This window comes from Sturnira hondurensis, unplaced genomic scaffold, assembly GCF_014824575.4.
Source record: "Sturnira hondurensis isolate 20B ecotype Veracruz unplaced genomic scaffold, ASM1482457v3 Scaffold0022707, whole genome shotgun sequence".
NCBI classification, from domain to species: Eukaryota; Metazoa; Chordata; class Mammalia; order Chiroptera; family Phyllostomidae; genus Sturnira; species Sturnira hondurensis.
This window is the reverse complement of record NW_028095338.1, coordinates 468,196-612,374: the sequence shown is the minus strand read 5'-3', so window position 1 is coordinate 612,374 and position 144,179 is coordinate 468,196. Positions and strand designations below refer to the sequence as shown.

Sequence of the window (144,179 nt, the reverse complement as noted above, 5' to 3'; positions counted from 1 at the left end):
GCAGCCTCTGGGACAACTTCAAGAGGTCCGAAACCCACATCAGAAGGGTGGCAGAAGATGAAGAGAAAGAGAAAGATATTAGACATCTACTTGAAAAAATAATGAATGACAACTTGCCAAATTTGGTGAAGGAAATAGACATGCAAGTCCAGGAAGCACAGAGAGTTTCTAACAAGATGGATGCAAAGAGGCCCACTCCAGGACACATAATAAAAATGCCCAAGGTTAAAGTGAACGAGAAAATTAAGGGTGGGGTGGGGAGGGTGGTAGAAGGAAAGTCGAGACAACTATGCTTGAACAACAACAAAAATATATAAATAAAAAAGTAAAAGAGAGAATCTTAAAAGCAGAAAGAGAAAAGCAGTTATTTACCTACAGGGAATTTCCCAGAAGACTGTCATCTGGTTTCTGAAAATAAACTTTGCAGGCCAGAACAGATTGGCACAATATATCAAGTCATGAAAAGCAGGGACCTATAGCCCAGACTGCACTACCCAGCAAATATATCATTTAGAATCAAAGGGCAGGTAAAGAGCTTCCCAGACAAGAAAAAACTAAAGGAGTTCATCACTACCAGACCATTATATGAAATGCTAAAGGGACTTATTTAAAAAAAAGAATATCAAAACTATCAACAATAAAATGGCAATAAATACATATCTATCAACAATTGAATCTAAAAAACAAACTAAGCAAACAAGAAGAAAAGAGACAGAATCACAGACAGGGAGAGTATTTTGATGGTTGCCAAATAGGAAGGGAGTATGGAGCAGTGGGTAGGGAGGTAGGGGATTAAGTACAAATAGGTAGTTACAGAATAGCCACAAGTACAGTACACAAAACAGAGGAGCCAAAGAACTTATATGCATGACCCATGGACATGAACAATGGTGGGGAGATTGCTTGAGGGAGTGAGGGGTGCTTGGTAGAGGGAGAAGGGGGGGAATCAGGAAAACATAGCATAATAGCATAAATAATTATAAACAATAGCATAAATAATTTTAAAAAACAAAGTAGTGCTTAGACTTTGTCTCTTCAGTTTCATGTTACAAATAAGTAGATGAGCTTCAAATTTTGTGTGAGCAAAGTGAATAATTCTCTTATAAAATTTAACCAAATATTTTTTAATTTATTTTTAGAGAGAGGGGAAAGGTAGGAGAAAGAAAGGGTGAGAAACATCAATGTGTGGTTGCCTCTCATGCAGTGCCCTGCTGGGGACCTGGCCTACAACCCAGGCATGTACCCTGACTGGGAATGGAACCGTGACACTTTGGTTTGCAGACCCATGCTCACCCCACTGAGCTACACCAGCCAGGGTGAGCCAATGACCGCTATGGTTTGAATGACCACTATGGCTTATTATTCCTTTCTGACTGAAATAGATATTATATCATTGCTTAATTAAATATACATCAATTTTATTCTCAACCCTTAGCTTCAAAATAGATTACAGACTTTAATATACACAGTTTAATGTATTTCTGATTAAGTCTTAAGCCCTTTTAACTATCAATCATATAATCCCTACTTAAGTGTATCAGGACTCAAGAGTGTCCAGTAAACATTTTAAGCAGGTATTTCCTAATATGATTACATTAGCAACAGGCTTATCCATAGTCACTTCTCTTAACCTCAATGCCTTGCCTAAAAGATCCTATTCCCATTCCTATAAGGCTCACTCTCTAAACCAGGGGTCCCAAACCTCCTGGCCACAGACTGGTACCAGTCCAGGCCTGTTAGGAATTGGCCACACAGCAAGAGTTGAGCTGAATGTAATGCACTTGAATCATCCCAAAACCATCCCTCCTACAGTCCATGGGAAAATTGTCTTCTGTGAAGCTGGTCCCTGGTGCCAAAAAGGTTGGGGACTGCTGCTCTAAACTAACCCATATTGTCACCTAAGAGTCTAGGCCAAATGAAAGAGAGCAATGGATGAGAAGGGAGAGAAAAGAGAAAACTGGCAGGAAGAAAACAGGAAGAAAGGAGAAAAGGAAACAGTTTGGAGCTAAACACATTTGAATGAGAACACCAAAACTGCTGCTTTTTAATAAATACAAGCTATGTAATCTCTGAGAGTCAGTCTCTGCTCTGTGAAATGGGTATAATAGTATTTTCCCATTCAGGCTGTTTAGGTTAGTAGCTCACATGTAGTAAGCCCTTCATAATAGCTATTACTTACTGTGACCTTCATTTTTCTACAGTCCTGAAGTATTAGCAAGTAAAGCACAGTTAGTGAGGAAAGCCTTCCAGATGACAGAAATGCATATGTAGGAATGGAATTGTCACCACATGTTGACAGACCTGTCGACACACGTTGACAGACATGTTAACAGACAGACCTGGATTCTTGTTCTGTTTCTGCCACTTGCTAGTTGTGTGACTTTTGCATGAGTTACATAACCTCTCTGAGCTTAATTTATTTACCCCCTTTGTTAAATGAAGGGGATAACGTGAACCACTTTAGAGGATTTTAAAGTTAAAGGAGATAACACTCAACACCCTCACCAGAGCACCTGACTTGTATTGAGTGCTCAGTAATTCCCTAATCCTGGGCCCTCCACTCTTCAATTCACCTCATAAACTCTAACTATGTGTGTTCGATACCAGAGTGTGCCTTTAACAACTTTTGTAATCTTGAACAGATCAGTTTATTTCTGGGACTGAGTTTCCTCATTTAAAAATTTTTACAAAAAGTGGAAAAATAAGATATAGTACATGACCCATTAGGCCACTGGAGGGGGCAAATGAGAAGAAAACGTGTGTCGTAAAGCTCTGCACAAATGTTAGACGGAATTCCACAATGCTGAAAGGGAAAAGGAAGTTTTCTTTTACCCTCTTAGTTTCCCTGACTTGATCAGAAACTTAAACTGCAAAGATATTAATAGGAAAAGAGCATATACATTTATTTAATATGAGTTTATTGGCTTTCATAAGGAAATAAAGACCCAAAGAAAGGGTTTAACCTGAGTGTTCAGTGTGAAGACTGGACAGTCATGGAGAGCTATAATAGGACAAAGGGTAGTGCACTGGAGGAATCTTAGCAAGGCCTGTTTATTCAGATTCTTTGCATTGTCCTTGCAGTCTTGAAGATGAGGATGCGCCTTTCCTGCAGGAATAGAAAGGGTACCTCTCACATGGGGGTCTTATGATAGACTTCAGGGGAGCAGGGTGGCAGGAGGTCAGAGACACTTTTCTGCTTCTGACATTTTCTCAAACTCTTTCAGCTTAAACTTTTCAATATGCCAAGGCACCATATTTTGGGATAGCCTATCCCGAACCTTGCCAAGGCTAACTGCTCATTTCTTGAACCCTCCCTTCTCTTTGTATGTGTGAGATAGTCTCCTCTTGCTACTCCATAAACGTCCATGCTCCCTCAGATTCCATCCCCAAACCTCCTTTAAGCCACTTCACTTGGACCCTTTCCTGCCATGACCTTAATTCACATGGTTTCAAATATCACCGATGTGTGAGTGATACCCAAATATCTATTTCCAGAACAAATACCCCCTTGTGCTCTTGATTCAAATCTCCATTTAAATATCCCACAAGGCAAATAAAATTCAACCCGTCCAAAATTAAATTCCCTATCTTCTCCCTCACAACTCACCCCTCCTCACTCCCCGTACATTCAGTCAGACTCCTCATGTATCTCAAATGCTCACTTTTCTCCTTCCCCACTCTCACAGGCTTCATTCAGCCACCACCGTATCACCTGAATTATTCAGCAGTCCTGAGCTTCCCCCAGACCGAGCCTTGAGCCTTTCTGTTCGTCCCGGGGACTGAAGCCAAGGCTGACGTGCCCCTCCTTCCTTGCACAGCGGCACGTATCCCCCCGCTGCACTATTAACGGGGCTCACCTNGTCCCCCCCCCCCCCCCCCCGCCCCGCTGCACTATTAACGGGGCTCACCTTCCCTCACACACACTTACACCACACTTTATAAGTTTCACAATGGAAAAGATACTTTATTGCTATATTTTCTCTTTGTATCCCTACTGCCCAGCTAACTGCCTTATACACAATAGCTCTTTTAATATGAATGGAGAATTAGAGTGAAACAGAACTTGAACTTAACTTCTGCAACTTATCTCTACTTTGTCCTTAGCTTCAATTCTTAAAAAAAAAAACATTAACTTAGGACATTTAGGTATTTCTTGAGAAATATTTTTAAAAGCATATAATACACTGGGAATTTATAAAACCAAACTAGCTTAAACTTACTAAAACAAAAAAAAAACTAAATACAAGCGGAGATAATAGTTTTGAACTTGCCTTTGAAGTTCCACAGTGGCTGTTATTAGTCCAAGCTAACAATGGACTCACGGGTCACAAATATGCTTTAATCTAACACTATCTTTGGTCAGCTTTCTGGAGGGAAACAGGAAGAAGATACAGTAGGTATAATCTCCACATCTCATCAAATAGCTCAAAAGCCCATCTCACCCACAGCTTGCAGGGCTGCTGCCCCCGAGCAGATAGTGTGTGCTTACAGACCACAGAGAAGCCACCCTTGATTTCCCAGCTGTCTTTTAAACTGCTCCAGTCAGGTCAGCCTAAAGCGTGCCTACCAGCCCAGACCCCCAGCCCAGGTGAGGATGTACAGACCTGGGGTAAAGAAAGCAAAATAGACACAACATTCAACATATTATCTTAACCCTGTAATGGCCAAGGGAAAGACTTTGTAATAACTATGTATGGTGCCAGGTGGGTACTAACTAGACTTATTGGGGGGATCACTACTCTGTATACCTGAAACTGACAGGAAATATTGAATGTCAATTGTAATTGAAAAATAAATAAGACATTCCTAGGCAGGCTTTGGTCAGCCCAACCCTGGTGTTAACCCTTTACTTACAAGCTACTGTCCTGTCATGTCCTCAGATCTGACGACACACTTGGTCTTCATGTTGGAAGAGAAAGCTGCTCTCAGTGCCTGTAATCCATGTGTAAAAAGCAAGTTCTAGTAACTGTACCATTTTTCAAATCATGTCTGTACTAAAAAAAAAAAAGTTCATATTTTGTTTGTTGGGCTTTTTATGGCCAAGAGAGCACTACTGTTATTTAAAACCATTTTAATGTTAGGGACAAAACAGAAGTTTTTACACAAGGGATTTATTTTGTTTATCTCTCTCCCTCTCAGGAATTAAATTTATTTCCCTATGCTAAACTTGGTGGATGCATTTTTTGACTATTCAATAGGTATTTAGTCCAGCCACCTCACAGAAATTTTCATGAAAGGTAATTTCATATCTGAAAAATAAAAAGAATAATCTCATATCAATGGATTATGTAACACCAGCCCTTTATAATCTGGTTAGTCACTAGTTCTCAGAGAGCAGTTAGTTTCTGAGGCTCCCCAGGTTCTTCAGAATTGTTGAAGTCACGGTTAAAATAGTGCAATAAACATATGTTTATGTATGTTCTTTTCTGAAACCTCCCTAAATTGGCAGGAAACCAATGAGAAAGAGAAAGAAAACAGGAGAACAAAAATATAAAAATGTAAATATAAAAAAATTAGAACATCTTTCCAGGAAATATGACTTTTGAATAATAGGAGTTTCATAAAGAAATCAGAGAAAATGAGGGGAAGAAAATTATCAAATAATTCAAGAAAATTTTTGAGAACTGATGGATATAGTGTCCAGACTGGAAGGTCACACCATAATGAAAGAAGATGTCCAGCACATGTAAAGAAGAAATTCCAATAAATGCATTGGAGGGGAGGGGAGGGGAGGGGAGAGAAGGGGAGGGGAGGGGAGGGGAGGGGAGAGAAGTATGAATGGGAAAATGGTAATCAAATGTCTCTGCATCAAAGCTGGTACCCAGAAAACATAATAGAACAACCCTTTGCATTTTAAGAATATAGTATTTCAAATATAGCATTCTATAGTCAATCTAACTATAAAATAAGTGTCTTGGTAAAATTAGGACAATTTCACTTGCAGATATGCAAATGTCTCAGAGTTAACCTCTTATGTAATCTTATAGGAGCCAATCAGAGGGCATGCTCCACCAGAAGGAGAGAGTAAATCAAGAAAGAGGACATCTAGGGATCCAAGAATGAAGGAAGAGGGTGAAGGAAATTTTCAGGATGATAAGATGGGAAATCCCAGAAAGGCAGCTCAGGAGAAGTGAAGAGGACAAATATTTAAGATTGGAGCAACAAGATGGAAGGTGTGTCTCCAAGAATGTGGGAAAGCTGCCCTGGCTGAATTGCTCAGTTGGTTGGAGCGTCATCCCATGCACCAAAGGTTGCAGATTTGATCCTCAGTCAGGGCATATACCCAGGTTGCAGGTTTGATCCCCAGTTGGTGCGCAAACAGGAGGCAATCAATCAATGTTTCTCTCTCACATTGATGTTTCTCTCTCTCTCCCTCCCTCCCTCAGACATATCCTTGTGTAAAGATTAAAAAAAAAAAGAATATGGGGAAACTGAGAGATTATGTAAAGTGTTAGAATACATTACAAGAAAGTCAATACTTTATGAAAAAACAAAGGGTGAATTAGGCATGGCACATGGAAGAGGAAGCAAATAAAAAAAAATAAAACTATACACTGGTGGGGGCACATGCAAGAGGCAACTGATCAATGTTTCTCTCTCTCACATCAACGTTTCTCTCCTTCCCTCTCTACCTTCCCCTCTCTCTAAAAATGAATACCTAAAAGCTTTTAAAAATTAAAGTATAACTATCTAGAAAACAAAGTTGCAAAAAAGTAATTAAAATCATATTAGTGGGGTTCAGGAAAAGATACTCCAAGATGTGGCAGCTTGGAATATTGAATACTTTAAGCTGAAAGAATTTAACAGTAAAAGCAGGAAGGTCTTGCTGACCTTTCCCCGTCTCTATCCCTCGAAACAGATCATGAAAAAGAGTGCCATATAGAGGGACCCTTCCTATAACAGCAAGGAAGGAGCATCCTTACCTTGGAGACCCAGAATCCAAATGAATTGCTTCATGCCCTTTGTCCTCACGTTTTCAACTGTCCACTCTTCAGCAAACCCAGCACAAAAACAGCCAGGTTGGACCACTTCCTCAGGTCATTTCCTTGGGAAGGCTTTTGCGTCACTAAAATTTGTATTAAATAATTTGTACGCTTTTCTCTTGTTACTCAGTTGTTCTCAATTTAGTTATCAGTCCCAACCAAGAACCCTGAGAGGATCCTGAAGAATTTTTTCCTCCCGTACAATATACGGCATGGGTGAACCAGGGATGATAATTAAATAGTCATAATAAGGAAAATTGAATATCAATTTATCCAAAAATGAAGCTGTAGCCATAGTAGCACTGGAGAGGTTAACTTCACATTTGAGGGGCCTATGGGCAGAGTTTGGAAATAGGGACTGATCACTAGCATATGAATTGAACAAAATCACATTAAATGAATGTTATTTACAACTATGGTAGGAAACAGCTACAAAAAGAGAAGTAATGTTACTCTAAAGAGCAGTAATTAGGGGAAAGAAGCAGAGAAGATTACTGTTTCTAAAGTAGAAGCCTTGTGAAATACATAGCTTTTCAAACCATATATCTGTCTAGTTTAAAAAATAAAAACATACTTTAAAAAGTAGGAGATATATGACTGCTTTATCTTCAGAAATTCAAATTTTATTTATGGATAATAACAAATTAACATCTTTTGGATGTTTAACCTAGGAAAATAAGTATCGAACAGGTTTAGATGTCCTGCTGGCACATATAGGGTGGGGCAGAAGTAGGTTTACAGTTGTATGTATGGGAAATAATTCAACAATTAATAAATAGTGCAAGACTAAAGTCTGTGTTTCATATACTCACCACTGTAAACCTACTTTTTCCCCACCCTGTTCTAAGGGCACAATATTCCAGAGCGAGCAATACTATCAGAACACATTGTTAGGATGTGACAGTCCCACCCTGAATACCATCACTGTGGAGCCACGCCCCCCAAACTGAACGGTGCAGCTACCTGCAGAGTCCCATGTGCCCCTGGCGGTCCGTCTTCTGATCTGCTACATGGGCCAATTCAAGGGAGAGAGAAAATGAAAATGGTGTTATCATCACTCACATCATCATGTCCTCTTTGTTACAATTGTTGCAATTTTATCACAGGTGTCTAGCACCAAGAACTAACATAGTTTGGGCATGGCATCTAGTTAACTCTGCTATAAATGCCAAAACAAATCTTTGGCATTGTAAAAACCGTAGATATTTTGATGAGGATTTTTGGCTATACCCCTGGTAAGTTTAAAATGGTTGCAAACTACAGATGTCTTGGAGACATTATTGATTTTAAAGTGCTTAGAACTCGAAGCTCTATTGCTAGATCATTAATGACTGGTATTTTACACAGACAAGATAGTCGTACAAATGTATCAGCACTCTGCGTGGGGGTGGGGGAGTGTGCAGCTCCTGCCTGTCCCTTTTTATCAATGTATTTTCATGTGGCCAGTGACAATTCAGCCCAAACAAATAGGAAACCTCAGATAAAACAACAAAAAACACAGAGTAATCTGTTTCCTTTCACAAGCCAGGGCCACCCATATCATACGGCCTATAAAAGGGAGTCACATTGATTTTACATTTTCATTTGGATGCGGCTATACTTTCTAGGCAATGAACTTATGAAGGGAAGACAGCTTCCCAGGAGTGGGTTATTTATCTTGTTGCTAGAGGAAAGAACTCTCTCCCAGGGGAGGGAATTAGGACCATTGTGGGTATACCCAACAAGTTCACGGTTACCTGGACTTGTAAATGGAAGTCTTTTCCGGATCAGAATCAAAGACTGCAGTTCCATTTTGTTGTTTTAAGGCATAAAAAAATGAATCCCTTAAGTTTCAACGCAGGGTCACAGAGAGAGAGAATTTAAAATCTTCCTCATAGTATCTTGGGAAAACACAAAATACTAATAATAATGGTTGCCTCTGAAAGTGATAGAGGTAGTGACTAGTGATAGAAAGTGAGAATGATTTCTGCTTACTACTTAACTCTTGAATTTTGCATCATATGTGTATATTACCATTTTTTAAGGTTTTACTTATTTTTAGAGAGCGGGAAGGGAAGAAGAAAGAGAGGAATAGAAGCGTCAATATGTGGTTGCCTCTCACAGGCCCCCCCAGTAGGGACCTGGCCTGCAACCCAGGCATGTGCCCTGACGGGGAATAGAACCAGCAACCATCTGAGTTGCAGGCCCACCCTCAATCCACTGATGTTACCATTTTTTAAAACTAACTTTTAAAAACACTATACATGAGGGTATATCTATAGTCTGATAATCTTAATTTCTCACTGAGACATCTTTGTTGCCTGTTAGCCCAGCAATTATAATACATCCTGTTCAAAAATATCCCATAAAACTGAGATTCTACATTAATATATTCCATGGCTTTTCTTTTGAGTATGTCACAACTTCCTTTTGTTTCTGGGGTGTGCATGTCGGGGGTGGTGTTCACATCTGGGAGTTGAATTTTATGCCCCCCAAAAGTCCATCTAGTTTGATTTCTTTGGGGGAAAGCAGGTGTGCCATGTCCATAGCCATCAAGAGAAAAGAAATGTGGAGAGATAGATGGTGTATTTAAACGGAGCTGTAGGGAGTGTCGACTTAAGACATGTTCAAACCTGTAGAGGACTTTTATGAGTTTATTTGAGCCAGACTGATGACAATTTCTGGGAAGCCAAATCTCAATGGAGAAAATGTCCAGGAAAATGGCAGTTTTACCACTTATGTTATATATCAGAATCAAAGGGAAATACATTAGGAGGTGACATGAAATTCTTTGGTGATAGATGAGGAAGGTTGGAGAAAGGAAAGGGAGCGGAGTCTTTGGAATTGGATAAAAAGTAAAAGGAATAGACACTTCTTTTACATTTGTGGGTATAGGATAGTTAAATCAACAATTAACACAATAACAATAACAATGAAGAGATCTGTGCTCTCTGTTCTGGTGTATGGTTTTGCCCTGAGGGGTAAAGGTGTAGAAAATTACCTTGATATTCCAAAGGTATGTTCTTCTAGGTGCAAAAAGACAATACACAGGCTTAGTTAAGGTCAAGATTAAACTTTGTCTAGGAAGATACTGCCTAGGACATGCCTATCTGCCATTACTTGCTTTGGGTTAGGAGTTTATGTTCACATGGTCAACACTGTGTGGTTACTCCAGGTCTCTGAGCTTGCACGGCCACCGTGCAGGCTTCCCCTGAGCCCGTCAGGTTTAGGCAGTGGCCTCTTTTTCATCTACAGGAGCCATATAGGTTGAGGCCAGCATCCTTAAAGTTGTATTTCTAGCTACAGAAAGTCTAAAATCACCGTTAATTTATACTTTTTCATCTATTAATAAACACATTTTCTCTACTTAGTTATCACAAGACTGCTCACAGCCCCTTCTACCACCTCTGCAGCCTCATCACCTTTATTTACCTGCATTTAAATTATCCACTCCCTAAGGCCCTAAGATCCAAGTATGTTAAAACGTGAGTGAGCCAAGAACACTACTAAGCAAATCTAACAGTAGATTTTTATTCTTCTCATATAAATTTTAATTTTTAAAGTTCTAAGTTTTCAATACCAAGCTTACACTAATGTTCAAATATAGAAACAATTGAAATTGATATTTGTTCTCTATTTTTTGTAAGCGAAGTTTGTATAAGTTTATGTGATTCCTAACAACTGGCTACAAATTTTTAAAAATAATATTATTTATCGTTTTTAAAGATGTTATTTATTTATTTTTAGAGGGGGTGAGAGGGAGAAAGAGAGGGAGAGAACATCCATGTGTGGTTGCCTCTCTCAGGTCCCCTACTGGGGACCTGGCCCAAAACTCAGGCATGTGCCCTGACTGGGAATCAAACCAGCAACCTTTCAGTTTGCAGACTGGCAGTCAATCCACTGACCCACACCAGCCAGGGCTAAAAACAATGTTTTTAAATGTAGAGCTAGCTATCCAGTGTCAAAATTATTTTGAATGAATTTTAATGTGGTTTTTATTTTGCAAGCTGTTTGTAAATAAATTAACAGGTTAATTCAGAAAGTAGAAACTTATGTGTACATATAAATTATGATAATTTTTTGATATGTATAATCTTGAGTAACTTTATCTTCAATGTAGTTTCCAAGAAAACTGAAATATTTCACACATAAACCTTAAATACGGAGCATTGTGGAAAAACAGTGTAGTCCCTATTTTAAGTAGTTATGATTTACAATTAATAGTGTTTTTCCTCACTCTCAGTTCTGGCTATTGCCCTGGACTGAGCACTTACCTCTCATGTAGGCCTTGAACCTGGAGTGTGTGCCTTGTACTTCCGGAAGGGATTTATTCCCACAGCAGTTTCATCACTGGCCCAGGATTTTCTTTTCTGCTCTTGAGCCATGATGCGTTTCTTCTTTCTCTTCTCTAGTTGGCTTCTCTGTTCTGTCAGTGTTTCCCCAGAATAGTTCGTTGTGTTTGGCCCAGCAGGGATTCCCCAGGGGTCTTTCATTCTCCCTTTCTCCTGTTCATTTCTATGCCCTTTTATCCCCCGTTGAGACCCAGGCTTCACTGGGTAGCTGGTTTTCCTCTCCTGATTTGTGCCTGAGGCAAAGCAGCTGTCTTTTAAAGATAAGAACCAGAGAACAGAGATATCAAACAGACACAAGAATGAAATAGGAAAGACGAAAAGCCCCTTTCCTTAAAAATAGCTTTGTTATTGGCTCTTTTTATGTTGAACACCCAGATTTATTTCCCCTTGTCCCTCTGTTCGAACAAACTAAGTCAGTTCAACTACCTGACCTGAAGGAAAATACACCAATGAAAAATAAATCGTCTACTCGAGGCTGCCTTTACCAAAGTAATATGATATCAAAGATGGCTAACTTGACTCTTCTTCCTTTCTAGGAACTCAAAATTATAGTACTAAAATGAAAAGGAAATGCTTTTGGACAGAAAATAAGGATTAAGAGGATAAAAAGATGAAACAGAAAAAAATGAACTATGAATATCAAAGAAAATTAGAAGCAAAGTAAAGTAAGCTAAAAATCATAGAGCAAATGTAACATAGATTATATTGATAAGTTAATTCATATTTTGGGACCCACACAAAGGAAGCTGTCACAGTCCTGCCACTCAGCTTCAGCTAGCTGACCTTACCCGGGGAAAATAGGACCTGCTAGCCTTCCAAGGCAGCGCCTGGTCTCCTAGCCAATCATGCCATTCCCTGGTGCCTCTTCAATATTCTATAAAACTCTCTCCTGCTCCAAATCCCCCAGAAACAGCACTCCAACGACTGTGAAGCACTGTACTCCCCCAGTCCATGGATGGTTTTCCATTGAATAGAGGCCAGGAAACCTGTGACTAAATTGTTTTAGTTTTGTCATTTGATAGCATATATATGTTTATATATGGGTATGTGATATATACATATTTGAGCAGAGAGGAATAAGACAGAGATGAATGATCCCATTCCCTGCAAAAGAAAGCCCGTGACTCAAAAGGTTAAGCAAAGTGGCAGCTGCCCTTGTCACGTTTTTTTTTTTCCTCTGGGAACAGTGGCTCCAGAAAAGGCAGATACAGAAGAGATGGTCTTTGGATTGAGGATGCCCCAGTTGTGTTTCTTTTCTCTGGATATTCCTCAAGGGTAAAGTTACATCACAAGTGTACATGCAGCTAGAACTGGCCTCACTCCTCTATCTGCAGGATGTAAATCATAATGCGATAGAGGTCCACACATACTCTGTGTAAGGGTTGAGTGCATGGGCTTTGGTGTCTGAGAGCCAGGGTTAAGACAGTCTGCCGTGTACTGTTTGGTGATCCAAGACCTTGCTACTCAGTGTGTGTGATCAGTCAGCCAATAGTGCTGGCCTATACCTGAGAGCTGATTAAAAAAGGCAAAATCTGAGAATGGTAATAGATTTATGGTGGGCCCTTCCCTGTGGGCCTCTCATAGGGTACCCATGCCAGAGTAAACTGCAGCCTCGAACCATTGCCCAGCCTCCTTCTCTGTGGGCTGTGAGCACTGAAGGGGGTTGTACAGTGTGAAAAAAAAAAGATCAAAATCTGAGGTCCCATCCCAGACCTACAGAATCAGAACTTACTTATTGACAAAACTCTTGGGTGGTTTTTTTGCACATAAAAGTTTGAGAAACATGGTCTAGCGTGAGTTACCAAATCTGTGCCTGCCCCAGCTTCCTCATTTATAGAACACACAAACTAGTACTTACAGCGTCATGGGGTTACATAAGGAATACATGTAGAGGCTTAGCAAATGTCCAGTAACTACTAATAAAAACAAGCCATAAACTATGGGTCAGGATTCTGAAATTGAATTCTATGCTCCAGTGCCAGCACGGTTAAATGTAGCTAAAGCTAGGTTTTAATTTTAAATGCTAACTGACTTTTATGACCACTTCCCTAAATGAAGCCATCATTTAAAAAAGAGTAGTTTCAAAATGGTTATCCATAGTAGTTGCCTAGCTGAGCAAGTCATTTTACTTTTTCAGAAATTTTTAAAAATAAGACCAGTTCAGCAAAGTTCCTTTCTAATTCTAAATTTTCATTTTAAAATTAAAAATGAAAATATTCATTAATTTGGAATGTCACAAATTAGGTATAATGATGGTATAATTCTTAGCATTTCTGATTTATGAGTATTTTAACTTACAGGGAAAGGAAAAGAACAAAAAATTAGAAGGATGACCAGAGTTAAGAGGCAAATCTTGAGTGAGGGGCTGAGAGAAATCTTGTAGATTTCTGATTTCTTTTCTATAAATCTATGCTCTCTAAGGCTGCATGAAGTTCAACATGTTAAGCCAGAGGGTTTTTTAAGCATCATAATGCATAAAAATCATGTGAGCGTCTTGTTTAAAAATAATTCCAAGGACCTATCTCTTGAGATTCTGATTCAAGAAGTTTAGAGAATGAAGCCCTGGAATTTGTATTTGCAACAAATGACCCAAGAGTCTATGGAAGAGACAGACCACAATTGGAGAAACATTGTATCAAATGTTTTTTCTTATATCACACACAGCTTGATTCTTGCTTATTAGGTAGTATAATATAAACTTTTTTACTCAATCACAAATAAATAGTTATAGGCCCTCCACACTGTTGTATATAGGTAGCTGTCATTTGGGAAATAAAATATATATTTCAACTTTGATGTAAGCTCTATGTTGAGCATGATAAGCAGCAGTTAAGAAAATTATTTAATGTCTAAGTTTCTCTTTGTCCTTAACTACAACATAGGACCAACCTAAACTGTTCTTATAAGGATCACATGAAAGAAGTATTTCAAAAACTCTAAAGTCACTTTAAATGTACCAATGATGATACTATTTCTTCAGTTCATGATTCTTTTCAAGTTTATAAAGTTCTTGAGGGCAGGAACTGCATCTTTTACATTTCTGTCAGTGGACAGCTGTTGTTTCTGCCTACCTAGCATTCCTCCCCCATTATTTTGGCAACAGAATCCTGGTTTTCCTTTGGGAAACTTCAGTTCTTGCATTCTCAGTCCATGTAGTTAGGGGTGAAGAAAGTGGCTCAAGTTCAGGTCCAGCCACCTGCCTGTGACTGACCCACCAAATCTGAGTGCTTCATTCCTCCTGGCCACTGTGATTGGCTCAGGAATTGGTAAGTCATCCAAGCCTGGCCAACAGGAGCAGCCCCAGTTTTGCTGAAACCACTGGGAAAGAGGAAGCTTTTCCAACCAGCTAAACCTTCAGCTAAATTTACCCTGCAGTCATGTTCACCATCACAAAAGAAAGCCTCACTGAAAAGGAAGAACGCAAAAGAAAACAGCCAAGAGTGTGGAAGAGAAAGACATGTCTAATGACACTGTTCTGGGCCCCGAATTAATCACACCTAGATTTTTCCAACAGAAGAAACTCTCTCTCTCTCCTACCTCAGCAATTATGCAGTTGGGAGTTTTCAACAAATGCTGATTACTTAGTTTGCTAATAACATAAAAATCCTTAGTCACAGATGGCAAGACAGTGATGAGGTTGTTCAAATTCATCATTGCAATGTTTTGGTGATTTGTTAAAAAAAATACATAACACATACATGCATATAACTGACAGGTTTTTCAAAAAATTAATCAGCAGAACAACCGAAAACATCTTACATAACTACTAGATATTGAAATTAGTCACATGCATAAATTATCATTCTTCTTTGTACAATTCATCAAGTAATTGTCATACTTGTTAACAAAAAACATTTGGCTTGAAGGATGATGGATGAGTCACACCTGATTGTCTGGTCTAGCTTAAAAGTCAGAATTGGGCGTTTTCTGTTCTCTTGCTCCTTAGTGTTTTTGAGATCTGGAAATCATCACCCTTTGCTCCTACACCCGAAATAATCAAGAGAAAAAGGGCTTTCATAAGTAGGTTTTGAAGTTTTCCTCTTTGCTCATATAGATTTTTAAAAATTAAAAGAATGGCTCTAAGTGAACAATCCTTCATTCTTTTAACATGCTGCCATCATGTGGTTGCTTTGCTCATTCACATTCAAGTGTTCAAAGAACAAGGTTACTCAGCAAGTCCCAAAGAAGGAGGGTCCCACAGAAAATGCAAGTGAATAAAGTACACTCTTCCCTTAAGCTTAGTGCAGAGTATGGTAGCAAATACACACACGTGCCAAGGTTGTGAAGTATGTCTGTTATTTGGCAAAACGCAAGATGGAATGCGGTAGGAACCTAAAAAGACTGAGGCCAAGCGCAAAGGAGGTGCAGAGGAAAACGCCGACTGTCTCAGGCTGCTATTTAAAAATTATTGGGACTGAAATTTTAATGAAGCTCTTCAATAAAATCTGACAGTATTTCTTGTGCTATAATCCCTTCCAACATAGCTATCATCAACATTTTAGTTCTGAGGTGCTTGAAACCAATAGAAAATTTGCCACATGTCTCAATAACATAAAAGCAAAAGTAACACTCTGCTCACAGCTTGTTATAGAAATACCTTGAAGCTCCATGTATAGTGGTTTACACTGCTTTTGAGTCCCATGAGGTAGATTAGGCAGATACATTATAAGAGATTCCATCAAAATTTTCTGGCTCCAGAACATTTCTTTATTGCATTTTGATTTACATATAGGTTCTCAGAAATATTTCATTTGATTGTATGAAACCATGTGAAAATACTCATGAGTTTTGAGGTTTTGTGTATGATTTTTCTATTATCAAAGAAAAATTTAGAAAAATCAGTAGGATTAAGTTTTATTGCAATATTGTCAAATTGTTTTCAGAATAGGTTTTAGCACCTAGGGAGAAATAGAGAAGTTGGGTTTATTTAAATTACACACAAAAAAGTTTTTTGGTGCTTCATACAGGACATACACCTAGCAAATCTACTTGGATTTAATTACCTAGATTATGGCTGCAAATTTTTCTTTAAAAATATTACAACCATAGATTGTATACCAAGAGTTCTTCTTGATCCTGCCCAGATTTGAAAACGCCATTATCTCAGACACTTGACCTCAGCACTTTTCCCCCCCAAATCAGAAGCCAAAGAAGCCCATAAAGTCTTGTATAGTCTCCTCTCCTCCTCTCCTAAACAAAAATTTTATTAAGATTAGCAACCAGATTAGCATCGTGTCCCTTTTAGAATTCATGTGTTGAAGTCCTTACCCATAGTATCTCAGAAGTGGCCTTATTTGGAGATAGGGTCTTTACAACGATAAGCAAGTTAAAATTAGATCATTTGGATGGGCCCTAATCCAATATGAGTGTGGTGTCCTTATTAAAATGATAAATTCAGACACAGAGACACATGCAAAGGGAAGACAATATGTAAACACAGAGAGAAGACAGACCTCTACAAGCCCAGGAGAGAAGCCTGGAATAGGTCCTTCCCTCACAGACTTCGGAAAGAACTGACCTGGCTCATGCCTTGATCTTGGACTTCTAGTCTCCTGAACTCCAAGATATTCAATTTCTGTATTGTTTAAGCCACCCTGTCTGTGGTGCTTTGTTACAGCAGCTGTGTAAAAAACAAATACAATTGGCCTGAGGGAAAGGGGTTATGTTAACTTTTTTTAAAGCTGTGTGTGTTTATCTGTGGCTAGCCCTGACTTAACTATTGTAATTCTAGAAAAAACAAAGAAACTTATTTCATCCAATAAATGTTAGTGTGTTAAATTATTTTTTATTAAAAGTAAACAGGTGGAAAGAGATTGTATAGTTTAAAAATTAGATTAAGGCACTTACAAGCATAAATTTTAGCATTGGTGGCTCTTTCTCCAATTACCCCCTTTTATATCCTGTCCCAGACAAACTGATTGGGTGATGAGAGAACCATATCTTTTCCTCCTTGTCCCTTAATATTTCAGGCCAAGAGACCAGAGTATTTATTAGGCTTGATTCTCAAGTATCAGCCTTCCAAAGACCTCTGCCAGGAGAAGAAAATCAGTTGAGAACTGCTAATGACAGTTGTCAATATTCTTGAACATCCAGAATCAAAACACCCTTCCAATTACCAAGCCCCCCCATCTTAGGAGGCGGAAGCTGCCTCTGACTACAGGAGATGAAACACCTGATCCTGGTTTTCAGAACTTCCTTTCCATTACCGCATAATCACATGATCCAACAGACTAGACATACCTAAACTGACCAAAGCCAAGGTTTCAGGTCCAGACAAGCAGGGATTGTTCTAAACCCATCCTAGATAAGCCAATAGCAGTCCCATCCGGTTTCTGGGAAAACAGGAGCAGCTGTGCTCCAGCAGCCCCCTGCAGCCTGTTATCAGTCGTGATCAAGCCACAGAGGACAGCGCTCAACAACTGTGACGGATTTGTGATTCTGCAACACAGCTCTAACCCACTATTCACGGATGAATAGACCGGTTACCTGCCTACCTAAGATTGGACAGCGACTCCATGCGTGTTTAAATTATCCATAGTTCTGTTTGTTCCAAATAAGAACACATGATTTTTAGTTTATCCTTTCATAAATATAGAATTCTCTCATTGTTTTTGTTTTTACACAATAGGGAGAGAAATTATAACATTTTACTCAGTATCTAGAACCTCTAAATGTATATTTCAAGTCTTCGGGAATAGTGAAGTGAAAAAAGAGACAGAGGCAAACAGGAAAAGGAAGGTAGAGGATGAAATGCAGATGGGGAGATGATCATTAAAAATTCAGCCAAGGTGGAGGTGTAGGTTAAAACCCTTTACTTCCTCGCACAACCAAAAGGAGGCTAACAACCAATGTAAAATCAATAAACAACCAGAAGCACCAGAAACTCATACTGCATGGAACTTCGACAACCAAGGAATTAAAGAAAAAATCACCCGGAACAACCAGACCAGTAAGAACCTGCAGTGAGGCTGTGTGAACGGGGCTGGCTCAGAAAAACTGTGACCAGACAGTAGTTCCAGAGGCAGGGCTGGATGAAGACAAAACTGAAACTCAGAGCTGACTGTGGACTATGGTGGGGGTTGCCGCAGTGGAAGAAACTCCCAGTCTCACAGGAGAGTTTGTTGGAAAGTGGGGCTAGAGCCAAGAAAGCAAATTGCATTGTTCCCTCTCTGACCCCTCCCCCACAGGCAGTGCCACAGCACAGGCAGGAGGGTTGCCCTGCCTGGGTGAATACCTAAGGCCCCGCCCCCTTACAACCTATCCAGTGCACCAAGACGAAAAATAGGGTCTAAATGAAAGAACAGAGCAAAACTTTAGGAAGAAAACTAACCGATGAGGAGATAACCAACCTATATGATGGAGAATTTAAAGCCCTGGTAATCAAAATGCTCACAGAACTGATTGAGATTGGTCAAAAATTTAAGAACAAGTGAAAGATACCCAAAATGAAATAAAGCAAAATATTCAGGGAACCAACAGTGACAGGAAAAAAACCAGGACTCAAATCAACTATTTGGAACAAAAGAAAGAAATGAGCATCCAAGTGGCACAGAATGAAGAAACAAGCATTGGAAAAAGCGAAGAGAGTCTTACAAACCTCTGAAACAATCTGAAACGTTTTAACCTAAAATTGAAAACTTATTTGAACAAATAATGAGGGAAAACTTCCCCAATCTGGCAAAGGAGATAGTCTTCCAGGAAGTCCAGGAAGCCCAGAGAGTTCCAAAGAATTTGGACCCAAAGAAGAACACACCATGGTATGTCATCATTAAGTTACCCAAGATGAAAGACAAAGAGAGAATCTTAAAAGCAACAAGAGGGAAGGAAAGAGTTACCTACAAAGGACTGCCCCTAAGACTATCAGCTGATTTCTCAAAAGAAACCTTGCAGGCAAGAAGAAGCTGAAAGAAGTATTTGAAGTCATGAAAGGCAAGGACCTATATCCAAGATGAATCTATCCAGCAAAGCTTTCATTTAGAATGGAAGGACAGATATAATTCTTCCCAGGTAAGGTCAAGTCAAAGGAGTTCATCATCACCAAGCCCTTATTATATGAAATGTTAAAGGGACTTATCTAAGAGAAAGAACATCAAAAATATGAACAGTAAAATGACAACAAACTCACAACTATCAACAAATGAACATAAAAATAAAAGAAAGGAAAACAAGAACTAAACAAACAACTAGAAGAGGAACAGAATCAGAGACATGGACATCACATGGAGGGATTTCAGTGGGGAGGGGCAGGGGAGGAATAGAGGGGAAAAGGTACAGGGAAGAAGAAGCATAATTGGTAACCCTAGAATGGATGGGAAGAGGTCAAAAATGGTACAAGAAACAGAGAACTCAAAGAACTTATATGTACAACCCATGGCTAGGAACTGAGTGGGAGGGGAATGCTGGAGGGTTTCAGGGGCAGGGTAGAGGGTGGATAAAGGGGGTAAAAATGGGAAAACTGCAATAGTGTAATCAATAAAAATACTTTTAAAAAATAAAATAAAATAATAAAAGAAAAACTCATCCACAGTTTTTTTAAAAATTGTTTGATTAAAAACTTTCTGTCCTGTTTTCTGACCACTGCTAGACCCTTATTTTACCTAATTTTAAAAACCTGAGCCAAACTTATCTTTAATTTACCTAAATAAAACCTAAACATTGACATAAAACCTAAAATCTAAACCATAAACATTGGCAAGATATATTAACAGAAAATTAACAAAAGTTGACAAATAGCCCTTAAACACATGAAAATATCACCAACCTCACTTACAATAAGAGACTCCAATTTAAAACAACAGTGAGATACCGTGTTTCACCTGTCAAATTGGCAAGCCCCCAAAAGTTTGATAATACACTGTGTTGGAATGAGTGTGCAAAAACAGGCCCACTGCCTATGGCAATATAAATGGGATGAACATTTTAGGGGGAGGGGAATTTAAAAGAAATCATCAAGATTACTGTCCTTTGACCCAGCACTTCCATTTCCAGAAATAGGTTCTGCAGATAGGTACATGCACAAAACTACAAGAGTAAAAGGATATTAATTGCAATTCCAATAGAAAACTAAGTCAGCTCTGATATATCCAAACAGTAAAATGTTACGAAGTTGTTAACATAGAATGAGAAGTTTTCCAACTGCTCTTATGGCAATCAGAGCCAAGACTTACTCAGAAGTAGGGGGAAAGTGTTTTGTTACACAGCATATTACCATTAGGGGCAAAAAAACAATAAATACAATTACCTTTGTATTTATTACTATGCTTGTGTTTATATGATGTGTATGGCTTGAATATTTCTAGAAGTCCTAATTTTAAAAATAACTGTTAATACAAGTGGTGATTTCTTTTGAATAAGAAAACTAAGTGTCCAGGAAATAGGGTAAATAAACAGGTTAGACACTATGGATGCCTTTTCCACATTTTGAATTTTGTGTTTCTGTACTGGACAACAGAGTGGTGATTTGGGGAGTGAGGGAGGGAGGAGGGTATAGAGGAATAAATAGTAATGGGAAAAAAGAAATTAAAACACAAGCAATGAAAAAACCTTTAAAATTACTAAAGCAAACACAAATATGTATACAAAAATTTGAAAATCATTTTTATTTAACTATAAAGAACTTGAAGTAGAAAAATTAATCAAAACCATTAAAATACACAAACAAAATAAGTACTTTGTCAACAATTGGATCCATGCAGAAAATACCCATAAATTATTTTTTAAATATACTTTATTGATTATGCTATTCCAGTTGTCCCATTTCCCCCACTTCCTTCCCCTCCACTTTGCACACCCCCTCCCACCCACATTCCCCTGCTTTAGTTCATGTCCATGTGTCATAAGTTCTTTAGCTTCTATATTTCCCATACTATTCTTGCCCTCCCCATGTCTATTTTCCATCTACTGTCTATGCTACTTATTCTCTGTACCTTCTTCCCCTCTCTCCTCTTCTCACTCTCCTGTTACTAACCCTCCATATGATCTCCATTTCTATTCCTGTTCTAATATTTGCTTAGTTTGCTTTTGTTTTAGGTGTGGTTGTTAATAACTGTGAGTTTGCTGTCTCTTTACTGTTCATGTATTTTTAATTTTCTTTTTCTTAGATAAGTCCCTTTAACATTTCACATAATAAGGGCTTGGTGATAATGAACTTCTTTAACTTGACCTTATCTGAGAAGCACTTTATCTGTCCTTCCATTCTAAATGAAAGCTTTGTTGGATAGAGCAATCTTGGATGTAGGTCCTTGCCTTTTATGATTTGGAATACTTATTTCCAGCCCCTTCTTGCCCATAAGGTCTCTTTTGAGAAATCAGCTGACAGTCTGATGGGAACTCCTTTATAGGTAACTGTCTCCTTTTCTCTTGCTACTTTTAAGATTCTCTCTTTATCTTTAATCTTGGGTAATGTAATTATGATATGCCTTGGTGTGTTCCTCCTAGGGTCCAACTTCTTTGGGACACTCTGAGCTTCCTGGACTCCCTGGAAGTCTATTTCCTTTGCCAGATTGGGGAAGTTCTCCTTTATTGTTTGTTCAAATAACTTTTCTACTTGTTGCTCTTCCTCTTCGCCTTCTGGTACCCCTATAATTCAGATGTTGGAACATTTAAAGACGTCCTGGAGGTTCCTAAGCCTCCTCATTTTTTAAAATTCTTGCTTCTTCATTCTTTTCTGAAAGAAACAACCAGGTTGTTTCTTTCTTCCTTCTGGTCCACTCCATTGATTTGAGTCCCAGTTTCCTTTCCATCACTATTGGTTCCCTGTGCATTTTCCTTTATTTCCCTTAGTGTAGCCTTCATTTTTTCATCTAATTTATGACCAAAGTCAATAAATTCTGTGAGCATCCTGATCACCAGTGCTTTGAACTGTGCATCTGATAGATTGGCTATCTCTTGGTCGCTTAGATGTTTTGGCTCTGGGGCTTTGATCTGTTCTTCCATTTGAGCCTTTTTTTTTTTTTGGTCTGGTTGTGCCTGTTACATTGGGGTGGAGTCTTTCACCAGTGCAGGTCAATCCAGTTGCTGGGTTGTAATGTTGAATGTGGGGCAGGGGTCAGAGAGGGAATAATGGCACTAGCTCTGCTCTCTCTCAGATTTCAGTACCTTCTGCCAGTTCCCACAAGCAAATTGTGCCCTTCTGGTGCTGGTTCCTGGGTGAGTGGGCTTGTGTACGTTCTAGGACCCCGTGAATCTCTCCAACAAACTCTCCTATGAGGCTGAGAGTCTCTCCCCACACCTCAACCCCCACAAGTATTTTCAATCAGTGCTTTAAGGCTTTATTTACCAGTGCTGGAGACCTGGGTTGCACGGTCTGTCTCGCTGCCCATTTTTGCCTGGTTTATCTGCCCATGAATTTGTGACTGCGGTCACCCAGCCGCCTTTCACACCTCCTTGGGTCTGCTCATTGCCACCCCGTGCCCGGGGTCTGCCAGCCACTGCTTTTTCCTACCACGACCCCTCTCTGCTGACTCTACCCCTTTTACTGGTCTGGATGAATGGTTGTTGGACTTTCATATAGTTTAATTTTCTGTCAGTTCTGGTTGTCTTTTTGTTTCTAAATTTTTGTTGTCCTTAATTTTGGTTGTGTGAAGAGGCACAGTGTGTCCACCTACACCTCCGTCTTGGCCAGAAGTCCATAAATTATTTCTAAATAACCCAGTCCTGTTGTTTTGTTCATACAATATGGCAGATAAAGCTTCTGCCATTTCTTTCCCTATAACCTTAGGGCTCACTATAGGCCTGGGAGAATCTGACTTTTCCCAGCAAAAATGGACTTGTCCAAAGCTGAAGAACAAAGAGAAAGGAGGCTAACATGTTGAGGGAAGAAACAAAGAGGGAGAAGGTTACAGCGGGAAAGAAAATTTCTTTAATCCCTCTAACCCTGGTTGCATACAAGTGACAGTCCTGGCTGTCTCCAGGACTTTGGGAGAAATGCCTTTCAAACTCAAACGCAAAGAAAGGTTAAAGAGGGCTGCTAGAGGCAATGGCAAAGTGGTGCTGCACGTGTAATGCCAGAGGAACACTCAAAGCTAAAAGAGATCTGAGGTATTATATATGATCCACCACACTCTTCAATTTTTCATATGAGGAAACCTAAGCCTAGGAAGCCTGTGACTTCAAAAGTCACAAAGATTCAAAGTCATAATCTCTGAATGCTGCAGAATTAGGATAACCACCAATGCTTCCTAACTCCAAGTCCACTGCTTTTTCCAGTATGCATGTTCTTTGCCTTCTTTCCCCTTGGTGATCATTTTACACAGTTGCTTCTTCCATTTTAGTACCAGAGAGAGAAAATACAGAGGAGTGCTTTCCTCCTGCTGCGGCAGCCATGTGGTGAAGGCTGCTACAACTCTTGACCTTTCCATTTGGATCCAGCCTCTTAGGCTGGCCTTCAGTCCTACAGACTGAGGACGGAGGAAGTGAGCCCTAGTTGGGTTAATGCTGTGCTCTAGCCAAAGCTGTTTTTAGTGTCGATTTCAGAACCCCACTCTAATTAGTTCAAGTACAAGAAAAGCCAATCCAGGGGAGCGAGGAGCACTGTTCTGGGAGTTTATGTAATCCAAGGACAGAGGTGACAGGTTTCATTTGAAATAGGAAGTTGAGAACAAAAAATACTTTTATACTCTTTTGCTTCTCACAAGACAAAATCTAAAAGGAATATATTAAATTCCTGCAACTGAATCTTAAAGGGATTACAGGAAAAAGGGGTGGGTGAAACATGGCTCAACCATCAGCTTTTGTAAAAAAGAGGCAAGATTTTAGCTAAAAATGTTAATATAATCTCAGGACAGTTTAATAGAAGTAAAGGGTCTAAAAGACAGACAGTGATTTTTTTTCTGTATTGACACCATATCTGAAATACTGTACTCAATTCTAGGCACCATGAAAGAAATACCGAAATTTTAACAGTATTTGTAGGACACATTATTTTAATTCAAAATGGCCTTCCTGAATTCCATTAGGGAAAATTTATACAACTATGATGATGTTATTTAGTAAATAGCAGAATATTGAGAAATTTTGGCACTTCTTTGTAGTTACTAAAATGTTATTGGACATGGTCAGAAAATAGCAATTTTTTAACCCCTTATATTGTGTAATGTTTGAGTTCACAAAATGGCTTTAGGTGAACTATTTCATTTTGTTCTTGAAAGCTCTCTGCAAGGTAGATATTACTATCCCCAGGAAACAGATTTAGAGAGGGGAAATGACTTGCCAAATATCCTAGCAAATAAGGATAATGTTCAAGCAAGATCTAGTTCTTCCCATTCAATGCAAATTTTAACACCCCCATTATCTTAGCCACCTATTGTTATTACAATTGGCCCTTTTTTGGTGATAAAGAAAGAAGTCTTTATTCAAAAGCTTCACAATTTTGGATTAACAGCTTTCCATAGGACTTAGTCACTTAAACCTGTCCATTAAGGCCAAGCTCTTTAACACCTGAATTCTCCTACCATTCCCCTGTTAGTTTTTATCTTCTTTCTATAGGGTTAGTTTAAAAACTAAAACAACATAAGACACAAAAATTACACAATTTTGGAAGAATGGCAGACTTCTGCCCAGAGCACATTCCCTATACAACACCCAAAGAAGAAAAACCATGCCACCCTCTGTCAGGCCAGCCCGGTCCTGAGCAGAGTTTCTTCCCATCCAAAATACCATCTGTTTGAAAATGAAGGGAGCAGCAGCACCATCACTCAGACCTTCCCAAGAAGAGAGAGCCAGAGAGAACCAGAAAGCCGGCAAGCCAGCCTGAGAGCCCAAGATCCCTTTTTTTAAAATTTCAAATCTTCTAGCACATAATTCTAGGCACTCCGGAGGCATTCAGCTTCTCAGCCAATCCTGCCTAGGCTGTTTACCATGGCCTCAGGCAACCTGCCCCTATAGTCCCTTTCTACTCCTCACCAGTGATCTGATCAGATCTCTTTTTTGTGTGTGTATTCTTTATTTTTATTTCAAGTTACTTTTTAAAAATCATATTTTATTGATTATGCTATTGCAGTTTTCTCAACTTTCCCCCCTTTATCCACCCGCTACCCTGCCCCTGAAACCCTCCAGCATTCCCCTCCCACTCAGTTCCTATCCATGTGTTGTACATATCAGTTCTTTGAGTTCTCTGTTTCTTGTACCATTTTTGACCTCTTCCCATCCATTCTAGGCTTACCAATTATGCTTCTTCTTCCCTGTACCTTTTTCCCTCTATTCCTCCCCTGCCCCTCCCCACTGAAATCCCTCCATGTGATGTCCATGTCTCTGATTCTGTTCCTCTTCTAGTTGTTTGTTTAGTTCTTGTTTTCCTTTCTTTTATTTTTTATGTTCATTTGTTGATAGTTGTGAGTTTGTTGTCATTTTACTGTTCATATTTTTGATGTTCTTTCTCTTAGATAAGTCCCTTTAACATTTCATATAATAAGGGCTTGGTGATGATGAACTCCTTTGACTTGACCTTACCTGGGAAGAATTATATCTGTCCTTCCATTCTAAATGAAAGCTTTGCTGGATAGATTCGTCTTGGATATAGGTCCTTGCCTTTCATGACTTCAAATACTTCTTTCAGCCTCTTTTTGCCTGCAAGGTTTCTTTTGAGAAATCAGCTGATAGTCTTAGGGGCACTCCTTTGTAGGTAACTCTTTCCTTCCCTCTTGTTGCTTTTAAGATTCTCTCTTTGTCTTTCATCTTGGGTAACTTAATGATGGTGTGTCTTGGTGTGTTCCTCCTTGGGTCCAACTTCTTTGGGACTCTCTGGGCTTCCTGGACTTCCTGGAAGACTATCTCCTTTGCCATTTTCCTTCATTGTTCATTCAAAGAAGTTTTCAAGTTTTTCCTGTTGTTTTTCTCCTTCTGGCACCCCTATAATTTGGATATTAGAACAGTTCAGGTTGTCCCAGAGGTTTGTATGTCTCTCTTCACTTTTTTGAATTCTTGTTTCTTCATTCTGTTCCACTTGGATGTTTACTTCTTTCTTTTGTTCCAAATAGTTGATTTGAGTCCTGGTTTTTTCCCTGTCACTGTTGGTTCCTTGAATATTTTGCTTTATTTCATTTTGGGTATCTTTCACTTGTTGTTTCATTTTTTGACAATCTCAATCAGTTCTGTGAGCATTTTGATTACCAGGGAGTTAAATTCTCCATCAGAGAGGTTGGCTATCTCCTCTTCACTTAGCTCTCTTTCTGAGGTTTTGTGCCAGGGTCCAGCCTCGGCAGGGTTCAGAGTCCCCAAAGGATGGACAGTGCAGGCGACGAATGAAGAATCAGACACCCGTTTGGATACTGGAGAACAGACAGGCTCTGTGGGTCTGACCAAACTCGCAGAGTTTGATTTAAGCTTTATTTTTATAGAGATTGATACATAATATTAAAGGAGCAGGTGCATAGCATAAAGTTATGTTAAACAAAGGTTATTTGACCAGGAGGGTCATTAATTAGACAATTAGAACTAGCAGTATGAATAGAGCTTTTGATGTCCTGCTTTCTCTATCTCTCTAATTCTACTTGATGCATATTCCTGTCCAAGGTAGAGGAGGGGTGTTACTCTAACAACTTTTAGATATTCAGGGGCCACTTTATTAGGGGGGGACTTTGTTCTGTGGCCAAGAAATTATTTTGTATGACTTCATTAGGATTATGCAGATCATTGGCCCTGAAATGCAGGTGTCTAAAAATCCCAGCACCTACTAATCACAAAAACAAACATGCAAGGAGAGATAGACAGGAAATCCAGCCACAGTTGCCTCTGCTGTGCAGATGCATCTCATCCGTCCCGACTGTGTCAAGGGACTGCTGCTGGTCAGCTCTGGACAGTTTTGCTCTGTTCTTTCATTTGGGCCCTATTTCTTTGTCTCGGTGCACCTGGTAAGTTGTAAGGGGGCAGGGCCTTAGGTATTCACTGGGGCAGGGCAACCCTCCTTGCCATGCTGCCTGTAGGGGAGGAGCCAGAGAGAGAACAATGCAGCCCCCTGCTCATCTCTAGCCCACTTTTCAACAGACTCTGTGTGAGACTGATAGTTTCTCCCACAGCACCAACTGTGGTAGTCCACAGCCACCTCTGAGCCTCGGTTTCCCCTTAAGTCAGCCCCATCTGCATAGCCCACCACCTCACTGCAGCCAGCCCCACCCCCCATGGTCCACCCCCTTACTGTGGCTTCTCTCCATCCACCCCATTACTGGTCTGATTGTTCTGGTTGATTTTTTCTTTAATTCTTTGGTTGTCAAAGTGTGTGCAGTTTAATTTTCTTGCACTTCTGGTTGTTTATTGATTTTAGATTGGCTGTTATCCTCTTTTTGGTTGTATGAGAAAGCAAATTCTACCTACGCCTCCATCTTGGCCAGAACTGCCTATTTTCATCCTTTACTAAAAATTTTAAATTGTGTTTTAAAGGATATCAATAAAATATGCACTCAACATGCTACTCTAATTTTAATGTTTTCAATATTTACAGTAAAAAATTATTTCAGGGGGAAAAGGTGTTGTTTCCCTCATGTCAGATTCAGGTTTTTCACGGTAAGTAAAATTTCTGTAGACCAGGGGTTAGCAAACATTCTCTAAAGGTCCAGATAGTAAATATTTAAGACTTCATGTGCCATATGGTCTCTGCTGTAACTACTCTGCATTTGTAGCTTGTCATAGGTGAGTCCAATAAAATTTTATTTACAAAAGCAGATTGTGGATCATAGTTTGCCAACTCATGCAATGCACAATAAGGACTAAAAACAATTAGGGAACAAAGTCATCAATGTAGACTCTGCCTGGAAGGCTAGGCAATGAATATGGTGTATTCTACAATGGGGAAACTGAATGTGTCAAGGCACAGAAATGACCACTGGTAGAACCTACAAACAGGCCTACATGGAGAAAGAATTCACTTAGGCCTGGGGCTAAAAACTTTGGTGGATGTGTAGATGAATGTTGTAAGTCATGGTAGACTGTTACTAATGGCCCTGAGAGTCTGAAGAAGTTGGACATTTCAGGTTATAAAATTCTTGTAATAACTTGTTTAATTATACACATAATCAGAGCTTATGGAGTACGTTTGAAATGTCTCACTGGACCACCATTAAATCTTAACTAAAATCTCAAGAATTTCAGTACTTCATATGGAAAGTAGTATGTGGAAGTAGACACATGTGCTAATTACAGTGCAACTGTTTTCACATATATTCTCATTTGAAGTTTACAGCACTTTTGTACAATAAGACTGAAACTGTATGAAATCATTATGTGTCCTTTTATGAAATATAAAATATAATAAAATGTTTATTTATGTAGTATTAAAATAACCCTAAAATGGGGGTGGTTAGGCCAAAAGACTGAGGTTTAAACATAACTATAGCAGTAATTAGCCAAAGCAACTAACCTTTAGAAAATAAATCATTTACCATTCCGAGTATTAGTCTTTTAATTTATGAACTACATGTAGCTGGAAATGATAATATGACACCACCTCACAGTAGCTCTGAAAGTAAACTAAAATAATGTATATGTCTTTGCTCTTCCAGGCTCATTCGCTTTCTCCTTCCTCTCTCCTCAATCTTTTTAATTGAGCTATGCCTGATAATTCATGCAGGCACATGGCCTGTCACTTTCCACCTCTACCTCTTGTAGTCTCTTGTGATGTAGTCTTTCTTTTCAAATTCCTACTTATATCTAAATCAGTTTCAATATTCCCTGGTTCAACATCCCAAGTGGTGAAATGTTATTGATCTAAGTCAGGAAAACATACACCCAAACAAAGACCTTAAAACTATGTCCTTGAGCAGCCAGACTGATGAAACAGACTTTGAGAAAAAGGGATGAAATTGGGGTTAGAGGTACCTATAGGGGAAGCACCATACAAATCAAATATTCTGATTTGTAGTCTAGGGAGCATCCTAATGGTTCATGCAGTAGGGAAAGATAGACTGTAATGGGAAATTACCTTCTGGGAAATTCCAGCAACTGATCTTTAAAGTAAGTGTCAAGTGGTGATTAGTTCTAGACTCCATATTTTATTATTCAAATTTCCTACGGTTGAGAGAAAACCACACCTTATTCTTAGATTTGTGTGGGTGTCTTGTGAGTAAAGATTTCATTTCTAATCTGTCTCTTTTGCCCCCCTGGGAAATTCCTGACACAAAATACTTTATTTTTCTTTAAAGTTTTTGGGGTTTTGTTTTTGGGGGTTTTTTGCATATTAAGTGCCTTGAATGTATTTTTAATTATTTATTTATTTTTAGACAGAGGGTAAGGGAGAGAGAAAGAGGAAAAGAAATATTAATGTGTTGTTGCCTCTCATGCACCTGACACTGGGGATCCAGGCCACAACCCAGGCATGTGCCCTGACTGGGAATCAAACCGGTGACCCTTTGGTTCACAGGACAGTGCTCAATACACTAAGCCACACCAGCCAGGGCAAAATACTTTATCTTTTTATGGCTTGTACACATTTTAAGCTTTTTTTTTTTAGGAGAAGAAAAGCCCATATCTTAATTGGCCTAAAGATGTAGAGTTTTAGAATTGGTGATTATCTCTGAGTTGACATAGACCAACTCCCTTATTTTATAGGTGAGGAAACTGAAGGTCTGAAGTGGTACGACGACTACCCCAGGTCCAACAACAGGCTGGAGGCAATGACAATGTAGGACTTTGAGTTTGGCTTGGCTCTAATGCAAACAATAGCACTTTATTTTTAAATTTAAGCACTAAATAATGTCAGCCATGTTTTGAAATCTATACTATGTGTGTACTTTATACTTTACTGCATGGAACCTCATCTTGCCTTTTACAGATGACTCATTCAGCATTATGAGCATTAGTTGCTGTGTAATTATATAAGGAAATACTAAGAAGCTATTGAAATATGAACACTTGATCAATAGTGATTCTTCTGTATTATAGTAGAAACTCCAGAAATATCTGTTCATGGATTGGCCCTATACTTTTACTGTCATATTCTTTACCCATTGGTAAACATTACTTTTCAATGGCCAGTGATTCCCCATCCCCTCACACTTCTTCAGATGTGTAGTCTAAGGCTTTCTAAATCACTGAGCTTGATTTTACACACACAAAATGTTAGTCCTTGGGGCCTGAGGGTGACAGCAATCCTCTTTTTTAGAACAGGAGATCGAGATTCATGATGACTCTTTTCCTCGGGGACCTAACAAAAGTGGGATTCTACTACAAAGTGAAGGCAAATTTCAGATTGGTGTGTGCTATAGGCTGAGTGATCGTGTCCCTCCCAACTTCGTATGTTGCAATCTTAATCCTCACGATGATAACATTAAGTGGTGGAGATTCTGGGAGATGATCAGGCCATGAGGACAGAATCCTGATGAATGGGACCAGTGTTCTTACACAAGAAATTCCAGAGAGATCCCTTGCCCCATTCTACTACATGAAGAAGACACAGCAAGAGGCCAGCAGTCTGCACCCTGGCACAGGGCTTTCTCCAGAACTTAACCACACGGGTACCCTGGTCTCAGACTTACTTCCCACCTCCACAACTGTGTAGAATGAATGTTTGTGGTATTTGGTTATAGTGACCTGAACAGACTAAAATAATGTGGTACTGTGACATACATACTTTTGTTTATTAAAAATGCTTAATTTTTCTCCTCTGTCTTTTTTCCTCCATTTGCCCTTTCCCTCCTCTTATCCTTCCTCTTCTGAATAATTGAGTCCTAAGACAATTAGGGGAAGCAGAGCAAGGCAGGAATCCACATAATGGGGCTGACATACATCAGGTGACCGAGCCCACAAGGAATGAAAAAGGCATCCACACTGGGAAAGAGAGAGATCAGTTTTGATGTCAGAATGTGAGAAGAATGAGGGGAGCATCCATGCAGGAAGAGGGGTCTGGAAGGAGAAGCTGTTCCCAAGTGGAGTGAGGAAAGCCCCCCCATGTGCAGGGACTTGAGCCCAAAAGAATGAGGATGACATGCTTGAGGGAGAGCAACCTGACATCAGGGTCAGAGCCAAAGCAAGAGGAGAAGGGTTATCAAATGGAGTGGGATAGAGGGAGGATGTTAGAGCCTCAGTAGAGTAAGGAAGGAGTCACACAAGGAAACTACATGGGGTGGGGTAACAGAGCCTGGAGGACATCAAACAGAGTGAGGAGGACATCAAACTGGCAAGGCAGCCAACGCAGGAGGTCAGAATCTGAGGTGTGTGTCACTGCATGGGGACAACTTGGCATGGGGTTTCAGAGCAGGAGTGGGTTGAAGAGGGAGTCCACCTGGAGAGAAGGCCCAGCTTGAGGTGCTAGCATTCATGCAGGATAAAGAGTCCATCCACATAAGTAAAGGCTCAATGCAGGGTATTGAAATCCAAGGGAAGTCAGGAAGTTTATGCAGGGAACTTAACCTGGAGTGGTATTATAAGAGCCTGAGTGAGGAAGGTATATATGCAGTGAGCAGGAAAGTAGTCCAGTGCAGGGAATCAGAGCCTGATCGTGGGGCTGGGATATGGAGTTTCCACATGGAGAGAAGCTGCAGTAGACTGGCCAAATAAATATGAAAAGGGAGAGAACAAGAATGAATTCTGTACTGTTCAATTGGAATTGAAAGTATCAATGTAAACTCATGAATTTCAAAAATGGAAAATTAATGCAATTGTAAACATGTGCATATATACATATATGTGTGCATATGTGTGTACATATACATACATTACTGACATACGTTGCCTTAGAACAATGACCACCCTCAATCTCATCCCTGCCTCCAATAACAATGAACACACCAAGCACCCAGATCATAGCTTATATATCAGTTTCCAGGAAAATAAAAAAAGAAAGAAAGGAGAGGAGAGGAGGGGAAGGGAGAGGAGAGAAAAGGAACAAGGACCTCTTGAAGAAATGACTGATTTCAAGGATAGGATTGACAAAGTACAAGATGAGTCTGGGTGATGCGGGCACCGGCCCGCAGTGTCCAAATCATTATGCATGAAATGAGACATTCACACGGGCTACCGAGTCCAGTGGAGGAAAAGGGACAGCATGGCTTTTTTCTCAAAGGGAGCAAAAGCCTCAGCCCTTGCTGTGACCGGCCTTTATTGGCTTCCTAGGCACATTACATGGTGGTCCTCATTTACTATGCACAGGTTGCTTTAGGTGGTTATCTTTCACAGAAAACAAAGGAGCCAATGTTGCTAATCACATCACAGAAGAGAGATATTTGCAAATGAAAAAGCAAGAGTGGTTGAACTGGTTATACTCATCCTTGGAAGGTTTAGCATGGATTTTAGGAAGTTATTTTGCAGTAAATGTTTACCACAAATCTGGGTGAGGGAGTTTTTAGCAAAAAGCAAGACTCAAAGTGGCCTAGGCACATTGCAGGCCTGATTCCCCACAGGAGAACCTATCCCTGGGTGTGGGTCCTGTGCATCTCCGAGTGGGAGCTGGGCCCACACCACGCAGAATGGTCTCCTACACCTGGGTATCTTGTGCACCCAAACAAGGAAGTGGTCCAGAATGATAGGGACATGTAAAAACACTCCAGCATCTTAAAGGGCTCCTATGAGCCCAATCTGGGACCACTGAGGATGGCAGAAGATAATGGTAGTAAAAGTGAAAATACATTGAATAAAACAAAAAAATCATAGATTTAATTATATAGACAGGTAGATAAACATAAAGTTTGATGAAATGGGGTGAGAAACAAAGTTTCAAAGTACCTCTTCAGAAAACATTCATTACAAAAAAAAAGATAACTTTCCAGTGGAGAAACCCCAAACTATCCCTTCACCAAATGATCCAAACTAATAGCATTAAAAATGGAACAAAGTGAAATTATGTGACAGAATGTAATGAGAAGAACAAAACATAATTTCTATACTATTCCTACTAAAGAGGCAAAATCCAAATGTAATTATGGGGAAACATCAAACAAATCTGAATTGAGAGGCATTTTAGAAAATAAGTGATCTGTCATCTTAAAAAGTGTCAAGGTGCTAAAATTCAATGATAAACTAAAGGACTGTTTCAGACTGATATGAAAAAGGCTTGGCAACTAAATGCAATCTGTGATTCTGAACTAGATCTGTTTGCAATGAAGGATATATCTGGACAAATAAAGAAACTTGACTGAGGTCTGTGGACTTGATGTGGATTTGACAGTAGCAATGTAGGAATGGTAATTTCCTGGGTTTGGTGGCAACACTGTGCTCATATAGGAAGACGGACGTCCTTGTTTGTAAAGAATATACCCCAAAATATTTGGAGGTGATGGGTATCAGATCAGCTTCTTACTATCTAATGGTTTAGGGAGGAAAACAGTTCTTTGTACTCTGCTTGTAACATTTCTGTAAGTTTTAGATAATTTAAAAATTTTTTAAAAGTGTATGTATTTTAATTCTTACCTCTTTCATGATTCAACTAACACTTTCTCAGTAAAATCTTCATGACAATCCCATCAAATCTCCAACCGTAGGTCAGTATTCCCAGTCCTCTATTTGTTTTCTTCATGGTACTTATCCTCAACCAATCTATATAATTTACTTGTTTGTTTTTTGATCTGTGTATCCACCCACAGTCCATCCTATCACTAAAATGCAAGTGTCTTGAAGGCAAGACTCTATTTTTGTTCACTGTTGTGAACTGGTGTGGGGAATAATGACTGCTATATCAGGGATTTAACATTCATTAAGTTACTGAATGCAGTTGGTTGCTCAGGAACAGATCCTATTTTTGCTCCAAATTGGTGGCTCTTTGATCATCAAAAACCCAGAAGGCATTTTGTTCCACTGAATTGAGCTCTAAGAGTTTGTTAAATAAGACAGGAGGCTAAGGATCCTCAGAATTCAGTTCCCCCATTCCAACCTCTAATTTAAAAAATTCCAAAAGTACATGAATAAATATAAATAAAATAGATATTTTAAGTTTGTAATAAAATATATTACATATATTTTATGGCAATATGTGAGATATAGTGCCATATCTCACATATTTACATATAATGAGATAAAACTTTATGTTTGAAAATCATGCATATTTGTACATTAATGGGTGAATGGATAAAGAAAATCTGGCATAATCTGACACTGAACACTAGGACTAGAGTGCAATAATTCAAGGATTAAGGAAACACTTGCACAAGCAAAGCATGTGTTGGCATCTAGCAGAGCATGAGGCCAATATTTTGAGAATCTCCACCTTAGGCTATCTACCAAAGGTAGATGTAGATTTAAGCAATAAGTCCCAAAGTGTCATAACTATGGAATGAAGACAAGACAATAGAATAACAAAAAATAAAACAAAATAAATAAATATAGTATATTCACACCGTGGAATATTATTGAACCTTAAAAAAGAAGGAAATCCTGCAATATGTGATAACATGGATGAATTTTGAAGACATTATGCTAAGTGAAATAAGCCAGTCACAAAAGGATAAATATTGCATGATTCCCCTTATGTGAGGTACCTAAATTATCCAACTTAGCCCTGGCTGGTGTAGCTCAGTAGATTGAGCACAGGCCTGCGAACAAGAGGATTTCGGTTCGATTCCCAGTCAGGGCACATGCGTGGGTTGCAGGCCAGTTCCCTGCAGGCCAACTCCCAGCAGGGGACGCACGAAAGGCAACCATACATTGATATTTCTCTCCCTCTCTCCTTCCCCTCTAAAGATAAATAAATAAAAATAAAATCTTTAAATTATCCAACTTACAGAAGCAGAGAGCAGAGCAGTGTCTGCCTAGGGCAGGGAGAAGGGGAAACTGGGAGTTGCTAAACAATACGTATAAACTTTCAGTTATGCAAGATTAATAAGTTCTAGAGATCTGCTGTACAACATTGTGTTTATAGTCAACAATATTATGTTGTACACTTAAACATTTGTAAAAGGGGTTAAGTTCTTCCCATAATAACATAAAAAATGAAAATGTTTTTAAAAACCATACATATCTTGCTGATATTCAGATTTTACCACATAGTTGTTGATATATATACTTCCTGAATACTCAATTAATTCTCAATATTCCAAATACCACTCTTCAATGAATCAAAATTTTTGTCTTTGAGATATTTATGAATTTTACTTATATGGAAAATGACTATTGAATATATTTTTGAGTCATAAAAATCTAGCACCATTATGCATATTTAAACTACTTTGAGTAAAGTTATTCTAAAAATTATCACATAATTACAAATTAACATCCATAATTTATGGGGAGCATTTGAGACCTTGCTCCCCAGCATGTCATCAGTTTGGCTCAAATAAACTCTGACAGAAATTCTCTGTAGGTACGGACATTTCTTATGCCAGCATTTACTTGGCATATTCCGCAGGATTCTGCAGAAGCCCACCCAGGACCATGGTGTTCTGCCAGCTCTCTGCTTCTCATCTAGTGAACTTGGGTGAGTCTTTCTTAGAATTCTGGGCCTCCTTGCTTTAAATAATAGACTATAACTTTATTTGAACTGTTCTTAGAAAATCTTTGAGGTGGATGAGGATTGAGAAAATCCAGGGGGGGAAATGGGTTGCTGCTTTAAATTTCAGCTTTTAATTGGGTTGCTTAATGAGAGGCTGAACAAAAAAATGTTTTTTGGCTAAATGAGAGACCGAATTCTCATTAGTTCCAAAAGAGAAAGGACAGTGGCTTCCCCAGTCTGAATAGCCAATGGGGTGCTGATAGTTGTTCCAATCCCCAAATTTGGAATGGCAAAGACGGGTTCTAGGAGTTATACAGTACAATAATGTTGCAGAACCCAGAGAAGCTGGCAAGAACCCCAGGAAGGAGAGAAGGGTGCCCTGAAATGGGTGCACCCAAAGACTGGGACCTGTGCCTTGGAAAGTGGCATGGTTCTGACAGTGTCTGGCAAGCTGCTCAGACATTCACAGGTGACTAAGAGTCTTTGTGGGGTTGCCTGAGGAATAATTTCACCCAGGGCATAAAGCCATCCTATAGGGACATCCATAACATTTGGCCTGCATGAAAATGCTGGGTTTTCCCTAGCAGTTTGTGCAGATTCTACACATCCCCAAATTAATATGGAAAATTGTGCCTTTGAGGGCAACAAGGCCCACCACAGTCAGCTTCCCATTAAAACTAAAATGGCAGAAATGAGGATCCTTTGATAATTCTAAATTAATTTTTGCATGTGCACTTAGTAAAATCTATAGAATTAGGCAGAAAGAATGGAAAACATCTGTTTCCCAATGCTTCAGAAAGAGGGTTTAGATATGGATATTTATATAAATGGATCAACTTGTAAAGCCATTTAGGTGTCAACCCAATTCTTTGAGGTATTAAAAATGGCTGTCCTTATTTTAAAAGAGGAAAAAGTCATTTGGAACTTGACATAAATTTTAAATGCTTCCAGACCAAAATTTGGATCCAGTCACTCTCTTTTGAAATAGTTTTTTCCCATGGCTGAAAGATCTCTATTTTTTCTCTGTCTACGTATGTCTGCACATGTACAGGATGGGCAAAAACAGCTTTACAATTGTTCCTATGGAAAATAATACAATAATTAATAAAAATAATGCAAAAATAAACTCTCTTTTGCATACTCACAACTGTAAATCTACTTTTGCCAACCCCTATATATTGTAAATGTGAGGCAATTTAATAACAGTATCATTAAACTTAATTTAAAGGCAAGTGCTCATGAGGATTGGGTATTCTAAAATTCTGGGAAATACAGAAACTAATTCAAATGCTTTTCAAGTTCACATAATCTAAGATTAATCCTTAGTAAATGAAAGCTAGCTTAAGTTTGTTGGTTTAAGTAAAACAGACATATCTTCATTTTGCCTGGGTTTTACTAAGTAAATTCATGTTAATAATTGATTTTTATGTCTATGAAAAAATTTTTCTAGAGGTTAAAAATGTCTTTGCAAAACTGTTATACTGCAGAATAGTCCTCCCTAACATATGTCATCAGTTTAGCTCAAATACTCATAGAAATCAAAAAATAATAATAATTTATAGAAACTTTACAATTTATTGCTGAGTAGATACGTATTTTTGATTTCTTATCTCAAATATCTGTGACATTTCAAACTATCTGTATTTTCTCTCAACCATATAACTAACAAAATAGAGATTTGGCTTTGTTTCTCATGTCCTAGAAATACACTTCTTTGCTAAGAAATAGGTCTACCTGCTGACAGCAGTGAATACTGGGTCCAATATCTACAAGGCAAGTCTAAACTAGAGCAATGCAATGGTTCTTGCATAACAAAATACTGTTCCACAGTAATACCTAGTATCCACTCTTTTGCTTTTTGTGTGTATTTCCATTTTTGGTTCCAGAAATACTCACAAACTAACTGATAATGATAATCACCACAGATGCACATGGTAACTGAGGAACGATTTTCAACATTATGTAATTAGTATAATGATTTAATAAGTAAGTCTGGATAGAGCATAAGTCAATTTTCTGTGTTACTATACAGATTTAAATGTTGCTTTAAAAGACGGGATAAATTGCAGGATAGGTAATGGCCATGAAATTTTAAGTATTTTGTAAAATCTTATGGGGGTACCAATAATTTATCATGAGTACCAGTACAACACTTAAAGGTGATACGTAAAATTCATGATTTCTTGCCAAATCTAAGTATTGCTTTAAGCATTCTCTATTAAAATTCCAGATGTATTGTTTCAGCAGAGTGAAGCTTTGCCTCATTAAAATTAATTTTTAGAACTATCAAAAAGTTTTGATGGGTCAAAAAATATCTAATTTGTCATATTGTCAACACAAAGGAAATGAAAACCTTGATCATAACATTATTTTTCTAAAATGAAAGCAAAAACAATTATTATGGAGTAAATATATAATAATTTACTAATTATATGTATCTTTATACTATCCAAACAGAAGGCCAGACATGCCAACCATAATTAAAATCAGTCATCCTGCCCTGCTGGTGTAGTTCAGTGGATTGAGCGTGGGCTGTGAACCAAAGGGTCACCAGTTCATTTCCCAGTCAGAGCACATGCCTAGTTTGCAGGCCAGGTCCCCAGTAGGGGGCAATGTGGGAGGCAACCACACATTGATATTTCTCTCCCTCTCTTTTGCTTTTCCTTCCCCTCTCTCTGAAAATAAATAAAATCTTTTTTTAAAAATCAGTTATCCCTTATATTTGCTAAGTTGGTGTTATAAAAAAGAACATAGCTCTTCACATTTTTCTATTTTTGTCATTGTAAATGTAACTTTTCAATGTAGGGAGATAAAGCATATTTTATTCAACAATGTTAGCTTTATAATTTTTAAAATGTAAATATTCAGGAATATAGTAAATAAGCCTCCACAAATGCTAGGGCTAATTTATTAAAAGTCATTATATAAATGTATAAAGTAGGTATTGTTTCATTCTCAAGAAATTGATGATTTATGTCTTATTTACCTGCCTCATATATAGTTTATCAGCAGATATAGTTTGTGACGCTGAAAAGACATGACCATTGAAGACTGCAAACAAAGCTAAAATGATGCAATAAGATACTAGCAAAAATCAGTTACTCAGTAAGTTGTTAACATCTGTATTATTTTATTTCCTGTCCTACAGAAACGGTACATTTCTTGGAATTTTATTATAATCTAATAGATATAACCTATGGATACTAATAGAATTATTAGCTGATATGACCATACCGCATCAAACCTTATTATTTATGTCAGAGTTAAAAAGACTAACAGACTACTAGAGAATAGTAGATTTATTGTATAACAACTATGTTAGAATCTTAGAGATGCAAATTTAAGAATTAAATAGACTTGTATGTTGGCAATGCTTAGTCCTATTAAATATTTAAATAAGTTGGTGATAAAAGAAGATAGCTTTGATGTGGACCCTAGGTGCTTTTGAGACTCCCAAGTTCCTAAAGTATCCCAACATTTCTAAATGTGAATTATTTCAGATTCTTAGATAATAAAAACATATTAGACACAGACATTATTGAAATACATTGTTATATTGCTTTATTGCCACGTCCCTTTCTTTCCCAGCTTCTTTCTTCTGTATCAAGTAAATTTTCTATGGTTTCCTTGTAATATATACAAGGCCTATCTGGAAAATGTTCAGCCATTATTAATATGACAAAAACAGTTTGCATGACACTGATGTAACCCGGCAGCCAAGGAGAGTGAACTGGAATGTGTATGTGTGAACAATGATGACTTCACTGTACTAGTCAGTGGGGGTGGCAGATGCCGTTGGGTAAGCATAACTACTGTGTGGTTATCACATTCAAAATGACTGAGCAAGTAGAGCAATGAATTTGCATCAAATTTTGTGTTAAGCTTGAACATTCCTCTGCAGAAACTACTCGGATGATTCATAAGGCCACAGCTATGGGTAACTGCTGGCTGGCAGCTTCATCATGGCAATGCACCCACTCATGCATCAGGTCTTGTGCAGAGTTACTTGGCAGAATACCAAATCACCCAAGTGTCTCAGTCCCCTCACAACCCTGATTTAGTGCCCTGTGACTTCTGGCTTTTTCCAAAACTAAAATCACCTTTGAAAAGGAAGAGACTTCAGACCATCAATGAGATTCAGGAAAATATGATAGGGCAGCTGATGGCAATTGGGAGAACTGAGTGAGGTCCCAAGGTGCCTTCTTTGCAGGTGACTGAGGCACCATTATCCTACGCACAATGTTTCTTATCTTTTTATCTTCTTTGATAAATATCTCTTTTTTCATATTACATGGCTGGATACCTTCTGGACAGACCTAATATATTGCTTAATTTGAAGACTTTTCTGTAGGTAAACCATAACCTCTCAATAATACAGGCAGTTTTCATACAGGGTGTATCATCAGCAAGATGGGTTTCCACCGGGGGTGAGTAGGAAGGGGAAAGAATGGAGAAAGGAAGCTGAAGAGTGTGTTTTAGTGGGGGAGCTAAAGAAAAAGGGAGACCTGGCAGTTGATGGAGGATTTGGGAAAAAGCAAAGATAGCTGTGATATGAAGAAGTTTAGGGAAAGAGGAGGGATGTATAAAAGATGTTATATGGTATGCCATATGATTTGCTACTTAAACTCACTCCTTTTCACTTTATAGCCTTAAAGTGAGCTTGATTTGTAGGATATAGTCTTTTCTAATATAACTGAAAATAAATATTTATCTATTAAGGTAAAAAATTTCAACTATTTACTATCTGAAATTGTCTTTTTATACACATTATCCATGGCAATGGGTAGCAGAAACAGAGGACTCAGGATCAGGTTCTGGGAAGCTGCCACCTCGAAGTCAGGTAGTGAAGAGACAATGAAAGAAGAGAAGGCGGTAGAGGGGGAGAAGGACCAGCCACGTGGTATCCTGGAAATCAAGAAAAGACAGTGTTTGGAGCCAAGAGTGGTGATGTGGCTGAGAGGTAGGAGGCAGAAAACTGACCCTTGGATATGGCAGTGACAAGAACATTTTGGGGGGCTTGATAGGAATGAAAGCCAGATATAAGTTGGATGAAGAGATGCTTGGACGTAAAAGAAAGGACAACCATCTGTGTATCAAAACCTCATGAGAAGGTTTTCAGGGAAGGAGAGCAAAGAAAATGTGGCTATCGGAAGGAAGCCTGTGGGAGGAAAGGGAACTCTCTCTGAGCCAGAGGGGAGCAAAGCAGAAGAGAGTATGTATGACATTGGTAGGAAGAGCATGCTTCCGTGAAATGAGATCATCAGTGGAGATGGAGTGCATGGACGTGGTTAGGTTTCTGATCCTCAAACTTAGCTACAGGTTGGAGGGTTTTAAGTAGAACTCATGCTTAGATCCCCACCCCAAGATTTTTATCTAATTGGTGTGGTGTGAAGCAAGGGCATTCTGAGTTCCCAAGCCTCTGCAGGTGATTTTCATAGCAAATTTTGAGAATTACCAGGTAAGGTCTTCTGAGGATAGAGAAGGTATGAGGCCTCAGCTATTTGTGTAGGATCAGACTACCTCCTATTTGGAGAACAAAAGAAGTATGAGTCATTTCTTGCTTTCAAGGAGCCTACAACTCTGTAAACTGTTTGAAAATCTGAAATCTGTTCAGGAAATATGAAAATAATTTAGGAGCATTAATAAGTGTAAGCATATTAAAGAAAGCAGGGTACAAGCCACACTCGATCATGCAGAACCAGAGATCAGTTTTAGAGATGATGGTTCAGTAAGAGCTCATTAAAAGAGAGTGTTACCTACATTTTGAAGATGTGAAGGGCAATAATTGAAAGATGTTTGAAGGACATTTCAGGTAGGGATAGCAATATGAACACAAGCAGACAATCAAGGAAAACCTGGGGAAAGCACACATTTCCAGGTAACTGAAAGACAAGGGTGGGAGAGAGAATTTTTACTATATATCCATTTTAAACCCTTTAAATATTGAAACATGTAAACATTTAACCCTTTTTAAAAATAAGTAATAATTTTTAAAGAAAAATGCTAATCTGGGTTGAAAGACAATTAAGAAAACTGAAAAGTGAGGATGAGGATTTATGGAAAAGCTAGTATTGAGAGTGCTAAGCCATATAACCTGTTTTCTCTATCATTTCACCTGAAGAGACAGAATAACAATATAACTCAATAGAGACTAACATCACTGTAGTGAAATGAGGTGTAGCAAGCATGAAGTGAAAAACCAATGTGGAACTGTGTGTTTCTTGAGCTAGTCCTCGTACTGATGGAAGTAGGGAGTCAGATGAAATGTTTCTTATTGCTATTTATGGGGGGGGTGAGTCTTTTTTTTCTTTATAAAGTACTTTGTAGCCCTTAAGTCATTGATTACTTTAAAGAGATAGCCATGTTCTTTCTTTCGTGTGACATTTTTTTTCTGAAAAGAAGGTAGAGGAAAGGTTACTTTGACAATTATATTGTGAGAATAAATTTCCATTAATGCAGAATGCTTAAGTGTCCTGAACAATTTAAAGAAAAACTGTGTTCAAGGACATAACAAGCATAACAACCTGAGTACTGACTGCAAACTGAAATTATAATTCCCTGAAAACAACCTAAGTCACAGTTAACATTACCTGTTGCTCCTTAGTATGGTACTAAATTTACCTATCAGTTCTTGAAGAGGTGGGATTTATTAGGTGCCAAAATTAAAATAAACACATACAAAAATCTTAATATATTAAAGGTAGAGCATAAAACAGTAATACTGAGGCAATTATCTGTATTATAAAGTTATTAATTCTTTACTCTGGTATCTTTTAATAGGAAATTTTGGTGTTTATTTGGTGTGGTTTTTCAAAAATCAATTTAGATAATTTTTCACTTTTGTATGGTGAAAATAGTCATATGCAATATTGCCAGTATTCATTCTTCATTCTGGTAACGTTTCTCTTGGTGCAATGTTTTAAAGTAGATAAAGCACCTCACAGCTCATGTAGTCTTTGTAATAGTCCTCTTACTATCCCCATGCTGCCAAAGAGAAATGTACTATTCCCGGAAGTTGATTTGACCAATGTCTCTTAGCTGAGAAGTACCAATGTCAAATTCATGCTGTCTGAATTCAGTTTTCCTACTTTTTCCCACTATTGCCTCATTGCCACTTATCTTTTGTGGTCCACATTGGTAACAGGAGAATTCTTATACAAGTTCTTGCATGTTACTTTAATATAACAAAAGCAAACAAAATTAATAACAGATACGTTTTGGATCAACGTATCTGTTAGAGACAGCTAAGCATAATCTGAAACAATAAAGTACACTTTACCTCGTGAAACCAGAGTGCCTGCGAAGGCAACCTGGCTTATTCAAATAAGATAGCAGGGGCTATCTATCTATCAGATAGATAGAGAGCAAACTATGATGCAAAGCATAGTTTTGGCCCCAAACAACCAGCAAACTGCATGGCTACAAAGCAAAGTTCACAATTTCTTTCCTTTCTTACACAAAGATACCATTTGTAATAGTTTCATCACCTTTTTAAAAATCTCTTTTTATTGTTCGAATACAGTTGTCGCCATTTTCCCACCACCACTTTCCCCCGGCCCAGCCATCCCCACCTCCTACCCTCAATACTACACCCCTTTGGCTTTGTCCGTGGGTCCTTTATACATGTTTTTTGATGAACCTTGCCCTTCTTTCCCCCATTATTTCCCTCCCCCCTCCCCTCTGGTTTCTGGTTAGTGTCAGTTCGTTTTTTATTTCAACGTCTCTGGTTATATTTTGTTTGCTTCTTTGTTTCGTTGATTAGGTTCCACTTACAGGTGAGATCATGCGGTATTTGTCTTCTACCTTCTGGCTTATTTCACTTAGCATAATTCTCTCCAGTTATCCACACTGTCATGAAGGGTAAGAGCTTCTTTTTTTCTTCTCTATAATATTCCACTGTGTAAAGGTGCCATAGTTTTTTGATCCACTCATTTACTTGGGCTGTTTCCAGCACTGGATATTATAAATAATGCTCCTATGAATGTTGGGGTACAAAGCTTCTTTTGAATTGATGTTTCAGGATATAATAGGGTATAATCCCAGCAGTGGAATTGCTGGGTCAAAAGGCAGTTCCATTTTTAGTTTTCTGTGGAAATTCCATACTGTTTTCCATAGTGGTTGTACCAGTCTGCAGTCCCACCAACAGTGCACTAGGGTTCCCTTTTATCCACAACCTCTCCAACACTTGTTGTTCGTTGATTTGTTTATGATGGCCATTCTCACCACTGTGGATTGGTATCTCATTGTAATTTTAATTTGCATCTCTCTGATGGCTAGTGATGCTAAGTATCTTTTCATATGCCTCTGGGTCCTCTCTATGTCCTCCTTGAAAAAGTGTCTGTTCAGGTCATTTCCTCATTTTTGAATTGGGTTGTTTCCACTCCTCCTGGAGTGGAGTCATGTGAGTTCTTTATATATTTTGGAGATCAAACCCTTGTCCAAGATATCATTGGCAAATATATTTTCCCATACAGTTGTTTCCCTTTTCATTTTGCTGATGTTTTCTTAAGCCATGCACAAGCTTTTTATTTTGATGAAGTCCCATTTGTTTATTCTTTCCTTTATGTCCCTTGCTCTAGGAACATAAAGGAAAATATCAGTGAAAATATTGATGTGTGAAATTTTTCTGTCTATGTTCTTCTCCAGGACTTTTATGGAATCATGACTCATATTTAAGTTTTTTACTATCTTGAGTTTATTTTTCTATATGGTGTAAGTTGGTGGTCGAGTTTCATTTTTTTGCATGTAGCTGACCAGATATCCTGACACCGTTTGTTGAAGAGGCTATTTTTACTACATTTTATGCTTCTGCCTCCTTTATTAAATATTATTGACCATTGAGCCTTGGTTTATTTCTGGGCTCTCTTTTCTGTTCCATTGATCTATGTGTCTGTTCTAATGCTAGTACCAGACTATTTTGATTACAGTGGGCTTGTAATATAGTTTGATGTCAGGTATGATGATCCCTCCTACTTTGTTCTTTTTTCTCAAAATTGCTGCAGCTAATCAGGGTTGTTTATGGTTCCACACAGATTTTTGAAATGTTTGTTCTATATCTGTGAAATATGTCACTGGTATTTTAATAGGGATTGCATGGAACCTATAGATTGCTTTGGGTAGTATGGACATTTTGATGATGTCAATTCTTCCAATCCATGAACACGGTATATGTTTCCATTTGTTTGTGTCTTCCTTAATTCCTTTCTTCAGTGTTGTGTAGTTTTCTGACTACAAATCTTTTACCTCCTTGGTTAGGTTTATTCCTAGGTACTTTATTGTTCTTGTTGCTATAGCAAATGGGATTTTTTTCCTTGATTTCTGTTTCTGATATTTTATTGTTGGTGTACAAAAAATGCCTTTGATTTCTGAATATTGACTCTGTATCCCACTGTTTTGCCATATTCACTGATTAGGTCAAGTAGTTTTTTGGTGGAATCTATAGGGTTTTCTCTGTACACTATCATGTCATCTGCAAACCATGACAGTTTTACTTCATCCTTTACAATTTGTATGCCTTTTTTTTCTTCTTCTTGTCTGATTGCTCTGGCTAGGACTTCCAATAATATGATGAACAGAAATGGTGAAAGCACACATCTTTGTTTTGTTCCTGATCTTAATGGGAAAGCTTTTTGATTTTTTCCATTGAATATGATGTTGGGTGTAGGTTTCTCATATGTGACCTTAATTATGTTGAGGTATGCTTCCTCTATTCCCATTCTGCTGAGTATTTTTTATCATAAATGGGTGGTGGTGTACCTTGTCAAATGCTTTTTCCTCATCTATTGTTATGATCATGTGATTTTTGTCTTTTGTTTGTGTGATGTATTACATTTATTGATTTGTGAATACCGTACCATCCTTGCATCCCTGGGATGAATCCCACCTGATCACGATGTGTGATATTTTTGCTAGGTATGATATATTTAGCTAGATACAGTTTGCCAGTATTTTGTTGAGGATTTTAGCATCTACATTCATCAGTGATATAGACCTCTAGTTTTCTTTCTTTGTTGTGTCTTTGTCTGGTTTTGGATTAGGATAATGGGGGCCTCATAAAAAGAGTTTGGTAGTCTTCCCTCTTCTTGGATTTTCTGAGAAGAGTCTGAGAAGAGTCTGAGAAGAGTCTGAGAAGTTAGGGGTTAGTTCTTCCTTAAATGTTTTGTGAAGTTCTCCTGTGAAGCCAGCCAGTGCAGGGCTTTTGTGTGGTGGGAGTTTTTTGATTACTGATTCAATTTCACCAGCTGTTATTAGTCTGTTTAGGCTTTCTGCTTCTTCTTTGTTAAGTTTTGGAAGATTGTCTTTTTCTAGGAACTTGTCATTTCACCCAGGTTTTCAAATTCCTTGTCATATAGTTGTTTGTAGTTAATTTCTTACAATCCTTTGTATTTCTGTAGTATCAGTTGTAATCTCTCCTCTTTCATTTCTGGTTTTGTTTATTTGGGTCCTCATTCCTTTTTTCTTGATGAATCTGATTAAGGGCTTGTCAATTTTGTTTATCTTTTCAAAGAACCAGCTCCTGAATTCATTGATCCTTAGAATTGAGCTTTTAGTCTCCATGTCATTTAATTCTGCTCTGATCTTGGTTATTACCTTCCTTCTACTTGTCCGGGCTCTCTTTGTTTTTGTTCCTCGAGTTATTGTAGGTGTCGGGTTAGGTTGTTTGTTTAAAATGTTTCCATCTTTTTTTAGGTAGGGTTGTATTGCTATGAACTTCCCTCTCAGGACTGCCTTTGCTGTGTCCCATAAGTTTTGGGTTGTTGTGAGTTCATATTAATTTGTTTCCAGAAACTTTTTGATTTCTTCCTTGATCTCATTATTATTCCATTCATTGTTTAATAGCATGCTATTCAGTGTCCATGAGTTTGAATATTTTTTAATTATTTCCTTGAGGTTGGTTTGTAATTTCAAGGCCCTGTGGTCAGAGAAAACGGTTGATAGGATTTCAATTTTCTTGAATTTGTTGAGGCTTGTTTTGCATCCTATCATGTGGTCTATCTTTGAAAATGTTCCACGTGCATTGGAAAAGAATGTGTATTTTTGCTTCTTTGAAATGAAAGGTTCAATATATCAGATAAATCCATTTCATCTAGGACATTGTTCAGTTCCACGATATCCTTATTGATATTTTGTTTGGAAGACTTATCAATTCTTGACAGTGGAGTTTTGAAATCCCCTACTATAATTGTGTTGCTGTCTATATCTCTCTTAAAGTACTCCAAAAGTTTCCTATATATTTGGTTGCTCCTATGTTGGGTACATATATGTTTACAATGTTTATGTCTTCTTGATGGAATCTTTCCTTGAGTATTATGAAATGTCTTTCTGGGTCTCTTTAATGGCCCTTGTTTTCAAAATCTATTTTGTCTGATATGAATATTGCTAACCTGGCTTTTTTTCCCTATCCATTTGCTTGGAATATTTTTTTCCAACTCTTCACTTTTGGTCTGTGTGAGTCTTTTGTTCTGAGGTGGGTCTCTTATAGGTAGCATATGTGTGGGTCATGTTCCCTTATCCATTCAGCTATTCTATATCTTTTGATTGGAGCATTTAATCCATTTATATTTATATTTAAGGTTATTATTGATAGATACTTATTCATTGCCATATTACTGCCTTTGTACCTGTGTTCCTCTCTCTCTCACTCTTTTTCTTCCTCTTCTTAAAGCAGTCCCTTTAGCATATCTTTCAGTGTTGGTTTGATGGAGGTGTATTCTCTTAGCCTTTTTCTTCTTTTGTCCAGGAAGCTCCATATTTGGCCTTGCATTTTAATTGAAAGCCTTGCTGGATAGAATAGTCTTAGTTACAGGCCTTTGACTTTCATTACTTGAAATATTTCTTGCAATTCCTTTCTGGGTTGTAATGTTTCTGTTTGGAAATCAGCTGCTAGCTTTATCTGGGCTCCCTTGTATGTTACTTCTTCTTTCTTCCTTGCTGCCTTTTAGATTCTCTCTTTGTCTTGGAATTTTGCCATCTTAATTATGCTACCATAATTAAGACCTACTGCAAGACCTACTGCAAAGAGGTCTTGCAGTAGGCCTCTTTGGGTTCCTCTTGATTCAGACCCTCTCTGCTTCCTGGGCTTGTGTGACTTTTTCTCTCATCAAATTAGGGAAGCTTTACATCATTACTTTTTCAAACAGGTTTTCTGTGGCCTGCTCCTCTTCTCCTCTGCTATCCCTATTATGCAGATATTATTACATTTCATGTTGTCCTACATTTCCCTCAAGCCCTCTTCATTCTTTTTGAGTCTTTTTTTCCTTTTCTTACTCTTTTGGGGAGCTTTTTTCCATCTTGTCCTCAAGCTCTTTGATTTGATCCTCTGATTCATCTAGCCTGCTTTCGATTCCTTCTACTGTATTCTTCAATTCAGAAATTATATTTTTCATTTCCTCTTGGCCCTTGTTGATAGTTTCTATGTCCTTTCTCGTGTTGATATAGTTTGCAATATAGTCCCTCATAGTTTCCCTGTAGTTTTTGGTAATTCTCAGTGAGCTGATTGAACTTCCTTATAACCATTGTTTTGAACTCAATATCTGATAGTTGACTTGCCTCTATTTCATTTAGCATTCTTTCTGAAGATTCCTCCTTTCCTTTAGACTAGGGGTTGTTTCTTTGTCTTCCCATTATTTGGGAGATTCTTCTTGTTTCTTCTGCTTCTTACATCAATCTGTTTTGACTTTCTGACTTTGTGATATAAACTTCTATGGTAGGAGACCTGTGAGATTCAGTGGAGCAGTCTCCTTGATCACCTGAACTTGATGATCATGAGATGCCCTTTATGGCACTTATGCTGGTTCTCTGGATGTATTTAGGTTCTGATTGTTGTTTGGTCTTTCTTTGGTGGGTCCCTCCCTGCAGCTGGTTGACTGAGGGTCACTCCACCCACCACATCTTGTGTGCTGTTTTGCAAGTACTGTCAGAACAAAACCACAAAGCCCAGGACACAAACCCATAGTTACAAAAGTAACTCTCCCCCATAATCCCACCATCAACAGCAAATGAACTAGTATTAATAGGGGTGTAAAGAGATTAAGACTATTGAAAGAAAGGAGAGTGGATATGAGATGACCTACTGAAAGAAATATGATTTTGAGAGGGTAGAGGGAGGAGCACTAATAAGAGTTTGGAATTAGAGGAATGGAAAGAGAGAAGGTAAAATTTACATCATGAATAAAAAAGGGAATGAAGAATGTAGAATAGCGTACGAGAAAGGAAGCATATAGTATTGGGGTTAAACAGAAATTAAAATAATATAAAATAAAACAAAGCAAGAGAGAGAAAGAAAAAAGGAAGGAAAAATAGTAAATGATTAATAAAAACATAGTAGCCAAATTGGAGAGAAAGATCCACCACAGTACTACCAACAACATATAAGCTAAAATTAATATAGGTGGTATGGGAATAAGAAGGGAAAAAGAAACAAATAAAAGTCTAAGAGATGTTTAGAGGAATGAGAAGTGACTTTGAAATGATAGAGGGAGAAGGAATACTAAGAGTGAGGAACCAACACCAGGCCAAGATGGAAAAATTAACATTTGGGATATAAAGAAAAAGCAAAAAGGAAGATAAAGAAAAATAAAAGGGCAGGATGAAAGAGAAACAGAAGAAAGACAAAAAGAAGAAGAAAACAGGCTAAGGTGGCAAAATTAAAAATTGAGATGAAAAAAGAGTAGAAGAGGGGACCAGTAAAATTTGATATTTGAAATACAGAATTAGTGAAGCTCTAGATATAAAATTGAAAAAACAATGCAACAATAACTACCCTACCCACACCTAACTTGAAAAGATTATTAAGGGTGAAGAGAGAGTGCAGGTATTTTAAGAGCACAGCAAAAGAATGTGAAATGACCCTTGATAAGAAAATTGGTTTTGTGTGTCTGGACGAGGGAGAAATAGTAAGACAGCAGAATGAAAACAAGTTTTAGCTAGTGAGAAAACAAAATTTGAAATGAAAATAATGTGAGAAAAGAGGAAGTTAAAATGGGCTAAAAGGAGGAAGGGGGGAAATATGAGAACTGAAGTACACTATAATAAAAAATCTAGTGACTTAATATGTACAAACCTGTTGGACAAGAAATGAATGTTAAAAAGCTATGCAGGAAAAAAAATATTGTAAACAATGGAGAAGACAACAATTACTTTTGTCTCAGTAGCCTCTTATATTTACCACTTTGTTTTTCGTTCTGGATCTGCCTCTGGTGATGCCAAATGTTGACCCTGTTTGATCTTAGGCAGCCTGTTCCGTACTTCCAGTGATCTGCTGTCACTGGCTGCCTCCTTCAATTGTTAACCTGGTCACCCTGCACTGAGCAGTGAGGTTTAAGCACAATAGGGTGGGGCCAAATCCCTCCTGAGCTTGGGGCTGTTGTCTCCCCTCAGGCTGCTGCCACTCAGAGGGGAGTGGTCTGCCTGAGTAGATGGTTGCTGCATATGGGGGTTGGCTGAGTACAGGGATCTCAGTGGCTACTCTCTCAGTTTTCTCCACAAGGCCTCCATCCACATTCTCTCAAGTCTCTCTAGTCCACTCTGCCCTCCTTTTGCCCGAGATGTACTGTTGTGGCTATCTCCTTCTGTTGATAATCTAGTCAATGAGTACTCAGCAACCAGGCTTAAGCACCACAGGGCCAGGGCCGAGACCCTTCTGGGGTTGGAACTATTGTGTCCCCTCAGGATGCTGTTGCTTGGAGCATAATGGCTGATGCCATATGGAGAATGACTCAGCACCAGAATGCTGGTGGGCTACTCTCTCAGTTCTCTCCCCAAAGCTTCAGTCCTTAGTCTTTCCTCAGGCATCAACCCCCAGCATTCAGACCCCATCTTTGCCAGAGCCCAAGGTAAGTGGCTGCAAATGAAAATTGGTGTGCTGGCCCTTGAAACAGCTCTTGTGCCTCCAGCCATCTGTCTCTGGCAGAGCAACCCGGTCGCTTTTCGATGCCAGTTGTTATTTCGGTACTTTTTAAAACTTTTATTTATTTATTTTTAGAGAGGGGGGAGCGGGGGAGAAAGAGAGAGAGAGACATCAATGTGTGGTTGCCTTTCACGCACCCCTACCAGGGATCTGGCCCAAAACCCAGGCATGTGCCCTGACTGGGAATCGAATCAGTGACCCTTTAGTTCACAGGCCAGCACTCAATCCACTGAGCCACACCAGCCCAGGCTATCTGTGTACTTTCTGGGCCCTGGTCTTCTAGTCTGGGAGTCCTACCTTAGAGTTTAGACCCCATCCTTCTCACGGGGATCCAACTGGCCACTTAATTATCCCTCTGGTGTTGCTGCCTGTGGGTGCCCAGCCAACCCTCTTGAGTCTCTACAACTCTCTTTACCAAACAGGTTGTGCCAAAGCTGATACTTCTGTCTGTTTGAGGTTGTACAGCTTCTCTCTGAATATTGCTCAGTTGTTTGTTCCTGGTGTCTTCTCCCCAAGGGAGTTGTCATTCCAGATTGGCCCTGGGAGGAGGTTAGTGTGACTTTCATTTACTCCTCCACCGTCTTCTCTCCCCAGTTCAACACCTTTTAAAGATTTTTTTTTAACTTTTCCTGAAATTTTCAAAATGTAAATACCCAATTTCAACCATCATCAATAATTTGCTATGTTGTTTATCTCTCCTGCCCTTAACAAAATTTCCTTTTGGTTGGGACATTTTAGAGCAAATTTCAGAAAATAATTTCATCTTTCCCCTAAATATTTTAGTGCTCATCTTTAAAAATAATAATACAGAATAATTTCTTACATAACCAAATGTCATTATTTTACTTAATAATATTAACAATAATTCCTTGATATTACCTAATGCTAAGTTCATATTCAAATTTCCCTAATTATCTAAAAACGTTAAAAAATACTGAAGATTCAAAAACATTAACTTCCAAACAAGATTCACACATTTCATTGGGTGTTCTATCCTTTAACTCTTTGTAAACATCTCTTAATCCAAAAAAGCTTCCTTTCCCTCTCTCTCTCCTTCTCCCTCTCTCTCTTTCTCTCTCCACACACTAATCTTTCTCTCTTCTGAATGCTATTTTCTTGAGAAAACCAGTCTATTTCCCACATTCTACATGTCACTACTTCTCCCTTGCATTGTCCGTCTGGTGTCCTTTGAACTGCGCAGCCCCATTTATGAAACATTCTTTAACATGTTTTTCCAAGTAAATTTAGTATTACTATCCATATTCATTGGAATATATTATAAAGATAAGATGGTTTTACAACAGACTGATGGCCTTTAAATGATTCATGTAAAGGTTGTAAATGGGAATTTCTTCTACATTTATTACTTCTACTGTATTAGCTGGAATTCTTTGTTTTGGAATAATTTTTCATCACCAATTAGTTTAATATAAACCAAAATAAGGTTCACAGTAGAGAGACAAGATACATATGTGCATCTTCACTTTTAATTATCAATTATTGAAGTAATGAGTTGGCACTGTGGACACTTCCAATGGCATCCAATAAATTTTCTTTTCTCCTTCCTTCCTCCTATTCTTTCCTTTGTCCTTTTCTCTCTTCTCACTGTCTTCTCTCTTTCTCTCCAATTTGGGCCAGTGAGAGATTTTTCAAGCTTTTTACCGTGATCTTTTAGCAAGACTCTTCAGCATTTGACAGTGTCCTTACTTTCTGTGACAGTAGGATGTCACAAACTCATCATATACATTTTCTGCCCAATCCTGCAGTCAGCCATTTCTTCAGAAATTCCGTTTAGTAAGAAATGGTATTGAGAGACCAGGATCTTGGGTATTAGGGGTATTTGGCTTGTCATTGCTTCCAAGGCTTTTGTTCAGACAAAGCTACAATATATGCCTTTGAAAGAGAAGGGAATAAATCATATGTTCTCACTGATAAAGACTACAGAGTCTTAACTTTTTTTAATTTAATGTTTATATCTCTTTTTATACTAAATTATTGATACTTAAGAAAATTAACATACTTAATAATTTGCTTTATCCTATAACATACATATAATTTATAAAATAACAATACTAATATTATTTTCAGCACTGATTATTGAATGAAGTGTAATTCTTAGTAGCTCTTTTAGACTTTGTAGTATTTCCCACTGAAGATCAAGAGTACATGGAATAATTCCTTTTTGTAAATATATTTTATTAATTATGGTATTACATTTGTCCCATTTCCCCCCTTTATTTCCCTGTGCCCTGCACACCCCCTCCCACCTACATTCCCTCCCTTTAGTTCATGTCCATGGGTCATACATACAAGTTCTTTGGCTTCTACATTTCCTATACTATTCTTAACCTCCCCCTGTCTATTTTCTACCAACCATTTCTGCTACTTATTCTTTGTACCTTTTCTCCCTCACTCCCCCTCCCCCTTCTCACTGAAAACCCTCCATGTGATGTCCATTTCTATGATTCTGTTCCTGTTCTAGTTGTTTGCTTTGTTTGTTTTTTAGATTTGGTTGTTAATAGCTGTGAGTTTGTTGTCATTTTACTGTTCATAGTTTTGATTATTTTCTTTTTCTCAGATAAGTCCCTTTACCATTTCATATAATAAGGGCTTGGTGATGATGAATTCATTTAACTTGACCTTATCTGAGAAATATTTTATCTGCCCTTCCATTCTAAATGATAGCTTTGCTAGATAGAGTAATTTTGGATCTAGGTCCTTGCCTTTCATGACTTCAAGTACTTCTTTCCAGCCTCTTCTTACATGCAAGTTTGTTTTTTTGGTGTTTTGGGGTTTGTTTGTTTGTTTGTTTGTTTTTGAGAAATCAGCTGATAGTCTTACGGGAACTCCTTTGTAGGTAACTGTCTCCTTTTTGCTCGCTGCTTTGAAGATTCTCTCCTTGTGTTTCATCTTGGCTAATGTAATTATGATGCGCCTTAGTGTGTTTCTCCTTGGGTTCAACTTCTTTGGGACTCTGAGCTTCCTGGACTTCCTGAGAGTTTATTTCCTTTGCCAGATTGGAGAAGTTCTCCTTCATTATTTTTTCAAATAAGTTTTCAATTTCTTGGTCTTCCTCTTCTCCTGGCACCCCTATGATTTGGATGTTGGGGTGTTTAAAGATGTCCTGGAGGTTCCTAAACCTCTCTTCATTCTTTTGAATTCTTGTTTCTTCATTCGGTTCTAGTTGAATATTTCTTTTTTCCTTCCTTCTGCTCCAAACCATTGATTTGAGTCCTGGTTTCCTTCCCATCACTGTAAGTTCACTGTAGACTTTTCTTTATTTAGCATAATGCAACCTTTATTGCTGCCTCAGTCTTTTTTATGCTGTTGAAGTACCCAGTGAGTGTTCCTGGAGCATCCTGATCACCAGTGTTTTGAACTGTGCATCTGATAGGTTGTCTATCTCTGTCACTTAATTGTATTTTTTCTAGAACTTTAAACTGTTGTTTCATTTGGGCCTTTTTTGTGGGGGGGAGCACACCTGTTGTGTAATAAGAGGCAGAGCCTTAGGTGTTCACCAGGGTGGGGCAACCCACGTGCTGCATTGTCATACTGTATATGGGGAAGGGAGCCCAGAAGGAACAGTGCCACTTGCTATGCTCTCTGTTGTTTTTCAGTCACTTCCCCTGCTACCCACAAGTAATTTGGGCCCTTCTGGTGCTGATTCCCGGGTGAGTGGGCTTGTGTGCATTCCTGGACCCTGTGGGTCTCTCTAATGAACTCTCCTGTGAGGTTGAGAGTTTCTCCCAGCACCTCAAGCCCCACAGGTGTTTTCAGTCAGAGATTTTGAGGTTTTATTTCCCCATGCTGGAACCTTGAGTTGCAAGGTCTATCTCACTCCCCAGTTGTTCCTCCCGGTTTATCTGCAGGCAAATGTGGGACCGCCCAGTCTGCAAGCCAACACCTCACCCTGTCCACCAGCTGCTGCCTTGCTGCGAGTCCTAGCCACCCAGCTGCCCGTCAACGCCCCTCCAACTGGTCTGGATGAATGTTTTTCCTGTAACTCCTTGGTTGTCAGACTTCCATACAGGTCAATTTTCTGGCAGTTCTGATTGTTTTTTGTTTTTAAATTTGTTGTTGTCCTTCTTTTTGTTGTTTGAGGAAGCACAGTGTGTCTACCTATGCCTCCATCTTGGCTGGTACATGGAATAATTCTTTTCTCTGTTAGAATACATAGCATCAAACAAATATCCATTTGGGTTTATTTAATTCCTCTTGCATTCAATATTGACAGATTGCTTATTAAATTTTTTTAACTACATAAAAGCATTCACAACATACAAAAGTAAAACTATTAAAAGCAAAAGTTTTTCTTTCATCCCTATTCTTTCTATCCTCCCTCTTGCTATAATAATTTTTATTATTTGTTTATCAATCCACTCTTGTTTCTTTAAAATATGTACAAATATGCAAATTCTTACACAAAACATAACATATTAGATACTTTATGTACAAATATGCAAATTCTTACACAAAACATAACATATTAGATACTTTATTCTGTACTTTATTTACTTAATTCATTCTGAAGATGACTATATATCAGTGTGTACAGATTTTCCTCATTCTTTTTTGTAGCTCTTCTTTATGTTGATATATAATAATTTATTAATAAGTTCTTTATTAATATAACATATTAATATGCCATATATGAGGGGAGACCCCCCAAACCCAGATTATCCTCTGGAGGGCAGGCCCCTTGTAGTACAGGCTTCCCCACTGGGTGAGTGTTCTAGCAGCCAATCTGTATCAGTGGACCAGCTGGTGTAATTATGAGAAGTTGTGTTTGCCTTCAGTGATTTTTTTTGAAGATTCTTTTGACACACTTGCCCATTTTATGATGGGTGATTTATAAGCACACCTGCCTATAGCATGCTGAGTGTTTAGCAGTTTTTTGACCAAAAAAAGTCATGATCCCCATGCCCCACTTTCTCTATTCACCTGATCTCATCCAAAGCGACTTTTTTCCATTTCCCCAGATGAAAAAAGCCCTTGAAGGAAAAAGTTTTGCCAATGTAGAAGAGGTGAAACAAAAATATGGCAGAAGCACTAAAAGGTATCAAAATCAACAAGTTCAAAATCAACAAGTTTTTTCCACTGTTTTGAGCAGTGGAAAAAAATGTCTTGATAGGTGTAATGCATCAAATGGAGAGTACTTTGAAAGTAACTGAAGTTTAAACACATAAGAATAAACACAATTTTTAATAAATAAATTCTGAGGTTTTGAAGGGTCCCCCTCATATATCATAAATTATTTAAAAGTTCTCTGTTCATGATCATCTGGGTTCTGTCCTATCTTTTGCATTTACAAATACTGCCACAATAAATAACCTGTGTATGTTATTTTGTATGTTTGCAAAGAACAGTTTTTTAAAAAATAGGGAATAATAAAAACAATGATTCTTCAGTGGGAAATGGTTCCCCAAAAGTTGCCTTCTCTTCTACGGCATTAGCAAATGAGAGTAGCATCCTAAAAACAATGGATTAGACAGTGGGAAATCACTTCACATTGATTGTTTTGGCTGTAAACTAGGTATATTAGTCAGGGAAGGCTAACTGCTGTAACAAACAAACAACTAAATTGTAGTGAGTTAGCACAATCAGAAGTGTTGGTCCTATTACTGGTTGGCAGTTGGCTTTTTGAGTGATGGATCTGGAGGATCTAACCTCCTTTCTTACTTGGGAATCTCCTGCTTTGTGTACAACTCTCAATTACAGAAAAAAAGGGTGGAGAAGGCACATCTATTTTTTAAAAGCCTTGACATAGAAGTGACACATGATGACACATGACCATTTTCACACACCTTGACGAAAACCCCTCAGATGGCTACCCTCCTGAGGGAGCAGGAGTCCTAGGAGTGGAAGCTCACGGAGGGGAAATGGGTTTGGTGAACAGGGGGCCAGTCTGGGCCCTTCAGGGCTCTGATTGCCTGCTTTATTCTTCAGTATATTTATGCCAATGTTTATATACAAATCTATAACCAACCTAAAGATCATGTCAGTGGAATGGCACTGTAGCCCTCTTTCAAAAGAGCCTTTGGAAATGTGTCAAGTACATGGAGGGAGCTTACAATAGGTGCACTCTTATAAATGTCTGAATTTTTACATGACCTATCAATCAAGGCAAACATTTGGCACCTAGGGGTGGATTGAGAGATCTGGCCGCATTCATAATATGCAGTCTGAATAAAAACGTGATGCTTTGAGAATGCAGTTTCAAGTCATGCCTCCCAGTCTTTGAGACCAATCAGATTGCCACAGACAATCGAGGGTAAAGCCTCACTATTTCAGATTTTACTCATATAGATTTTCAATATGTCACTAGAAATAGAAGTATAGTTTTAGTTATCCACAAAAAACTGTTTATAGGCTAACTTAGAGAACACAAAATATAGAAATTTTCAAATATATACTTTAAAAGTTCTTAACTTTGACAATTGCATTACAATTAGTGCTATTATAAATTGGGTTTTTAAAAAGCAAATCTAGTATTCTTGGCAATACTGCTTAACAATCACTTGGAGTTTTATGTATATCATATATTAAAGTATTATAAACTTGTCACATATTTATATTTATACTTATTGTATGTATTTATCTTCAGGATATTTTATTTATCTTCAAGTGCTCTAAAATTCATCATATTCATCAATTTGAACAAGCTCTTTCAAGTTAGTAAAATTTTGCTGCATTACAAAATCAGTGGTGTGATGTTGATGAGAATTGCATTAAATCTGTATATTGNCTTAACAATGACTTGGAGTTTTATGTACATCATATATTAAAGTATTATAAACTTGTCACATATTTATATTTATACTTATTGTATGTATTTATCTTCAGGATATTTTATTTATCTTCAAGTGCTCTAAAATTCATCATATTCATCAATTTGAACAAGCTCTTTCAAGTTAGTAAAATTTTGCTGCATTACAAAATCAGTGGTGTGATGTTGATGAGAATTGCATTAAATCTGTATATTGCTTTTTGTAATATACACATTTTAACGATGTTGATTCCTCCAATCCATGAACACAAAATATCTTCTTTTTCTTTGTGTATTTTCAATCTCTTTTAATAATACTTTGTATACTTTAGTGTATAGGTCCTTCACATCCTTTAAATTTATTCCTAGGTATTTTATTCCTTTTGTTGTCATTGTAAAAGAAACTGGTTTTTTTCATTTATTTTTCTGAAATTTCACTGTTAGTGTATAGAAGAAATGCAGTGAATTTTTGTACATTAATTTTGTATCCTGCAACTTTACTGTATTTCTTTATTGTTTCTCATAGTCTTTTTTAGTGGAAGTCTTTAGTATTTTGTGTATAAAGAATCATGTCATCTACAAAAAGTAACAATTTTACTTCTTCATTCTCAATTGGATAATACTCTAAATTTCTTTCTTTCTTTTGCTTCTTTGTCTTGCCTGGTTGATCTGTCTAGGCCTTTTAGTACTATGTCAAATAAGATTGGTAAGAGTGTACATCCTTGTCTTATCCCTGATCTTAAGGGAAAAGCTTTCAGTTTTTCACGATTGAGTGTGATATTAGCTGATGGTTTCTAATATCAATATATGGCACATACTATGTTCAGGTACTTTTCTTCTATACCCATTTTATTGAGTGTTTTAACCATAAATGAATGCTGTAGATTATCAAATGCTTTTTCTACATTTACTGCTGTGATCATTTGATTTTTATCCTTTATTTTGTTAATATGGTGTATTATATTGATCAATTTGCATATGTTAAACCATCCTTCCACCCCCAAAATAAACCCATGGTGTATTATTTGATTGTGATGTACTTTTTAAATACATCAATTCAATTTGACAGAATTTTGTTTAGGATATACAGATTTAATGCAATCCCCATCAAAATACCAATGACATCTTTTAAAAAAGATTTTATTTATTTATGTTTAGAGGGGAAGAGAAGGAGAGAGGGAGAGAAATATCAATGTATGGTTGCCTCTCATGCATCCCCTGTGAGGAACTGGCCTGCAACCTAGGCGTGTGCCCTGACTGGGAATTGAACTGTGATTCTTTGGTTCACAGGCCCATGCTCAATCCATCCAATGACATATTTTTAAAGAAATAGGACCAAAAAATCATCATATTTGTAAGGAACCACAAAAGACCCCAAATAGCCAAAGCAACCCTGAGAAAAAAAAGAATGAAGCCAGAGGCATCATACTCCTTGACTTCAAATTATACTACAAAGCAACAATAATCAAAACTGCATGGTACTGGCAGAAAACCAGACACACAGACCAATGGAATGGATTGAGAGCTCAGAAATAAATCCACATGTATATGGGCAAATAATGTTCAACAAAAAAGCCAAAACATATGATGGAGAAAAGAAAACCTCTTCAATAAATAGTACTGGGAAAAATAGAAGGCCACATGCCAAAGCATAAAACTAGACTATTGTGTGTCCCCATATAAAAAACTGAAAATGGCCCTGGCTGGTGTAGCTCAGTGGATTGAGCATGGGCCTGCAAACCACATGATCACAGTTCGATTCCCAGTCAGGGCACATGCCTGGGTTGCAGGCCAGTTCCCAGCAGGGGACTCATGAGAGGCAACCATACATTGATATTTCTCTCCTTCCCTTCCCCTCTAAAGGTAAATAAATAAAATTTAAAAAAACTGAAAATGGATCACAGACCTAAGTATAAGACCTGGAACAATAAATTACATAGACTAAAACATAGGTACTAAATTTATGGATCTTGGTCTTAGAGAATATTTTATAATTTTGGACCCAAAGGCAAGGGGAATAAACATGAAAATAAGTGAATGGGACCATATCAAACTCAAAAGCTTCTTCACAGCAAAAGAAACTGCAAACAAAATAAAAAGGCAAACAACTGAATGGGAGAAGCTATTTGCAAACAACAGCTCTGCCAAGGGGGAAATATCCAAAATATAAAAATAACTCAAACAACTCAACACCAAACAAACAAACAATCCAATTTTAAAAAATGGGCAGAGGACCTGGACTGACACTTCTCCCAAGAAGACACAAATGGCCATTACATATATGAAAAGATGCTCAACTTCACTAGCTATTAGGGAAATTCAAATCAAAACTACAATGAGATACCACTTCACTCCTGACAGAATGGCTGTTATCACCATGACAAGTAATAAATGATGGAGAGTTTGTGGAGGAAAAGGAACCATCATTCACTGCTGGTGGGAATGTAAACAGGTACAGCAACTATGGAAAACAGTATGGAACCTCCTCAAAACATTAAAAATAGAGGAACCATGTGATCCAGCAACCCCTATTCTGGACATCTACCCCCCAAAATTGAAAACATTTATTGCAACAACATATGCACCCCTATATTCATTGTAGTATTACTCATGGTAACTAAGACATGGAAACAGCCAAAGTGTTCTTCACTAGCTGATTGGGTGAAGATGTGGTACATATATGCAATGGAATACTACTCACCCATAAAATGATGAAATACTGCCATTTGTGATGACATAGATGGACCTTGAAAATATCATGCTAAGTAAAATGTCAGACAGAAATAATTAAGAACCATATGATTTCACTCATACATGGGATATAAACTGAAAACAACAAATGAATAAACAAAAAAACCATGGACACAGACAACAGTATGGTGGTTACCAGGGGAAAGGGAGATGAGGGTAGGATAGTAAAGGATGAAGAGGGTGAAATATATGGTGATAGAAGATTTGACTTTGGGTGCTGAACATACAATGTAATACATAAGTGACGTATCCTAGAATAGTACACTTGAAACCTGTATAATCCTATTAACCAATGTCACACTAATAAACTTAATTTTAAAAAGATAAGTAACATTTTTATTTTTAATATATTTTATTTTATTTTATTTTTTAAAATATATTTTATTGATTATACCATTACAGTTGTTCTATTCCCCCCCTTCAATCCCTTCCACCCGCACCCTCCCTCCCCCACCATTCTGCCCCCCTTAGTTTATAACCACGTGTCTCAAGTTCTTTGGATTCTATATTTCCCCCACTATTCTCGCCCTCCCCCTATCTATTTTCTACCTACCATCTATGCTATTTTCTGTGCCTTCTCCCCCCTTCTCCCCCTCCCACCCCCCTGTCTCTAACCCTCCATGTGTTCTTCATTTCTATGGTTCCACTCCTGATCTAGCTGTCCTCTTGGTTTGCTTTTGTTTTAGGTGTGGTTGTTAATAGCTGTGTGTTTGCTGTCCTTTCACTGTTCATATTTTTCATCTTCTTTTTCTTAGATAAGTCCCTTTAGCATTTCATATAATAAGGGCTTGGTGATGATGAACTCCTTGAACTTGACCTTATCTGAGAAGCACTTTATCTGTCCTTCCATTCTAAATGAAAGTTTTGCTGGATAAAGCAATCTTGGCTGTAGGTCTTTGGATTTCATGACTTGGAATACTTCTTTCCAGCCCCTTCTTGCCTGTAAGGTCTCTTTTGAGAAATCCGCTGACAGTCTGATGGGTACTCCTTTGTAGGTGACTGTCCCCTTATCCCTTGCTGCTTCTAGGATTCTCTCCTTCATTTTGGTCTTGGCTAATGTAATTATGATGTGCCTTGGTGTGTTCCTTCTTGGGTCCAACTTCTTTGGGACTCTCTGAGCTTCCTGGATTTCCTGGAAGTCTATTTCCTTTGCCAGACTGGGGAAGTTCTCCTTTATTATTTGTTCAAATAAGTTTTCCACTCGTGGCTGTTTCTTTCCCCCTTCTGGTACCCCTATAATCCGGATGTTGGAACGTTTAAAGATGTCCTGGAGGTTCCTAAGCCTCTCCTCATTTTTTTGAATTCTCATTTCTTCATTCCTTTCTGGTGGGATGTTTTGTTCTTCCTTCTGGTCCATTCCATTGATTTGAGTCCCAGTTTCCTTTCCATCACTATTGGTTTCCTGTGCATCTCCCTTCATTTCAATTAGTTTAGCCTTCATATGTTCCTCTAATTTGTGACTATGTTCCTCTAATTTGTGACTATAATCTACCAGTTCTGTGAGCATCCTGATAAATAGTGTCCTGAATTGTGCTTCTGAGAGGCTGGCAATTTCTTGGTCGCTTAGAGTTATTGGCTCTGGGACTTTGAGTTCTTCTTGCGCCATCTTTCGGGTTGTTCGTGCCTGTTCCATAGCAGGATCAGAGCCCTAAAGTGTTCACTAGAACAGGGCAACTAAGTCGCTGGGTTGTGACGTTGTATGTGGGGGCGGGGTCAAAGAGGGACTATGGCGTCCTGTCCGCCGCCTGCCGCCACGGCCCTCACCGGTGCCGCAGTTGCTGCCGTCACCGGGCCCACGCGTTTCGTCCCACTGCTCGCGAGTGTGCCACCGCCGTCAGCCCTCGCCCCCTGGGGCCTGCGTGGTCTGTCTCACTGTGCGCGAATATGCGCCCGCGGTCTGCCCCGCACCCCAACTGGTTCCCGTCTGCCTGCGCGCCTGGGTCGGGGGCCCTGTCCTGCCCGACCCTGCTCGCTGCTGGCTCCGCCCCTCTTACCGTCCCCGTTGAACGGTTAGATGTAGTCGGACTTCCGTATAATTCAATTTTCTGTCCTTTGGTTGTGTCTTTGTTTCTCCAAACCTTTGTTTTATTCAAACTTGGTTGTGGGAGAAGGCACAGTGTTTCCACCTATGCCTCCATCTTGGCGGAAGTCCTATTTTTAATATATTTTATTGATTATGCTATCACAGTTGTCCCATTTTTTTCTTTTATTCCTGTACCCTGTACCCTCTCTCCCACCAGCATGCCCCCCAACCCCAGTTCATGTTCATGGATCATACATATAAGTTCTTTGGCTTCTCCATTTCTTATACTATTCTTAACCTCTTCTTGTTTATTTTGTACCTACCATTTATGCTTCTTAGTCCCTGTACCTTTTCCCTCATTCTCCCTTACCCTCTCCTTGTTGATAACACTCCATGCAATCTCCATTTCTATGATTCTGTTCCTGTTCCAGTTGTTTGCTTAGTTTGTTTTCGTTTTTGTTTTTAGGTTCTGTTGTTGATAGTTATGACTTTGTTGTCATTTTACTGTTTGTATTTTTTATCTTCTTTTTCTTAGATAAGTCCCTTTAATGTTTTATATAATAAGGGCTTGGTGATGATGAACTCCTTTAACTTGACCTCATCTGGGAAGCTCTTTATCTGCCCTTCCATACTAAATGAAAGCTTTGCTGGATAGAGCAATCTCGGATGTAGGTCCTTGCCTTTCATGACTTGGAATACTTCTTTCCAGCCTCTTCTTGCCTGCAAAGTTTCTTTTGAGAAATCAGCTGATAGTCTGATGGGAACTCCTTCGTAGGTAACCGTCTCCTTTTTGCTTGCTGCTTTGAAGATTCTCTCCTTGTGTTTAATCTTGACTAATGTAATTATAATGTGCCTTGGTGTGTTCCTCCTTGGGTCCAACTTCTTTGGGACTCTCTGAGCTTCCTGGACTTCCTAGAAGTCTATTTCCTTTATCAGATTGGGGAAGTTCTCCTTTATGATTTTTCAAATAAGTTTTCAATTTCTTACTCTTCCTTTTCCTCTTTCTGGCAACACCATGATTTGGATGTTGGAACATTTAAAGATATCCTGGAGGTTCCTAAGCCTCTCCTCATTGTTTTGAATCCTTGTTTCTTTATTCTGTTCTGTTGAATCTGTTGATTTATTCTTTCTGCTCCAAATCATTGATTTGAGTCTGTTTCCTTCCCTTCACTGTTGGTTCTCTGTATATTTTTCTTTATTCACTTTTCATAGCCTTCGCTCTTTCCTCTGTTTTTCAACTATACTAAACCACATCTGTGAGCATCCTGATTACCAGTGTTTTGAACTCTGTATCTAATAGGTAGGGTATGTCTTCGATGCTTAGTTCTGTTTTTTTGAGCTTTGATCTGTTCTTTCATTTGGGCCATGATTGTTTTGTCTGGGAGGGACTGTTACATTGCGAGGTATGGAGCCTTAGGTATTCACCAGGGCAGGGCAACATACCTCACATCCCTTGCTACACACAAGCAAATTGGGCCCTTCTGGTGCTGATTCCCAGGTGGATGGGTTTATGTACATTCTAGAACCCTATAGGCCTCTCTAATGAACTTTCCTGTGAGGCTGGGAGTTTCTCCTACTGTCACAATCCCCACAGGTTTTTTCAGTCAGAGGTGCTGAGGCTTTATTTCCCCAGGCTGGAACCCTGGATTATGTGGTCTGTCTCACTCCCTAGTTGTTCCTCCCAGTTTATCTGCATGCAAATGTGGGACCACCTGGGCCTCCAGCTGCTACCTTGCCCTGCCTTGCCTCATGTCCTCTCTGCCCCAGCTGCCTATCTCCACTCCTCCTACCAGTCTGGATGGATCTTTCTTCTTTAACTCCTTGGTTGTCAAACTTCCATACAGTTCAATTTTTCTGGCAGTTCTGGTTAGTTTTTGTTTTTAAATTTGTTGTTGCCCTTCTTTTGGTTGTGCAAGGAGGTAAAGTGTATCTACCTACCCCTTCATCTTGGCTGAAAGTCCTAGAAGCATTCTAAAAAGATGAGTAAAATTTTTTTAAAAAAATCAATGATGTTAGCCCTGGTGGTGTAGATGGATTGGTTGGAGCATCATCCCATCACTGAAAGGTCACAGGTTCCATTCCTGGTCAGGGCACAGACTTAGGTTGTGGGTTGATCCCATCAGGGAGTGTGTGGGAGGCAGCAAACAGATGTTTTTTCTCTCACAGCAATGTTTCTCTCTCTCTTCCTTCCCCTCTCTCTAAAATCAATAAATGTATCCTCAGGTGAGGTTTAAAAAAATCAGTGATATGAAACAAGTACTCCCACATTATTTTCATATACAATAACACTGATTTGTCAGACTTTTCCCTCTCCTTACAGATTTTATAAAATTCCTGAATTATCACTTAGTTTGGAGAAAAAGTAACTTGTTTCATTTTTTAGAATAAAGAGGAATACACTGTTCTAATTTTAAAACAGGGAATAAAAATCTAAACAAAGAGACGGAATGTAAATTTCCATATCCTGTGGTGAAATATGGTAAATGACTGAAAAGCTCTTGGACTGACCTATTAATGGAGGAAGAGATCCTCTCAGACTGTTTCCTGCTGAGATTCTGAGCTAGCAGAGACCTCTTACTGAGGAAATTAATGACTATTTTATGAAACATCAAGACACTAGAAGACAATGAAAACAGTATCTATCTAGAAAGAATGACATTGCATTGATGTCTTAAAAGTTGTTCAGTTAGAGAGTTTATATATTTCACTTAAGACAGAGAAAATCACAGGTGTGTATAGTTGTGGGGCCTATGACAAAGGCACTCATTAAATCCTCTTCTGAGATATTTTTAATTCACAAGTACAAAGCTATAGGAAGAGCATGAAGAACCTATATCTGTTCTTCGGATTCCTGAATGTCCCCTAAAAGTCTGTTTGTTCATCTTTTAAAATGAAGATAAGCCATGTTCATGCCTACTTAAGACAAGTTTAGTTTGAAAAGGGTCAAATTTCATGGAAAATTCATAAAGTGCCATATGAATGTAAAGTATCATTAGGAAATAGTTTTGAGCAATTGATCTTGCTTAATATCATGTCTCAAATATCCTAAACTTACTGACTCATGAAACATTATCTGATTACCATCTATCTACTCTTATGAGCAAAAGCACTGCTCTTTCATTCTCTGCCTGGGCCCTGACAATATTAAATATCAATAAGTCATTCTATAACAAACTAGAGAAACTGTTTATAGCAATTATAATTCCTACCAAGGAATTGGTAGGAATCTGAGATGACTCTCAGATTTGTTGTTGGCTGAGTAGGTTATTCTGTGCTAGCCAACAGTTCCAAAGTACCCCTTCCCTCCAACACATACGATACCACACACAAAATGAAAGTGGAAAATTCTAAGGTGGTGGAAAAGCCTTTAGATTCTTTTCTGAGCCATTTTTGAGCTATCAAGAAGACAGGGGATTCACAGTTATCTGTACAGGTTGTAACAATAGGGGTAGTAGTCACATCTTTTATGTGATTTTTGCCCTGGGGTTGATTTTGTGCAGGCGTGTGAGCATCTGTTGTATGGTTTTAGATTCTTATCTTTCTTGCGGTGCTTCCCTTTCCTCTTTAGGATGACTGTGGCACTTGGAATCCCTCTACTACTAAGAAAGCTCCACAGAGTTTCAAATTTACAGAATTTAGCCACCAGGTTTTTCTTAGTTATACTCTTATAATACTGGGCATAACAGATTTATGTAACAGTGAAGAGTGTTGATAAAATCAGATGTAGTCACAGAATCTATGGCAACATATCATCTTTGATAAACAGAAGACAATAGTAGAGATAAAAAATAGATTAAGATTCCTGACCCAGAGCTAGCAATACACATGTGGAACTGTTTTCAACATCACCTTTCAACATTACATCACCTTCATGTAATGTTAGAATTACATGAAGTTTTCTAGTTTGGTATGAAATCATTACATCTAGTGAGACACCACACTTTACTTCTCTGGGTCTTTTTCTTTACCTGCTCTTCAGCTTTCAGCTGTATTCACTCTTTTCCTTAGAATTCTTATCCATGGTGTTATTAAACAAGGAGGCCATTAGACTGAAGTGGTTCTAATGTTGTGGTGGCCTATGGAAGCAACCCAAAACTTAGGGTTACAAAATCAAAACCAAATTGATGACCAATGCCAAATAGCCAAGTAGGCTTTAAGCTTATAACCAATCAAATAATTTACTTGCTTTGCTTCCACAGCATCTTTATAAAACTTTCCTCCAGCTCCCATCAACAGTCCAAAACACTTCCAATTTGGTGTTGCCCAGTTGGATTAGTTTTTGCTCAAAGGAACTCTTAAAAATTTTAATATGCCTCAGTTTATTTTTTAATAATTCTGACATCATCACCTAATGTTTTTGTTAAAATTCTCCTTGTGATATATCTCTGAAATATTTTCCTTTTTTAAACTCCTGACCTTATTGCCAATGTAGCTACTGAAAATTTCACTTGGATTTCTTTAATGCCAACTGAAAGTGAATATATTATAACTTTCCTTTTTCTCTTTCTCCTGCCCCCAATCTATCCACACCTAACTACCCTATGGCTTTCCTATTTCTATAGATACTTTATACCATAGATCATGAACCTAAAATACCTGGCTCTTTTCTTTGATTCAGTCTTTCGCTTACCCATGTTCACCCCCTTTGCCTTCCTAAATGTCACACCCAGTCAGTTATTAAATATCAGTGATTCTTCGTTCAAGATGTTTTACATCATTCTCTTGGTTTTAGCTTTGCACTGGTTTCAGGCTTTATACCCAAATGACATACATCATTAGCAAACGAAAACCTTGCTACTTTTCACAGCTGGATGTTATCTGGGCTCCTTTCTCTAGCTCTGGTGCTGTAGGCTAGGGGGACCAGCCTGAGAGATTCCACACTTTTCAGGAGGAACCTCCCAGCCATTGAAATCCTTCTCGGGCACTTCAGCTTCTGCTCATGGGTGCCCAGCCAGCCCTCTTGTTTTCACACTTCCTACCAGTCACAATGTAGTGAAGTGGTTTCTTCTGTCTGTCCATGGTTATGAGGCTTCTCTCCAGCTGGTGTTCAATTGGTCATTCAGGATAATTTCTCTACAATTTAGCTGTAATTCCAGAACTATCCTGGTAGGAGGTTAGTGTAGCTTCCACTTACTCCTCTGACATGTTGGGTCTCTTTGGTTAATTTTTGTGTAGCCATTTCAACACTGAAGATGGAAGAAAATAAGCAACATTTTTGGCATATTATGCTTTATTATTCCGAGAAAGATAAAAATGCAGCTGATGTAAAAAAAAAGATTTGTGCAGTGTAGGGAGAAGGTTCTGTGAGTGATTGAACCTGTTAACAACGGTTTGTGAAGTTTGTGGAGATTTCTTGCTGGATGATGATCCATGGTTGGGGAGACCAGTTGAAATTGATAGCAATCAAATGGAGATATTGAGAACAATCAACATTATACCACACAGGAGACAGCCAATATACTCAAAACATCCAAATCAAGTGTGGAAAATAATTTACACCAGCTTATTTATGTTAATTGCTTTATGTTTGGGTTTCATGTAAGTTAAAGCAAAAAAATCCTTCCTGACTGTATTTTTGCATTCAATTCTCTACTTAAATGTAATGAAAACATTTTGTTTTTAAAACAAATTGTGACAGCAATGAAAAATGGATACTTTATTTTTTGGATACTTTAATATAATGTAGAATGTAACAGATTGTGGAGCAAGCAAAATGAACTACCTCCAACCACACCGAAGGCTGGTCTTCATCCAAAGAAGGTAATGTGGTGTATATGGTGGGATTGGAAGGGAGTTCTCTATTATGAGCTTTTTCCAGAATACCAAAATACTAATTTCAACAAGCACTGTTCCCAATTACACCAAATGAAAGCAGCACTTGACAAAAAGCAACCAAAATTAGTCAACAGAAAATGCATAATCTTCCATCAGGAAGAAACATAAGACTGCATGTTTCTTTGATGACCAACCAAAAAAAAAAAAAAACTGTTACAGCTTGGCTGGGAAGTTCTGATTCATCTGACATATTCACCAGACATTGCACCTTTGGATTTCCTTTTATTTCAGTCTTTACAAAATTCTCTTAATGGGAAAAAATTCAATTCCCTGGAAGACTGCAGAAGTCACCTGGAACAGTTCTTTGCTCAAAAAAATTACAAAGTTTCGGAAAGATGGAGTTATGAGATTGCCTGCAAGATGACAGAAGGTCGTGGAACAAGACAGTGAATCTGTTGTTCAATAAAGTTATTGGTAAAAATAAAAAACATGTCTTTTATTTTTACTTAAAAATTGAACAAATATTTTGGCCAACCTAATATTTAGGGTATTGACTTACTGTGATGGTTAAAATTGGGTTCCATTGCAAGTGACAGTTGCAACGGAACCCAATTGCAAGTGACAGTTGCAATGGAACCCCCAAGTGACTGAAACAAAATAGATGTAATCATTCAGAGACAGCTAGAGTAGGCTTGATACTCTACAGTATCAAAGACCTTGATCCTTCTGTCATTATTCCTTTATGGATGCCTATATTCCCAATGTCATTTCATGGCCCAAAATGGCTTTCCAACTCTGTCTTCATTCCAGTTGGTAAGTACCTACCACTGCTGCTCACACCCTTTGGCCAAAACATATCTCCATGGCCAAGTGTACTTGGTCATCCTGATGACCAAGTATCCCACTACAAATTGGAAGTTTAATTACTGAGGGAGATGGAAAAATAGAAATAGGGTTATAACCAGGAATCTCTCACACAACTACCTTCTAGCAGCTATTTCCTTACACCAACCTGCCATTCTAGACAAACTCTCCCGTTGTTCATTTAAACATAAACTCTCCAAAGCACTCCAACCCACAGTTGTCCTTGCCCTTTAAACTAGAGGAACAGTCAACTTGGCAGTCAATTGGGTACTTATAACAGCCCTTATTAATGTGGCCTTAATGATTAAAGCATTGTTTAAATTTTTCTTTGTCTAATGCTCTCAGCTAGTCAGTATAACAGTATAAAACATCAATTATGTACAGTACATAATACTTGATAATGTTTTATGTATTGAACACACATTTTATTGTTATTTTGTAGTGTACTCTTTTTACTCATTAAAAAAAGTCTGCTGTCAAACTATTGTCATGTTACACCCACAGCAGCCTTATACATATCATGTTTAATGCCACCTCTTAATCACAACATTTTCCCTAGTGCTTGATTTACTCTCCTGTTTTTTAGTTACAGTAACATGCTGTACAGGCTTGTAGCTTAGGAGCAATAGTCTACACCACATAGCCTACCAATGTAGCAGGCTATACTCTCCAGATTTGTGCAAGTGCACTTTATGTTTGCAAAATGATGAACTCCCCAACGATGCATTTCTTAGAACACATCCTTGTAGTTAAGCAACATATGACTGTATTAAGTTATATGGTTATATACTTAACCAAATTAATTTGGTATGACACTGAACAATAAGAATTACATAGCTCCGGCTCTATACATGTGCTAACATAAACACAAGTGCAGGAAAGATAAGCCAAGAATATTACCATATTTTCCCCATACCTTTACAGTGAAGCAAAGAGAATAAGAAATCTTATTCATACAACTGCTGTGAAAAGTCAAGAAACTGAAAGTCCTGTTCTTCAAAGGAGGAGGAAAATTATTGAATGTATTAAATCAATTTTGGATTTTATTTTGTATGTTGAATGACCTGGTTATGTTTACTTTGGGCAGGTTTCAGGCTACTTTCATGGTGGAGGAAGACAATGTAGTATATCCCCCCCAAAAAAGATTTATGAATCAGATACTTTATTTTAATCTCTTCCCAGTATCCAATAAAGAAGATAACAGTAATTTTCATTGAGTGATTAATTTGTGACAAATGCATGCTGGAGTGTACAATGAATACCTCTTCTTTAATCTTTCAACAACCACATGAAAATAGGTATTCCTATACTTTTTTCACAGAAGAGGAACTCAAAGCTCCAAAAGGTTATTAAGATAACAATGGAAAGGAAGCAGAGCAGAATTTACACCTACCAGCTCCTGAGCTCATTCTCTCACCCACTATTCAGGGAGAAAACTGATTTTCTTTAGTTGAACCTCATAGTAAATATATATATTCTCTTAACTGGAAAAGGTATTAAAGCTGGCTTGTGAGTTATATATCAGGAAGCCACAGTGGAGCTCAGGTTAACTATTGCATTAGGTTTCATTGCTTTTTATTGTCATTACATCAGTTCAGTGGGGGAAGTGATTAACTCTTACTATTGACGACATCGTAAGAATTCCTCAGTTCCAAGAAGAAATAAGAAGCCTGTGTCAAAATTATTGGGAATCTCTTTTCTAGAATTTAGAAAATAAATATTAAATTCCTTGAAATAGGGGTTTTCTCATTTAATAAAATCTTTCTAATTGAAACCGAATCCAAAGTACACCCAAAAATGTCATCACATCGTAAATATTAAGTGTACTAAACTAATAAACACTACAAATATGAAAGATTTAGATCACTACTCCAAGCAGCTAGAGATGTACACAGGTGTTCGTTGGAAGACTAAATAACTGGCATTATGCTAGTACTGTATGTACAACACTAATTTTTAAGCCCACTATTTGCAATTGATTACCTGGACCATCTGTAACTGCCTGTGAATCACGTTAGGAGTTACCAAACCACACGTTAACAAGTCATTTGTCATGTAGCAAAATGTTTAGTATAGAAAAAAGGTCACATAATAGCTTCAAGGTATCACTAAATCAACTTTAAACACCAGGGTATGGGTGCAACACACTGATGGGTAGTCTCCAGGAAAACCTACTTTACGATTTGATTAAAGAAAACAGTAACGCCTCACCCCAAGACTTCTGTGCGAAGACCAAAAGGTCTTTTGTGTCCGGCGAGGTGACTTTGCTACGCTGTTTGTTCCCACGTAATTGTCCCATCGGGAGTTTCAAAAGTAGTGAAGAGGTAGAAGACACCGCTGAAAAGAAAGTGGGGGCACACGGTCCTGATCCGACCGTGGCAACTCGCCTAGGGTGTAGTAACACAAAACCTCTACGGAGGAGTAGATCGGAATCCTCTCACAAGACGCATTCGCGCCACCTGTCAAATCCAAGGGATAAATAGCAGGGCGAGGAGGAGGGTGCTCGGGAAGAAGGTTGTATGAAGCGGGTCTCTGCCTGTTATGCGAGGAGGTGTGTACGTGGGGGTGGGGGGGAACAGGAAGAAGGGAGAGCTAGACCCGGAGGCGACTTCACGTGGTCACTGGAACCGGGCTAGGAGATCAGGGGGCGCTACTGCATGCTCCTCCCCAAACTCTCTCAGCTCCTCCTCCCAGACACGTGACCACTAGCAGAGGGTGTCCTCGTTCCCGCAGTGTAGCTCGCTCAGTTCCTTTCCTCCCGCCGCGGTGCCCTTCTTCTCTCCGGTTCCTATCCCTCCACCCTCTCCCTCCTCCCCCCACCTCACGTCCCAATAGCGGTTCGAGCTACGTAGCGCCCGCCCCTCCGCCTGTTTCTGCGTTTGCTCATTGGCTGAAGCCCCAGGGACGCGTCCCCAGGGCGGGTGACAGCCATTGGTGGGATGAGCAATCCGAGTTCCCGGATGAGGGAACATTCTGCAGTATAAAGGGAGCGGGGAAGGCGGGAGACAGCGCAGTTTGAATCGCGGTGCGACGGAGTAGGCGGTGGGATCTCGCTGGGTGTCTGACTAGTCCTTTCTCTGCCTTGCTTGTTTGAGCTTCAGCAGAATTCGAAATGGTAAACTTCTCAGAGGCTCTTGAAGGCTCCGCGGTTTTGCCTGCAGAGAAAAACCCGTTACACGCGGAGATAAGGGTGAACTGGCGACGGTTGGGAACGCGCGGAGATAGGATTTGGAAGAGCGGGGGGAGGTGATTTGTCTTTGGCGAGCGCAGCCGTCTCCGATCTCGCAGCAGGCGGCGACGGTTGGGTGGCGCGCGCAGTGCCGCTGGGGGCCAGCGGGCGGCCAACGGGCGGACGGGGGCGCGCGGCCGCGACGGGCGCGCAGCGGGGGGCGTGCAGGCGGGGTTGCCCTTGCGGCGCGCGGCGGGCCGGAGACCCCGGCAGAGCACGGGGGCGCGCTCGCGCCCGGCCGCGCCGCGGTGGGGGAGGGGCGCGCCGCCCTGGTAATCTTATATTCTCCGTTCCTTCTTCCTCGCTGGCGTGTGCGCGCCGTAGGCTGGCGGTAAGGCTGGGAAAGACTCCGGAAAGGCCAAGACAAAGGCGGTTTCCCGCTCGCAGAGAGCCGGTTTGCAGGTCAGTGGTGGTTCGGTACAGCTGGGAATCGTGACGTTTTTCTTTTCTCCTCCTCTCTTGTTTATCATCGCTCTAAATGGGCGTTTCGTCTTTGCGTGGGTGATGCGGTGTCGCGACTTGTTTTGCTCACACGATAAATATCGGGGAGGGGGGAAGATCACGTGTGTCGATACGGGTGAGCTTTGCTGCACTAGTATCCTTGCTCCTTACTTTGGCTTGCGTATAATTTTTATCATCTTTGATTCATATTTTTGTTCATTTGTTTGTGCTTTAAATTAAGTTTCCGGTGGGCCGTATTCATCGGCACCTGAAATCTAGGACGACCAGTCATGGACGTGTGGGCGCGACTGCTGCTGTGTACAGCGCAGCCATTCTGGAGTATCTCACCGCAGAGGTAAATGGGTGTACGCCTATAATCTGAAAAGGTTTGAGGGGGGGCGGGTGTAGGTGGTGAGAGGGAAGGAGGAAAGTGATGCAAGAAAACTCCCAGGCCCTAAACGCGGCGAGAAGGCTCTGGGAACGCTAGAGGGAGCTGGTGATTATTTAAGGGATCATACTGAGCTTGAGCTGCTCTTGGAAATAAAATTGCGTGCCCCCTTTATAGTTTATGCTATCTTGACAATCAGGTAGTGGAGGCGGAAGGGAGACAGTTGGTAGATTTACTTTAAAGAAGGTTCGGTTCTTTGGATCTTGGCCTAAACAAGAGTTGGAAAGAGACTGATGGGTTAGCCTCTGCCTTCTAGGTACTTGAATTGGCAGGAAATGCATCAAAAGACTTAAAGGTAAAGCGCATTACCCCTCGTCATTTGCAACTTGCTATTCGTGGAGATGAAGAATTGGACTCTCTCATCAAGGCTACAATCGCTGGTGGTGGTATGTAAATACTAAAATTTTACTTTAAATTTCCTTAGAGAAAATAGTTGTTTGCTTTTAAAAAAATTACCATTAGTAGTTTTTAATCCAAAAGAGGGCACTTGAGTATATGTTTCACTGACATACAGTATGATTACATCATAACATGATTTATGGGGTAATTCTTTATTTCACATTTAAAGACGTCTTCCAAAGTGAACAGTAAACTGTCCTGGGTTAAATAGAATGTATTATAAAATTTGTACTTAAAAAGTAAAGTTTATCTCTGTTCTTCTAGGTGTCATTCCACACATCCACAAATCTCTGATTGGGAAGAAAGGACAACAGAAGACTGTCTAAAGAATGCCGGGATTTCTTATTATCTCAGGACTCTAAATACTCTAACAGCTGTCCAGTGTTGGTGATTCCAGTGGACTGTATCTCTGTGAAAAACACAATTTTGCCTTTTTGTAATTCTATTTGAGCAAGTTGGAAGTTTAATTAGCATTCCAACCAACCAAATTTCTGCATTCGAGTCTTAACCATATTTAAGTGTTACTGTGGCTTCAAAGAAGCTATTGATTCTGAAGTAGTGGGTTTTGATTGAGTTGACTGTTTTTAAAAAACTGTTTGGATTTTAATTGTGATGCAGAAGTTATAGTAACAAACATTTGGTTTTGTACAGACATTATTTCCACTTCGGTGGATAAGCTCAATAAAGGTCATATCCCAAACTAGTTGTGTTTTAAATTTGCTTGATTGTAATAGAAACATCTTTCTTTTGAATAGGCACCATCCAGCAATAATAAATTAAGCACATTCTCGAGAAATTCAACTTAATTCTCTAGATCAATAGGTGGCCCAACTGTAATTTTTTAGTATTATGTTATTAGCTACTAATTAAACTTTGGCAGGAACTGGAAATGGGGCAAGTTTTTAGGCTAGTTGCCATCTCAGTTTGCATCTTGGTCAAAGTTTCTGTGTGTGACAGCACTGCACTGGTAGAGGACTGCAGTGGCGGACTTGGGGAGGGCAGGTAGACGAGTCCTGTATCTACCACCTCCCCGGACAGAACTTTCACTTTAGACTTAAGGTAATAGTGTTTTTTTGTTTTGTTAGCTAAACACAGTTTTGAAGTTTCTGAATTAAATTAATACCCATTTACATCTTGGTGGGATATTACATTTCATAGAAGAGATTCAGGATTTCTTTTTGGAAGCCCTTGAGCTTTGGTATTTCCAAAAGGCTAACAAATGCATAAGTGAACATTGTAAACAATGGTTATTTTGTGACTAGGTTGAGGGGATTATCTTTACATTTGTTTTCTGGCAAATTGTCTTAATTTTTAATAATTTGGATAGCATTCCCAAGCAGTAAGTACCGCCCCCCCTAGCCCCCAACATTTTACAGTGGCAATGTCATGAAAATGGGATTGAGAAAGAAAAATCAAGTAGTTTACCTCTGATGGCAATGAATTCCCAAAAAGCTGGTTCCTGCCTTGTTTTGGTCATAAAGATTGGGGTTAAGGCCAGAATAATTGCAGATGATCTGCTTTGAGCCTCACTGGTATGAAACAATTGATGAATCTGGGTCAGGAAAATGGTGTATAGCTTTAAAAAGCCCTCTAGAGTTCGGGTCTAACCATGCTCTACTGTGTTCTTCAACACCTGTGCCGAAGCTCTACCTTAGGAGTGACAGCGAGGTCTTCTGACCAAATCCTCCCCAGGCTACGGTCGCTTGGAGGCGGGGTCTCCGGTATCAGGGAATTTTCCTGAAAACCGGCCTCCCTACCTCCCAACTGTCGCTCCGGCCGCCGGGAAGGCGGGCTGCGCGAGGCTGTCAGGGGTTACGGCGCTGCCAATGAGGGCGACAGTCCCAGCCTTGGCGGGACTTCCCCCGGCGCGCCGGGCTGATGTCCTCCGCCCGCCCGTCCCCTCGGGGGAACCTTTGAACCTTTTGGCGCCGCGCTGAGACCGCAGAGTGGGATCGTACCCCGGGGTTTGGGGGCCTGGAGATGCGGCTCGCTCCCTAGCGGCCCACGGTAGGGGCGGGGCGTGAGGGGGCGGAGCCTCGAGCCCGCCAGTCAGCCCGGGCCTCCGCCGCCTGGATCTCTACGCTCCGCCTGCTCGTCTCCGCACGCCCCAACCCCGGCGAGCCTCGCCTCCTCGGCGGCGGCGGCGGCGGCGGCTTCCGCCCCCTGGTAGCAGAGCTCCCGGAGGAAACGGAAGAAGGCGCAAGCCAAGCCATGGAGGGGAACCGGGATGAGGCAGAGAAATGTGTCGAGATCGCCAGGGAGGCCCTGAACGCCGGTGACCGCGAGAAGGCCCAGCGCTTCCTGCAGAAGGCCGAGAAGCTCTACCCACTGCCCTCGGCCCGCGGTGAGGCCCTCGGCGTCCCTTCCCTACCTACCCCGTCCCTCGACCGCCGCGCAGCCCTCTCTCCCCACCCCCACATCGCCCGTTCGGGAGACGGCAGCACCCTGAATCAAGCCGACCCCTCTGCGTGATACTTCTTGGCCCGGTGGGCTTGGAATTGACCGCCCGAGACTCCCTATGCACCAGCCTGCCCTGCCAGATGCCGGCTCTCAGCTGACAGGCGAGGGTTGTGCCTTCCCTCGGTGCTCCGTTTTCGGAGACTGTCCATTGAAGATTTGTCCGGTCCCGTCTTAGCCTTACTTGAATGGGCTTTATAACTGGGTGTTCCGTTGTGCGGCCCTCTCTCTCCCCATCCTCACCCCCAAATAAGGCCTAGGTTCCTAATGAAGTGAAAGGAACTGGGAACTCTAGTCGAGAATGTACAGGTCTTAGATCCCACCGTCTCTGGCTACAGAACATTGTTCCCAAAGCAAACATTGTGTAATACCTTAGATGATGTTGTTTTTACCTGGGAGGGAGTTCATTTAGCAAAGGGAGTACAAATTTGGCAAGAATGATAATGATACGCTAAACAGTATCTGAGTTGATAACACCATAGTTATCGACAGATGAGGCAGATCTCTAAGGAACAGTCCTGGACATCTTATGGTTGAATTCATTCTGTTCATGTCCTACCTAGGCTTTCAAGTCATGCTCTCTAGACTTTAAAGTAATTATAATGGCCAACATTTATTGAGCACTTAGAGTGCCAGACCATGTTCCTAGTGTTTTATATGAATTACTTCATTTACTCCTCAGAAAAATCCTGTGTAGAGGTACAGAATTCATTTGAATAAGTTAGTCATATGGAAACAGACTGTCTTTTGGATGGGTGGAGGGATGGACGGATGGATGGATTGGATGAATAAAAATATGTTAATACAAGGCTACACAGTAATTAGGTAGCCAAGTCAGAGCAGTACTTGAGCTTTCCTGCTCCGAAAGGCCTTTAACCATTATACTGCCTTGCCAATAGGGTACTGGTGTACTGGAGATTCAAGGTATTTCCAGGTTAAGAAAAAAATTATTGATAAGAATATGGGGTTACCTGTTTTATTTCATTGTTTTTTTAAATTTGTTTCTACATTGTTGAAACTCTTGGGTTCTTTTGTTTGCTTCTATCCCTTCATTACATCACTTTTGAATACTATGCCAGAGAGGAAAGGAAAGGGAAGTGAAAGAAAAGAGTTAATAATTTTTTAAACTGTGACAGAAAACTCTTGAAGTTTACTAGTTTAACCATTTTTCATTGTGCAGTTTAGTAATGTTAACTATTTTCACATTGTTGTGCAACAGATCTCCAGAATTTTTGATCTTACAGAACTGAAACTCGGTACCAAGTTAAACAACGTCCCATTTTCTCTAACCACCAGCCCTTAGCAATCACCATTTTACTTTCTCTTAAAGTTTGACCACTTAGAAACCTTACCTTAGTGGGATTATATACAGCAGTTTCTCACCTAACATAGTCTATAGTTTATGCAACTTTAGGCAAAATGACACATAATGAAGCCAAATATGCTGTAGGCTAGTTAATGTAAACAAAAATGTGGCCTCTCATCAACCTTACAACAAAATGAGGTTGAATGAAGCAGTGGTATTCAGGGACCTGTCTTTTTCACCTGGCTTATTTCATTTGGCATGATGTCCTTGAAGTACACCTGTGCTGTGGCATGTAGGATTTCCTTTTTTAAAGCTGCACAATATTCCATTGCATTTATATACCACATTTTCATTATCCATTCATCCATCAGTAGACATGTAGATTGTTTTTATATTTTGGCTATTGTGATGAATGCTGCTATGAATATGGGTATGTAAATATCTCTGTGATTCTGCATTCAATTCTTTTGGATATATACATATATGTATGTGTATATACATACACACATATATATATACATATACATACACATATATGCAGAATTGGAATTGCTGGATTATATTGACAGTACTATTTTTACTTTTTGGGAAAACTACTATACTTGTTTCCATTACAGTTCTACCATTTTACTACCAACAGTGTGTCAGAGTTCCATTTTTCTCCACCTCTTCACAAACACTTATTATTTTCTCTTTGCTTGGTTTTATTGTTGTTGTTTGGGTTTTGATTTTTTTTTGATAATAGTCATCCTGACAAGTGTAAAGTGATATCTCATTGTTGCTTTTTTTTAAATTTGCTTCTTGTCTATTCGTATATCATCTTTGGAGAAATGTCTGTTCAAGTCCTTTGCCCATTTTTTAAATTGGATTATAAAAAAACAAAAGTTGTAGGAGTTTTTCATATATTCTGGATATTAACCCCTTATTAGGTAGGTGGTTTGGAATTTTTCTCCCATTCTGTAGGGGCGGGGTGGTGGTGGTGATGTGAAGTGAGTGGAAAAAGGAGACAACTGTACTTGAACAACAATAAAACAGAAAAAATAAAAAAAACTATGAATTATTATAACCATATTATTAACCTACCAACCCATTCTGTAGGTTGTTTCATTCTGTTGTGTGCTTTGATGCATAGAAGTTTTTAAGTTTGACTAAGATGTTATTTATCTATTTTTTGCTTTTATTGCCTGTGTTTTTGGTGTTTCATCTAAGAAAATTGGTGCCCATAGTTAAAATTTTTTGAATCTCCCTACTGTATGAATACATGAGTTCACTCAGTCACTAGTCCTAGATGGACAGTTTGAACATTAAGCAAGTAGCCACTTGAGGCAGAATACCATGGCCTTGAAAACTACCTCCTCCACCTACTAATTTATAACCTATATTTGGGCAAATTAGAGAACCTCTCAAACCTTTCGATCTTGCATCTGCAAAATGGGACAATAGTGTACTGATTTCATAAGGCTTTTGTGAGGATTAAATGAGTTAATACACGGAAAGAATTCACAGTAATTACTCAGTTTGGTGTCATTTTTATTTTACAAGTGCGAGGCTCAATATTTAAGCTCGTAGTCTGGCAGTCTGTCATACAAACAACTTGAATCAGTATACTCAAAGGATACGTTAAGAAATTAAAGCACAACACAATTGTTGCTCTAAAGACATGAACATGGGAAAAATGAAGCAATATGAAGGGAAAGTAGTACAGTGTATTATAAGGCAGCAGAATGTGATTGCCAAATAAAGTGATGACGTACAGTTGTGCTGTAGTCTGAAAACCGTAGTTCAGATGCCGACTTTGCCTCTGACAGCTTTGTAACCAAAGACAAGTTACTTAGCTTCTCTAAGCTTTGTTTAGTTATGTGTAAAATGCAAATTACATCACAGAATTGATGTAAGCATTAGCTGAAACAAAGTTAGGGACAAACATTTAGCAAAGTATATTTTATATTTTTTCAGATATTTATTGGAATAATGTAAGAATTCAAAGGAGGGAAAAGTCTGGAATATTTTTGTAAGCTCCTGGTGAAATGTTTAGTGTATAATGAAATTGAAGCTATTGGTTAAAATGAAATTTTACATGTTTATTTCTAAATTTCACCTATTCTAGACTACTGTCAAACTCTTATAACTCAGTTTTGAATGGATGTGTTTTCATACTAAGATAGGCAAAAGAAAACATTGCATTTTAGTCTTCCTATTCTTATACATATAGTCAGTGGAAGGATTGGAAGTTAAATTCCAGAATTTTTGTCTGCTTTACATTTTATCTTGCCAGGTGAAAAGTCTGATTAATTGAACACTTTTAAATATTGGCAAGAGTTTTCCTTGTGGAAAACTGAGTTTTCCTAAAAACTCAGATCTTCACATGAATCTAACATATTACTTCTTTTGTGTGCTTAGTTGAGAATATTATTTTACAGTTTAGTTATTGCAGTGAACTAAGTGAATTGAATTTTACAGCTTTCAAATATTTTCATACTATGAGTTTAGTTTATGTTTGAAAGCATTGATATACATGAGTAGCTACTACTGAAGAAATATAAATATTCTAGAGAAATAATGTCAGCAGGCTGAAATGAAATGACATTTTAGTTTCTTCAACTATGTTTATTGAATTATTGATATATTTTAGACTCACATAAGGATACCATGACACTGTTTCAGTGCTTTATGTTGCTATTTTAATACTTTAGTGTTTCATACTAATTGGGGGACCAGTCTGGAATATAATTTTTTTCAGAGAAAAGCATTTTGATTGTTCAGGAATTTCATAGTAATTTGACCAATTGGAGGCTTTCAGCTTCAAGGCCATCCCCTGTCTGCTTTAATGAATGGATAGCCTGTGTATAATTTGTAGCATCTATGTGCATAATAGCAGTTAGTCTTATTTTTATTTTTTCTTTCATGTGAGAAATGTGTGTGTACATTTTTCTTTTTTTGCTATATTATTTTAAAATTCAAATCTAATAAAAAATTCAACTTTCTATCCACTTTTGTCTCACTTAAAATGGTTAAAGTTTTTGAACTGTCATTACACATCTGAAGTATTATCCAACCTATTCCTTTTAGACAATTTTTTTCTATTTCTGACTTAATTAAAATTTAGTGACAAATACAAATTATACATTCAGGACAATTATTTTGCTAGTATGAAGTGTTATAAAATGATTTCAACTAATAACCAAATGATTTCAGCTATTATAGTTGAAGAAAAATACTGAAATTTGGTTTTGAACCTTAATTTAGTGGTTGTGCAGTCTTGCATATATAATTATCTTTCTGAGCCTCAATTTTCTCTGCTGTACATTGGGAAGCTAGTTATTGAACAAATATTTACTGAATGCACACATTTTTGAGCCATTTGGTTCTGGGAACTAAGGAGTCAGTGAACAATAAGACAACATCATTGTCCTCTTGGAACTTACATTTTAGAGGAATGAAATATAAAGTTTCTGCTGGACATAGTAATGGCTCAGTTCAAGTGCCCTAAGAATGTTGTGTGTAATTACTATGGCAAAAGTATTTCGTTAGGGCCTTGGAGTTAACAGTATAATATTTATCTCTTTTCTGTCATTTTTTTAGTTACCTGTTTGAGCACAAAATAATTGCTTTAAGTTAGCATTAATCTCCATTTGTATTAAACTACTCATTTCACGCTTACTTAATATGTTAGTTCTCCCTGCCTTGCTGCTATCATTCTTCATATTGTCTGTGCATATAGATATCCCTCTCTTAGATTAAAAACTCCCTTGCCATTAGGGACCGTTTTAATTTCAGCCGTCCTGTTAGTCTCATGTTGCCTAAGTGTTTTGCATATACTTGTGGCATCTATAAGCCTGGATTTTCCAGAAAAATACCTGTTTATATAATTTTATTCCCTTCAGTTAAGATGAATTGTTAAACAAAGAAGGATTTATAACTGTAAGGCTTTTCATGCTGATTTTTTTTAAATGAAGCTTTCCTATAATCTGACAAGTGTACAACTGTGTATGTAATACAGGGTCCAGCAGAAGTAACGCCTACTTGAATGTGGTTGGTAGGTTAATAATATGGTTATAATAATTTATAGTTTTATTTTTTATTTTTTCTGTTTTATTGTTGTTCAAGTACAGTTGTCTCCTTTTTCCACCCACTTCACACCACCACCACCACCACCACCCCCTCCCGCCATCCCCACCTTCCTTCCTTGAACATACCCCTCTGTGGTTTTGTCCATGTGTCCTTTATAGTTGTTCCTGAAAACCCTTTAACCTTTCCCCTTCCTCCCCCCCTCCATTGTCCCCTCCCATCTCCCCTCTGGTTACTATTCATTTGATTGTAATTTCAATGTCTCTGGTTATATTTTCCTTGTTTGTTTGTATTATAGATTAGGTTCCACTTAAAGACGAGGTCATATGGTATTTGCCTTTCACTGCCTGGCCTGTTTCACTTAGCATAATGCTCTCCAGTTCCATCCATGCTGGCACAAAGGGTAGGACTAAAGGGACTAAAGAAAGCAAGTNGAACATACCCCTCTTTGGTTTTGTCCATGTGTCCTTTTTAGTTGTTCCTGAAAACCCTTTAACCTTTCCCCTTCCTCCCCCCTCCATTGTCCCCTCCCATCTCCCCTCTGGTTACTATTCATTTGATTGTAATTTCAATGTCTCTGGTTATATTTTCCTTGTTTGTTTGTATTATAGATTAGGTTCCACTTAAAGACGAGGTCATATGGTATTTGCCTTTCACTGCCTGGCCTGTTTCACTTAGCATAATGCTCTCCAGTTCCATCCATGCTGGCACAAAGGGTAGGACTAAAGGGACTAAAGAGAGCAAGTCCTCCTTTCTTTCTGTTGCGTAGTATTCCATCATGTAAATGTACAGTAGTTTTTTGATCCATTCATTTACGGATGGGCACTTAGGTTGCTTCTACCTCTTGGCTATTATAAATTGTGCTGCTATGAACATTGGGGTGCATAGGTTCTTTTGGATTGGTGTTTCAGGGTTCTTAGGATATAGTCCTAGCAGTGGAATTGCTGGGCCAAAAGGCAGTTTCATTTTTACTTTTCTGAGGAAATTCTGTACTGTTTTACATAGTGGCTGCACCAGTCTGCAATTCCACCAGCAGTGCACTAGGTTTCCCTTTTATCCACATTTGTTTCAACACTTGTTTGTTGCTTTGTTTATGATGGCCATTCTGACCAGTGTAAAGTGGTATCTCATTGTGGTATTAATTTGCATCTCTGTGATGGCTAACTGTATTGAACATCTTTTAATATGTCTCTGGACGTTATGTATGTCCTCCTTGGAGAAACGTCTGTTCAAGTCCTTTGCCCAGTTTTTAATCGAGTTTTTTGTCTTCCTGGAGTGGAGTTGTGTGAGTTCTTTGTATATTTTGGAGATCGGACCCTTGTCTGAGGGGTCATTGGCAAATATGTTTTCCCTTATAGCTGGTTCTCTTTTCACTTTACTACTGTTTTCTCTAGCTGTGCAGAAGCTTTTCATTTTGATGCGATCCCATTTGTTTATTCTTTCTTTTATGCCCCTTGCTGTAGGGGACATAGCAGTGAAAATATTGCTGTATGGAATATCTGAGATTTTCCTGACTGTGTTGTCCTGCAGGACTTTTATGGTGTCAGGACTTATATTTAAGTCTTTTATCCACCTTGAATTTATTTTTGTGTGTGGTGTAAGTTGATGGTCGAGTTTCATTTTTTTGCATGTAGCTGACCAGATATCCTGACACCATTTGTTGAAGAGGCTATTTTTACTACATTTTATGCTTCTGCCTTCTTTGTTAAATATTAATTGACCATTGAACTTTGGTTTATTTCTGGGCTCTCTATTCTGTTCCATTCATCTATGTGTCTGTTCTATGCCAATACTGGACTGTTTTGATTACAGTGGGCTTGTAATACAGTTTGATGTCAGGTATGATGATCTCTCCTACTTTGTTCTTTTTTCTCAAAATTGCTGCAGCTATTCAGGGTTGTTTATGGTTCCACACAAATTTTTGAAATGTTTGTTCTATATCTGTGAAATATGTCACTGGTATTTTAATAGGGATTGCATGGCATCTATAGATTGCTTTGGGTAGTATGGACATTTTGATGATGTTGATTCTTCCAATCCATGAACATGGTATATACTTCCATTTGTTTTTGTCTTCCTTAATTTCTTTCTTCAGTGTTGTGTAGTTTTCTGACTACAAATCTTTTACCTCCTTTGTTAGGTTTATTCCTAGGTACTTTATTTTTCTTGTTGCTATAGCAAATGGGATTTTTCCCCTGATTTCTGTTTCTGATATTTTATTGTTGGTGTACAAAAAATACCTTTGATTTCTGCATATTGGCTTTGTATCCCACTGTTTTGCCATATTCACTGATTAGGTGGAGTAGGTTTTTGGTGGAATCTATAGGGTTTTCTCTGTACACTATCATATCATCTGCAAACCATGATAGTTTTACTTCCTCTTTTACAATTTGTATACCTTTTTTTTCTTCTTCTTGTCTGATTGCTCTGGCTAGGACTTCCAATACTATGTTGAACAGAAATGGTGAAAGCACACATCTTTGTTTTGTTCCTGATCTTAATGGGAAAGCTTTTTGATTTTTTCCATTGAATATGATGTTGGGTGTAGGTTTCTCATATGTGACCTTAATTATGTTGAGGTATGCTTCCTCTATTCCCATTCTGCTGAGTATTTTTTATCATAAATGGGTGGTGGTGTACCTTGTCAAATGCTTTTTCCTCATCTATTGTTATGATCATGTGATTTTTGTCTTTTGTTTGTGTGATGTATTACATTTATTGATTTGTGAATACCGTACCATCCTTGCATCCCTGGGATGAATCCCACCTGATCACGATGTGTGATATTTTTGCTAGGTATGATATATTTAGCTAGATACAGTTTGCCAGTATTTTGTTGAGGATTTTAGCATCTACATTCATCAGTGATATAGACCTCTAGTTTTCTTTCTTTGTTGTGTCTTTGTCTGGTTTTGGATTAGGATAATGGGGGCCTCATAAAAAGAGTTTGGTAGTCTTCCCTCTTCTTGGATTTTCTGAGAAGAGTCTGAGAAGAGTCTGAGAAGAGTCTGAGAAGTTAGGGGTTAGTTCTTCCTTAAATGTTTTGTGAAGTTCTCCTGTGAAGCCAGCCAGTGCAGGGCTTTTGTGTGGTGGGAGTTTTTTGATTACTGATTCAATTTCACCAGCTGTTATCAGTCTGTTTAGGCTTTCTACTTCTTCTTGGTTAAGTTTTGGAAGATTATATTTTAGGAATTTGTCATTTCATCCAGGTTTTCAAATTCCTTGTCATATAGTTGTAGTTAATTTCTTACAATCCTTTGTCTTTCTGTGGTACCAGTTGTAATCTCTCCTCTTTCATTTCTGGTTTTGTTTATTTGGGTCCTCACTCCTTTTTTCTTGATGAATCTGATTAAGGGCTTGTCGATTTTGTTTACTTTTCAAAGAACCAGCTCCTGGATTTATTGATTTTTTGAACTGTGCTTTTAGTCTCTATGTCATTTAATTCTGCTCTGATCTTGGTTATTTCCTTCCTTCTACTTGCCTGGATTGTCTTTGTTGTTGTTCCTTCAGTTCAACACCTTTGTAGGTGTACGGTTAGCTTGTTTATTTGAGATGTTTCTATCTTTTCTAGGAGGGTTGTATTGCTATGAACTTCCCTCTCAAGACTGCCTTTGCTGTGTCCCATAAGTTTTGGATGGTTGTGAGTTCATATTAGTTTCCAGAAACTTTTTTATTTCTTCCCTAATTTCATTCTTGACCCATTCATGGTTTAATAGCATGCTATTCAATTTCCATGATTTTGAGTGTTTTGGATTTTTTTCCTTGAGGTTGGTTCCCAGTCTCAGTCTTTTGTGGTCAGAGAAAATGGTTAATATGATTTCGATTTTCTTAAATTTGTTGAGGCTTGTTTTGTGTCCTATTATGTGATCTATCTTTGAAAATGTTCCATGTGCATTGGAAAAGAATGTGTATTGTGCTTCTTTGGGATGAAAGGTTCTCTACATATCAGTTAAATCCATTTCATCCAGAACATGGTTCAGTGCCACAATATCTTTGTTGATATTTCATTTAGAAGATCTGTCTATTTTTGACAGTGGGATGTTAAAATCCCCTGTTGCAATTGTGTTGCTGTCAATATCTTACTTGAAGTCCTCCAAGATTTTCCTTATATATTTGGGTGCTTCTATATTGGGTGCATATGTTTATAATGTTTATGTCTTCTTGATGGAATCTTCCCTTGAGTATTATGAAGTGTCTTTCTGGGTCTCTTTTATAGCCCTTGTTCTGAAATCTATTTTGTCTGATACGAATATTGCTAACCCGGCTTTTCTTTCCTATCCATTTGCTTGGAATATTTTTTTCCAACTCTTCACTTTCGATCTGTATAGGTCTTTTGTTCTGAAGTGGGTCTCTTATAGGCGGTATATGTGTGGGTCATGTTTCCTTATCCATTCAGCTATTCTACATCTTTTGATTGGAGCATTTAATCCATTAACATTTAAGGTTATTTTTCATAGGTATTTGTTAATTTTTTGTCTCCCTTTGTACCTGTGTGCCTCTCTATTTCATTCCTTTTCCTTTCTCTTCTTACAATAGCCTTCTTTTGTCTGGGAAAATCCTTATTTCACCTTCCATTTTAATAGAGAGCTTTTCTGGGTAATCTTGGGTGCAGGCCTTTGCTTTTCATTACTTGGAATATCCTGTGCCATTCTTTACTGGATTGGAGTATTTCTGTTGAAAAATCAGCTGTTAACCTTATCGGAGCCCGTTTTTATATTACTTCTTTTTTCTTCTTTGCTGCTTTTAAGATTCTCTCTTTGTCTTTAATACTTGGCATTTTAATTGTGATATGTTTTGGAATTGGCTTCTTTGGGTTCCTCTTAATTGGGACTCTCCTTGCTTCCTGAACTTACATGGTTTTTCTTTCTCCAGGTTTGGAAAGTATTCTGTCATTGTTTTTTCAAACAGGATTTCTGTCCCTTGTTCCTTTTCTTCTCCTTCTGGTATTCCTATGATTTTAATGTTCTTGCATTTCATATTATCTTGGAGTTCCCTTAAGCTAGCTTCGTAATTCTTTAGTCTTTTTTCATGCAGCTGCTCTATTTAGGTGTTTCTTTCCACCTTGTCTTCCAGTTTACTAGTTTGGTCCTCTGCTTCATCCAGCCTACTTATAATTCCTTCTAGTGTGTTTTTTATCCAAAATTTTATTGTTCATTTCTTCCTGGTTTTTGTTTATAGTTTCTGTTTCCTTTTTCATACTGTTGTAGTTCTCACTCAGTTCTTTGTAGTTGTCTGTGAGTTTCTTGAGCATTTTTATAACCATTATTTTGAATTCTGTATCTGATAGTTTGCTTACCTCCATTTCATTTAGCTCTTTTAGTGGTGAGTCTTCCTTTCCTTTGGATTGCAGGTTCCTTCTTTGTCTCCATATTATGTGACTTTTTGTTTCTGGATATCCTGATGTTTTGCTTTGCTAGCTATCTTTCTAGGGTGGACTTCTATGGTAGGAATTCTGTGTGATTCAGTGGTGTGGTCTCTGATCTTGTTTGGATGCTTTGAGGTTTGCCCTTTCTTCTGTTTGTATGGGCTCTCTTATACTTGGGTTTTTACCTTTTGGTGGTTCCTTTGTTGGTGGGTTCTCTCCTCCAGTGGGTATATTGATGTTTGCAGCTCCTGCCTATTCTTATATGTGATCAGTGGCAGGGGTTAGGCAAAATGGATTAAGACAGCAGGAGAGTATTCTATGAGATTTAAAGTACCAGCGAGTAGAGAAGAGATAGGAGATTCTTTGAATAAGTATAGTGTTAACTGTGATATTTCACCCAACTAGCCACTTTTTATAGAAAGTAAAAGAGAGATAAGACTCTTGTTAAAGCAGAGTATTGTGAGCTGAATCTAGAAAACAGCACACGTGCAAGGTTAGATGATGAGATATAGTGAGGTTAAAGGATAGAAAGCAGGCATAGTATGTGAGAGAATAGAATTAACCACAATAATAATAATGCCCAAGAATAAAGTAAACTGGGCTAAAATCAGAGAGGGGTGCTGTGTAGTATTTACCATTGTATGGGAACAACAGTTATTTACAGTAGTACTAGAACAACAATAATATGACAAGAAATATATACTTTGGATAACAAGAATAGAAAGTACACAGTTAAGAGTAGTATGTTATTGAAACACAAGTAAAGTGAGAAAAGGAAAATTAAAATATAATATGATGACTTCCAGCCAAGATAGAGGTGTAGGTAGACATACCGTACCTCCTCACACAACCAAAAGAAGGACAACAACAATTTAAAAAAAAACAGAAGTGACAGAAAATCTAACTGTATGGAAGTCTGACAAGCAAGGAGTTAAAGACATATTCATCCAGACCTGTAGGAGGGGCAGAGACCAGCAGCCAGGTGGAGAGGACTCTTGGCAAGGTAGCGGCTGGTGGAGCATGCAGTCCCACAGTTGCACACAAATAAACTGGGAGAAGCAACTGGGGAGCGGGGCAAACTGTGCAACCCAAGGGTCCAGCACAGGGAAATAAGGCCTCAAACCACTGATTGAAAACACCTGTGGGAGTTGAGGTGCTGGGATAAACTCCCAGCCTCACAAGAAAGTTCATTGGAGAGACCCACAGGATCCTAGAACGTATATAAACCTACCCACGTGGGAATCAGCACCAGAAGGGCCCGATTTGCCTGTGAGAAGCGGCAGAAGGGACTGAAATCCAGCAGAGAGTGAAGCAAGTGCCATTGTTCCCTCTCGGACACCTCCCCACATACAGTGTCACAACACAGCAACTAGGGTTGCCCCGCCCTGGTGAACACCTAAGGCTTTGCCCCTCACTATGTCGTAACAGGTGTGTCAGGGGAAAAAAAAATGGCCCAAATGAAAGAACAGATCAATGCTCCAGAAAAAATACAACTAAGCAACAAATAGACAGCCAACCTATCAGATGCACAGTTCAAAACACTGGTAATCGAGATGCTCACAGAATTGGTTGAATTTGGTCACAAATTAGATGGAAAAATGAAGGCTACATTAAATGAAATAAAAGAACATGTGCAGGGAACCAATAGTGATGAGAAGGAAACTGGGACTCAAATCAATGGAGTGGACCAGAAGGTAGAAAGAAGCATCCAACCAGAAAAAAATGAAGAAACAATTCAAAAAAATGAGGAGAGGCTTAGGAACCTCCAGGACATCTTTAAACGATCCAACATCCTAATTTTAGGGGTGCCAGAAGAAGAAGAAGAGCAACAAATTGAAAATCTATTTGAACAAATAATAAAGGAGAACTTCCCCAATCTGTCAAAGGAAACAGACTTTCAGGAAGTCCTGGAAGCTCAGAGAGTCCCAAAGAAGTTAGACCCAAGGAGAAACCACATCATAATTACATTACCCAAGATTAAAATTAAGGAGAGAATCCTAGAAGCAGCAAGAGAAAAGGAGACAGTTACCTACAAATGAGTTCCCATAATACTGTCTGTTCCCATAACAGCTGATTTCTCAAAAGAGACCTTACAGATAAGAAGGGGCTGGAAAGAAGTATTCCAAGTCATGAAATCCAAAGACCTACATCCAAGATTGCTTTATCCAGCAAAGCTTTCATTTAGTATGGAAGGGCAGATAAAGTGCTTCTGAGATAAGGTCAAGTTAAAGGAGTCCATCATCACCAAGACCTTATTATATGAAATGTTAAAGAGACTTATCTAAGGAAAAGAAGATAGAAGGGGCGTTATTTGTTCCAGATCCTATATATAAAGGTGTCACTGTAGCAAACTTTTGAAAAGAGTATACTTGTAAATATCCAACAGTGGGAATTGATAAATAAATTGCATTGCATTCATGTACTGGGTACCTATTAAAAAAAGATGATGCGTCTTAGTAATTTTCCATCCATTGACCCCCTCACTCTGCTCATTAGCTATAAATCCCCAACTGTCTTTGCTGAATTCTGAGTTGAGCCTCATCTCTCTCTCTCCCCCCTATTACAACAGTCCCAAATAAGGTCTTCATAAAAAAAGGATCATGTGAACCTATATTTATTGCTGTAAAATGACACACATAATGTGTTATGAACTAAATAAAAGTAGACTACAAAGATAGTGTAGATTATTCTAATTTTAACAAAATCTAAGCTGCTAGACCACTAGCTAACTGGAGTAACTGTAGTTAAATATCCATAATGGGTGTGTGATTTTTTATAAGTATATTTTGTTGATAATGCAGTTACAGTTGTCCCGTTTTTTTCTCCCCTGTATCCCCCTCCACCCTGCACCACCCACCCTCCAGCCTTCCTCCACTCCCTCACCCTTAGTTCATATCCATGGGTCATAGATGTACGTTCTTTGGCTTCTCCATTTCCTATACTATTATTTACCTCCCCCTGCCTATTTTGTGCTTACCAATTATGCTTCTTATTCCCTGTCCTCTTTCCCCTACTTCCCCTCTCCCCACGGATAACCCTGCATGTGGTCTCTGTTTCTGTGATTCTCTTCCTGTTCTAGTTGTTTGCTTAGTTCGTTTTTGTTTTTAGGTTAAGTTGTTGATCATTGTGAGGTTTTTGTCATTTTACTGTTCATAGTTTTGATCATTTTCTTTTTCTTAGATAAGTCTTCCACATTTCATATAATAAGGGCTTGGTGATGATGAACTCCTTTAACTTGACCTTATCTGGGAAGCACTTCATCTGCCCTTTCATTCTAAATGATGGCTTTGCTGGATAGAGTAATTTTGGATGTAGGTCCTTGCCTTTCATGACTTGGAATACTTCTTTCCAGCCCCTTCTTGCCTGTAAGATTTCTTTTGAGAAATCAGCTGATAGTCTTATGAGAACTCATTTGTAGGTAACTCTTTCCTTCCCTCTTGCTGCTTTTAAGATTCTTGCCTTATCTTTAATCTTGGGTAACTTAATTATTATGTGTCTTGGTGTGTTTCTTCTTAGATCCACCTCCTTTGAGACTCTGAGCTTCCTGGAGTTGCATGTCTAGTTTCTTCGCCAGATTGGGAAGTTTTCCTTCATTAGTTGTTCAAATAAGCTTTCAGTTTCTTGCTGTCTTGCTTTTCCTCTTCTCCTCTAGAACCCCTATAATTCAGATATTGGAACATTTATAGTTGTCCCAGAGGTTCCTAAGCCTCTCTTCATTGTTTTTGAATGTTTGTTTCTTCATTCTGTTCTGCTTGGATGTTTATTTCTTCCTTTTGTTCCAAATTGTTGCTTGAGTCCTGGTTTTGTTCCTGTCACTATAGGTTCCCNTTCTTCGCCAGATTGGGAAGTTTTCCTTCATTAGTTGTTCAAATAAGTTTTCAGTTTCTTGCTGTCTTGCTTTTCCTCTTCTCCTCTAGAACCCCTATAATTCAGATATTGGAACATTTATAGTTGTCCCAGAGGTTCCTAGGCCTCTCTTCATTGTTTTTGAATGTTTGTTTCTTCATTCTGTTCTGCTTGGATGTTTATTTCTTCCTTTTGTTCCAAATTGTTGCTTGAGTCCTGGTTTTGTTCCTGTCACTATAGGTTCCCTGAATATTTTGCTTTATTTCACTATGGGTATTCTTGATTTGTTCTTTCATTTTGCAACCAAACTCAGTCATTTTTGTGAGCATCCTGATACCAGTGTTTTGAACTCTGCATCTGATAGGATGACTATTTCCTCCTCACTTAGCTCTTTTTCTGGAGTTTTGATCTATTCTTTCATTTGGGCCATATTTCTTTGTCTTGGTGAACCTGTTACGTTGTAAGGTCGGAGCCTTAGCTCTTTGCCAGGGTGGGGCAACCCAGATCTCTGCTTTCTGGCACTGTCTGTGGGGAAGGGGTCAGAGGAAACAATGCCGCTTTTTAGCTTGCTGGGCACTTGGCCTACTTTCCATCACTGCCCTGGCTTCCCACAAGTGGAGTGTGCCCTTTTAGGTGCTGGTTCCCAGATGGGTGAGCTTATGTATTTTCTAGGACCTCCTGGGACTCTGCACAGACCCTTCTCTGAGACCAGGAATTTCTTCTGCTACCACAACCCCCACAGGTTTTTACAGCCAAAGTTTTGAAGGCTTTATTTCCCCACACTGGAACCCTGGGTTGGGCAGTTTGTCTCACTCCCCAGTTGTTCCTCCCTGGTTATCTGCACTCAAATGTGGGACCCCTGGTCCTCCAGCTGCTGCTTTGCAGCTCATCCTCTCCACCCAGCTGTCCATCCGCCCCTCTTTCTAGTCTGGACGAATGTTTCTTCTTTAATTCCTTGGTTGTGTGACTTGCATGCAGGTTGATTTTTCTGGCCGCTCTGGTTGTTTTTTCTTTTTAAAAATGGTTGTTATCCTTTAGGTTGTGTGAGGAAGTGAAGTGTTTCTATTTGCCTCCATTTTGGCTGGAACCTGATTTTTTTTGTGTGTGTGCAATTATATGTGATTTTTTTTACTGTGTTACGTTTTCTTTTTTAAATGAGATGAGCAACACTACTTTTGCAATCACACAATTAAAAGCTATTTCTAGATTTTTGAAAAAAGGGGAAAAAATCTATTTGTTTTTCAAATTACATGTTCTTATTTTAGACTCTGCTAATGATGGCCATTATATATAATAGGTGTGTGGCAAAACCTTATAAAATAAAAACAGACTTTGTTTCTTCACTTCTGGATTATCCACATAAACGTTTTTAATATTTACCATATTTTGTCATGTATAATGTGCACTTTTTTAGCCCAAATTTTTTAGGGAAAGAGAAGGATGGGCATTATACATGGGTGGTACTAATTCTGTATCTATATAAATGTTTTTAATTGTTTCATTGAGTTTTTTAAATAAAAATATTTATTTTAAAGTATAACTCTGGAAGCAATAATGATATCTGTATTCAAAATAATACCCTGGAACACAATAATCAGTTTTGTTTCAATAAATAAATCAATAAATCATTGAATTTAAAAATTAAAAGGAAAGATTTTTTCCCCCTGAATGTTTGGGCCAAAAACTTTGGTGCACATTATACATGGCAAAATATGGTACTTTTCACTGGTTCTTAAAAGTGCAGAGTATGTTAAAACCCCAGGCAAATTATGTCTGGAAAGTAAATGCAGAAAAATGAGGCTGGATAGTTTTAAAACCAAAAATCAATGTAATCTGGTTCATAATTACTATATCTGCCCAACTAATGTTTATAATACTGTACATTATTTTAAATGAGAACTCATGTGTTAGCTAAGACTTAGTAAATCAGGAAAATCCAGTGTGTTCTAAATTCTGGCAGTATTTGAACTGAATCATACTGCCTTCTCAGACATTGGTTCCAGTGCCTACTAATACAGAAAATCTTGCTGATTCCATTTGTGAGATGACAAAACTGGATATAGAGACCCAGAGGTAATGGAGCCTGTGCACATTTTAACTCTTTGGAATGAGTGTTTGGTGTGAGCACATGTACACACACAGTCATTGTTAAGCAGGACCCTTATATATGTAATTTTAGAAAAATTTTCAGTATCGTAATACCTGTTAAAAATCTAAAACAACTATATACTACTGCTTTGGCGCAATATTCAGCATATAGAAGATGTCCGGAAAAACACTGGGAGAATATGTTTGTGCTAAAAATGAAAGGGACTGACTAGCATCATTGTGGCCACCTGTAAATACTAACCACTTCCATATCTGGCTCTACAATTTTAAAAAATTATTAATTAGCTAAAGTATTTCTGTAAAGAGACACTTCCCCTTCACCTATCTTAGGGTTACACAGTGGTGCAATTCATACAGGAAAGGCTGAATAAGTTCTTGATTGCTTTGATCAGTTTTCAAGGAAAGGAGTTGGTTTCTTTCTCCGAAAGCAGTGAGACTCCCTGTTAGGTTACTCTGGCAGTCTTAGACACCTTGCTTTTTGGTATAACATTGTTTCGAGCTCCTCTTGTACATTTCCTGTACTAGATCTGAAATCGAGCATATTTCCAATAAGAGCCACAGTTTCTTTTAGGGGAAAATGGTTTCAGCATCACAGTCTGGCATTAAGGATGCTGTGGATACTAGATTATTCATTTTTTCTGGACCTTTTCAGTGTACAGAAACAATTCCTTCCATAGTTGTAATTGTTTCTCAAGGCCATAATAAGTAATAGATATGACATGATTGTTTATTTGCTTTATGTCACATCATATACGTAAAAGTTTCAGAGTAATGTTACCAACACTACCCACTAACATAGTTATTGAAAACAGTTCAGTTGTCTTTGCATACACTCTCCAGTTCCCTCCCCATTTTAATTTTTTTTTAATTTTGAGATAATTCAAACTTAGAGAAAAGTCACTGAGTAATGCAAACTTCCCATGTATATTTTCTCAGCCTTCTATTTGGATTAAAGTTTGCCACAATTGCTTTATCATGCCCTCCCTCCCTGTATCCTGTGCCTTCCTCCTCCAACCTTACCAAGCATACACACAATATGTTCTTACTATATTTTTTCCTGAACTAATTAAGAGTAGGTTGTAGGCATGATGTCCCATTACCCTTAAATAACTCAGTGTATGTTTTCTAAGACCAGGGTATTCTCCTAACATAACCACAATATAACCATCAAATCATGAAATTAATACATGTACCTCTTTCAAATTCTGCCAGTTTTTCCAATTGTATCTTTGGTAGCAAAAAGAATACAAGTTGCACTTATGGACATATTTTATTTTCCATACACAGCTTTTCTCTTCTTTACTTTGCATTCTTGATAAATACAGACTACTCGTTTTATACGATTTCCCTCAATTTGGGTTTGACATTTCCACATAAAAATTTTGGGCAGAAGTACCGTAGAAGTGATGTTTTTTTAGTATAACACATTAGGAGACACATTATGTTGATTTGGTCCTTATTTGTGAAGTTAACTTTCATCACTTGATTAAGCTGGTGATGCCAGGTTTCTTCACTCTAAAAACTTACTTATTTTTTACTTTATAATTAATAAATATTTGGGGGGGAATACTTTGAGACTATGTAAATGTTCTGTTCCATAACATACTTTCACCAACTCCTTTTAGCATTCGTTGATGATTTTTTCATGGTTAAATTTCTGCTAGTGGTCAAATGGCAATTTTCTTTTTCTTTCTTTTTTTTTAAAGATTTATGTATTTTTAGAGAGGGAAAGGGAGGGAAAGAGGGAAGAAAACTATCAATGTGTATATGCCTCTGGAATGTCCCCTAGTGGGTACCTGGCCCAAAACCCTGACTGGGAATCAAATCAGTGACCCTTTGGTTCACAGGCCAGCACTCAGCCCACTGAGCCACTCTAGCCAGGGCTCAAATGGTAATTTTCTAATTCTGTTATTCATTCTGTGATTTATTAGTTGGCATTCAACCTATTCAATTTATTAATATGGATTTAAGGATTCCTATTTAATCTATTACTGCAATTTATTTTGAGGTTCAGGTTTCCTCAGATTCAGTCAGCAGGAGCCCTCTGTCTTTTTGACATGTTCTCATCATTTTTCAAGCATCTCTACTTTATAGCACAAAACTTTTTTCAAGCCCACTTTTTGTTTTCTACTGTGGGAATCAGTTGTTCCTCTAAGAAGCCCTGATTCTTTTTACTTGGAAACAGGTATAAACACTAGATAAACTCATTGCATCAGGGATGTCATTGCCTCTAGGCCTCTTCAAGAGACAGAGCTAGGAAAAAATGTGTATGTATGAATGCATGTATGTCTTTATGTGTGTGTATATCTGTGTGTTATATGTGTTCATATGTGGGACTATACACATCTATAGTCATTTAGTCTATGTTCATTTTGATATCTACATGAAAGTCACAAACCTCTCTTTAAGTCCACCACAGAGTTCATTCTAGCCTTGTGCATTTTCATATTTATAATTCCATTCTATGACAGTGAAAAACATTACTCCTGTTATCTTCAGTTTACTTAATCAATTTCCCCTGTACATGATGAGTTCCTCCTTGACCCCATTGGTACAGGCTTGTCAAACTTAGCCTTATTTTTGGCTGTGACTGCTTCCTTGGTCTCAATAACCTTCCAGGCCTAAGATGCCAAAAGGAAGAGAAGGGAAGAGAAGAGAAGGCCAATATATATATTTTTTCAAGTAAAAAGAAAGACGAGGAAGCTCACTATTTTTAAAAAATATTTCAACCTATTTAGAATATCAGAACATATTACTTACTGTATGCTCTCTTTTTAAATCATCATTCAGCCTAATCTCTGTAGGTCACTAGACATATAATGCTGCCCATTGGCCCTTTTGTGTATATCTAAATACTTTGGATTCCTGAAGCTTGTTGGATTTCTAGAAAGAGCCTATGGGAACTGTGCTCAGTAAGTTCTGGAATATTAAAAACAGTTGATCTGTGGTCTTAATGTTTAAAGTTAGGTGGATATGAAATCCTTGGCTCCAGTTTTCTTTCTTTGGCTATCTAAGTATGTTATTCCATTGTTTTGTACAAGTATTTACTATTGATGGGCAAAGGTTGATGACAATCTGTTTTTCTTTCCCTTATAAGTCATTTTATCTTTTGCATAGAAGCCCAGTTAATTTTATTAGATTATAGTTTGATGTTCATTAATCTGAGTCAATATTCTTGAGGGGTTTTTTTCCCCATTAGGACTCCTAGTGTATGTATATTGGATCATCTTTTACTATCCTTAATATTTGCTGTTTTCTTTCTAATTTTTTGTCTTTGTCATTTAAAATATTTTTACTTTCTGTATATTCTCTTCAACATAGACAACATCTGTTGTGTTTGTTAACTCCTTGTTCTAATTTAATCATTTTTAATTGATTTTTTATTTCTTATGGATAGATACTTTTGGGGGTTGTCCTAATTCTAATTTATGTTATTACTTTGTATAATGTGTCATTTCTTAAAGTTTTTTCAGTGTGGCTTGAAGTAGTAGGTTATATTGTTTATCTGTTTTGTCAGCAGGTCTTCGTGGTGTGTATTCGTTTTCTTACGAATTTATTTTATTCCTATTCTTTTTTTTTTAATAATAACTTTGTATCAGATTTAACTTCTCTCATATTCTTTCATGCATTTTTGTGTGTAATTAGCCCTTCAAAATACACAGAGACTCTTCTTCATTTTTTGTATAATGGTTGAAAATACAGGCTCTGGTAGAAGTAATGCCATTGAACACGGTTGGTATAGTATGTGAATGTCTCACACAAGATGGACAGCAGTGTGAGCATTTCACTAAAATGTCATATGGTGTGCTTGAGTGTGATATGGTTATGGTACAGAATTACATGCTTGTGATTTTTTAATAGAAGATTTGGTATAGATTACCAGCTCATAAAAAGGGGGCATTATTTGTGCTGAACTCTATATATCACTTTGCTATATAAGATTTCCTTTCTCTTTTCCCATTTATCCGGAGTTTCTCTTTCCTTTTTTTCTATTGCCCCCTTCCCAGTAGTTTCTCCTTGATATGGCTTTGTTCTGGAAGAGATCTGTGACTGATTAGTTTTGAGAGTCTGCCCTTAAGAGTTTATTATGAACCCACTTGCTATTATAGGAGCAAAACCCATTCCTTTTTATCACTTTTATCAGTTTTGCCTGCTGTGCTGTATAGAGAGTCCCTATTGGTAATTTTGGAGTTCTTTTGTTCTTCTCAAGGTCATGTGTATGTACCTTGATGTGAACAGGCATAGTATGCTTTCTGTATCTTTCTACAGCACTATTGGAAATAATGATGAAAAATGGAAGCACCGCTGGAAATAGCCCTCATTGCCGAAAACCATCAGGTAGTGCCGATCAAAGGAAGCCTAACTGCACAAAGGACAACTCGTCTGGTAGTGGTGATGGTGGAAAAGGATACACCAAAGATCAAGTAGATGGAGTTCTCAGGTAGGACTAAATATGACTTATTTCTCAATGACATTTGCTGCTAATGTAATTTTTAAATGGTATAGTACCTTAAAAAAAGTGTTTGAATTATAATTCAGTAGAAGAATAGACATCAAGGAATTCAACTCCGGTTGTGTTATGTTTTATATTCTTTATAAAATCAGACTGTAAAATACTATCTCTATGGAATGTTTCATCTTAATTTTTTTTCAGTACTTCTGGATGATTATTTTTGAGGAAAATTATTTCAATTTTTTGACATAGTGTAGAATTTAGATAAAATATTGAAAGAGAATAGAATTATTCTCTTATATGTATGAGGTCTTTCCAGAAGGTATCCAGTCATGTACTATGAAAAATAGAGACATTTTGAAGAAGATACAAGAAACATTGTACATAGGACAGTGGCACCTCAGTCCCATAAAAAGTAGGAACCTTGGGGCCTCACACATTCTTCTAGTCACCATTAGCCACCCCGTCGTATTTTTCTAAATCTCATTGACGGTCTGAAATCTCTTCCCTCTCAAAGGTGATTTTCGTTTTGGAAAAAGCCAGAAGTTGCAGGGCAGCAAATCCGGGCTATAGAGGGGCTGAGGCACCTGGGTGATTTATGTTTCGCCTAAAAACTGCATGAGACGTGATGCATAAGCCGGTGCATTGTTGTGGAGAAGCTGCCAATCACCAGTTGCCCATGGCTGCGGCCTTCTTAATGATCCAAATAGTGTCTGTAGAGGAATGTTCAAGCCTGATACAAAATTTGACACAGATTTGTTGTTCTACTCTCTCAGACATTTTGAATGTGACGGCCACACAGTACACATGCTCACTCAATGCATCTACTGCCCCCCACTGACTAGTACAGTGAGGTCATTGTTCACATATGTGCATTCCAGTCCACTCTTCTTGGCTGCCAAGTTACATACATGTTACACAAACCATTCTTGTTACATTAACAATGGCTAGGATTTTTCTAGAGAGACTTCATTATATATGAAAGCAGAAGAATTATATGTGAGAGAAAAATTGGGGACAATAGTAACAGCATTTTTAATTTCCTACTTAAATTAATGAAGGATGGGTTTTTTTCCTGTTTATATTCATTACTGTGTATATAGAGATACTAATATCAGTGTTCTCTTTTAATTTTTAAAAAATTTATTGAACTTGTGGGGCAACATTGGTTGTAATTATATAGGTTTTAGGTATACAATTCTATAATGNGGTGTGCTGTCTTGATGAAGCTGTCAGTCACCAGTTGCCCATAGCTGCCTCCTGCTGAATCATCCCAATAGTTTCCACATGGGAATGTTCAAGCTTAGTGCAAAATTTGATACAGATTTGTTCCTCTACTCAGTCATTTTGAATGTGATGGCCACACCATACACATGCTCACTCAATGGTGTCTACCACCCCTACTGACTAGTACAGTGAAGTCATCATTGTTCACACATGCGCCTTTCAATCCACTCTCCTAGGCTTCCAGGTTACATCCATGTTTCGCCTAAAAACTGCATGAGACGTGATGCATAAGCCGGTGCATTGTTGTGGAGAAGCTGCCAATCACCAGTTGCCCATAGCTGCGGCCTTCTTAATGATCCAAATAGTGTCTGTAGAGGAATGTTCAAGCCTGATACAAAATTTGACACAGATTTGTTGCTCTACTCTCTCAGACATTTTGAATGTGACGGCCACACAATACACATGCTCACTCAATGGCATCTACTGCCCCCCACTGACTAGTACAGTGAGGTCATTGTTCACATATGTGCATTCCAGTCCACTCTTCTTGGCTGCCAAGTTACATACATGTTACACAAACCATTCTTGTTACATTAACAATGGCTAGGATTTTTCTAGAGAGACTTCATTATACATGAAAGCAGAAGAATTATATGTGAGAGAAAAATTGGGGACAATAGTAATAGCATTTTTAATTTCCTACTTAAATTAATGAAGGATGGGGTTTTTTTTCCTGTTTATATTCATTACTGTGTATATAGAGATGCTAATATCAGTGTTCTCTTTTAATTTTTAAAAAATTTATTGAACTTGTGGGGCAACACTGGTTGTAATTATATAGGTTTTAGGTATACAATTCTATAATGTTTTATCTGCATGTTGTATTGTGCGTTCATCAGCAAAGTCAAGTCTTCTGTCACCATTTATTTCCCTTTTACTCTCTTCTACTTACTTCCACCCCCTTTTCCTTCTGGTAATCACCATACTGTTGTCAGTGTCTATGAGGGTTTTTGGTTTTTTTCCCCTTTGCTTAATCCCTTTGTTACCCAGCCCCCCGCCCAACACCCTACTTCTTCTCCCCGCCCCGTCTTTTGCCCTGATTATTCTGTCTCAGTGTTTTAGTTTTACCTCATGGTACACTTCCACTTAAAGTAGAAGAATTAGGTAGAGTTAAAAAATTATGAACTAAGTTTTAGAGATTTGACTTTACCTATTTTATAATTAAGAAAAAAAATTCTGGAAATAAGATGAACCTCTGAGTTTGAAACTAGAGAAAATACTGTTAATTCCTGCTACAGCTTTAGAAAGCTGAATTGATGTTGTATTAATGTTGCTCTCTAGGGAAACAAAGTGTAAGGATGAAGGACTCTGAACAGTGAGTGATTAAGCAGATAATTCATACAATAGAGTGAGTTATTATACGGTGAACTAGCTCAAGTGAAGAGTAGATAAAACAGTTTAGATTCTTTCTCTTTTGTCCTATGTTATTTCTTTCATTCTTCTTTCCTTACCCTTTGTTCTCCATTCTTGCTTTTTAGTTCATTTTTACTCATCATAATTTGAAATTAAAATCATTTCAAATCAAATAATAGCAATCATTTATATTTTGCTTTTTTTCCTATATGCATAGATGCTAAGCTTAATTTAAAAGAATCCCTGATCATTGTAAAGCTGTGTAAAGGCTGTTTGATTTGCATGAATGGTAGTGAAGTACTTTTAGAATATAAGTAGTATTACTAAACACTTTTAAAAGTGTAGTATTATGTCAGAGAAGGTTGAATAAGTGAAATACATGCATAAATGATGCTTACTTTTGAATTTTTTAAGAAAAAGCTTCAATTAAACAATGTGTTGAATGACATTCCACGAAACCCCGTGTAACTGAAAACAAATTGTATTTTCTTGCAGAAATTACTTTTACGGGGAGACCATATTCTCAATAAAAGACCTAAATAAAGTTAACTATATACATGTGATTTTTATTTAGAATCATTGTGATTTTTTTTTAGAAAGAGTATAGAATCACTGATGTATTTGAAAATATTTAAAAATATAGTTGAAACTTTTGGAAAACAGGAATATCCTAAATCTGGTGTTATTTTATTTGAATTTTTTTCCTTAATTTCCTTTGCCCTAGCCTTGAAAGGGAGAGAGGAATAATTCAAGGTATGGTAGAAGTGAGGTAGGGAGAGCAGTGCTTCATTTTTCCATCTCTGTTTTAGTATGTAGGGGGCGATATATGAATGAGAGATGATGGTGGGTGCAGGTGGGTACACTTTGTATACAGTAGAGTTGGCTAGGTGTAAACAGAATGTTGAGGGAGTTTCTGTCAGTTGTCTTCTATATTTTCTGTGAAGTTGAAGAGGAGGTTATCCTTTGAGAGTTATAAGAAAAGAGATGAGATTGAAAGCTTGAGGAGAGTGGTGAAAGTACGAAATATTTGCAGAGGGGAAAAGCAAAGGGAATGGAAGCATTGCTGGTTAGCATTTGGGACCCAGCTATGTTTGAGACCATGAATTCTTATCAGGCATAAATATTAATATACCCATATTAGAGATTATTTCTCTGGTCAGTAGTTTTATTATACATTTTTTATTAAATAAATGTAATTTAGTTTTCCTTAGGGGTCTAAATATGATTGGGACATTCTTTAATAGAATCCCTAATATCCAAAATACTTCCATTAATACCTTTATAAGACTTGCTTAGCTCAGTCATGGAACACTTATTTATTACATTAGCCTTCCTAAATGTTGCCTTAGTAAGGTAGCATATCACCAGCAAACACTTACATGTGGTACATTTTGGGGGGTTTTTTGTTTTTGTTTTTTTAACCTACACACAGGGGATTTTTCTGAAGAAAGCCGTATTATCTTGTTGGTTAGCACAGTTATGCAAACAAGTTGCTCAGTAACAATTTGGCTCAGTGGGAGAAGCCATGCAATAATACTGCATCCATTGCATAAGTAAGAGCTAGCTTACAGTAATACGGAAGACAAAGCATGCAACTTTGTAAAAATAACATTCTACGAAACTAAGCACTATTTATTGTCTTTGAGTGACTTTGAAAAATTATTGAGAAAAGGTCAATCATCAATCTAACTTGAAAAGGTTTTTCATCTCTCATTAAAAAAAGCCCATCTTTTATTTTAAAATTTGCAAGATCAGTGCAAATTTCATTAATCATTAATTGGGTCATCATTATATTTATCAAGTCAGAACACATCTGTACAGCTATTCAGTCATGTGAAGTATGGGGATTTTATTAGTATTTGATTTAAGTTCTTTAAATGAAAAGAAATTATCTTGTTAAACTGATACAGTAATCCTTTGCCTCCAAGCATAAACAAGTATTTCCCTAAACACCAATTATACATGGAATCTATTTAAATAATCAGCTATAACATATTTTTAAAAAGAACTGAACAAAGACTGCCCTCCCCTGCCCACTATGCTTTTATACACATAAAGATACAAAGCCTGAGCCAGACATACTTCTCCATCGTTGAATTCCCAGATAGATCTTTGTGCTTTTATTTCACAATATTTCCTTCCAGGGTAGGTAATGGGTTACCTCTTTTTAATTTATTTTCCTTTTCTCTTTCTTTCCTTCTTTTTAAAAAATTCTTTGTTGAGGATGGAGAAAAAGGTTTGAGTCTTTCAGTAAGGAGCAAACTGTTAAGAGTGTGACAATACATTTTAGCTGGTAAAAAGCATGATGAACAAAAATATTAATTAAAATAAATAATGGTATTTTCTCAGGTGTGAAAAATTAGAAAAATGAGTGTATTTGGAGTATTAACTTGAAATACATAGATAGCCTTCAGCTTTCCATTGGTGGTATCGGCTTCAGACCTCTCTGCTGGTTTCTCAAAGATTTCTCCTTTAAGATATGATGAAAACTTTAGTTCAGGGAAGATATGACAGAGCTAGATACAGCTAAGAATTAGTGAATTAATTGTTTTCCTACTTTTTTTTCTCATTGTGGCAGTTCTTTTACCTTTATGACCCATCTCTAGAGGATTGTAAATTCCAACCTAATTTCTCTATATCTAATTTATCCAGCAGCCCCTTCCTAGGCTGCCTTTTTCTATTGCTTAGCCTTTTGTGCTCAGAAAATATCAAAGGAACGAATTTAGAGGGTTAATGTGCTCCATAATTAAACATCTTACTCAGTCAAATGAAATAGAAATGACTTGAGGATTGTTCAGTGTTTCGTTTACTACCTTTTGTTTTCTACATTCAGGCAGTGTGTGTCATATTCTTAGCTCCATTCCTTATTTTGTAGTCAGTTCTCCTTTGTTCCAAATTGAGTTTTGATGCCAACTACATTTTCATTATAGCACTTACTACCTTTGGTCCAAAAGTTACTTTTGGATCCTCACCAGTTCTGCCCTCAAATTGAATCGGTCATCCATCCATCTGTCAATACATATAGTGAACAAGACAATGTCTACCTTCAAGGGGCCTATTAAAAAAGAACTTGGACAAGTAAACAGTAATTGCAGTACAGTGTGGTAATTGCTGGCGTAGGGCTAAGTTCTGCGAGCTTTGAGAGGCTATAAGAGGGTCACCATACCCAGTCTTGAGGAATTTGAGTTTTGGAGAAGAGAAACAGCTAAGCTGAGGTTTGGAGAAGTGATGAAAACTAAGCAAGAAAAGAGGCAGAGAACACATGTTCTGGGCCCCGAAACCAACATTTGAAAATATCTAGAGGGTAAGAAAGTCTGTCTAAACACTGATCGGAAAAAACAAATTGGAAGGAAGAAGATGGTACTCTGGAGTTTGAGGAGGCACCTTTTTTATTCAGGTTCTGAACAGGATTTTCAAGTCGTACAAGTGAGTTTTGAATCCTCACTTGTGATCCCTTTCCTAATCACTCTAGCAAGCCTCCCCTTCCATTCTCTGTTCCCTTTTGCCACTTTATTTTTCTCTAAATATTTATGACCATATGATGCTCTTTATATTTTACTTACATATTTGTTCATTGCTTGCCCCTGTCCTAATTGTAAATTTAATAAGAGCAGGAATTTTTTTGACATTTTATTCACCACTATGGAATTTGAAACAGTGTTTAGCAGAAAGTAGATGTTCAGTAAATTTTTGTTGAAGATATAAATCCTGGTTCTCATCTATTATTTGGTTATATGACTTTTGGCAATTTATTTAACCACTCAAAGCTTTGATTTCCTCATTGGTTAAATAAGAATAATATCAACTTAATGAGATGTAATGAGATAATTTGTGTAAAATAATGAGGATAATAAGATTCTATAATTCTCTACGTGAAAACCTCATGGACCAGATGTAGCTTGCAGTCAGAATTCATCATATTTTAGAAAGCTAGTAAGGAGCATACATTCATTATACATCATATAATTGGTAAGCAACTTGGACACTAATGATAATATTCTGCAACAAAACATACAACTATTCACACTTAAATGGAATAAATGCAGACTGTAGCAGTTTCACATTCATTTAGGTCAAATTTTACCTTTAAAAAGGGAACTTCAAAAAGTTCAAGTCAGGTTTTTGCAGTCAGATTAGTGATGGAATAATTTAATGGTTTTCAGGGCTTAATATTAGAACATGGGTATGGGATTGTGGACCTGTGCCTGACAAACAGTAGGTATTCTATAAAAGAGTGCTTTCCTTTTGTTCTGCTACATAGTTTCTCATCATATTTAGGGGAGTGAGTCTCTGCCACGGCAGGATCATTCTCTGTTTTGTTCACTAATATATCTTAGGTCCCTGAACACTGTTGGGACATAGTTGGTACTCAATAAATACTGTTGCCTAAATAAAAGAAGTGTCATGTTCATGAAATAAAATTAAGTTGTATTAATATTTATTAAGTATCTGAAGTAGAAAAATCCAATTTTAATTGTCGTTACTAGAAAGAAGACTGTGTAACAGATTTTTGTTGATGTGATATAGACAAATTTCTATAATCTTACAGTTTTTTCTCTTGCTGTTTCATATACAAAATGATGAATGCTTTCATTATAAAAGAAGAGCTGAGACCATTTATTCCAGAAATACTTACTGAGAACCTATTCATGTACCAAGTAGTATAATGATTAATACGTTCAGCAGTTTAAAAAAAAAAGACCAATCCTGACTCTTTCCTTTGAAAACTGTGAGGCAGTGTTTGCAATCCTTTAGGTACCCCAAGGCACAGTTGGTCAGCAGCCAGTGAAAAACTGTGCCTCACATCCTTTTACCTGTTACTACTTCTGTGATCAAGCTACACACTGGAACACATCTAAAATCATAAAGTGTGGCACAAAAAATATATAAAATATACCTGGATTTTATAAAGTGAAGAAAAATTATGAGGTTGTGGGAGAATGTTAGCATCCAAAAGTATTAATGTTCTCGGTTCCAATTATTTCTTTTCATAATATACATTAAAGATGCCAGATTCAAATTGGTTACATCTTTAGGGTTATAAACTATGCAAATACAGTAGGTTATTGAATAATAATGATTCATTCAACATTGTTTCATATCGTTGGTGAGATGCTGTAGGAACTTAACTCTTGTTTGTGTCAACTAGCCTATGGTAAAATTGGAATCACAGAACCTAATAACAACACCAACTGAGGACTTAACTGTAATTTTAAAAAGTATGCTCTTCATAATGAAAATGGGGTTAACAAGCATTGTTGAGTCCCATGATATATTTTATTAAGAGCTTTTGTCTTTCACAGATGAATTCTCTCTAGTGTGGCCGAGCTGAATTAACTTGCCTAGACATTTAAACCATAGTGTGCTGTAATTGTTTTACATGCACTAGAACTGTTGCTTTGATAGTTGGTTAGATATATATTATGCAACAGCAAAATTCTTGGAGTGTAATGCATACTATTCCTTAGCTGCAATATAACCTGTGAGGATTATTGAATTCCTTTTTTTAAAAAGATTTTATTAATTTATTTTTAGAGAGAGCAGAAGCGAGGGAAAAAGAGAGGGAGAGAAACATCAATGTGTGAGAGATACATTGATCAGTTGCCTCTCACACTCCTCCAGCTGAGGACCTGGCATGCAACCCAGGCATGTGCTCCAACTGGGTATCAAACCCATGACTCCCGATTCACAGGCTGACACTCAGTCCACTGAGCCATACTAGCCAGGGCTTGAATTCCTTTATGGTCTTAAAAATACTGTAAACGTGTTCTTATCCTCTCATTTCAGTTACAGTTCTGTGCTCTGTCCTTCATCCACAATTGTTATGGACTTTGCTTTACTTTTCTATAGTTGTGACAAATTACACCAAGGACATACTCATGGTCAGTTCTTCTTAGACTGGGAAGAGGTTGGAGGGAATAGTCTGTGGTTGAAAAACAGAATAAAGTATTAACCCTTTACATGATAAACGGTCATTTGATACTGAGAAAACAGTCCACAGACAGTTCTTTATACTATTCTAATAAATAAGACATTACAGTATTATATGAACTTCTTCCTTGAAATTTTCATTATAACACACTCTCTTGTTCACAGCATAAGCAAATGTAAAAATTACTATGAAGTACTTGGAGTTACCAAAGATGCTGGTGATGAAGATTTGAAAAAAGCTTATAGAAAGCTTGCTTTGAAGTTTCATCCAGACAAAAACCATGCACCTGGAGCAACAGATGCTTTTAAAAGTAATGTAAACCTTTTAAAGCAATTTTACTAAGCTCTTTTTTAGAATCCACTTATAATGTTTCAGAATATTAAATTCTGCCTTTAGACTGGTGCATAGAATCTGGCATAAGCAAGGGTTTTCAAAATCCTTTAAAATTTCACTATTAACTTCTTGTACCAAGAGCCAAACAAACCTGCAGTTTGCCTTCATGAAAACAACATGCTGGTTTTGGCAAAGTCCGAAGTAACTTGTAGATACCCATGCATGCTATCTAGTTTACCATGAACAAGTGATGTGATGATTATGCCCAAACCTGTAGCATATTATACCATATGGCTCTAGGGAAATAAGCAAAATACAGCTTTTGAGAGTTTTTAAGATATTAATATATTAAAATTGGGAAGTTACTTGGAATTGCTGTCTGTCCAGTATTATTATATTTCGGTTAACTCTGGCCATATTTTGCATTTTTATATGTGATTCTAACGTGACTTTTTTCTTATTTCATAATTATTTCATTTCTCTTGACTGCTCTTCATTTGTCTTCATTTCTTTCACAATATTTTTTCAGCTTTTGCCTAGTTAGCAAATAAATGTAAAAGAACTGATTTTGTAATTTCATATTTTGTTCATATAATTTATTTGTAATAGTTAAATTCTTATTACTAGGAAAATGGTTAAATTTGTAATTGTTTGTTCTTATGAATTTGGCATTTACAGAACCAACTATAATGCTTACAGTGAAATAAATGCTGGGATCTTGGAATAACAGGAAAGAAATACTCATTTTTTTTTAAGATTTTATTTATTTATTTTTAGAGAGGGGAAGGGAGGGAGTAAGAGAGGGAGAGAAACATCAGTGTGTGGTTGCCTCTCATGTGGCTCCTACTGGAGATCTGACCTGCAACCCAGGCCTATGCCCTGACTGGGAATTGAACTGGTGACCCTTTGGTTCTTAGCCAGTGCTCAATCCACTGAGCTACGCCAGCCAGGACAGTACTCATTTTTAAAATATTCCTAAAGGATAGGTGACTTGGTTGGTCTTTTACACAGAACAGTTTCTAAATGGTTTTATTTCTTAAAAGAAGTTGCCAAGCAAAATACATTTGGGGATTATTAATATATTCCAGTAAAAGCAGCCACCAAAGTGGTACTGGTAAGAGTAAAATATCACTGGGACAGAGCCTTCTCAGTTGTTTTGTCAAATTAAAAGTGGTGGCTTGATATTACAGGAAATATTTCTTTACTCTAAAACATTAACTTCAGCATATATCACCCCCAAAGTTAAAGCAGAATTTCCACATTATGAATTAAAATCATTTAGTTTTTATTGTTTTTTAAAAACAGGTGATAGTGAGTTATTTGCATGAGTTATTTGCATGATCTGCTTGGTGATGTCAGTATTAATTCTTCATTAATGTTAAGAATGTTAAACTGCTTTTTTCTCCCATTTCTGCATTGGAGTTGTTAGCATTATTGGTTTTAGAATAACAGTAAGTGGGTCTACCAGTATTTTTACAACCTGTATTGCATTTTGAAGTGGTGAACAGCATAAATGTGCACCCCAGCTGGACACCCAGAAAGGGTTTAACAGAGGTGATTGTACTTTGCTCTAGTATATTTTAGATTTTAATGATGTCCTGTATAAAACTAGAAACAATATTTATAAACATGCTAAGAGGTGATTTATCTCTAGACGAGAGACTTATATTATTCAAAACACAGGAGATTATCTATAAATCAGAATGCCAGTTAACCCCAAAGAGGTTAGGAATAGGGAGTGGTTGATGAGCCCATTTTTTATTGAGTGAAAACTACCTAGAAAACCCAGGTTGTAACCCAAGGATGCTTGGTGAGTAAAGGCAGTTAATTAGAAAATATTATATCTCGGCCCGGCTGGTGTAGCTCAGTGGACTGAGCGTGGGCCTGCAAACCACACGATTGCAGTTAGATTCCCAGTCAGGCCACATGCCTGGGTTACAGGCCAGTTCCCAGCAGAGGACTCACAAGAAGCAACCATACATTGATATTTCTCTCCTTCTCTCCTTCCCTTCCTCTCTAAAGACAAATAAATAAAATCTCTAAAAAAAAAAGAAAATATTATATCTCATGTCATCATACAGAAATGACAGGTTGTATTCATTCCGCACACAGGACATTTTCATTACCTTCTGGGTCATTTTTAAGTTTAACCAATTGATCTTAACTTCTGTTTTGGGGATACAAAGCAGTTTATTTTAAGCAAAGACTGTATCTTTTTCTTTTGTATAAAAAGTAAGTATAGGTAGATTGCTCAATAATTACCAAAGCATTTTTGCAGACCATAGAAACCACTTGCTTTTAATTTCCTCACAGAAAAGAGGTTGAAATCGGTTTAGGGAATTAAATTAGGTGGAAGAGAGATATTCATTTGTTTGTTTTGTAAAGCTTTAAAAATAAAAGGTTGTTATCAAGGATGTGGACTAAATGATCTCTTAAGTTCATGTGGCTATTTGCTCTACAGTTAGTATTATTAAGTTTCTCAAAGCAGGGAATATTTTATATATATTTTGAGAGTAACTTGCATAGTATATGTAACCATACTTTTAAAAAATATTTCACTGAAATAAGTAACTTCCCTTCTCTCTGACATGGATGTTTTCATAACAGTTTACATTGTCTTCAGAGAGTCGTAAGTATTTCAGAAACTATTTGTTTTTCTTTAAGTTATAATTTGTTGATTATGCTATTGCAGTTGACTCAATTTTTCGCCCTTTACTCCCCTCCACCCAGCATCCCCCACTCCCTCAGGCAATCCCGACACCATTGTTCATGTCCATGGGGTCCATGGGTCGTGGGTATAAGTTCTTTGGCTAGTCAGTTTCTTATACTGTACTTTACATCCCCATGACTATTCTATAACTACCTATTTGTACTTCTTAATCTCCTCACCTCCTCACCCATACCACCACAACCCCTTTCCCTTGGACAACCATAAGAATGCTCACCATATCCATGAATTTGCCTTTGTTCTTGTTTGCTTGGTTTGTTTTTTTTAGATTCAATTATTGATAGATAAGTATTTATTGCCATTTTATTCATAGTTTTGATACTCTTTTTCTTAAATAAGTCTCTTTAACATTTCTTATAATGGTTTGGTGATGATAAACTCCTTTAGTTTTTTCTTATCTGGGAGCTCTTTATCTGCCCTTCAATTCTAAATGATATTTTTGCTGGGTACAGCAATCTGGGCTATGGGTCCCTGCTTTCCATGACTTTGAATATTTCTTGCTAGTGTTTTCTAGCCTGCAGTTTCTTTTGAGAAATAAGCTGACAGTCTTATGGGAACTGTCCTATAGGTAACTAACTGCTTTCTCTTGATGCTTTTAGATTCTCTCTTTATCTTTAACATTTGGCACTTTAATTATGAAGTGTCTAGGAGTGGGCCTCTTTGGATCTATCTTGTTTGAGATTCGCTCTGCTTCCTGGACTTACATGTCTATTTCCTTCACCAAATTAGAGAAGTTTTCTTTCATTACTTTTTGAAATAGATTTCCAATATCTTGCTTTCTCTTTCTCTTTTCCTTCTGGCATTCCTATGATGGAAATGTTGGAATTCTTGAAGTTGTTCCAGTGGCTGATTACAGACAGTATCCTTGTTTTGTTTTTTTGTATTCTTTTTTATTCTTGTTGTTCTGATTGGTTATTTTTTGCTTCCTTGTATTACAAATCATGGATTAGTTTCTCAGCTTCATCAGTTCTACTGTTGATTCCCTGTAAATTGTACTTTATTTCAATTAGTGAATCTTTTGTTTCTGACTGGATCTTTTTATGCTGTTCAGATTCTCACTAAGTTCCTGGAGCATCCTTGAAACCAGTGTTTTGAACTCTGCATCTGATCGATTGACTCTCCATTTTGTTTATTTTTTTCTAGAGTTTTGATCTGTGCTTTCATTTGGGCCATGTTTCTCTGTCTCCTCATTTTGGCAGCCTCCCTGTGTTTATTTCTATGTATTAGGAAGAACTGCTATGACTTTCTATCTTAGTAGTATGGCTTAATGTAGTAGGTGTTCTATAAGGTCCAGTGGCACAGCTTCATTTGTAACCCAAGCTGGGTACTCTAGGTGTGCCCTCCATGGGCTGAGAACACCCTCCTCTTGTAGTTGAACCTTGATGGGTGTTGACAGGTCAGTGGGAGGGATTTACCCAGGCTAGTCAGTTGCAGGGTCTGGCCATGAACACTTATACCAACCTCTGCCCTCCGTGGAGGGCCAGCTGTGCAGGAGCAGGGTGGTGGTGCTTCAGCGTGTTCTGTAGCTGTCTCCCGGATGCACAGGCTCTGGAGTTTCCTAGGTGATGCAGACCAAGGTAAGCCCCTACCTGTGTTTGCCCAGGGCCACCCTGCCTGGGTTATAAAGCAGTCTCAGATGGCTACTACTTGTATTATACTTGGAGGTTCCCAGGTGAAGATAAGCTGTGAATCTAGGCTGACTGATGCTAGTGCTGGGCCTGGTGCCACTTAGCAAGAGGTTATGGGGGTTGGGGACTCACTGGGGCCAGCTTTGCCAAGAGGTTGTTTGAGAGGTTTTAGGAAGTTGTGATGCATGAGCCAGGACCAGCCATTCATATGGAAAAGTCTCTGGTAACAGCTTGGGTGGGATGGAGTCTCAGGAAATCTCCAGGGTGGGGCAAACAGTGTTAGCCAGGTTGAAGGAGTTTCAGATATGGCACATGCCTGCCAGCTCTGTGGCTCTGTGGGGTAGAGTTCAGAAAAGGGACATGGCCTCTGCCTACCTTTCTGTCAGAAAAGCTGCTCCCCACCTTTCACCTTGATGCCAGACACTTCCGTTCTTCTTGTATGCTACTAGCACCTTTCAAGCTGCTACCCTGATGCTGGAGCTCAGAAGGAGTGAGTCTGAGTAAGTCCTTTGTGGCTTCTTTAAGGGGAACTGCTTGGAACTCTAGAAGTTTCTTCCACTGGCTCAGTCCCTACTTTTTTTTTTTTTGCAGCCAGAAGCTATGGAGACTTAATTCTTGGCACTGGAACCCTGGGTTGAGGGGGCTAGTGTGGGGCTGGGAATCTTTGCTCCTGATATAGCCCTCCCAAATTTTTATCAACCATATGTGATTTGGGGACCTGCCCATTCTGTGTCTCTGCCCCTCCTACCACTCTGGATGGATGGATGTTGTTTCTTTAATTCCCTGGTCATCAGACTTTATTCAACTTGATCTGATGGTTCTGAGTGATATTGTTTTATAATTAAGTTATAATTTTGATGTAGTTGTGCAAGGAGGCAAGCTGTTTTTACCTATGCTGTCATCTTGACTGAAAGTCTCAGAAACTATTTGAAGTGTCTGTTTGTTGACATATACATGAATGTAATAACAAGGAACATGGATTTGCTGTATATGTGTTTGCTTGATAAATAATAATGGACCAGATGCCATTGCTTGTGTTAGATCTGTTAGTTCAATATTCTTAACATCTAGAGTGTATCTCTAAACACAAAGAAGTCATTACAAAGGAAAGTCAAGTCTTACACAGAAATTTTGGAATAATAATACCAAACATTTGACAAGCATTTTATAGTTTTTCATTTAATGCTAATTTAATATCTTATGAAAAGTCCGGGGACCAGTGTCATCCTCCTTTTACAAATAAGAAAATCGAGGGTCAGAGAGATTAACTGATTTGCCCAGGATCTCCCAGAAGACTGAATATAACTAGATATAAAAACAGAGTAAAGATGGCTGAAGAAGAAAGATGAAGTAGTATTATGATCTGAAAAATTAGAGAAATCTTCATATAATAAGTGAGAATTAAGAGTTTTGTCAAGATGAATATGATTCCTATGGTTAGAGAGACAATGGCAGAAACATGGGTATAAGAATGAAGCAATTGATTTAAAAATTAGTGAGACCTTACACTTCAAAAATTGGAGCATATATACTCTTACCTGTTGTTCCTTGCCCTAAGTGCAACTGATTACTATATATAAAACAAAACAAACATAAAAAAACTCTGAAAGGAAGAGAGAAGGTAGAATGGCTAGGGACCTTGGACTGAAAGAACAGCATGGCAGCAACTTGGTTGGGTTCCCTTCATTTTGCCTTTTATATCAGACTGAGTGCTGGCAAAGCAGACAACCCAGAAACATCAATGAGCACAATTCCCGAGAAAAGCCTGATTTCTAAAGTAGCCAAATGAACATGAAAGGGGTAACCCAGCCAGACAAAAAACTTTTAAGCAATAGCCATTCTCCTGAAACCAAATACCATAGAAACAAAATTGTGGCCCCACTCATACCCACACCAGCAAAGGCTGAGTCAAGAACCTAGACTTCCACCTTCTGCAGGCTATAATGAGATGCTTTACCTATCCCCCTGCCCATCCTGCCCAGGATTGAATAGGAGATTGAATAGGAGCTGATACTCCCAGTTTTACCTGGCAATAACAAGGTGTCCCTCCCCCCACCATCCCACTGGGGTAGTGTTGTAAGTGACCTAGTGTAGAGTCAGGACTTTCACCACCATCCAGAGGCAACGAAGCCATATTCTCGTAGTGAAGCCACCTGGGGAACGGTAATGAGGCACCCCTATTATTTCTAGCCAAAGAAATATCAGTGGAGGCTTGATGGAGAACTAGAAGTCCTATCCCTGCCTGGCAGTAATGAGGAGCCCCTCCTTTCAGATGTCATCAGAGGCCAAGGGGGAGACCTGGACTTCCATTCCCACCTGGGAATAACAAGACGGTGTCCACTCTTCCCATACTAGAACACTGTAAGAAGAATAGAGGTAAACCAAAAGTTTTAGATAAGGTCCAGAGTCTCATAAGGTAAAACCTCAAATGATTATATTTCCACCAAAAACCAAATGTCATAATAAGAAGCAGGAAAACCTCAAACTGAATGTAAAGTCAATCGGTGCATACCCATATGCAGATCACAGAAATTAGATTTGCCTAAGAAATATTTTAAAGTATTCTTCATAAAAATGTTTCAATGAGCAAGTGCAACTATGCTTGAAACAAATTTAGAAAAATAAGTCTCAGCAAAGAAATAAAGTCCGAACAAATAAACTTTAAAAAATAATCAAATTGAGATTTTACAGCTTAAAAATGTAAAAACAAAAAACTAGCAATGAATGGACTAAACAGCAGAATGGCAGGGGAAAGAACCAGTAAACTGGAAAATGGAAAAATAGACATTATACAGTCTGAACAGAGGAGAAAATAGAAAGGAAGGAGGCAGGAGAGCTTCAGTGACCAGTGGCACTATAACAACAAAAGATTTGACATTCATATCATTGAGGTCCTGAAAGAAAAAGAGAATGAGAGCATACCTGAAAAAGTTGGAAAAAAATTTTTTAAAGGGTTAAAACTTCCCATACTTGCCAAGAGATAGAAGTTTATATTATATAATTTGAGAAGCTAAATGAATTTCAAACAGATAAACCCAAAGAAATCCATACAACATCATAGTCAAAGTCTAAAAACTAAAAACAAAGAAAGAGTCTTGAAAGCCACAAAAGAGAAATGACATCTTACCTATATGGGAAAAGAAAAGCAATTCAAATGACATTGACTTTCCTATCAGAAGTCATGCAGACAAGAAGGAAATGGCATATTTTTCAAATACTGAAAAAGAACTGTTAACCCACAATTTTATACTCAGCAAAAATATTCTTCAGTAAAGAAGGTGAAATCAAGGCATTTTTAGCTGAAGGAAAAAAAGAGTTTGTCATCAACAGACATACCCTAAAAGAATAGCTAAAGGAAGTTCTCTAAACAAACAGAAACAGTAAAAGAAGGAATCTTAATATATGAAGAAGAAAGAACACAGTGAGAAAAGTACTAGTAAGTGGAATATACATTGCTTCTTTTGAATTTCTGAATTATGTTTGACATTTGATGCAAAAATTTAACATTGATAGTTCTAAATGTGTACAGAGAAACATATATAAGGCAATTATAAATGGGAAAGGATAAAGGAAGGTAAAGAGAAGTAAGGATTCCACAGTGTACTTGAACTGGTAAAATGATGATGCCAGTGGACTAGGATAAGTCATGTATATATAATGTAATACCTGGAGCAACCACCAAAAAGCTGTACAGAGACACTAAGTTAAGTGGAATGCAACTAAAAATTCAAATAATTCACAGAAAGGAAAAAGAAAACAAAAAATAAAATGGCAGACATAAGCCCTAACTTATCATTAATTACGTTAAATATGAATGAAAATAAAATATAAATATATCAGTTTAAAAGACAGATGACAGAATGAATTTAAAAAGGACTGTATAGCCCTGGCTGGTGTAACTCAGTGGATTGAGCGTGGGCCTGTGAACCAGAGGATCACAGTTCGATTCCCAGTCAGGGCACATGCCTGGGTTGCAGGCCAGTTCTCAGCAGGGGACGCACAAGAGGCAACCATACATTGATATTCTCTCCCTCTCTCCTTCCCTTACCCTCTAAAGATAAATAAATAAAATCTTTTTTAAAAATGCAGATTCCTTGCCATATTAAAAAAAGAACTGTATATTATCCACAAGAAAATCATTTCATTTATGGCAGTATAAACAGGCTGAAAGTAAAGAGATAGGAAAAGATACATTATGCAAACCATCAAAAGAAAGGATTGGCTATGTTAATATTAGATTAAGTAGACTTCGTATTCAAAAAATTACCAGAGATGGGCATTATGTTGTGATAAAAGGATCAGTTTCTCAAGGTAACATATCAGTATAACTGTGTATGCACCAAAAAACAGAGATGGAAAATATGTAAATCAACAAAAACTGATAGAACCAGAAGGCGAAATAGACAAAGTCACAATTATAGTTGGAAACTTGAACACCTCTTGCTCACCAGTTGGTAGAACAACTAGACAAAATTGGCGAGGATATAGATGAACTAAATACTACCAGTCACAAACTTAAAGGGAAGAGTTCAAACCATCTGCCTATTTGCAAATGACATGATTATGTATCAAATCCCAAGGAATATATACCTCCCAAATCCTAAAACTAATAAGTGAATTCTGCAGTGTTTTAGGATATGAGATAAATATATAAAAATCAATTTCTACATTTAAAAATATATTTCTATATGCTAGCAGGACATAAAGATCTGAAATTTAAAATATATTATCATTTAAGTCATACACATAACAGACTTAGGTATAAATTAATTTTTTTTTATTTTGTATTGGTTTCAGGTAGACAACGTAGTGGTTATATAATTATACACTTGACATAGTGTTCCCCTTGATCTTTCCAGTACCCTAAATGGCACCATACATAGTTACTGCCATATTATTGGCTGTATTTCCTATGCTTTACTTACTTCCCTTAATTATTTTTTAACTGCTTCTTATTCTCTTCACCTCTTTCACTCAGTGTCCCAACTCCCTCACCCTCTGGCAATACAATTTTCTCTATATATCTGTGAGTCTGTTTCGCTTTTGTTTGTTTTGTTCTTTAGATCCCACATATAAGTGAAATCATATATCTGTCTTTCTCCAGCTGACTTATTTCACTTAGCATAATACCCTCTAGGTTCATACATGCTATATAGCAAATAGTAAGATTTCCTACTTTCTTATGGACAAGTAATAGGTCGTTGTGTATATGTCCCACATCTTTCTTACCCTCTTGTCTGTTGAGCACTTGGGTTGCTTCCGTAGCTTGGCAATTGTAATAATGCTGCAGTGAATGGAGGGCTGTGTATAGTCCTTTGAATTGGTGTTTTGGGTTTATTCCAGTAAGTCTCCAGAAGTGGAATCACTGAGTCATAGGCAGTTTCACTTTCAATTTTTTGAGAAACCTCCATACTGTTTTCCATAGTGACTACACCAATCTGCCTACCTACCAACAGTGCACAAAGGTTCCCTTTTCTCCACATCCTTACCAGCACTGTCATTTGTGGATTTATTGATGATACCCATTCTGACAGACGTGAGGTAACATTTCATTGTGGTTTTAATGTGCATTTCTCTCAAAATTAGTGACCTTAGTGACAAAATTGAGCACCCTTTCATATGTCTATTGCTTTTTCTGTGTCCTCTTTGGGAAAGTGTCTTATTCAGGACCTTTACCCATTTTTAAATTGAATTGTTTGGTTTGGTTTGAAGTAATAGGAGTTCTTTATAAATTTTGAATATTAACTTTGTATCAGATATCTCACTGACGAATATGTTCTCCCATTTAGTAGGTTGTCTCCTCATTTCTTTGATAGTTACCTTTGCTATGCAAGAAGTTTTCAGTTTGATGTTTAACAAAACTTGTATAGGATCTGTATGCTGAAAGCTATACAATACTAATGAAAGAAATCAGAGAAGATCTAAATAAATGTAATAATTAATTTGTTCATTGATTGGAAGACTCAAAAAGTAAAAATGTCAAGTCTCTACAAATTGATACATATACTTAACACAGTGCCTGTTAGAATCCTACCTAGCAAGACTTTTTTATAAATAAAATCAAGTTTACTCTAAAACTCATATGGAAAGGCAAAGAATCTAAAAAAATAAAAAACAGTTTATTAAAGGAATAGAGTAGGAATCATCAGTATACCCAATTTGTGTGTTTACTTTATAGCTACAGTTATTAAAACAGTGTGGTATTGAGAGTGATAGACTTCAGTCTAGGGACCCCAGATGTAGACCCACACAAATTTACCCAATTGCTTTTTTACAATGTCGTGAAAGTGATTTAATAGAGGAAAGACAGCCTTTTCAGCAAATGGTTTTGGAGTAATTGGATATTCATAGGTGAAATAAATAAGTGAATAAATTAACCTTCACCTAGATCTCATGTTTATTAATACAAGAATGAACTCAAAATGAATTGTGAATGTAAATTTAGAACACTTTTTGAAGTGTCGGCAAAAAAACATGGGAGCAACTCCTTAGGACCTTGGGCTAGGCAATGATTTATACAGAAGGTAAAGTTGGTAAGTTGGGCTTCATTAAAACTTTTTTAAAGTTTGTTCTGCCAATACTCCATGAGAAGGATGAAAAGACAAACAGCAGGAAGGGAGAAAAAAATGCCAAACACGTATCTGACAAAGGACTAATATGTGGAATATGTAAAGAACTCTCTAAACTCAAATTTTAAAAATTGACAGTTTGGTTAGAAAATAGGTAAGAGATGAGAAAAGACATTCCACTAAAGATGGTATACAAATGGCAAATAAGCATATGAAAATATTCTTAACATCCATTCATTAGCCATTAGAAATAATGCAAAGTAAAACCAGAATGAGATGTCATTACACACCTATCAGAATGGCTGAAATAAAAAATAGTGACAATACCGTCTACTGCTATGGATACAGAGAAGTTGTATCACTCATACATTGTTGATGCGATGTAAATTGACAGTCGCTGTGTTCAACAGTTTGACAACTTCTCATAAAAACTAAGTATTCAGATACAATGCAGCCCAGCAATTGCATTCCTGGGCACTTATCACAAATAAGTAAAAATTAATCTTTACTCATAAACCTGTACCCAAAACTAGAAACTTCAGTTGCTATTCAGTGGGTGAGTGATAAAATAGTTATATACCCATACTGTGGAATGAAAAGCAATGAACTATATTGTTTTACATAGCAACTTGGATCAGTCCCCAAAGAATTATGCTAGTTGAAAAAAGCAAATCTCAAAACGTTTTATATGACTTATATCCTGTATTATTTCACTTATGTAACATTCTGAGATGCTGAAATTGTAGAAATAGGACTAGATTAGTGGTTGTCAGGAGTTTAAAGAGAGGGTGGGGGTAGGAAGTGGATAGGGCAATACAATGGCAACGTGAGGGTGGTGATGGAAATATTCTGTGTCCTGATTGTGCCAATGTCAGTAGCCCATATCATACTGTACTATAATTTTACTAGATACTACCATTGGGAGAAATTAGAACAGGTACAGGGATCTGTCTGTATTACTCATTTCTTACAACTTTCCGTGTATATAAAGTTATTTCAAAATAAAAAGGTTTAATTAAGGAAAAGTAAATAAAGGGAAAATGTCTTTTTGTGACATAACTGAGCCTACAGTAGAAATGCAGTAGAATATCGAAATAAATTTGGAATTTAATTCTTTAGATAATAAGGAACTGAAAAAAATTTTAATTATGGTATAGCACAAAGTAAATTAATAGAAAATTAGCCACATTAGATGGAATAAATTTTCTTACATGTCTCTAATTATGTATTATGAAAGTATTTCACAAGTATCTTATAAAATATCTTAATGTTTGGAATTTTTTTCAGAATACTTTTTTTATTGTATTTTTCCCATTACCATTTATCCCTCTTTATCCTCTTCCACTTACACCCATTCCTGGATTTTTTTTTAAAATGCAAAGCCTTAAAAATAGAATTGGGTTGACAATATACTATTACTTTAAAAAGTAAAAACATTATGAAATTACCTGAAATAGTCCATTTAGTGAAGAGAGGTTAAACTCTAAAGCTGATATTATTACTCAGAGTACCACTTTGGCAGATATTGATAGATAAGTTTTATTTTTATTTTTTTAGGTTATAGGTTAATACCTTGGTGGTGTTTGCAAGTACGTTGTTCGGCTCTCTGCTTATACTTTCCCATTGAAGCAACTTTATAAATGATGGCTACGTTTTTAAGTCATAGATCTATTTGAGAATGTAAAGAAAGTTTTGGACCATCTCCTCAAATAAATGGATTATTCGCCTAATTTTTCATGCATTTGGGTTCCCATACCATCTGAGACCTATCTCTGGAATCCAGGTTTAAGAAGTCCTATCAGAAGAAAGTTCCAGAGTATCTATTTAATTAATTTCAGTATGATATGTGATCAGTCCAAAACAACTACCTGTTTGTTTGAGTGTCTATTTGCTTCACAGTACCTATGGCAGCAATCACATGGGATTCAAAAAGTATTTTTAAAATATCTATGTCATATTGCAAGAGGCTTATGTGAGTTTAAGAAGCAAGCTATATTTATGAAATGATTAAGTATTAGAAATGTCAGAATGATAGTAGGGTAGTTCTGCTTTTAGATGAAAGTATTACACTTTTATAAATTACCTCAGGAAGACATTTTGATAACCAATGTACCATTGCCTGTTTTTAAAATAATTTTTAAAAATTCTTCAATTACAGTTGACATACCATATTGTTGGTTTCAGGTATGCAATATAGTGATTATATATTTATATAACCACGAAATGATCACCACCTGTACCATTGCCTGTTTTGGATTTAGGAGTATGAGATGGGAGGTAGAATTCTTTATAAATAAAAATCATGAAAGTAACAAAGTGAGAGGGTAAAACTAAAAGACCATCTGGATTCATTCAAAAACAAATTTGGACTTTATGTTGAACCATGGGGATGATGCAGTGAAAACATAGACACAGTCCTTACTCTCATGGAGTTTAATTTTAAGAGGAATAAATTTTTCAGGAATAGAATGCAGAGTAGCTGCAACATGCAAAATAAGATTGATGATGTAGGTTGCATACAGTGTACTTGCTGTGGTAAAAAATTGACCTTGAACAAGTTTCCTGATCTTTGTGAACCTTAGGCAACTCATCTGTACAGTGGGTATAGTAATGTATAATATAATAAGGTTTTGGGTCCATGGTCAGAGCCCAGCAGTTGGTAGCTAGCTCTTGCTATTATTATAGGTTTGAATGGTACTAATGAATTGACCAGATTAGGATACTCAAAAATGACGAAGCAGTATATTAGAGTACGGAGCACAAGAGTAAGAAAGTAAGATCGACATTCCTTTATATTTAAAGGTAGTAGGGAGACTTGCCTATGTAGTATAAAAAATTGTATTGGGAGGTAATAATACGTGTAATTGCAAGTAAGTATAATACCTTTAAAAGAAATTGTTACTGTTTTACTATTTTATTAATTAGCCTCAAGTAGTTTTTGTTATTGTTAATACGAGTTTTTTTAATATGGGGTGGTCTTAAAATGTAAAAACTTTATCAACTTTTACTCATTACTTTTGCAGAGATTGGAAATGCTTATGCTATTTTAAGCAATCCAGAAAAACGAAAACAATATGACCTCACAGGCAATGAAGAACAAGCGTGTAATCACCAAAACAATGGTAGATTTAATTTCCATAGAGGTTGTGAAGCTGATATAACTCCAGAAGACTTGTTTAATATATTTTTTGGTGGTGGATTTCCTTCAGGTATTTTAATGTTAATTATAAATATTATATTTTATGAAGCTAGAGATTCTTACCTCCACACAGGCTACTTAGAGATTTATCTACCTTCTTCCCTACATTTCTTACAGTATTATTATCCTGTGATGGTTTTTCATGAAGGTAGAAGAAAATGTCAGACTCATTACATTTACTATAAATCTGCCTTTTTCCTAGAACATATTTTAATTGAAAGTACAAAGAAATGAAGAGTACAGATATTCTGTATTTTATGTAAAGCTAAAGAAAGGATATGTAAGTGGGAAACCCAGTGGCAGTGTCTTAGTTAAGGGCTGTTATGACTGTGCACGACTATTTGACATTGGTTCCTTGGGGATCTTTGTAGGTATTTTATTGTAATATTGTCCATTGCTAATTTGGATAAATGTGTTTTCCATTGGTATACTGTTAAAATATCTGATTCTTAGGTTATATAAAAAGTAAGTGGGTTTTTTAAATTATGTTAAGATAGAAATAATTACTGCAGGCTATCAAAATAAAATATTATAGAGGTACTACTAAATGAATAGATTTTATAATAGCATAAGTAGTATTAAACTCTGCTTATATTTACTGTGAGTTGTTGCATGGAAATTAATTTTCTTTAAGAGCAGCTCCTCTAAGGTGTTGAAAATTAAAGCTCCAGTCTTTTTTTTTTACAACATTTCCTTAAGGATTAAAGTTAAACATCCCATTCAAAACTAGGAGAATTTTTAGCAATGTAATTTGGTCTGGGGCCCTGTCCTAATATTACTGAGAAAGGTAATGGTCATTGACAGACATTTTGTAAAGAATCCCAGTAGGGAAGATGATGTATAAATGCAAATTAATGACTGAAAAATATAGCCTGTATTTTGAAATATTAGTATATATAATTACCTCTCAAAAATATTCAGAATAATAATTCTGACTAAAAATATGTTAGGAACAATCAAAAATGTTTCAGGTAATAGTGAATTTTCTGATAGTTTTTTCACAGTTCTTTTGCTTTTTAAACATAGCTTACTTTGTCAGTTGTATCCATTTCTGGTTGGTCACCTTACTTGAAAATAACTTGAATGTCCATCAGAAGGAGAATATTCAAATAAATTCTGGTCCATCTATACAGCTGTTTTTTTTCAAAAATGAATTAGATCACTGTCTTTTAATTTTTAGAGATATTTGTGATGAGTTGATAAATGTAGAAAGCAGAGTTTCAGAGTAATTATCTAAGGTTTCTAAAACAACCAACCACAACAAAAGTTCCCTGTGTATACATATTAGGGAGGAACTTGTATTCAAGTTTTCATTAAAAAAAGAATTAATCTTTAAAGGAAGCAAAGTCTGGGAAGAATCATTCCTGTTTCTGTCCACCCATCACTCACAAGAAGACAATAAGCATTCACTATTCAATAATGCATTATTTTAGTAATTTTAAAAAATTAAATGTTCAAAATATAAATAAAAATTAAAAATAAGTTCTTTGTAAAAGAAAATATAATTTTTAGCATATTTGCTCTCCCTAATTTAACCTTGCTTTTAATTTTTCTAGGTAGCGTACATTCGTTTTCAAACGGGCGAGCTGGTTATAGCCAACAACATCAGCATCGACATAGTGGACATGAAAGAGAAGAAGAAAGAGGAGAGGTATGTTTATGATGTGATTACAATTTATAAAATGGCAAATTTCAATTCAGAAAAAGCAGTTAGAGCTGTCTGAATATAGAGCGAGTATTGACTAGAATGTCCCTTTGAGATATTAAGGGAGCACGTGTAGAAGTCAGGCTGGAGGATGACTGGGCAATATGACACCTTTAAATGTGCTTTCCTGTGATTCTAATGAAGGTAACCTGCAGTATGCATATTTTGAAGGTTATGCCTTATTGTTGGTCCTAAAGAATTTAGAATTTACACTGAAATACTTAAATTGGATGTAACTTTCCTTGTTTTAATGCAGTTATACCTAATTGCATACAGCAATTAAATCACATAAAGTAGAAAGGTAAGTGGAAAGAGCACTAGACTGTAAATTAAAAGGCCTGGGCCCTCCTCACTCTGCCACTCATCAGCTTCCCTGTTCTACCCTCAAATCCAAAGTTAAAAGTGCACCTGCTGCATATTTATTGATAGGGTCTGTGTGTGTGAGCGAGAGAGAGAACCTCTGGTCGGTAAAATAAGGTCGGCTTGTGTTAGTGTTTTCCAAATCGGGATCACTAGGTGAAGCACCTGGAAAGCTGTATTTTAAGAATCACGTCAGGAAGTTGGTATGTTCAGACATATTGAAAACACTGAATCAGATCTCAAATATCATTTCTGCTTCTAAAAATGCATGACAGCTGATGGATTATTGACAACTATAGTTATATTACAGTTTTTTGTTCTTTGATGATTTCTTTATAGGGAGGTTTTTCTGTGTTTATTCAGCTGATGCCCATTATTGTATTGATCCTCGTGTCATTACTAAGTCAATTGATGGTCTCTAATCCTCCTTATTCCTTACATCCCAGATCGTAAGTAGCTAAGTGACGTTTTACAAAAAAGAATTGCAATTGTTTCTTACCTGGCTTTCCTTAAAAGGCCTTGTGCTTTTTTGAGCTTTTAAGTGCCATATCTTCTATTACTGTACGTGTATCAGAGTTTACACTGCCTAATTTTTAAAATAGTTGCTCAAGTGATAAAACATTATGTTGTTAGTTTACATCTCTTCCATTGTGGATAAAGGCTGAAGTGCTATAGTATTTAAATTTGATAGCAATGTAATGTAATAAGTAATATGTTGACATTAAAGACAAAAGATTAATTGTTATTAATGGGAAACTGATTTCACTCTTCTGTTTGTAAAATATTGATGAAATGAAAAGTATTTCTTTTATATGAAGTATTTTCCATAAAGTACTTTATATATAATGTCAGTACATAAAAGAAATTTAATGTATCTATTTTAGAAACTTTACTATAATACCATGAACCTATAGGAGACTTTGTAAAATCATACTGCCAGTGATTTTACAGTATTAAAAACATTGGTCTAAAAATAAATAACTTTTTATTTCTTCTAAGTAAGATTTATGTGAACTAAAAATTGAGAGAACCTATAAGAACATACTATATCAAAATGATTATGTTAAAAAATAAAGTATGATTACTTTTTTATGACATGAATGGTAGTGGTTGGTGATTTGAAGTAATGTAAATAAATGATTACCAATAATGACTTTTTAATTATTTTTCATTATTTTGTTAGCTTGGGTTATACTAGCAGATCAGAATTTATAGTTTTAATTAAAAATAATGAGCATTTTCTTTTACAGTGGATCAGGGCAAACTATTAAAATGCAGACAGAAAACTTGGGTGTCGTTTATTATGTCAACAAGGACTTTAAAAATGAATATAAAGGAATGTTATTACAAAAGGTCGAAAAAAGTGTGGAAGAAGATTATGTGACTAATATTCGAAATAATTGCTGGAAAGAAAGACAACAGAGTAAGTTTATCAAATGCTTAACATTTAAAAATGTATTCAAAGTCTTGGGGATTGATAATGCAGATTTCCCTATGCAAGGAATAGTCTGGAATCACCCAGTACATAATCAGAGCTCAGTACTTAAATAAGACAGAATGTTTTAATATACATTTGGCCTGTAACAGTATTTTGCATATAGCAAGGATTTAAATGGTATTTGTGGGGATTTTTGTCATCAGTAATATTTTTGAAGTTTGAATATGGACTAGATATTAGATAATGGTATTGTGTCATTGTTAAATTTCTGAGTTTGAAAATTGTATTGTTGTTATATAAGAGAAAGCAATTGTTCTTAAAAACATGCTGAAGTAATTAGGAATGAAAGGTCATGATATCTCTATCTAACTCATTCTCAAATGGTTCTACAAAGTTATAATAATCACCACAACAATAACAACAGGCTTTATTGTAGAGATAGCTAAAGCAAATTTGACAAAATGTGAAGAATTAATCAAGGTAAAGGGTTTTAGGGTATTGTAGTACTCTTGGGTAGGTTTAAAATTTTCAAAATAAAATTCAAGTTCAGCACATGTATGTGAGTGGTTTTAAATGAAGATGGAAATGGGGAAAAATTCAGTATAACATTAATTAATCCATTGATTTAATGTTTCACTTGTTAAAATGAGATTCACTTAAGACAATAATTTATTGTTTTATAAATTAATATAAAAAGATTATTGTTCTTTTTGCTCGGGTTTTATAAATCTGCCAGTTTATGTTCTTTGCCAGGGTTTTTCTGTTTTAAAGTCACTTCCAACACTTTGTAATGCCTAGATTGGTAAAAAAATTATTTTATAAAATACAATAATTTGAGGTAATGGAGAGAATATTAGACTAGGGTGGGAGATCTGGATTGGAATCTAGATTCTACCATATACTAGCCCTGTGAACATTGGATTAATATACCTCATTTGGGAAGAACCAGCTGCAAATGGATTTTTTAAGTGCCTCATTTATAAATAAAAAGGGGTGGACTGATTTCTATTTAGTTGTTAAAAATCCAAGCCTGATTTGATTGAATAAAGATCGTTTTTGAAGATCTTTAAAAATAGATAATACTCTTACTTTTGAGTAACTTATTTGTAGTCCTGGCTAATTTTCTCTACTTTGGTCATCGTTTTCCATTTTTTCCTTTTTTTGTTACATCCTCTCTAAGCACTGCCACCCTTTAGAAGTCTTAACAATGAAGTGACTGAGAATAACAGGAAAGTAAGAGACAACTTCTCTGAAGAATGTTTGATTTCTAGTTTATTTACTTTTCTTTAATAAAAAATACATTCCACATACTGAAGGCAGCCTACGAAGTACTTATTTGCTGAATAGCACTACTATGATTGTAGTGTAAGCTTTTTTCTCATTTGTGTTCCTTCAGTAAGTCAGTGTGTGTGTGTTTTAACTCAAGCAAAGTCAGAAAAAGATTTCAAGATTTTCTGCTTGTAAGTCTTGGCTTAATTAAGTAATATGAAACCTTAACAAAAGGTCACAGCAAAAACAATCAGTAGCAGTATTGAATAGCATATGATGTCTTTAGGGTAAAGAATCAAGATGGTGCTTTAGAGCAGTTCTTAAACTATCGGGGACAGGAGTGAAGGGAAGAGGTTGGTAGGATTCTATCCTTGCTAATTTCCTGAACAGCTCTGTGTGTTTTGTACGGGCTAGACTTCCAAGTGGCTTTTGAGAGTAGCAGTTAGATTTTTTTCTGTTTTTAAAAAGTCAGTTAACAGAAGTATTTGAAGGGTTTCTATGTATGAAACATCATTTATGTTAAAACAACTCAGTGATCTAAATTATTATTTACTTAGCAAAATTTTTTTGTTTGTTAACAGAAACAGATATGCAATATGCAGCAAAAGTGTACCGAGATGAGCGACTTCGAAGAAAGGCAGAAGCCTTGAGCATGGATAACTGTAAAGAATTGGAGCGGCTGACCAGTATTTATAAAGGAGGATGAACTGCAATTTTATTTATATCTTTTAGCATACTGTTTATTTTTTCTGTGAATTTAGTTTCATCATGAGAGCTAAAGAAGATTTGATGGTAAAAACTAAATTAGTTGGTCCCTGAAATCTTGGACTGTTTATAACATACTGACTCCTTTAAATAATAAGAAACTGAAAACTAAAGTATTTTAGTTATGCTTCTGTAAGCTTATCTGATTAGTAACTAAAAATGTCTAAAGAAAGGATTGTCACACCTATAGCAGTTTCCAGTTTTAGTGATTCTCCATTTTTTCCCTTATGTAAATATTTATGGAATGATCATTTTGGGTATATACAGGTTACTACCTTTTTTTAATGTAAATTCTTTTAGTGTTTAGCTCCATGAGACACTTTAAAGTGATGGGATAAATATTCTATGACAAAATTACATGTTCCTTGTCAGATGTCAAATGTATAGAGTTTAAACAATGAAACTTTTTCCAAAAGAAAAAACAAAAGCTGTTTAACTTCATGTAAAATCTTATAGCATTATTACCTATTTTAATATTGCCATTATATTTCAAAATATATATTGAGATAAATGAACTGGTGTATAATATCAGCTTGCTACTTATTTAGTTTTATTAATTTCAAAGCCATGCATAGAAATGAAATGCTATACTGATAGATTTTAAAGAAAATATGAGGAAATGGTTATATAGATATTAAACAAAAAGGGTCTTTAACAGTAAATGGCAGTGTATCATTTGTATTTTCAATTATTAAAATTCCCCCAAATCTTCCTGTAAAGGGGAGGAGGGCAAAAGTAGGTTTACAGTTGTAGTACAAATAAACAGTAATTAGTGGATAATGATTCAAGAATAAACTCTGTTTCATGTGCTCACAGCTATAAACCTACTTTTGCCAACCCCTGTATATGTCTTTGAAGGCTGCTAAATTTATGAAGAGGACCTACCTGTTCCCCCTCACCAGCGTGGAAATTTGCAATTTCTTCTTAGTGATCATTTAAACAGAACCCAAAAGTAAGTAGATTCTTCTACAAATAAATAATAGGAAAAATTACTACTTTGCTTTGTGCCTTTTAACCTTATTGCCAACTTTTAAACATGTAAGTAGATCACAGCACACTTATTTGATCAGGACATGATCTGTTTGGCTACCTGCAGTAGTGAGCAGAAACACAGCAGCAGGTAGAACAGTGATTTATAGCTAAATAGCTATCCATGTAAAATTCTGAGCTACAATCTACTCACCATTGAGTAATTCATTTAATCCTGTAGGAATAAGTTGTAGTTAAATCCGTAATATAAATTTGAAAAATCAGCTGGAAATTGATGTATTTAGTGCCTATATTGGATATGAAACTAGTTGATTTCTAATCTTGTGTTTAACATTGTAATATTTTAATAATTTTGTTTCATACTCAGTTAATGGAACATGAATACATCTTTGATAGTTTTTTTTTAATATGAGAGAATGCTAGTTAAAGTAGCTGTATTCCTTGGTTGAAAGATTTTTTTCTGAATGTAGTTAATTTATAGTATCTGTTGAGACTGTTAAAATGACCATTCTTGTAAAAATGTTCTCTTGTGTCCCTTTTCTGGATGAATCAATAGAAATACCTGATTGAGTTAGTAGGTTAAACTAAACTACGTATTGTCCTAGGAAAACTGAACACTTAAACCAACTTTCTTTTAGAAATGCCACCTTTAAAAAAAATAGCTGTGCTTAAAAGAAAATACAAATTTAAATATTTTCTTGAGCTTGTAGAATGAATTTTTAAAAAAGAAAATCACAACATTCAGATTGTGAAAGTTCGTATGCATCAGAAAACTTATCTATTTATTTTTCCATTTATTGGGATATTTACATGACTGTGGTTGATGCTTATGTGAATTGACACTTATTGACTGATTCTTTTTCCCTTAGTCCTGGCTTTAAGGTGATAGATGAAATTGTCAAAATAAGTGAAATTATATATTAAGAAGTCATGCTTGGCTTTGGACAGTATTATTATATTGTATTTCACTTACATTGCTGCATTCCATTACATTTCATAAAATGTTGGGGGAAGAGTGTTTGATAATATTTTCAAACAATTTTGAGAAATGACTGAGTGCCTCACAGTTTAAGCTACATATAAAATATGCAAGTAAAGATGAAGTCCTTAATGTTACCTATATTATGGTGTGAAAGCCCAACCAAGTGTGTTAGAATTGGGGGGTTAATGCTACAAAATAAGAAAACTTTTTAGCTGTCTTAACATGTGAGATTTTCACATTTTTTGCTACTTTTAAAAATCCCAACATTTTGTCATCTTAGTTTTACCTATACAAGCTTTGCGATTTCATTTGAAAATTTGTACTGTTTATTTTAATCATTGTCTAAAAGCCCTCATTCTTTAACTGTTGCTTTACTAGCTTTTCTAACTGTATTTTAGAAGTTTTACAGCAATTATATTTATTAATGCTTTATATTTTTATCCCTTCTACACATATACACAAACATCATTGTCCTTGTGAGGATTTAGGGGGAATAAAGAATACCTTTTCTTCTACTGTTTTTGATCCCTTAGTTCTTAAATAGATGTTACTCATTTCTAAGTTTCAGAGTTTATTTTAATGAAATCTGAGAATTTACTTCTCAACAATGAAAAATTTCAAATGATAGTCCATCTAGTGAGTGAAAACAATATATTTTGGAAGCAATACTTTTGAATGCTGAAATAGGTATCTGTTTCATAATCATTACATGCTTATTTGTGATTTACAAAGATCTGGTAGAGAAAAGAAACCCCTTCCTTATATGTATAACCAGGGCATTACAGCACCCTGCTTTTTTGTCAGCTCAGGTGTTCCCAGGGACAGGAATGTGAAATTCCAGCCCTTTACTTAATTGCACTTTTATGCCTACATTTCTTCCTGTTAAATCTTCAGCTACACTAGTATATAAAATAATAACCAAGAAAACGTATGAACATCTTCATGTCCCTTTGTTGATTTGCAGTACTTTAAAATTCAGCTGTTAATATAATGTACATGACATGCTAATATTACTTACTAATATATTCCTACATACTCTTCAAAAATAAATAAATCTCCCACCTTTGTTAAGGCAGTGAAATATTTCTTGATGTCCTGAGGACCAAATGAGCCATTTTTCCAGTTTAGTAAGTATTTCATTAAAGAACTAAATGGATCAAAAACGTAATTTGTTCATTTGTTTAGCTTCCATATATGAAGCTTGGCTTTAGTATTACCCATATTACCATCTTCATACTAAGTGATGCAAACTAAAAGGGCACTCAGAATCTTTTCTTCTGGAAAGAGAAAAACTTCTGAAAATGAACAATAAATCAGAATTTTCATCTTTACTAAATAGCTAAAAAGCCTTGTCTGTTGGCCACATTGGACTACACCTAGTAAAAATCCATACATTTTTCTATAAACCAGTGAGAAAGAAAAGAGTCATCTGATAACAACTTCCAAACAAAAAGTGGGTAGAATGAGGATCTTCAAGGAATCCTCGCACACCCCTTTAATAATCTGGGAGGCAACAGTCCTAGACTTCAGGCTTTCCTTTTGGTTTTACTACTATTTAAATAGATATTTTCATATAAACGAGAAACATTTTCCCTCAAAGGTTAATTCAAAACATACTCCTTATATTAAGGATTTTGTAACCCCATTTGTTTTGTAAATTCTGTGTGTAACTTTTTCCTTTTGGTATGTGATTCCTTATTTATTATCTGCTGGTTTTGGGGCCAATAGATTTGTGAATATTCTGTGGATGTGTCTGTGTATAGCTGTATATAATATTTTTCCAGCTAATACCTCAAATGTGTGATTATTTTATACCACACTACGTTTGCACAGAGCAGGGCTTCCATTAGCAGCGGATATTCCTATTTCTAACTTTGAAAGTCAGTCCACAGAAATTCATTGGTGTGAATTCTTTCTGTTGATATTTTTCATATTTTAAAACACATTCCTGTTGTAAGGCCCATACTTCAAATATAATTATATCTCCCTGTATCTAGCAATCTGGAAATACTTAGGTGGTAAGAAGTATTCCTTGAAATGTCTTAGTTTAATTTATTATTGAAAATTGGGATTACTGGTTGCCAAGCTGTCTAGTGACTGCATCGCAGATGACACCGGCATGAATGTGAGAAAATCTCCTTTACTTCAGCACAGGAATCAGGACATTCCAATCTAATATCCTACTTCGCTATTTAAAAGCACCACTAAAATGGTGGGAGTTTTTCATGACATTGGAGTATTTTAAACGTCAATTTCAAAATGAATTTTTTTGAGTTGGATAACGATGCCAAGGAGAAGAGACTCACACAGAAAGGATATTTTGTAACTTATTTGTATTAAGAAATGCTTCTTACATATTTGTTTGTGTTTTTGTTTATATATTGCTACGTAGACTTTGCATTTAAGTCATATGTGTTTAAAAGCTGCTGGTCATTTTCAAGGTGTGATGGAATTTTAATGGAAGCCTTGTCTTAGTTAAATGAAGTGAAACTGGTATAGGAAACCTTAACTTTGTAGTGCATTCTAAAATATACAATTAGATTTTAAAAACGAAATGTATGATTTGTAAAATATTTAATGTTATATCAGACTTATATAAAATTTTCTGTGTGAGAACTCTTAAAATGAATTTGATTTTTCATGAATGTTCTGAGTAATTTATGATTTTTTTGTCTTTCAGTCTCTGCAGTTTATCTCAATATATGAATAAAAGGGTCTGTTCTCACTATACCGGATTTGTCATCATGTTTTATATTCTTATTAAGTTCTTTTTTTTCTTTCAACCATTCAATAAATGTATGAATGCCTGCTATATCCCAGGCAGGGAGCTAAGTAATTAATCACTGAACAAGACAAAAAACCTTACGAAGTTTGTATCTAGCAAGGAAGGTAAATGTCAAGTAAATAACTAATTATAATTATGATGAATCTATAAAGAAAATTACAAGGTACAGGTGACAGCACATATCCAGAAGATTTAACCCACTTTGGGAGAACCAAGGAAGATTTCTCCAACAAACTGAGCGTCAGAAGACTGACACCCAAAAGATGGGAGTAGGAGTGAGGTGAATTCTAGAGAAATGTGTGGGGCGGAGTGTGTTAAATTGATGAAATCAGCCCTGGCTGGTGTAGCTCAGTGGATTGAGCGCGGGCCTACGAACCAGAGGATCGCGGTTCGATTCCCAGTCAGGGCACATGCCTGGGTTGCAGGCCAACTCCCAGCAGGGGATGCACAAAAGGCAACCGTAGGTTGATGTTTCTCTCCCTCTCTCCTTCCCCTCTAAAGATAAATAAATAAATAAATAATTTTTAAAAAATTGATGAAATCATAGAAACTTTATGGCATTGAGAACAAATTTGTATGAGTATGGCATAAGGAAGCCAGGGAAAGTTAGAGAACTAAAATGAGATAGGGGCCAGACTCCATAAGACCATGTATAAACCATGATGGTGATTATTGGACTTTATCCTAAGTCAGCAGAAAACCGTTGTGGTTTTTAAGGAAGGAATTAAGAGATTTCGGTTTTTAAAGTATCATTTTAGTTGCTGTGTAGAGAAGAGTGGAGGGCAAAAGTGAATGAGAGGGACAGGAAATTGTCAAAGGAGAGATGATCATGGCTTGGACCAGAGTAGGAATACAGATCAGTAAATGATTTTGAGAGATATTCAGAAGTTAGAATCAAGGGAATTATTTGATTGATTGGATTTGGATAAATGAAAGCAGCAATTAAAACTTTCAACATTCTGGCTGTAGAGGGAATAGAGAAAAAGGCTAGTAGCTGGGAGAGAATGTGCTTTCTAAAGAAGGCTTGTCTCTTTTTTTCCAATGATTTATTACATGAGACCTTACTACTCTACATGGGAGAACATCCTAACTATTTTATTCTAGTATAAAGGGGCAAGCAGAAAATGAAAGAGTGAAGATAGGGAAAAGGGATAATCACATTAAGTTCCTGATATGTCCAGAGGATTTGGGACCCACTGTCAAGGTGGAAAAATTACTTTAAGAGACACCAGGAGCATTCTCTCAGAAGGGGATGCACAGAGGAGGGTATGGACGCAGGTAGGTTCATGTAGTGTTAGTGGGATGATGGCATGGCTCCCACTTTCTTGATGAAATAGTTTGTTAAAGTGGGGGGAGAGGGAAGAATGATAAAAAGATGCTTAGAAGACAATTTGAAGAAGTCATTTTCACTAAGTCAGATGACTAGCAAATAAGTGGATTTTTGTGGGTCTCAGGTTGGTAACAGAATTTACAATCTATATTTTCTGAAGCTTAAGGCAACAACATAGGGCTAAAAGCATGGAGAGTACTAATTTATTCATACAAATTTGGGGATCAGGCACTAAAGGCAGTAGGTGAGTTTAAAATGTGAACAAGTAAGTGATTCCTCTGAGTGAACATTAGATGTAAGTAAGCTAGAGATGGGAGGAATTAATGACTTCTGAGGTGACTAAGTCCTGGGTGTGATGGTGGTAGCAGGGAAGAGAAAATTACTGCCTCCCACCTTGGCATTTTATTCTCAATGGGCTGTATCCCAAACAACAGCCAGAATCAGAATTAGTAAGACATCCAACTTGGGTCTAAGTGATAAACTTTTCATTTTTGTATTTTGGAGAATCAACAAGACTGTTCTCCTCATATGAATTTGAGAACCACCTAAAATTTTCCACACAACAAAATCCAAATAATTTTTTGATTGGAGAGAGAAATTTAAAAAACGAGAGACCTCTGCTATATACAACAGCTAAGAGAAATTTAAGCTTAAAGAGAAGCAGAAACAAAGACTATGATATAACCAATAAAGTTTAAACTTCAACTTGTGTGTTTATTAACTATATAATATAAGCTGTGTACATAATAGAAAATTTGGATGATGAGATAGAAATGTTGTGGGTGTATGTGTACAGTTTCTACTACTTTATTCCTGAACATCAGGAGTCATCTGGTCTACCCCACTTTGGGAAGCTGGTATGGAGTACTGGTAATCTTTTAGGCCAGTAAATATTTCCCCTAGTCCTAAACTAAGAGCAGCAGTATTAATGAGTAAATGCAAGCAATCAATCTGAGTACACAGGAACTCTCCCATTGGCATGCTGTAATTCAGAAACCACCACACTGGGAAATTAGAAATCTCATTAGTTCTTTAAATCTGAGGACATAGTGGGATTTAGGGATTTAGGGAAACTATGATCTCCCTTTTTGTCACTCAAAAGGAAGAAAAAATTAGCAATATTTCCCAGGTCAACTTCCCTTTATTGTGATCATTAACGTGGAAAGTTTTGTTAAAATAAAAAGCCCTTCTAGAAATTAAAAGTTTTTGCTGGAGTTTGTATTTTTATTTGCACCTAAAGTTAGGTGGCAGGAATGGTGATAGGGGACTCTTAGACAGGGCCAGTATCAGTGGTTTCTTTGATCACTTTTAGTCCACAAATATTGAATGAGGTTCTGCTGAGTGCAAGAACCAAAAGAAACAAAACTTTGTTTTGTTTCTTGGCTAACACCATTCGGCCCACCTGATAATTCTCTGAGAACTTGACTTACCCAACCCATGTACCAGCTCAAACCTCTTCCAGTGTATCCTCCATGCAAGCAGCCTCACTTGGCCCATGCGGGGAGGGGGTGGGGGCGATGTTTCAAAGGTCCACAAACCCCAAACAAGCAGCAGCTGGCCTCGGCGTGCCCAGTATCTCTTGCTAAGCAACAGCAAATCAGGCAGGAGTGGCAGCTAGCCTCAGTTCCTGGCCTAATCCTGCTGCCTCCAAGCCCAGCACAGGTGGCAACCAAACACAGATCACTTTGTAACTCCTAGCAGGTAGCACCAGTTCAACACAGACAGCAGCTGACCTTAGTCTGCAACAGAGCCCCTCCCAAAAGGACCCAGAATAAATACACCCAGTGGGCAGGTTCAGACCATACCATAGCACCAACCGACCAGATCCACAAATGATATACCTCAGGGGTATATTCAGCAGGTACCAGAACCTTACTCAAGTGAACCCCACTACAAGAGTTCAGCCCCCACAAAAAAGCTTATCTACCGTAGTTACAACCATTCCTCACAGCCAGTCAATCTAAGGATTCAATCCCAGCCACTGATGTGGCAACAGCAATCAAGGCTCAAACAGCAGGACACATACAACCCACACAAAGGACACCCCTGGAGTAGCTAACTCAAGTAACCAGGGAGACTATGCTACTGGGCACAAAGCACACATAATATTTAAAGCCACTCTGCCAAAACAGGAGAGGTAGCAGACCTACCTAACACAGAAACAGAGTCAGCCAAAATAAGGAAAGAAACATGTCCCAAATGAAAGAATATGATAAAATTCCAGAAAAAGAACTAAACAAAATGAAGACAAGCATTCTACCAGATGCTGAGTTCACAACACCGGTTATAAGGATTTCAATGAACTTGGGGGAAGAAAAATGCACTCATTGAGAATTTTAACAAAGTGGTAGAAAATATAAAAAATGGAGACAGAAAACAAAAAAAGATAGTTATAATTAAAGAGCACATTAACTGAAATGAATAATAATGCATTAGAGGTAATCAACAGAGCAGATGAAACAGGATCAAACCAGCAGTCTGGAACAAGGTAGCAGAAAACACCCATTTGAAACAGCCAAAAAAAAAAAAAAGGGAATAAGTTTAAGGGACTTACACCAAGTGTACTGATGTTTGCATCATAGGCATACAAGAAGGAAAGGGGAGGGAGAGCAAGGAATAGAAACCTGTTTGAAAAAATAATGACCAAAAAAAAACTTCCCTAACCTTGCAAAGCAAATAGACATACAAGTCCATAGAGTACAGAGTCCCAATCAAGATGAATCTAAGGAGACTCACACCAAGACACTTCATAATTAAAAGGTCAAAAACAAAAAGAGAACCTTAAAATCAGAGAAAAACATTACCTACCTATAAGGGCGCTCCCGTAAGACCATCAACTGATTTCTCAATGGAAACTTTGCAGGCCAGAAGGGACTGCCACAAAATATTCAGGGTGACGAAAAGCAAAGACCTACAACCAAGATTACCCAGCAAAGCTATCATTTAGAATCAGGACAGATAAAGAGTTTCTCATACAATTAAAAAAAAAAAAACTAAAGGAGTTAATCAACACTAAACCACTATCGTAAGAAATATTAAAGGAACTTCTTTAAGACAAGGTCAAAAATATGAAGAAAAAGGAAACAAAAAAGTCTCAAGATCAAAGGCAAATACATAAGAAAAGCAGTGGCTCAACCAATATGAAGCTTGTACAAAAGTTAAAAGGCAAAAGTATGAAGATCATGTGTAATTACAATAATAAATTAAGGGGTACACATAAACACACCCCAAAGAACTAAAAATAATGACAAATAGATGGAGGGGAGAGCAAAAATTCTAGTGACTATTCTAAACATAGTTTGGCATATAGGAAGCACACAATAACTACAATCCAAAAACCTACCAGACATATACAAGAAATAAGGAGACAGGAATCCAAGCACAACATTAGAGAAAGTCATCAACATAAAGAGAACAAGAGGATAATAAAAGAATAGATAACTACAAAAATCATCAGAAAGTATGTAGTATTGACATCAATAATATGTCAATACTACATACTCATCAATAATTACTTTAACTGTAAATGTACTAAATATCCCATATAAAACACATAGAGTGTCTGAATGAATAAAAAACAAGACCCATACATATGTTGCCTACAAGAGACCTTGTTCAGATCAAGAAAGAAAAGAGATGGAAAAAAATACCTCATACAAATGGAAATGAAAAAAATATGGGCAGCAATACTTTTATCAGAGGAAATAGACTTTAAATCAAAGGGATTAATGAGACAAAGATGGTCACTTCTAATGATGATGGGAAGGATCCAACAAGAGGACATAGCTGTCATAAACATCTGTAAACTCAATGTAATAGCACCTAAATATATAAAGCAAATATTAAGACATAAAGGGAGATATTGACAATAGTATAATAGTAGCAGATGTTAACATCCCATTGTAATCAATGGGTAGATCACCCAGACAGAAAATCAATAAGGAAACAGTGCCTTTAAATGATGCAATAGACCAGATGGAGTTAATTGATATTTTTAGAACATTTCACCCAAACGCAGCTAAACATACCTTTTTTTCAAGTGCACATGGAACATTTTCCAGGATAGACAGTGTCTTAGGCCATAAAACAACTCTTAATAAATTTAAGAAGATAGTAATCCTATCTAGCATTTCCAATCACAATGGTATGAAGCTAGAAATCAAGTATAAGAAGAAAACTGAAGCCCTGGCTGATGTAGTTCAGTTGGTTGTAGTGTTATCCCATAGCCAAAAAGTCATGGGTTTGATTCCAGGTGAGGATCTTCATTTTTCTTCTAGGAATTCCCATTTACATGTAAAAATACATAAATTTGTATGATTTTCCTCCTGCTATCTATGTCAGATTAATTCTTAGGCCCAGACACAAAACCCAAGTGCATAGAAGGAAGGTCCCCTCCCCCCTAGAGGAGAAGAAATCATTCCAGATGAAAAGAACCTCTAGAACCAGTGCAAAAAAAAAAAAAAAAAAGTCATGTTGCTGGAACAGTGAGGTTCAATTTGGCTGAGTATAGAATTCATATTAGAATGAGTTCAGAAGTAAAATAGAAGGATATGTTAATGCCAGACTGTCGACTTTGCCATCATCTGAAAAGGGTACATCACTAAAATTGTTGAGCAGCAGTGATGTGTACTGTTTTAGGAAGGCTTATCTGGTCATTATTAAGTGGACGCTGATATAGTCCTGCTGAATAGAACAATGGTTTGAAGGAAGAACTGAAAACAATATATAGATATAAACGTTGTTAGGGAAGAGGACACAAGGAAAAGAGTGAAAACATGACATCTAACTGGTAGAATTACAAAACCAATACAGACATAGATAAGGAGAAACAGATTTATCGGAAACCTTTTCAAGTTTTTGAGTTTGAGCTGACAGTAAGACATGTATGTAGAAATATCCATCAACAAGCAGCTGTAAATATGAACCTAAATTCAGATAAATGGTGCACATTTAACACACTCTTAGGATAGTGTAGAAAGAGAAAAACATAGCTGAGAAACTAAAAACAAGCATCATTTAAGAGTTAAGCAACTAGAGTGAGGGCATAAAAATAAATGTAGCTATGTCCCAGATGCTAAGAAATCAAAACAGGTTTAAATAAGGAAAAGGAAGTGATTTTCAATGACAGTCGCTATGGAATTGTTAAATTCACTTGTAATAATCAAGGGTCATTTGTAACATTTGGGAGCTTTGTAGTTTACCATTTCATCTTCTCAGGAATAACCAGGAAATTAGTATCCAATTATTTTCTACACATCTTGGGCTAGGATTAATTCTTTTTGTATTCTTGCTAGGGATTGCAGTTGAAGCTCAATCGTAAATACATTCCCATAGACCTCTTTTTGCTGCTACCTACTGTAGGTTTTTGTTAAACGCACAAACAAGCAAAGCACCAAACAAAAACGTAATATGGGCACTCCTCGCATGCCAGGTCTTCTAATTCAAGAGCCGGTGAAAGAAGGTTGTCCAGTATCTGCACATGCTGAGGTGCAAATAAAACGATGAGACCTCCAGACAGCCCATGGCTCCTCAATTCAATCTACATCAGACCATGAGTAAGGAGTTGTGGATGGCAAACAGGAGAAAGCCCAAGACTAGAAAACTGGGGACTCATTTTAGGATTTCTAATAAAGGGCAATCTGGTGCTTGCTGTTCAGCTTGCAACACAACCTCCTCAAATTTTCTCAATGGAAAAAAAAAGGTTTTAAGATACTGGTCCCCTAAAAACTAATGAAAATCATATATTCCCCGCACTAAAATGACCTTTGTTATGCTTTCTTCTGCGTGGGGTTAGAGGTAGCGATCTCACACGAATACTCTCCCTAAATGCCGCCGTTTCAATTGTCCTGGGTCCCGGCATCTGCGCAGGCGCAGGAGCAGGCACCAGAGGCAGCAGCCCCGGAGAGCCGAAGAGGGGCGGGGAGGGGAGGGGCTAGGCGCGCTAGCTGCGTGATCTCGGCGTCGGGGGCACCTCCCCGGAAATCTTGTGTCAACCCGCGTCCAAGGCACAGAGAGTGCTTCCTGGAGCACAGAGGAGCCAGAAGTCATGTGATGGCGGTGTTCTGAGGGAGTTGTTTTGGAAGCTGTCTCTGAAGTGACAGCGGACAGCCCCGAACCCTGCGCTACGGAGAACCTGGCAACCCAGAAAGCCGGGCAATTGGAGCCGCTTTGCCAAGTGTTCAGGTCTGGCCCTGCAGGTGGGTGGGAGTTAAGCTGAAAGAGCATTAGGCGCCCCTACCCGTTTTGTTTGGGCTTAGATATTGGGGGCTGGGGATGTGGAGTTGGCTAAGGCAACCGGCCACCTATATCGGTATCTGGGAACTCCGACTCCCTTCGGTGTCCTTCAGTCCCAGAGGCTCGGATTCTTGCCAGACCGTGGTGCGGGGTCACCTCGCTTATTAGGGTGAGGGTGGGAAGGGTGAGGTAGCCTTGACGGGAGCGTCACCAGGAATTTCTTTTTCAGGTGTGGCTTTTGAGCGTACGTGAGAAAAGGGTTCATCATGGCGGATGTGAGTTAACACCCCCGCACAAGAGTAAGGAGAGGGTGGAGAGTTTGGAGGCTACTGGGCGGGGAGAAGTAGCACTTCCCGGGTAGAAATTTGTCTCTTTTTGCACCCTCCCCCCGCCCCTTAATTATTTTCTCTAGGCTGTGGAGTGAGAGACCCATGAATGGATTTGCTTGGGGCCTGAGTGGGGCCTGGAATGGGGATGGAGGACACCAAGGTGCAGTTTCCACTCCCCAAGTCCTGCATCCATAAGGGAGGCTCTGAACATTTACCATTTTGAGTTTCTAAAGTGGTTTGCTGTTTGGAATCCTTTTTTTCAGCAAGTGGTCATGGTTGTATTTCTGGGTTTATTGTAGCAATTTTAGTTATTTCCAGCCGATGTCTTTAGCACGTCAATAAAAAGATTCAAAGTTTAGGCAGCTTAATTGTGATAGTTACTAGAAACAGAAAGAAAGTAGTACTCATACTAATGTTCGTATTTTGCATCCTATTACTTTGCATATATACATGCTGGGTGTTCTAAATATTGAACATTTGTTTATTTTAGGAGGTAGGCACTATCATCCCTGTGTTATGAATGAGGATGATGAGGCACAGGGAGATCAAGTAACTTGCTTCTGATTACACAGCTAGTACTTGGGGAGTCAAGATACCAACTCAGGCAGTTTGGCTCCAGAATCCATGTGACCATTACATTAAATAGTCATTCAGCATTAATATGAATATGCTTTTTTTTTAGGTTGCAAGATTATGCGTTTCAACATTAAGCAACGTTTTATTTCTTTATTACTCCATTTTTGGGTGTCTAACGTTATACAGGGTCCGACAGAAGTAATGCCTGCCTGAGTGTAGTTGGTAGGGTAATTATGGGTGTAGTAATTTATAGGTTTTTAAAAAAATGTATTCGAGAGAGAGAAACATTAATGTGTGGTTGCCTCTCATGCCCACTCTACTGGGCACCTGACCCCCTGGCCCCCAACCCAGGCATGTGCCCTGACTGGTAATCGAACCTGCAACCCTCTGGTTCGCAGACTGGCACTCAATCCACTGAGCCACACCAGCTAGGGCATAATTTATAGTTTTAATTTGAACATTTCACCTGAAATGTCATATGGTATGCTTGAGTGTGATGTTGTGTTACAGAATTACATGCTTATGATTTTGTAATGAAAGACTTTGTAATAAAAAGGGGGTGTTATTTGTGCTGGACCTTGTATTTCTGAAACCATATTAGTCAAGCATAATCAAATTACTAAATACTGTATCTATTGAGCATGTGCTTTGCAAAGGCTTTGGTAATAAGGGTTGTAGCTGAAATGATGATTAAGGTATAATTCCTCTCCTTCAGGGCTTTACAGTTTAAAAAAATAGTATGCAAGTAAGCATAGATTTGTGTGAAAACTCAAAGGAAAGAGGGATTACCTCTAATTTGTGTCTATCAGGAAAGCTTGGTTGGAGGATTTGGTGGTTGATATTAGCTCTAAATGAAGAGTAGCAATTTTTTTCAAAGTAAGAAAGGAAGAATATTATTAAAAGAATGAATAGCCTACACAGTTAGAAATAGGAAAGGGAGAGGTATATGTGGAAGAGTTGTGAATAGTCCAGTTTAGTGGGAGCTAAGGATGTGTATAAGGAGGTGTTAGGAAGCAGGGCTATAACTTAGTCATAGGCCATATTTTAGAGTCTCAAACGTGCAAAGAACTTATATATACTTCAGTAGATAGTTAAGAACCATTCAGACATTGGTTCTCAACCTTGGTTGCACAGGGGATCATCTGGGGAGCATCTCTAACCCAGTTATCAGTGGTGTGTGTGTATGATGTATATGCTCGTCATATGTTATCCATAACCAAAGTAGAGAACCACTGCCATTACGGCTTTAGAGTGGAAAATATGACTCTTCTCACTGTGTAGAACTGAATGGGATAGAAATATGAGATCAGCATACCAATTGGGATGTTAGTACAAGTCATAAGTAATCAAATGAAAGTAAACTGTAATGTCAGTTGCAAAGGAGATCAGTTTAAAAACATTTGACTTCACAAGTGATTTAAAAGTGACAAATTTGAGGTTAGGGTTAAGTGTTACTTTTAGTTTCCAACCTGAATAATGGGGTTGGTAGTGCCATTAGTAGGAACAAAATGAGGAAATTTGGATTTTATTGAACTGTGATGAGTTGAGATTTTTTTGTGTATGTTTAAAATGAGAGCAAAGATAAACTAGTGGTAATGAACATTCAGGTTTGGAGAATTGTAGGGTTTAAAGGTTTAAAACAACAGGTATCTGATTTATCTCTGCAGAGCTCATAATTGATATCTGATTGTCAATGAAATTCCCCAGATGAGAGAGTGTAATAAGACAAGTAAAATAGTCTTATATTTCTTTTGTCTTGATTATGTTCCATGTTAAACACTTGACATACATTGTCATATGTTTAGTCATGTGAGTAATTGAATTTTAGAGAAGTAAGTCAACTTACCCAAGATTGTTAATGTGATGTAACAGAGTTTATATATAGATGTGGAAAGATGTTCAGAATATATTCTCAAATGAAGACACCAGTAGCAACAGGATATAAAATAATATGAAAAGTCTGATCTTAATTTTATGGTTAATATATGTTTGTGTTTTCCATTTCCAGATAGCTAATCACTTTTTCAGTAAACTCCTAAAACTATTTTATGACATAGGTTCTGCTATTGTTCCTACCCAACAAATTTTGAAACCGAGGTTTAGAGAAAAGAGTTAACTTGCTTCAAGTCACACAACTCGTGTGTCAAAATCAGAAAGAGAAAGAACACAGAAGCAAGAAAGGTTATGAATGTTAACTTAGGGTACCTGGAATGTGAATGGGACAGAATCTAGGGAACTAGTGCAAAACATGTTATATGATTTCTTTACTATCCTTTTTCAGGACCTAAAGCGATTCCTGTATAAAAAGTTACCAAGGTAAAAAATTATTAATTTGTCATTAAAGAAATTCTGCATAACCTGTTGTTTTTATATAGTGTTTTGTTTCTTATTATTTTATACTAATATTGTGTGTCTCTTATGCTATTGCTTTGCACTGTAAATACCTAGTGTATCCCTGGGTAGCATAAATGATGTCCTTTGAATTTCCAGCTAAATAGCAGGGCATTGAGAGGTTAAAACACTTAAAGGCTAAACAGTTCATGGTTACGGGAGGGCTAGAACTCATTTCTTGCCACATAGAGCTCTTTCAAGTATACTGTCATAGCCGTTTACTGGATTATAGTTTGAAGTCATTAGAGTAATTTTAAGGGGAAAGAACTAAGAACTTGTCCTTACTTTTAATTCTGCTTTTAATACCTAACTGTCAAGTCTACACATAATCCAAAATGTTATACCTAGATAGCACCTTATACATGAATACTCAACAAGGCTTTCTTTAGCCTGTACACAGTCCATGTGATGTATCATTTTATATTTTCATTGTTGTTCAAGTACAGTTGAATCCATTTTCACCCAACCATGACACCCCGCCCCACCTCCCACCCTAGAACCTACTCCCTTTGGCTTTGTCCGTGTGTTCTTTATACATGTTCTGATGGCCCTTCCCCTATACTCCCTATCCCCAGTCCCCACTGGTTACTTGCAGTTTGTTCTTTATTTCAGTGTTTCTGGTTATATTTTGCTCACTTGTTTGTTTTGTTGATTAGGTTCCACTTAAAGATGAGATCATATGGTATTTCTCTTTCACCGCCTGGCCTATTTCACTTAGCATACTACTCTCCAGTTCCATTTGTGCTGTCACAAAGGGTAGGAGCTCCTTCTTTCTTTCTGCTGCATAGTATTGTTACAGAACAGGGCCAAAGGGGGTATGATATACTCTTACCGAAAGGACCCCCACTAGGTTCACATTGTCCGCCATTAGAGGAAAGAAGTCTCTCAATGCCAGAGATTTGTGGAAAAGGAAGGGAATGTTTATTTAAAGCTATACAGACTTAAAGTAGTGACCTCATGTCTTCATTAAAATATCAAGAGTCCTTTAGGATACCCACAGTGCACACAGTGCTTCTTTCTCCCTCTTCCCTAAACTGGGGTACCATATCTCAAGAAAAGAAGTAGATTCAGGCTCCCAACACCATCAGCTGTGTCGGTGGCCAGGATCAAGCCACCTGGTTCTTCTTGGCAAAGCTTTGAGGGGTCTCCACTCTGCCAAAACTGCATGGTTTTCCCCTTCATGGCTGCTGCCAGCACTCCTGTATCCTTCCAGCTTTACTGGGCTGCCACAGTGGATCTGGGTAGGCATGGCCCCATGGCACAGAGCCAGTCATTTCCAAGCTCTCACGTAGGTGCTGTTACCAGGGAGAGTTGCCTCCCAGGTAAGTCTTGGGTGGAAGTCACTTCCATCCCCCTGGCTCAAAGTAAGGCCACAGCTATTTAACATATCCATGAAGCCAGTTAAAGGTTATAAATATATTAAATGGCCATGCCAGAGGTTAGCTGCAAAGCTGTTGCTATGCAAAACAGCTCCCATGTTCCTGCTCCATGTGTCCCTTCCCCCAACTCACACCTGTGGGGGGAAGTGGTGAGGACATCTTACTTATCTTTCAAATAGTTCCTGGAGTTCTGGACCCCTTTTTAAATCCCTATTTGGGGCCTCCCACTTGGCTACACCATGTTATAGTATTCCATTGTGTAAATGAACCACAATTTTTTGATCCACTCATTTGCTGATGGGTAACTAGGTTGCTTCCAGTGCTTGGCTATTGTAAGTTGTGCTGCTATGAACATTGAGGTGCATAAGTTCTTTTGGGTTGCTGTTTCAGGATTCTTAGGGTATAGTCCCAGCAGTGGTATTGCTTAAAAGTCAAGTCTATTTTTAGTTTTTTTGAGGAAATTCCATGCTGTTTTCCACTGTGGCAGCACCAGTCTGCATTCCCAACAACAGTGCACTAGGGTTCCCTTTTCTCCACATCCTGTCCAACACTTGTTGTTTGTTGATTTGTTTATGATGGCCATTCTTACCACTGTGGAGTGGTATCTCATTGTAATTTTAATTTGCATATCTCTGATGGCTAGCGATGCTGCAAGTCCTCTGTATGTCCTCCTTGAAGAAGTGTCTGTTCAGGCCCTTTTGCCAACTTATTTATTAGGTAGTTTGTCTTCCTGGAGTGCCATTTTATAAGCTAGGCTCTTGTGTTGAGGACAGCAAATTTCATTTTAGAAATTTTACTGATTGGAATGACTTTGTCATTTGTCACTTTAGTTCAATTAAAATGTGCATTTACCCTTAGAGTAAAGGGTGTGAGAGAGAAGAATATAACTTGAGACGTCCATTCTCATATTCCAGAATAACTGAATAACCCTTGAGATAATATAGCAGGATATGTTATTTTTAATTTTTTTAATTAAAGATTTTTTCTATCCTCCAAATCTGTTTGAAGTTAAAAAGGTTTTAGATGTTAGTTTATTTCCATAAGTAGGGAAAGAAAACTCTTGTTCAGATTTTTTTCTTGAATTGTTTGGTGTGACTTGCCTATTTACTGGTGCTTTAACTCTAATTATAGACCACTAAAAATTAATGATATCATCTTCTGGTTTTGAATTATGTATATTTTTCTTACATATTCAGAAACAAGACACCCTTGATGTGTTAAATAGTTGTTTGTTACCACTGATTTTATGTTAATGCAATACTTAAATTAATTATTACTTTCTTCTTAGTACTGGCTGCTGATTCTGTCCTCAACCTAATGACTAGCAATACAGACAGTCCTAGCTTTGCACAGTATAAACGTCGAGAATTTAGAATATATTTATTTCTTTGTAAAAAAAACTTACAGATGCTACATGCTTAAGATAAGGAACAGGCAGCTTTTCTGTGCCATGGGAAATAGGCACAAATACTCCAAAGTTTGGATCAGCTTTCAACATTGTATCCTTTGTGCTTTCACTGTTGTGACATATCTCTTGGAGAGTTCTTTAATGTGAAGGTTTTTTTGCGAGTGTCACTTCCTCTGGGACATTTTTATCCTTTTCATACCAACCACTTTCTCATTTATGTCAATAAGTCCACTTTACTAAGTTCCTCTGGCTGCACATTCCGTGCAGAACAATGATAATGTCCACCTTCTCTCAGCCAGCTATTTCTTTTTTTAACTCCACTTACTATCTGTTCTGGTTTC

General features: G+C 37.5%; 3 protein-coding genes and 1 non-coding gene across 8 annotated transcripts in view; all 4 read left to right on the top strand.

The window, feature by feature from the left end:
* The first annotated feature begins 12,850 nt into the window (after positions 1 to 12,850).
* LOC118979975 (small nucleolar RNA SNORA42/SNORA80 family) lies at positions 12,851 to 12,987 on the top strand. Its single transcript, XR_005065029.1, has one exon. It is a non-coding gene; the product is annotated as a small nucleolar RNA SNORA42/SNORA80 family (small nucleolar RNA).
* Positions 12,988 to 71,725: 58,738 nt separating this feature from the next.
* On the top strand, positions 71,726 to 73,967 carry H2AZ1 (H2A.Z variant histone 1). Its single transcript, XM_037036262.1, has 5 exons — positions 71,726 to 71,862; positions 72,301 to 72,378; positions 72,659 to 72,772; positions 73,122 to 73,251; positions 73,529 to 73,967. The coding sequence occupies exons 1-5, from the start codon at positions 71,860 to 71,862 to the stop codon at positions 73,588 to 73,590; spliced, it is 387 nt and encodes a 128-aa protein (XP_036892157.1). The 5' UTR covers positions 71,726 to 71,859; the 3' UTR covers positions 73,591 to 73,967.
* A 1,095-nt stretch (positions 73,968 to 75,062) lies between these two features.
* DNAJB14 (DnaJ heat shock protein family (Hsp40) member B14) lies at positions 75,063 to 130,127 on the top strand. Of its 3 annotated transcripts, XM_037036239.1 has the most exons (9): positions 75,329 to 75,608; positions 96,685 to 96,856; positions 105,605 to 105,750; positions 119,722 to 119,907; positions 121,454 to 121,548; positions 122,302 to 122,411; positions 123,213 to 123,385; positions 125,251 to 125,378; positions 126,293 to 130,127. In XM_037036239.1, exons 1-8 carry the CDS (start codon positions 75,476 to 75,478, stop codon positions 125,373 to 125,375), a joined length of 1,140 nt encoding a protein of 379 aa, XP_036892134.1. In that variant the 5' UTR covers positions 75,329 to 75,475; the 3' UTR covers positions 125,376 to 125,378; positions 126,293 to 130,127. The 3 variants fall into 3 exon arrangements, with proteins under 3 accessions (XP_036892135.1, XP_036892134.1, XP_036892133.1); XM_037036238.1 differs by having other exon boundaries at positions 75,333 to 75,608; positions 125,251 to 130,127; XM_037036240.1 differs by lacking the exons at positions 105,605 to 105,750; positions 121,454 to 121,548; positions 122,302 to 122,411; ... (1 more) ...; positions 125,251 to 125,378; positions 126,293 to 130,127 and having other exon boundaries at positions 75,063 to 75,608; positions 119,722 to 119,861.
* Positions 130,128 to 137,493: 7,366 nt separating this feature from the next.
* The window catches only part of LAMTOR3 (late endosomal/lysosomal adaptor, MAPK and MTOR activator 3), a 19,180-nt gene continuing 12,494 nt past the window's right edge, over positions 137,494 to 144,179 (top strand). Inside the window, exons 1-3 of one of the 3 annotated variants that reach the window (XM_037036249.1) lie at positions 137,494 to 137,696; positions 137,985 to 138,030; positions 140,942 to 140,976. In XM_037036249.1, coding sequence (XP_036892144.1) covers positions 138,022 to 138,030; positions 140,942 to 140,976 — 44 coding nt within the window. In that variant the 5' untranslated portion in view covers positions 137,494 to 137,696; positions 137,985 to 138,021. Of the gene's footprint in view, positions 137,719 to 137,984; positions 138,031 to 140,941; positions 140,977 to 144,179 lie in introns of all 3 variants that reach the window. The other 2 variants (XM_037036246.1, XM_037036247.1) reach the window with 2 other exon arrangements.

Coding starts and splice junctions, on each gene's coding strand:
- H2AZ1 (XM_037036262.1), top strand. Junction 72,773..73,121: donor TGGAGTATCTCACCGCAGAG/GTAAATGGGTGT, acceptor TCTGCCTTCTAG/GTACTTGAATTGGCAGGAAA. Junction 73,252..73,528: donor GGCTACAATCGCTGGTGGTG/GTATGTAAATAC, acceptor CTGTTCTTCTAG/GTGTCATTCCACACATCCAC.
- DNAJB14 (XM_037036239.1), top strand. CDS start 75,476: ATGGAGGGGAACCGGGATGAGGCAGAGAAATGTGTCGAGATCGCCAGG. Junction 122,412..123,212: donor TATTCCTTACATCCCAGATC/GTAAGTAGCTAA, acceptor TTTCTTTTACAG/TGGATCAGGGCAAACTATTA. Junction 123,386..125,250: donor CTGGAAAGAAAGACAACAGA/GTAAGTTTATCA, acceptor GTTTGTTAACAG/AAACAGATATGCAATATGCA.